General features: G+C 44.1%; 1 protein-coding gene across 4 annotated transcripts; it reads left to right on the top strand.

Moving 5' to 3' along the window:
* The first annotated feature begins 33,234 nt into the window (after window positions 1-33,234).
* NUDT4 (nudix hydrolase 4) lies at window positions 33,235-135,470 on the top strand. 4 transcript variants are annotated; one of them, XM_073554264.1, is made up of 5 exons: window positions 33,235-33,734; window positions 89,120-89,230; window positions 110,959-111,003; window positions 126,982-127,073; window positions 132,914-135,470. In XM_073554264.1, exons 1-5 carry the CDS (start codon window positions 33,636-33,638, stop codon window positions 133,110-133,112), a joined length of 546 nt encoding a protein of 181 aa, XP_073410365.1. In that variant the 5' UTR covers window positions 33,235-33,635; the 3' UTR covers window positions 133,113-135,470. The 4 variants fall into 4 exon arrangements, with proteins under 4 accessions (XP_073410365.1, XP_073410367.1, XP_073410364.1 ...); XM_073554266.1 differs by having other exon boundaries at window positions 33,249-33,734; window positions 126,985-127,073; XM_073554263.1 differs by having other exon boundaries at window positions 33,249-33,734; window positions 126,982-127,069; window positions 132,910-135,470.
* The last annotated feature ends 8,709 nt before the right edge of the window (window positions 135,471-144,179 follow it).

Genomic DNA, 144,179 nt, shown 5'->3' with positions numbered 1-144,179 from the left:
GTAGCGCCTTCAGCCTCTGGACACTACACTGACAGACACAGCAAACCTTCTTACCACAGCTCACATTGATGTGCCATCCTGGATGAGCTGCACTACCTGAGCCACTTGTGTGGGTTGTAGAGTCATGCTACCACGAGTGTGAAAGTACAACCAACATTCAAAAGTGACCAAAACATCAGCCAGAGAGCATTGGTACTGAGATGTGGTCTGTGGTCCCCACCTGCAGAACCACCCCTATATTGAGGGTGTCTTGATAATTGCCAATAATTTCCATCTGTTGTCTATTCCATTTGCACAACAGTATGTGAAATTGATTGTCAATCAGTGTTGTTTCCTAAGTGGACAGTTTGATTTCACAGAAGTTTGATTTACTTGAAGTTATATTCTGTTGTTTAAGTGTTCTGAGCAGTGTGTATAATATATATGTGTCATTGACATATATATATACTGTATATATATCTTTATATTGCATAGAGATTTAGATAGAAGATTAGCCGTTATTCATTTATCAGCTTCTGTAAAATCATTACAACCCTACAGGATATGACACATGGTTTACATGTAGTAAACCATGTCATATCAAATGATTTATGTATGTTAGTGTTTATTAAATTGTTTAGTGTGTGTTAGGAAAAAATTGAAACTCTAGGGGTTAAATTAAAGGCTATAATCATGGATAAAAATTGTATGAGCTCCCGTGCAATTTTTTCCGACAGAGAGGGAAAGACAGTGACTGAGGGCAGATATTAATAGCCTAGAAGGGGACCATGGTTATTGGCCCCCTCCTGGCTAAAAGCATCTTCCCCCAGTCACCCCAGAAAAGGTGCATCTATAAGATGCGCCTTTTCTGGCACTTAGCCTCTCTATTCCCATAGACCTGTAGCAGTGGCATATGGGTTAATAAGGGGTTAATGTCACCTTGCTATTGGAATGTGACATTAAGCCGGGTTAATAATGGAGAGGTGTCAATAAGACACCTATCCATTATTAATTCTATAGTAGTAAAGGATTAAAAAATACACACACATTAATCACAAAATATTTTAATTAAAGAATAACACATAGTTTTTGACCAAATTTATTTCACTGCCAATCCATCTGAAGCCACTGTTCACCTGTAAAAAAAATTAAAATAAAAATCCAACAATATACCATACCTGTCCGCACTTCAGTCATGTCCCCTCCCCCCGCAGCAATCCTTCACAAGGGGTTAACTAGTTTACAGCCGGGAGTGGTGCTAATGCTATCGCCCCAGCTGTAAACCACTGCCGAATGAATGAATTCATCTCTGCGCAGCCTCCACGGCTGACTGGAGATGAGATCATAAGCGTGGAAAAGTCTCTGAACTTTTTCCCATGCTCTTGAGTTCACCTCAGGTCAGGTGGGGACTCCGCGCAGCCTCACTGACTACCGCTAACGTCACAGAGGTTGGTGCGTAAAAAACGGACAGCACATGCATGATGCGTGTGCTGTGCGTTTTTTTCTCGCATCCATTGACTTGCATTGGCGAGTCTTGTCCGAAACTCGCAGCAAATCACAGCATGCTGTGATTTTTTTTCTAGCCCGATCGTGATCCGATCCGAGCTGGAAAAAAAAAACGCAGATGAAGACACAATGATAGATTAACATTAGTACGAATTCAATCCAATTTTTTATCGGATTTAATTCATCCAATTTAATTACAAGTGGGAATAAGCAATTAGGATCAGTGTTCTGTTCCTATGACACAGAGAAAGACTGGAAGTGAAGAATAATGAATATGATGAAAGTAATGGATCCTGTTACCAGGCCTAGTTTAGAGATGATACAAGCAGGCGTCACTTACTTTGCAAGTTCCCGCACCACAATCCTTTCCCTGAATACTAAACTGTACATTGCAGTATATTTCTGTTCCACAGCTCTGTCACTATACAACAGGTTATTTTTTAAGCATCCATCCATGATTGTAAATTCACAAAGGCACCGTGTTTTATTGCAAAGGTTTTTGCATTTCCTTCCCATGAACAGTTTACTCAAAGTCAAGTCTGAGTCAACCGGATTATTTGCAGAGCACATGCCAGTATTTGTTATTGTCTTTGTGAAATGTTTTACTTTTTAATCATAAAAGATAGCATATCATTCTCAGATATTTGTGGAAGTTGTGCCATTGTTTCATAGAGGTATCAGGCACTTGCCATAGACAAAAGCAGTGAATAATATTGACAACTTTCAATAGTTAAATCATTACTGCAGGTTTTCAGAATTTTTTACAAACTTTTTTTATGTCACATCTTGTAGGTGTATTTTAGTGTTTTCAAAGCACCACTCCAGTTTGTTTATTTTTTTCACCGCTGGAGGGGTGCTTTAAACCAAAGTCACATGCCCCTGGCTATATACTTACCCTCCAGCATCTTCACTGTTTTTCAGCACCGGTCTGGTCACGCGGCACCATCTTGCGAGTGCAGCTCGGAACCCAAAATCGACGTCACTAACTCTCAGTGCAAGTCTATGAAAGCAAGAATGAGGCCAGAACGAGGATGTCATAGACTTACATTGATTAGTGACCTCCGGGTCGCTCCATGAAACACTGGAGCAGCAGGGAGGTCGCAAACTACAGGAGACAGACCAGAGCGGTGGAAAAACAGATGAAAACGCTGGAAGGTGAATATTAGACAGTGGGTAGGGGACTTGGAATTTAACCCCTTTCCGATGTTGGGCGTAAATTTACGCAGATGTTGGACTCCCTCCCTTTGATGTGAGCCCATATATGTTTTATATGCAGGAACATCCCTATTCTATGGAAGCTTTCAGTGCTGCGCTGTCAAACTTGTCTGAGCGGTGGATACTGCAGACTCTCACCTGGCGCTCCCATATATGATTCTACCATTTCCAGAAGACTGATGAAGGTCTAGTTTTGACAGAAACATTTCTTTATTTTGTCTGGATATTCCTGCAATAAAGAATACTGTTTTCGATGATAACGTCAATACGAGTGCAAAGTTTGTTCACACCAGAAATACGACCCTAGCTGCTGCATTCAGGATGGATTGGAGAGCAGAAAGCTTGGAAAGACGGAGATTGTTCAGTAAAGAGTTGCAGTAGTCTAGGCGAGAATGAATAATAGTGACAGAAAGAGTTTTCGCAGTTTCAAAGGTGAGAAAAGGTTGGATTCTCTTTTCTCTGTTCCATGTACATAGAAAAAAATCTTTTACCTGCAAGAAGGCTTCAATTCCTGACCCAGCTGCTCCTTCCCCGGAGAATTTCGGAAGTATGTCGCAACAGGGACACAGAAGGCAACGTGAAAGCACTCTAATTAGTGACATGAGCATTCTGAAGTGTATGCATGAAGATCTAATAACATCTTTTATTAACATTGCTATTTAAGAAAATTAATTGATATATAATAGTGATGAAGGAGAATGCTTGGATAGGGATTATCTGAGCATGCTCTGGTGCTAACAGAACTTCCTTGGCGTGCTCTAATACTATGTTCGAGTCCCCGTGGCTGTTCACCAGCAAGAACACATGCAGGGGTTACCTGTTTGTTAGGCTCGCTCATCACTAATATTCAACTAACAGCCATAATGTTAGGAATATGTAAACTAGTATTAGTCACGATGTTTCCTAATGGCATATTATAATGCTCTTATTTGACCAAAAGTCATTGTTAAAACGTTGGCAGATCTTTCAGGTGATTTTCTAAATGGAAAAGTGTTAGTGGGTTTAAAGTACACGTGCCATAAACTTAATGTAAGAAGATAGTCAGAGGCCAAATTAACCCAATATTCTTAATTATGTGCTCCTTCTCTATGCAACTAGCTTTGAAATTATGCAAAGACCCTTCAAATGAGAGCAGTGACCAGCATGCCACATTTGTATGACTTTGATATAGCTTAAGTCTTTCTGACAGACCAAAAATTTGCCTGCTCGGAAAACTTCAATACAGAAGAGCTATAGCACTGGTTGGTGCCACACTCCCTCATTTAACCATAGGCAATTTGCTCTGAACATTGCATTAGTTGTGCAGGTGTGATTATTGATCTTTGCCTTTCGTTATGGTAAGGCCTGTTTCACATTTCAGTTATTTGATGTCAGTCCAAATCCACCAGGTTGTGAAAAAAACGGATCCGTCAGCGTTGTGACACAAACGGATGCCACCAGATCCGTTTTTGGACGGGTCCGCTTTAGCAGGTAGTGACCGAAATTTAAAGTAAAACCAGTCTGGGGAAAAAAGGAGAGAGAGAATTTTTTTTCTTTGCACGGCTGTCCCGGAACGTTACTCAGGGGTTAAAAGCCCTGCTCCAGCGAATCTGCCGGGCATGCGCAATATAAATTAGCGTACCGTCGCTCGGAAAAAACGTTGCAGAGTCCGTCCCATCCGCCCAGGAAACGCTAAAATTTTGACGGATCCATCAAAAAACGGGTGGGACGGACGACCGTCAGTCAAGATCCACTGCTAATGTAAGTGTATGGGGGAAAAATGGATCCGCCCCTTTTTTGGCGGATCCGTTTTTTTCGAAAATTGGCGGATTTTGACTGACGTCAAAAAACTGAAGGGTGAAACAGGCCTAAGAAGAAAAATGTTAAAACACTTGCATAGCTTTTCAGGTCTCCCTCATAGTGGGAGGTCAATCACCTGCAGCAACACTAGGAGAAGCATAAGGAGCATGGTGCTGTCCCATGGCCAGAACTCCAAATTAGATTTGTTTTGAGCGTTTCACAGGACAATATATCTGGCTGCAATTGCACAGCCAGGTCCTGATTCATGTTGACCATGGTCTGGGCAGGGCCCCTTTAACAATACTAAAGGACTTAAGACCTCATACAAATTAACACCGACTGAATCTGCTGATGTTGACAGACTTGTCTGAAAATCTGTGTTTGGGGGTTTCCCGACTCTGCTATGACTGATAATGTTGCAGGAGATATGAATCCAGCATATTCAATTTTTAACTGCAGATCCTTTTGCTATCGAAGAGATAAGCCACCACTAGGAATCTGGCAGCAGCTCTCTAATAGACAATACTCAGCTATGACGAGCACTCCTGTGTATAAAGGAGCTGGAAAAGATCACTGTTAACTATCATCTGGTCAATCTATTCTACAGCTATCTATTCTGTATCCCCACTGCTTAAACATAGTGAAACACACTAGGATTAAAGAAATCCATATTTTTTTAATACGCAAATAAGCTGCCTAGATCTATGGATCGAACACATGGGTGTTACCAGTGTGAGACATGTAATGACTGACAGTCTGCTCTCCTAATCTGGCAACACCCCCTTTCATTTAAAATAAGCTCTAGAAGCAGATTCTCATGCAGATCTGCATCCGGCTCATGGACTTCAATAGCTCATTTACATATAAGATGAATGTGTATTGATCTTACTGACAGATGCCCTTAAAAGTAGTTGTCCGGGGCTTTTATTTTACTATGGGCCTAAGGTCTAACGGGCAGGTAGTTACTAACTATATTCTCTATCCTGGAACCATTCTTGATATAATATCTTATATCCTAGACCCTTCTGGTCATCTATCAATTATCTAAATATACTGTATATTTCATATTTAGTGTATATTTGGCTATTTACCAATCTCTGACCATTGGATTTAGTCATTTTACTTAGTTATTTCACTAGACAAAGGTTTTTGTTAAGGAATTTTCCAGTGTGTTAGTTTTAATCTCCCTTGGTTCCACCATCTGTTGTAGATACAACTGTACGGACTGCAAAGGAAAAAAGAATACGGAGATTAACTATAGCTTACATAAGCCCTCACCTTTGAATGTCTTTTGGATGGTAATCTTTGCTTTCTTCACAGTGTTCATGCACTGGCCCTATGTGGCATTGAGGGCCACCAATAGATGGATGGTATAGAAAGCGGTAAAAGTTATAAATTACTGACAAGTTACTACATTTGTGCTAAATGCAAACAGCTATCTGTAAAATTCTGCACAAGTTAGGAATTCTCCTTGGGTCGTGTAATTCTTGGTATGCTTGCTTTTCTCAGTGCCTTAGTATTCCCATTGTTATTACTACTGCTACACTAGGTACTGTTCTATAAAATCATTAGCAGATAATAAACTTCGAACACACCAGCCTTAATATAGGGCTAGAATAAGCATCAACAATATAACTAGTGATGTCAGCACAAGAGTCACTAGAATTGTCTTCGAATGGTCTAACAGTAAGTAAAATGCAAAGTAACAAGGAACATTTCACAATGGAACTCTCCAATACCTTAGGATTGGTCCTTCTTCAGTCCTAGAAGGGTATCTACTCTTCTAGAAAATGAAGTTTTGAGTATGAGTTTGGAACACAGTGGGTAAGCTTCCAGTCCACACCAGCATCAATTGTGTGAGGCTCTGATGTCGAGAGAGCTAGGTTTATTTCTCTGATACAAGGTTTCATATCATAAATCAGTAGTATAAAGAAGGTCCTCTTTGACCATTTCAGGGGCGTGCCATTTTACCTAGTTTACTGACCAGGCTCATTTTTGAGTTTTTTCTTACATGTACTTTTAACCAGTCTAAAAAATTATTTAATGGCACTTAATTTTTAGGTCAAATTGTATATTTTTTTCCTTTTTTGCCGATATTGGGGAAAATGTAAAGAAAGCTAGCAAATACAGTTTTTTCACATTTTTTTATGATCAAAAAGGACCACTAAAAACATTTTAAATTGTGCTTTGCTTTCAAAAGGAATTCTTTTTTTTTAGTTTACGTTTATTTTTTCTTGCATTTTTATTTTCATGTATGTCATACTTTGTGCCTTTCATAATGTATTATAGACCTCTTTTTTTGGGTGAGGATTTTAACATATTAAAAGTGTTGTCCACTGCTGGACAACCCCAGCTTAATCATTTTAGCACCGTAAATAAAATAAGAGCAATGGATACCCATCATTTGCTAGAATCATCGCTGGAATGGTGCTGCTGTTCCCAAAGAGTGAAGTGACTTGTGTGATGTGCGGGCTGCAGCTAGTGAGTGTCCGGTGTGTGGATGCACCTCACCAATAATCGGTCAGGACACTCGTCCACGTCCGTTAGCAAAATAGTAGAGGCTTAAGCAGACAAGCATCCACTTATTGATTGCAGCCTGCATGTATCACAAGTCATGTCACTCTCTGGCAACAGCGGCACAGACGTAGCTGGAACGGCGTCGCTGAAATAGGTGAGTATGCACTGTTTATTTTAACAAGTATCCTAAATTCAGCTGTGGTTGTCCAGTAGTGGATAAGCACCTTAATGAATTCTTCTTACTGATAAATTCCCCTGTAACTGCGATATTATTCCCAGTAACTGGAAATTAAGCCTCATGCATAGCAGAGATAACTGGCTTTCATAGTAGCCAGCAGAAAATACTTTCTCTCTACACCCAGTGATCACATTATTACCGGGTCTGGATTCAATGATTCCCAATATATATACTCACAATGCTTGTTCAGCACTGTGTATACAGCAATTGAGAAGGTAAACATGGTAATAAACCATGGTTGCCTTCTCTGTTAGGAGTCTGGCTGTGTCTTACAGCAGGGTTCCCAGCTCCTGCTTACTCTGCACATCAGTCAATGCAGTGTAAAGTGTGGACTGGCTACATATACATCATATGGGCAGTTCAGAACTAGTTAAAGATACTCTCTAAGAATGTGATTAAAATGACCTCCTTCACATATTTCAAGCTGAAGACTGAAGAGACAAAGCTCAAATATGTTTCTGGAGAGACATGTTATTCACTTGGAATGATGCCAGGAGAAGGCGGACTAGTCAGGTGTCTTCCTGAGGTCCCCTTATGGGTCTTATAGCTATATTTTTCTAAAAACACCAGTGTGTTTCAGAGAAAATATACTTGGCTGCAATCGTGCAACCAAACTCATATTCATGCTGGCCATGTTTTAGGATGACAGGTTCCCTATAATAGTGTTCTCCGCCAAGCGCTACTTCTGGGTTTCTGAAGAAATTGTTGAAAAATTGTATTCTGATATAAAACGCGACAGAGCCCCGACGGAGTAGTTCACTTGAATAAAGCTAATGGAGTCGCTGTGGATGCTCTCTGGCCTCTGACGTTACAGTTTTCGTCATTTTCAAACATGCATAATAATATAAGTAACTTGATGAATACTGCCTAGACTGAGGCCAGACAGTGCCCACAGTGACTCCAACAACTTAACTGAAGTGAATGTCTCTGTTGCAGTTTCTGTCAGAATACATTTTTTTAAGGGATTCCAACAGAAACCCTGACATAATGCTCGACTGAGAGCTTTGTATTAGTTTGAACCTGGCCTAAGATGTACAGAGACAGTAGTTGTACCATGGTCCTTAGGCTGGTTTCAGACTAGCATTCAGGAGGGCTGCGGATGGCAGCCTACTTCCTCGATCTTGCGTTTCCGTGCGGTCGCCGCACAGTCAAATCGCCGCATGCGGACGCATCCGCATACAGTACATGTCCCTGTGTACCTAATGTTAAAGATAGGTACGCAGGGAAATGCTGGACACATGCGGCAGTGGGTGGAGCGTAGGCAGAGCTTCACGGAGGAAAGAGGAAGTAGGCTGCCATCCGCAGCCCTCCTGAACGCTAGTCTGAAACTAGCCTTAATGCCTGAAAGGTCCATCTGCCGCATAATAAGACACCAATATTATAAATGGCACATGGTTTTAGAAATTGTTCCCAAACTATCAATCTGTGAGGCCCAAAGGCTCTCTCAATTATATTTAAGTAGTGTAGGAAACTCCAAGCTATCTACACATGATTGGGTATAGCCACAATGCAAAATGTCGTAAGTGTGGGATTGATTATGTGAATTTGATGCATATGATGTGGGAATGTAGACAGATAGGCCATTTTGGAAAGAAGTCATCGCTTTGATGGAAAAGGTGTATGGAGTGAAACTATTAAATGTTCCCTGTATATGTTCTGAATATTGAGATTATTTGAAGATGGAGTGGATCCCGACTCGCCCCTATTCATAGGTATCTCTCGTATCCTATTTCAAGCATGTAAAGTTCTTGCTTTACACTTGTGGTGTAGTAACCACTGAGTCCGCTAGGGGGCACTGTGTGGATGTCCCAGGAGAAAGGATGAATGGCAGAATACAGAATGGCTGTTATGTGTCCCAAAGTATGTGGCTTTGGGATGGAGACTTATGTGTTGTTCAGCAATGATATTGCTGAGGTGTTGTTTTAATGTGTAAGGGAGAAGTCTCCAGGTAACTAGAGAGATGGGCGGGCCTGGTTACCTACAAACCCACCCTGGGGGTGTGTTTAAAGCATTGTTGGAAAGAGTGTGTAAATGCTTGAAGGACCTGTGATGAGGTCAGAGTCATGTGACCCGGTGGGCGTGGCTATGAACTATATAATGTGGCCAGGATAGGTCACAGGTGGTGAATGCTTGGACCTTGTTGGTACAGTGCGGAAGGTCCCACTGAGATGGGGCTTCCTGCCTGACAGCACGTGTGGACGCTGTGAGTAATGGCTGCAAGTGCCTGAGAGTTCCCTGGAGGGAATGAATGTCTGCAGTATGGAGAAGTAGCTATGAGAGAACCCTGACGGGGTGAGATATAACTGTGAGGCTGAAAAGCCTGCGTATTGGACATTGCTAACAGAGTGAAGCTCTGTCATGGATGCTATGCCGTTTATATATTGCTGGTCATGGTTTATGATGTTTAATAAACCGCATGGCATATACTAGTTTATAGAAAACCTGTGCCGGATCTGATTTTGTGGCTGCCAAGCGAGTGATCCCCTACTTAAATGACAGCGCTACCTCACACACTGGTTAGACACACAACCTCCAACTAATGGGCAGCTAAAGCGAAAGATAAACACTATATACTCTGGATGGAAAGAAGAGTCTATCCTAAACACAACTTGATTCTTAAATTTAAAAAGATATGAAGCCATTATAGATTTATATTGTATCCTCGGCAGATTTCAAGTTACCCTTTGTGGTGAGACCTCACACTTTAACAAGTGAGCCTTCTTGTTCCCCAGTAAAAATCTTGCAACTTGTGTAAGTAGCCCAAAGATGAGTGCCACACAACCCTTGGTGTGGGCACATCTTTGGTCATGTGAACACGACGACATGTGCCACAACGATCACAGTGCAGGCCCATCTCCAGAGATGTGAACACATCTACAGGTGCCACATTGATCAAATGTGTGGGCACATCTCCAGTCATGTGAACACAACAGGTGCCACATCATCCATAGTGCAGACACATCTCAGGTCATATGAACGCAATGACAGGTGCCACATCGTTCATAGTGGGGGCCAATATCCAGTCGTGTGAACATGACGACAGGTGCCACATTGTCCCTACTGTGGGCACATCTCTGGTCATGGGAACATATCAACAGGTGCCACATAGTGTCACGGCTGTCACTGGTACTCACCAGCGCGTCACCGCTTCCCGGCGTGTCCCCGCTGCTGTCCCGTGCCACTCCCCGGCTGTCTACTTGGGGTCTCGGCGTGTCGGTGCTTCGCACATGCGCGGTTGCATCCTTTCCACCACAAGGGTCCCTGGGAGCTCTTGACCTGGCACCTCCGCCCCCAACATGGCAGCGCCCACTGGGTATTTCTGCACGGCGCTCAGGTAAGACGCCTGATTATCTTTGCGGTTAGTGCCAGCATCTTTGCGCCTGGCGCCTACCCTCATCTCAGGCCCCTAACCTTTTGCTGTCTTCCTGTCCTGTGTCTTTGCCGTGCCTTTCAGCTTGCCTTGTGTCTCAGCTGTGCCTGCCAGTCCTGTGTCTCAGCTATACCTGCCTGCCTGCCTTGTGTCTCAGCTGTGCCCGTCTGCACTCCTGTGTCTCCCTGTGCTCCTGTGTCTTCTGTTGTGTGTACATATCCTCGGCACTGCCCCTTAGCATCTCCCTCATTTTGTTTCCTCTGTCTCTCTTACAGCTCAAGCCCCGTCTGCCCTGGTTTCTCTGGTCCCGCTGTCTCCCTCGTACCTTCCGTTCCTGTGTACCTCCTCCAGCCCAGCAATTCCGTTCTCCTTCATACCTTTCCTGCTCTGCCCTGAGTCGCCCCTTTGGCTCTGGCTGTTGTGTTTCCACCTCCCTTGGGCCTGCTTCTAACACTCCCTGTATAGGGGGTGGCCTCACCTGGTCCGCTTGCCCTCGGGGGCTCTGGAGCCACGACCTAGAGGATTACCTCTCGGGTTTTTCTCTAAAGACCCTAACACATAGTCCATACTGCAGGCACATTTCTGGATATTTGAACACAGCGACAGGTGCCATATTGTCCATAGTGTGGGCACATCTCCGGTCATGTGAACATGACAACACGTGACACAGCGTTCATAATAGGGGCCCATCTCCGGTCATGTGAACATGACAAAATGAGTCACATCGTCCATAGTGTGGGCCCATCTCCGGTCATGTGAGCACAGCAACGGGTGCCACATGATCCATAGTACCATCTAATCAGGTCTTCTGCACATTTTCAAAAGTATAAAGTCCAATAAATCTTAGGCACACAGAACTCGATGGCATCGGGTCTCGTCATACTGTTCGTGACACCAAGTTGGGTCGCCCCCCCAGGGCTGCGGGATACTCGGTACCGGGCCGGTGTCAGGGGGATGTGTCACAGCAGCGGTGACCCGGACCGTGGCCCTGGGCGCCCAAGTCAATGGCGGAATGTATATGTAGTTAATGAAATGGAATAGCTCGTGACGCCACCTGTGGTGCTCGGCAAGGGAGGTGTTAAGCCGACGCTGCAGACAGATCCTCTGGGACAGATGGAAGGATGCAGCAGTGATGGTATAGCCCTCCACAGGCAGGGCTGATGTCCCAGGGCAGTGTAGTTGTAATGGCTGTGGAAAGGCGCAGGCGGTGTAAAGGATGGTACCCAGATGTAGCGGTGCTGAGCGGGTTGGCGCAAGAATGGAGGACACCAAGGCTTGCAGTTCCAAAGCTTTACTCATAGTCTGCGGTACACAAGGGTGCCTGCCTCCGGGCCGTGTCCTCCGGGTCAGAGACTCAGCCAACCTCCAGGCCAGATGGAAAGCTCCTCTTCAACACTCCGCCAACATGTACTTTTCCTGAACCACTCCTCTATTGCGCCTTAAGGTGTGAAGATCCCCAGTACCGTGGTACTCTGGAGTTCCTCCTGTCAGATGTTCCTAACAATTCTACTCGTATGACAGACAGCTGTAGCCTCTCTCGGGGACACCTCTCTCAGGAGTCCTGGCTCTCTATTCAGTTGCTGTTGTGCCCCGAGTCTTAGTTGGGATTAGTGCATTTACAGCCAACTACTCCACCGGTGTCTGCTGCAGAACCATAAGTGTCCATACAACCTCGGGGATCGGGCCCCGGCCTTGCACTGAGAACCTATAGGCAGGGTTCCTCTTCCAACCCACGTCTCCTCTCTGTTCTCCTACTCCTTCGTTCCGTACTAATCCTTCTCTCTCTTATGGAAGCTTAGGTTGCAGTTCTACGTCTTTCTCCTTCTGTTCCTTTCCCATGCCAGCTGGCTCAGATCACTCCATCCCTTCTTCCAGGGATCCCCACTCCTCCCGAGTGGCTTCCTTCCTCACTGACCTTCTGTCAGACTGACTAGTAATCCTATACTTTCCCACTCTTTTATGTGTCTAAACTCCACCCACCTCCCAGCACATCCAGTGTTCCATGCAGGGAACCACCAGAGGTGCTCTGCTACTCTCTAAGCACTGAGCCGCAATGTGGTTGTGCAGAACTACCCTGATGTGTGGGGTGCGAGTGTTGGAGCATGGAAAGGAGTTCCCACCTTACCTGGATGGTGGGGCACTACACCTTAGGAGAAGGTGCAGCACCTCTGTGGCGACTGAGCCTCACGGGCACCACATACCCCCCGTTAAACACAGTACGTACACGGGCTGCAAGACAACAAAGTTGACAGTACAGGAACATACAAAATTTTATAATGCTGCATAAACAATTCTTATACTAAACTTCCTAGTATAGGAAGTACTTTTTCTTGAACGTTACAAACAATTCTTATTTAACTATCTAAATTTCAAGTCAAAAAGTGCAACTTTCCATTCTAAGTGCCATTATCTGTGACTAACTATCACTTCAGTATTATTCAGCTTTCCTTCTCTAGTACACGTTTCTGTATCATTTTTCTCTCTTCTAGACGCAAGACGCTGACCGCAATTACCTGGTCCATCACCTGTCATGTCCAATTCTTTATTCTTAATTCTCTATCAAAACATTTCTCACTCTATCTAAAAGCCATTTCTCAGTTACTAATACTCTTATGAAACACATTATCAAATACTTTACAGTAAAACATTCAACAATTATTCTTGTAAGTGCTGGACACCGCTCCCAGCCGGGATCTCTTGCAGTGTCCTTTGAGGTAGACATCATCTTCGCAAAGTGTCCTTATTTGTAAAACCAAGAGAGAGCACCTAAAGAGGTGCAACTATTTGCAATAAAAGTTTTGGATCATACAGCGTTCATGATCTCCTCAGTTCCAAATGTAGAAACGTTGCCAATCAAACAGGGCAACTTGGAAAAAAACAAAAATCAAACCATGATGAGCAAACAAAAAGGCACAACTGGTGCTAAACAAACCCTCCTGGGTCACGAGAGTTACTGTAAACTTTTCTTATTGCTGGTCCCCTCCTGGGGTTCCGGAAGCTTGGGTACTGCTACCAGATGTGGCATCTTCATCTTGATTCTGGTTTCTGGCTATATGGCACTGAAGCTGTGGCAAAGGGAACCCATGATGCATCTCAATGCCCATCAACTGTTCCTACTCAATAGGTGATTCCATTGCTCTGGTACGAAGCCTAGCACCTAGGGCTTCTGCAGCTTGTCGGCTCTGATAAGCAACTATACGGGGGTTCGGCAGCGAAGGGATCCCGAGGTCACTTTCCCAAAGCGACTGAGACTCATCTATTCCCCAGAGATGTCGAATCGTGCGCCTGTTCCAGCCGTACCCTCCTCAGTAGGGACCTCTTCCACCGCCCCATCTCCGACTGACTAGCGCCCCCAGCGGACTCTTCCAACTGCCCCATTTCAAGTTGCCGCAAACCTGCCTCAGACAACGTGAATTCGGAGGTCAACCCATTAGGAGGGCCGGGGTAGATACCTGGTGCCTCCTGGCGGTGTGGCCTCTGCTCCAGCGCAGGCATGATGGCAACTGGCACTGCCCGGAGAGACACCGGGGACGGCGGTGGAGCCAATGGCAGCTCTGGCTCCGCGGGGGTCGCTGGCGGGACCTGCGCAGCCGCGTCAGGTCCGGGCAGGGGCTTCTCTTCATCCGCTTCAGCCCCCTGGGCTGTGTACAACTCCTCCGGTGGTAGCGGTAAAGAGGGGACAGAGCACGCTGCCGGTGGTATGGCTTCGGCTCCAGGCTCCACAGGGTCTGCCGGGAAAAGGTCCGGTGCAGCAGCGGCGGGTCCAGGTGTCGCGGGTACCGCAGGTGTAGGCCCCTTCTGGGCGCGCTGCAGATTCAATGTCCATAATGCTTCCTGCCTCAGTTGCAGGCGGCACGTCAGCTGGGCGATTTCGTCTTCTAATTGCTGGCGGTTCATTTCTGAGATCGGGTGGGAGCCTTCAGCCATGGCGCCAGGGATATCCGTTTCCCCGCGCTCCGCAGGCCTTCTTCCCTCACTCTCCAAAATGGTGTTCTGGCGTTCTTCTTCCTGCCTCGGCCCCTTTCCCGCCACTGGCTTCTTCTGCCCCTCCTTCCGGGGGCGGCGTCTTCCTCCAGCACCTCCATACCAAGCGAGTATACGAACCCCTCGGGGGGTGGGCCATGTATCTGTCACATAGTAATTCAGGCAGGGGAGACCCAAGACTCTTCGCGGTCTTTTCCAAGGACCTCCTATCTCTTCACGCCCTTCTTCTCCGCGCCAGCGGCCATTTCTAATGTCCATTTTACAGTCTATCCAATCAGGTCTTCTGCACATTTGCAAAAGTATAAAGTCCAACAAATCTTAGGCACACAGAACCCGATGGCATCGGGTCTCGTCATCCTGTTCGTGACGCCAAGTTGGGTCGCCCTCCCAGGGCTGCGGGATACTCGGTACCGGGCCGATGTCAGGGGGATATGTCACAGCAGCGGTGACCCGGACCGTGGCCCTGGGCGCCCAAGTCAATGGCGGAATGTATATGTAGTTAATGGAATGGAATAGTTCGTGACGCCACCTGTGGTGCTCGGCAAGGGAGGTGTTAAGCCGACGCTGCAGACAGATCCTCTGGGACAGATGGTAGGTTGCAGCAGTGATGGTATAGCCCTCCACAGGCAGGGCTGATGTCCCAGGGCAGTGTAGTTGTAATGGCTGTGGAAAGGTGCCGGCGGTGTAAAGGATGGTACCCAGATGTAGCGGTGCTGAGCGGGTTGGCGCAAGAATGAATGGAGGACACCAAGGCTTGCAGTTCCAAAGCTTTACTCACAGTCTGCGGTACACAAGGGTGCCTGCCTCCGGGCCGTGTTCTCCGGGTCAGAGACTCAGCCAACCTCCAGGCCAGATGGAAAGCTCCTGTCCAACACTCCGCGAACATGTACCTTTCCTGAACGACTCCTCTATTGCGCCTTAAGGTGTGAAGATCCCCAGTACCGTGGTACTCTGGAGTTCCTCCTGTCAGATGTTCCTAACAATTCTACTCGTATGACAGACAGCTGTAGCCTCTCTCGGGGACTCCTCTCTCCGGAGTCCTGGCTCTCTATTCATTTGCTGTTGTGCCCCGAGTCTTAGTTGGGAGTAGTGCATTTACAGCCAACTACTCCACCGGTGTCTGCTGCAGAACCATAAGTGTCCATACAACCTCGGGGACCGGGCCCCGGCCTTGCGCTGAGAACCTATCGGCAGGGTTCCTCTTCCAACCCACGTCTCCTCTCTGTTCACCTACTCCTTCGTTCCGTACTGATCCTTCTCTCTCCTATGGAAGCTTAGGTTGCAGTTCTGCGTCTTTCTCCTTCTGTTCCTTTCCCGTGACAGCTGGCTCAGATCACTGAGGCAACTGCAGCACTCCTTCCTCCATCCCTTCTTCCAGGGATCCCCAATTCTCCCGAGTGGCTTCCTTCCTCACTGACCTTCTGTCAGACTGACTTGTAATCCTATACTTTCCTACTCTTTATGTGTCTAAACTCCACCCACCTCCCAGCACATCCAGTGTTCCATGCAGGGAACCACCAGAGGTGCTCTGCTACTAAGCACTGAACCGCAATGTGGTTGTGCAGAACTACCCTGTTGTGTGGGGTGCGAGTGTTGGAGCATGGAAAGGAGTTCCCACCTTACCTGGATGGTGGGGCACTACACCTTAGGAGAAGGTACAGTACCTCTGTGGCGACTGAGCCTCAGGGGCGCCACATGAGCACAATGACAGGTGCAGCATTGTCCATAGTGTGGGTCCATCTCCTGTCATATGAGCACAATGTCAGGTGCCACATTTTTCATAGTGTGGGCCCATCTTCAGTCATGTGAGCACAATGACAAGTGCCACATCGTCCATAGTGCAGGCCCATCTCCGGTCATGTGAGCACAACGACAGGTGCCACATCGTCCATAGTGCAGGCCCATCTCCAGTCATGTGAGCACAATGATAGGTGCCACATCGTTCATAGAGTAGGCACTTCTCCGATCATGTGAGCACAATGACAAGTGCCACCTTGTCCATAGTGCGGGCCCATCTCCGGTCATGTGAGCACAATGACAGGTGCCACATTATCCATAGTATGGGCCCATCTCCAGTCATGTGAGCACAATGACAGGTGCCACATCGTCCATAGTGTGGGCACATCTTCGGTCATGCGAACACGGCTGCTAAGATGCCCATGATGATCACTGCCTTCGGGGATGTTTGGCCCGACATAAAGATATAGACAGATGGGACCACCAGCTATTATACAGTGTTACACCACAAAGCTGAGGCAGCAGGGATTCCCACAGCGGATTACAATGGTGCCATTACCACCTGCAGAACATATCTCAGTGCCCTCTTAACAGTATTGGTTGATACCTCATGTTCTGCCCATTTATGCTCAGTAAGGCCTCTTTCACACATCAGGTTTTCGCCGTCAGGCGCGATCCGGCGCTTTTGACAGAAACCGGATCCGGCGAAATGCAATGCCGGATCCGGTTTCCCCCCCATTGACTTGCATTTGCGCCGGATCGCGCCGGATGGCCATGCGTTTCATCCGGTTTTCGCCGGATCCGGCAATGTGTCGCGATCCGGCGTCTGGAAAAAACGGCTACTGTAACGTTTTTTGTCTCCGGCGAAAAAGCCGGACACGCCGGATCCGGCGCGTCCGGCTTTTTCACACAATGAAAGCCTATGAGCGCCGCAATGCGCCGGATCCGGCGAAAGCCGGATCCGGCGAAGGCCGGATCAGGTTTTTTGGTCTGAGCATGCTCAGTAGCTCTGCCCACAGGAGATATATAAAAGCAAGACAATGGGACCCTCAGCCACACCCAACATGCCACCCAAGCCAAGAACCAGGAGTAGGAGAAGGCAGCAGACATCTGCAGCAGCAGCACCATCAGCACCACCCCAAATGGAGCAGCAAATGGAACATGCTGAGGAGGGGAGTCCAGCAGCAGATGAGAGACGGTAATTATCAAATCCCCCATTCCTCCAAACTAGGGCCATGGAATATCAAGATATTCATTGGCCCTTTGTTTCTCTTTATTCAACAGCCGCCAAAGAGATGCAGCAGCAGCAGCAGCAGAAATGGCATCACTGGCAGCAGCAACAGCAGCAGCAATACCCACAGCCATGGAGTCTGGCCATCAACAGGACAGCACATCTTCTTCTGGGAGCCCTCCCTCGCATCGTCAGCGTTTGACGGTAAGTTTTTATTTCCAAAATCCATCATCTCTGTAATATATGTCTATTCATTGCCTTTTATTTCAAATCAGGAATCACAAGATGAAGAGGAGCTCCCAGAAGAAGAAGGAAGGGGTGGACAGACACCTGGAGTGGGCTCACAATTGGTAAGTTTTTTGCATCAAACGCAGAAACACAACATCACACTACACACAACACATAGAAAACAATGTTCTGCAGACCACACACAGCAAACAAATGCCTACATCCAAAGACATAACATTTTTTGTTTTCTTCTCTAGTCTTCCCAATCTGGTGCTCGGCCAAGAGGTCCTCGCAGTGCCTCCCAGGGTCGTCGGTGACAGCAACGCGGCGGTCACCAGCGTGTAAGTATAAATATTTTTGCTTTGTTTTTTTGCACTTTTTATTTCATTTCTTTTGTGGAGGCTAATGTTATTTTTGTCTTTTTCTTTAACAGCCTTCACAGCGTGCTCCCGACTCTGACGGTGAGGATGGAGGACTCGATGTGGACCACCTCATCGATCTCGTCAGACAAAGGGAGCCGCTCTGGAATATGGCTGACCGCCGCCACGCTGACCTGATCGTTACCCGACGACTCTGGGAGGAAATCTGTTCGCTCCTTGTGGGCCGCTGGGAGGACCTCGATGTTCGGGCCCAGATTAAAGAGCGTAAGTATATACAGTACCGGTTGCTTGATGTAAACCAGTGTTTCCCGAACTCCAGTCCTCGTGGTCCCCACGGATCATGTGTTCAGGATTTCTATTTACTATGGAAATCCTGAAAACATGACCCCTGGGGACCATGAGGACTGGAGTTTGTGAAACACTGATGTTGTATACTAACCACTCCTTTCTCGTTTCAGGGAACAGAATTGTGAATCGGTGGCGGTCTGTGAGGGATCGTTTCAAGAAGGAGTTCAATAAAGAGATGCGGGCCCCGAGTGGATCTGGAGGACGCAGGAGCAAGTACAAGTACGCACAAGCCCTGTCGTTCCTCCGGGAAACAATGCTCACCAGAAGGTAAATATTACACACCACATGTGAAAAAAAATGTTAGATGTAACTTTTTTTTTTCAGCCAGGGCCATACCATGTCAGTATTTTAATTGTTTTTTTTTCTCTTTATTCCACAGCACGGTGAGCAGCACTCGGGAGCCTGCACGATTGGACCCTTCTGAGGCGATCCCTGAGGAGACCGGCACCGAGGGACACTTCGACCGCCCCGGTACATCTGCACCTTCCCAGCCTTCCCACACATTCGACCCATCTGTCCCATCCACCAGCACAGGAGCATCGTGGCCGCCTACATTACATGAAGCTGCTGGTGAGGAGATCGCTTTCCATTTACCCCACCCTTCTGCCCCTGCCACCTCTAGTACACCTGCGGGTACTGGGCGGCAGCGGCAGAGGGGTCAGGAAAAGAGTTATGCGCAAGAGTTCTTGCATCTGAATGCATCTTTCCAGAACTGTCTAAAAGTCTTGTCAGAGCAAATCTCCGCAGGCTTTCAGCAGATCAACTCCAGCATTCTGGAGGTGAAGACACTTCTGCAAACCATGCATTCAGAAGCAAGATCTTCGCCAAACCACACCTTTTTCAGGTCTGTTGTGGAGCGCATGGCAACACTATCTCCTACCCAGCAGATGCATGTAATGCATTCGTGCCACGGTGCTCTACAGCAGGTTACCTACCAACCTCCACCTCCCACCACTGTAGTTCCTCCACCTGCACCCCCTCCAGCCACTTTCCATCCTCCCCCTCCTATTACATCTGCACCCCCTCCAGCCACTTTCCATCCTCCCCCTCCTATTACATCTGCACCCCCTCCAGCCACTTTCCATCCTCCCCCTCCTATTACATCTGCACCCCCTCCAGCCACTTTCCATCCTCCCCCTCCTATTACATACCAGCAACCTCACCAGTACCAGCAACCTCCCCAGTACCAGACATCTCCCCACTTCCAGCAACCTGCCCCGTACCAAACTCCTTCCCCGTACCAAACTCCTTCCCCATACAACTTTCCATCAACATCATCTGCTCCTACAGTCCCTGCCCAACCCTCCACTCCACCGCCCACCACCTCTTCTGCCTCCAACATGTCCACCCATTCTGTAGCTTTTTCCACACCTTCACCTCTAACTGTTCCTTCCCCACCACGATCCCAGTCCTCTCTCCACACACCCAGTGTCGAAGTGTCCCGCAGCCCCTCCAGCAGTATTTCCACCCCACACTACACAGATTTGTAATGTGTGTTTTTTAATAAAAATGCCCATTGGGTTTAAAACCTTTATTAAAAAAGTTTTTTGCACTTTAAAAACATTTTACAAAAAAAAAAAAATGTTAAATAAAAGTTAAATTATCGTTTCACAATGGTTGTCTGTCTTTTCTTTCTGCGGCGAGCTATGTTTAAAAAAAAGGTTAAATACAGGGTATTTCAAAGGTAAAAAGGTATTCAAAACCAGGTATATAACTGTGGGTAAATTTTAGCTTTTTGCCACAGTTGTGTTCCTGGTTGTGTTTGAAGCAAAGTATTTCACCTAAAAAGTTGTGTTTATTGTTGGTGATTTCCTAACAATGTACACAACTTTTGTTAAAAGGTGAAATACTTTGCATAAAACACAACCAGGTACACACCTGTGGCCTAAAGCTAAAAATAGTAGACCATGACAAGATAGCCAACTTTGGTTGGCAAAGGTATATACTGTTGGTCCAGAAGGTACACAAGTTTGGTTAGGGCACAAATCTTTCACACTCTGTCATCCTGCCAGTGTACTCTGCCTTGAGGGGCCACAAGGGTCAATTTTAAAAACCGGATCCGGCGTAATCCGTCGAAAAACGGATAGAAAAACGGATGAACCGGATGAGACGGATCCGGTTTTGTCTGTCAAGAACAAGACGGATCCGGCAGAAAACCGGATCCGGCACATCAGGTTTTACAAAACATTTGCCGGATCCGGCATTCCGGCACGACGCCGGATCGCGCCTGATGCCGAAAACCTGATGTGTGAAAGTAGCCTAAGAGAAGGTATTTGTAGGTTGACACTCGTTACAACCCGTAAGAGGTGATGTGTTACCCTTTTATGATGTTTAAATATGTTTAGCACAATCTGGCAGCATTCTTACAGGTGCAGGTGTCTTCCCCTTTAAGTTCAGTGTGCTTTGTGGGACTGCCCCTGCTCCTCTGAGAAGAAGGAGACATGTTTTCAGACATGCCTGGACTCTAGGCAGACAAGACACATGTTCCTTGCTTCTGCTCACTTCTTACAACTATCCCCATCCTTCAGCTAATCCAGTCAGAATTGTAGTCTTGACTGTATGCTCATGATAGAGCCTGTTTATATAAGTTATGTTGCAGTCACTGTTACAGTATTGTGTTAGTAGAGTTGTATTGTGCTCTGTAATCCTCCATCTTAGTTTTCTATTTCTTGCACTGTACACTGTCAAGGTTGCTTGTTTTAGATATATACCTCTGTGTAGAATTGTGCTTTCTGCAATGAATATTGTCTCAGCTGTTTATGATTAACCCCTTCACTACCAAGGGTGGTTTGCACGTTAACTACCGGGCCAATTTTTACAATTCTGACCACTGTCCCTTTATGAGGTAATAACTCTGGAACGCTTCCATGGATCCCGGTGATTCTGACATTGTTTTCTCGTGACATATTGTACTTCATGTTAGTGGTAAAATTTCATTCATATATCTTGTGTTTATTTGTGAGAAAAATGGAAATTTGGCAAAAATTTTGAAAATTCCGCAATTTTCCAACTTTGAATTTTTATGCCCTTAAATCACAGAGATATGGCACACAAAAAAGTTAATAAGTAACATTTGCCACATGTTTACTTTACATCAGCACAATTTTGGAACCAAAATTTTTATTTCTTAGTAAGATATAATGGTTAAAAGTTGACCAGCGATCTCTCATTTTTGCAACACCATTTTATTTTTACGGACCACATCACATTTGAAGCCACTTTGAGGGGTCTATATGATAGAAAATACCCAAAAGTGACACCATTCTAAAAACTGCACCCCTTAAGGTGCTTAAAACCACATTCAAGGAGTTTATTAACCCTTCAGGTGCGTCACAGGAATTTTTTGAATATTTAAAAAAAATTAACATTTAACTTTTTTTCACAAAAAAAATTACTTCAGGTTCAATTTTTTTTATTTTACCAAGTGTAACAGGAGAAATTGGACTGCAAAAATTATTGTGCAATTTGTCCTGAGCATGCTGATACCTGATATGTGGGGGGGAACCACTGTTTCGGCGCATGACAGAGCTCAGAAGGGAAGGAGCACCGTTTGACTTTTTCAATGCAAAATTGGCTGGAATTCTGATCGGACGCCATGTCGCGTTTGGAGAGCCCCTGATGTACCTAAACAGTGGAAACCCCCCACAAGTGACCCCATTTTTGAAACTAGACCCCCTAAGGAACTTATCTAGATATGTGGTGAGAACTTTGAACCCACAAGGGCTTCACAGAAGTTTATAATGTACAGCGGTACAATTAAAAAATCATATTTTTTCCACAAAATGATCTTTTCACCCCCAATTTTTATTTTCCCAAGGGTAACAGGACCCTAAAAGTTATTGTGCAATTTGTCCTGAGTAAGCTGATACCCCATATGTGGGTGTAAATGACTATTTGGGCGCATGGCAGAGCTCGGAAGGGAAGCAGCGCCATTTGACTTTTTTGGCTGGAATTGAGATCGGACACCATGTCGCGTTTGGAAAGCCCCTGATGTACCAAAACAGTGGAAACCCCCCACAAATGACCCCATTTTGGAAACTAGACCCCCCAAGGAATTTATCTAGATGTGTGGTGAGAACTTTGAACCCCTAAGTGCTTCACAGAAGTTTATAACGCCCAGGCGTGAAAATAACAAAAAAAATTTTTTCCACAAAAATGATATTTTTGCCACCAAATTTTTATTTTCCTAAGGGCAACAGGAGAAATAGGACCCCAAAAGTTGTTTTGCAAATTGTCCTGAGTAGGCTGATACCCCATATGAGGGGTAAAGCACTGTTTGGGTGCATGGCAGAGCTTGGAAGGGAAGGATCACCATTTGACTTTTTCAACGCAGAATTGGCTGGAATTGAGATCAGACGCCATGTTGCGTTTGGAGAGCACCTGATGTGCGCAAATAGTGGAAACCCCCAATTCTAACCCTAACCCTAGCCCTAACCCTAGCCCTAACCCTAGCCCTAACCCTAACCCTAGCCCTAACCCTTATGGGAAAATGGAAATAAATACATTTTTTTAATTTTATTAATTTTCCCTAACTAAGGGGGTGATAACGGGGGGGTTTACTATTTATGGCGGTTTTTATGTTTGGCAGCTGGCGCACGCTAAAAGACGCTTTTTATTGTAAAAATAGTTTTTGCATCACCACATATTGAGAGCTATAATTTTTCCATATTTTGACCCACCGAGTCATGTCAGGTCTTATTTTTTGTGGGAAGAGTTGACGCTTTTATTGGTATCATGTTCGGGCATGTGACATTTTTTGATCGCTTTTTATTTCGTTTTTTGGGACGCAGAATTTACAAAAACCAGCGTTTCATGAATTTCTTTTGGGTGGTGCGTTTACGCCGTTCCGGGTGCGGTAAAATTTATAAGGCTGTTTTATTCTTCGGGTCAGTACGGTTACAGCGATACCTCATTTAGGTCTTTTTTTATGTTTTGGCGCTTTTATGCAATGAAAACAATTTTATATAAAAAATAATTATTTTTGCATCACTTTATTCTGCGAGATATAACTTTTTTATTTTTTCGCTGATGATGCTGTATGGCGGCTCGTTTTTTGCGGGACAAGATGACGTTTTCAGCGGTACCATGGATATTTATATGCGTCTTTTTGATCGCGCGTTATTGCACTTTTTGTTCGGCAGTATGATAATAAATCATTATTTTTTGCTTCGTTTTTTTTATTTTTTAAGGGGTTCGCTTAAGGGGTTAACTATTGGGACAGTTTTATAGGGCGGGTCGTTACGGACGCGGCGATACCAAATATGTGTACTTTTATTGTTTTTTTTTTTTTTATTTCCAAAAAATGAATTTATTGGGGAATATTTTTTTTTTTTCTTTAATTTATTTGGCGATTTTTTTAAAATTATTTTTACACTTTTTTTTTATTTTTTTTTTACTTTATTACAATGTCCCAGGGGGGACATAACTGTCCTGTGACAGATCGCTGATCTGTCACATCACAGATCACTGTGACAGATCAGCGATCTGTCACAGGCACTGCACAGGCTTCCTCATGCCTGCGCTTTGCAGGCACTGAGGAAGCCAGCTTCCTGCAGGCCCCGGAGGTCCCCGTCTCCATATTGGATCCGGGGACCTGCAGGAAAGGAGCCCCCCGCAGCAGCGCTGCACATTGCGCTGCCGTGGGGGGCTCAGGGAAGCACGGAGGGAGCCCCCTCCCTGCCGATGCTTCCCTTTAACCCCCGGTACACCGCGATCGTGTTTGATCGCGGTGTGCAAGGGGTTAACGTGTCGGGGGCGGTCCGTGACCGCCTCTGACACATTGTGCCGGGTGTCAGCTATGATAATTAGCTGACACTCGGCCGCGATCAGCGGCGCTCACCACGTGGGCGCCGCTGATCGCGATGACGTAATATTCCGTCCATGGTAATTAGGTCCATGGTCACATGGACGGAATATTACGTCAATTGTAGGTAAGGGGTTAATGTATTCAGTGTACACTTCTGTATTATATTATCATTGTTGCTGGTTTCTGTGATGTGCCAAGTATTGACTGATACTATTTGCATTCTTATAGTTTAATCACACATATTCATCTTCAGATCACCAATAAACCATAGACTACTGAACCTTACAATCTGTTTGTTTGGGATGTGAAGGAGGTTTAGCTGTATGCTGGAATCCACATAGCCCTAGACGTGGAAGAAGGCAGAACAGTAAAACGGATGCTAGTCAAGCGATAGGGGATTCGACTGTACGGGACCTCTACCACCCACACTGCATCACATATGGGTATCACAGCAGCCGCCACACAGTCACAAGTAACGAGAGTGCAGCCCTCCAGCAAGAGCAACACCATTCCCGCCACACTGAAGTCCGTTTATACATAGGCTGAAGTACCCAGCAGTCTGCAGCCAAGCATACAATGTCTGTAGGCAGAGCATCTTCACTCAAGACGAGGTCATGAACAGGCTCTAACAAGTCTTCAATAAAAGAGCTTGCTGCTGTCGCTCGCGCCAAAGCCGAGGCCGCCAAAGCGAGGTCCTCCTTCGCTGCACGAGATGCAATTAAAGTTGAAACAAGTAAATCAAGAATCAAAAAGGGCTCTCCTACATGCAGAAACCACACGTTTGCAGGCAGAGCAAGAAACAGAGAGTGCGCATCTGCAAGTGTCTATGGAAAGACTTGCCACAGACAAAGAGATGGAGGCTGCAATAGCCAAAGCAGAGTACTTGGAAGCAGTGGAGTATGCTGATTATGAGAAATGCAGCAACTTTCCTGGACCAGATCTTAACCAGCAGGATCCAGCACAGCGCGTCTCAGAGTACACCCACCAGCATCCCGGAATAGATGACAGCCCTGATGCACTACATCAGCCAGACTATGCAGATTGCCAGCGATCCAACCTCGAAATGCACTACTGCAAACAAGAAAGTATACAGCACGGAGATGCTTGCCGCAGCTACCATTCTAGCGAACAGAAGGTACAACTTCCATCCCACCCTAAAGGGACACCTTTCTCATCAGAAAGGTATTATACGGACTACTCAAAGCCGGAAGCGTCTAGCAGGTATGATGATACACCACACACACAATATGAGAACAATACACCGGCTTGTATCAGCGCTAACCAAGCCACCATGGACTTTGCAAAGTTCTTTGCCAAGAGCTGGTCTCACATGGACTTGTAAAGTTCACTGATCGTGCTGAGAACTATAGGTCATGGCGAGCATCGTTCCAGAATGCCATCAGAGGTTTGGACCTTTCTTGTAGCGAGGAGTTAGATCTCCTGGTAAAGTGACTTGGAAGCGACTCCATGGAACACGCCAAAAGAATCAGAGACATTAATATAAAGCATCCACACACAGGTCTATGTAAGGTGTGGGAAAGACTTGATGAGTGTTATGGGTCAATAGAAGCTATAGAAAATGCTTTATATAAGAGAATTGACAATTTTCCCAAAATAGCATCTAAGGGTTACCAAAAGCTCAGAGAACTAAGTGATTTGTTAGCAGAGCTACAGGTTGCTCAGGAGGACGGAGATTTGCCCGGATTGGCATTCTTGGACACTGACAGGGGTGTCAATCCGATGTGGTTCACGGTATAAACAGACTAATAATGTACCGTTCCCTCCTTTTACTGGCCTCACTAGCCAATAACCCCAAGAAACTTTTTGACACTTTTCACTCCCTCCTCAGGCCAAAAGCACAAGCCCCTATCACAGACATTTGTGCTGACGACCTGGCCTCCCACTTTACAGAAAAAATAGATAATATCCGTCAGGAAATCTGCACCCAACCACCAAGTGCTGTGACTCCCATCCCTTCCTGCATCTCCCCTGGCTCACTTTCCACATTTGATCCCATCACAGAAGAAGTCTCCAGACTCCTCTCTTCCTCTCGTCCGACCACATGCACTACCGACCCCATTCCATCACATCTCCTCCAGTCTCTCTTTCCAGTCGTCACAACTCACCTAACTGCAATCTTTAATCTCTCCCTCTCCTCGAGCATTTTCCCATCCTCCTTCAAACACGCCATTGTTACTCCATTACTAAAGAAACCAGCTCTCGACCCATCCTACACAAACAACTACAGACCAGTCGCCAATCTACCCTTCATCTCTAAACTTTTGGAGCACCTAGTTTACTCCCGCCTTACCCATTACCTCTCCACTCACTCCCTCCTAGACCCTTCACAGTCCGGCTTCTGCCGCCTACATTCGACTGAATCTGCACTCATCAAAGTGACCAATAACCTTCTGACAGCAAAACGTAACGGTGACCACTCTCTGCTCATTCTTCTTGACCTATCTACAGCTTTTGACACTGTTGACCACCATCTTCTACTCTCTAGGCTCCAGTCACTAGGCATTAAGGACACTGCTCTCTCCTGGCTCTCCTCCTATCTTTCTGACAGCTCCTTCAGTGTTTTGTTCTCTGGCTCCACATCATCTCCTCTTCCTCTCGCTGTCGGGGTGCCTCAGGGCTCAGTCCTTGGCCCCCTTCTCTTCTCTCTCTACACAGCCCCAATTGGACAGACCATCAGCAGATTTGGCTTTCAGTACCATCTTTATGCTGATGACACACAACTATATACGTCATTCCCTGACCTTACCCCCGCTGTATTAAAGAACGCCAGTGACTGTCTGTCCGCAGTCTCCAACATCATGTCCGCTCTCTATCTGAAACTCAACCTCTCCAAAACTGAACTTCTTCTGCTCCCGCCGTCTACTAACCTCCCTAAATCTGACATTTCCCTCTCCGTGGGTGGCACCACAATAACACCCCGGCAGCAGGCGCGCTGTCTGGGTGTTATGTTTGACACCAATCTCTCCTTCACATCCCATATACAATCTCTTGCCCGCTCTTGCCGCTTACACCTAAAGAACATCTCTAGAATCCGCCCATTTCTCACCATGGAAACAACAAAAACCCTCACTGTAGCATTGATCCACTCCCGCCTGGATTACTGCAATGCTCTATTAATTGGCCTCCCCGTTACTCGACTATCCCCTCTCCAGTACATACTTAATACAGCGGCCAGGATCGTCCATCTGGCTAATTGGTACTCGGACGCGTCCGCTCTTCGCCAGTCCTTACATTGGCTGCCCATTCATTATAGGATCCAATTCAAAGTACTTGTTCTCACCTGCAAAGCTCTCCACAGTGCAGCACCCCCCTACATCTCCTCCCTCATTTCTGTCTGTCGGCCTAACCGACCGCTGCGCTCTGCAAACGACTTTCGACTAACCTCTGCACTAATCCGTACCTCCCACTCCCGACTCCAAGACTTCTCCCGCGCTGCGCCAATCCTCTGGAATGCTCTACCCCAAGAAATTAGGACTATCCACAATTTGCATAGTTTCAGGCGCTCCCTCAAAACACATTTGTTCAGAGCGGCCTATCACGTTCACTAATCACAGTCATTCTATGTGTAAGTGTGCATGTGTAGCCCATTCACTATCCCCATCTATCCCTCACTCCCTCAAGATGGCTGGACCATCATTGTAAATACATCATTGTAAATACACACCTGTACTTTGTATCTCCCCCACCTCAATGCAGATTTTAAGCTCTCACGAGCAGGGTCATCTTATTTTGCTTTAATTATTGTATTGTTAACGTTATTACTTATGATTTATGTTTGGAACTGTTAAACTGTAAAGCGCTGCGGAATATGTTGGCGCTATATAAATAAAGATTATTATTATTATTACTGTGTTCGTAGATTTTGTCACCCAACAAGCTAAAATCAGAAATGACCCTAGCTTCGACTTCACTCTGTCATGTCCCTCTGCCCCTGGTGTCAAACCTAGTAGAACTCCAGTGGCAGTCCACAAAACTAACATTACTTCCACAGATCTTCCTCACACAGCGAGTAAGTCCCCTCCAGAAGAGAGCAAACATCAAGACATCAGTAAGCAGTGTCCTCTACATCGGAAATCACATCCTCTACTAAAATGCAGAGGCTTCAGGGAGTAGTCTTTAGATCGCAAAGGTTTCCTCAAGGAAAATAACATCTGTTTCAAATGCTGTGCTACGACATCGCACTTTGCCAGGAACTGTGAAGCCAGCGTGGAATGCGCAGAATGTGACAACATGGATCACAATACAGCTTTGCACCCTGGACCACCCCCACCGCAAGCAGAGGAGCGCGATGGAAAGCAGAAGGACACTGACATAGACACCCCAATGGTCACCTCTCAATGTACAGAGATCTGTACAGGGCTTATAGGAGGAAGGTCATGTTCAAAAATCTGCCTTGTCAGAGTCTATCCAGCAGGACATAGGGAAAATGCGATCAAGATATATGCAATCCTGGATGATCAAAGCAACAGGTCTCTAGTCAAGTCCATCTTCTTTGACAGCTTCAGCATTGTAGGCCCCAGTTCTCCCTACTCCTTGAAGACGTGTGCAGGTACCATTGAGATGGCGGGGAGGAAAGCAACCGGATACAAAGTGGAGTCCATAAATGGCCAGACCTGCTTATTGCGAACCAACTATACTGGAGTGCAACCAGATTCCTGACAATAGGTCTGAGATACCTTCACCAGAGGTAGCAGCACATCACCCCCAGCTGAGGCATATAGCTCACCTGATACCAGAGTTGAACCCAGAAGCTCCAACAGCTTTACACCTCGGAAGAGACATACTACGAGCCCATAAGACTAGAGAATATATTAATGGCTTCCAGAACGCTCCATATGCACAGAGACTTGATCTTGGATTATAGGAGATATCTGTCAAGGAGGAGCACACAGGCCGACCTCATTCAACAGTATGCTCACCAGCACACTAGAAAATGGATGTCTCTCTTCGAACCATGTCAGAGTAGTTTATTGGTAAAGGGATTGCCGAGCAGTACTCCCCTGCCTTGCCCTTTCGCAGTCCATTCCAGTGAAAACCACGCTTGTGAGGGTGAACAAGACCACATAGAGTGTACAGTTTTCCACAGGACAAAGGAAGACAACAAGGCAGCGATGTCTAAAGAAGAAAGAATGTTCTTGAATATCATGGATCGAGAAATAGTGAAGGATAAGTCAAACAGTTGGGTTGCACCTCTACCATTCAGACCTCGGAGACGAAGCCTACCCAACAACAGAGAACTTGTCTACAGTCAATTTGTCTCCCTCAAATACAAGCTTCAGAAGTCCCCTGAGACAAAAGAATATTTCTTTACCTTCATGGGGAAGATATTCCAGAATAACCAGGCAGAGATTGCACCTGCACTTCGAGACTCCGAGGAGTGTTGGTATATACCCATCTTCGGTGTGTATCATCCTAAGAAGCCTGGACAGATAAGAGCGGTTTTTGATTCAAGAGCCAGATGTGAAGATGTCTCATTAAATGATGTCCTACTGTCGGCCCAGACCTCAATAACAGACTTCTAGAACTAGTACTACTCTGTTTTCGCAGGGATACGGTGGCATTTATGGCTGACATACAACAGATGTTGCACTGCTTTCTCGTCAAAGAGGAACACAAACTACTTGAGGTTCTTCTGGTACTGTGACAACGACCCTGATAAAGACATCGCAGAATATCGGATGAAGGTACACATCTTCGGGAACAGCCCTTCCCCTGCAGTTGCTATCTACGATCTCCAAAAATTCCGCCAAAGAGGCTGAAGAAAAGTACTGATCAGATGTTAGATGCTTCGTAAAAAAGGACTTCTATGTAGACAACTGTTTGAAATCCACACCAACAAACAAGGCTGCAATCAGTCTCCTAAACAGGGCTCAAGAAATGCTCGCTCTGTCTAACTTGAGGTTGCACAAGATTGCCTCCAACAGCTGAGAATTAATGGAAGACTTTCCCTCTCAAGACTATTCAAGTGATCTAAAAGACTTGGACCTAAGCACCGACTCCCTTCTCATGCAGCGGAGCCTTGGTTTGCTTTGGGATTTTTGGGATGCATTCATTCGCCTTCCAGATCATCAAAGACGAGAAACCCCTCACGCAGAGAGGCATCCTTTCTTTCGTAAACAGTTTGTACGACCCCCCTGGGATTTGTAGCTCCGGTAACATCCAAGGAAAAATTATGCTAATAGAATTCACCCAAGAGATGTCTGATTGGGATGATCCACTTCCAGCAGAAAAAGCAGACCTGTGGGCAGAGTTGAGGAAGTCTCTCGAAGCCTTGACCGATCTTCGTGTGAAACGACCATATGCTCCTGTGCCATCCACAGAAGTCAAAACACAAAGACTTTGTATCTTCTGTGACGCATCAGTCAAAGCGAATGCAGCAGTAGCGAACCTTAAAACTATAGACGTGAACGAACAATGCCATATCGGATTCGTTATGAGCTGGACAAAACTGGTGCCACCTAGCGAACACACGATACCCAGACTAGAACTCTGCACTGCCGTCCTCGCAGTTGAGTTGGCTGAACTTATCTCAAACGGAATGAATCTGGAGATCAAGATGTCGAATTCTACACAGACAGCAAAGTGGTACTAGAGTAAACTTGCAATGAAACGTGAAGTTTCTATGTCTACGTTAGCAATCGGGTGCTGAGGATCAGGAGATCCACTTGCATGCAACTAGATCCATCATACCAAGTCATTTTAAGGAGACTACATGGTTCACAGGTCCTGCATCCTTGCACTGTTCGACACCCCACATCATCAAGCCTGATACGTTTGAACTAGTGGATCCAGATGCTGACGAAGAAGTCCGTCCTCAGGTGTCTGTTCTACGTACAGTAACCTCAAGTCATCCCCTCAAATCCCATCGGTTCAGCAGGTTCTCAACCTGGAAGTCGCTCGTTCAAGCCATCGCTTGCCTACTTCATATAGCTAAGTCTTAAAAGTCTGCATTACCTACAAGTCAAAGACCTTGCAAAGGTTGGCATCATTGCAAGCATGCGTTTACCGCTCCCAACCTAGAAAGAGTCAAGATTGGAATACTTTGTGCTATACAAAATGAAACCTATGCCAAAGAAATAGCCAACCTCAATAAAGATCAACCCGTTAATAGAGACAGCGTGTTGAAGAAGCTTGATCCGATTGTTGACCAAGACAGGCTGCTGAGAATAGGAGGTCGCCTTCAAGAAGCCGAGGTAGAATTTTCAGAGAAACACCCCATAATAATTCCTGAACGTCATCACGTCACGATTCTGCACACTGCCAGGCTGCTTGTCTTAGTTATATACCTCTGTGTAGAATTGTGCTTTCTGCAATATTGTCACAGGTTTATAATTAATGTCTTCATTGTACACTCCTGTATTGTATTATCATTGCTGCTGGTTTCTGTGATGTGCCCAGTATTGACTGATACTATTCGTATTCTTATAGTTTCACACATATTCATCTTCATATCATCGCACCAATAAACCTTAGACTACTGAACCTTAAGGCCCTGTCACACTAAGCGACGCACCAGCGATCACGACAACGACACAAACTGGCAAAGATTGTTTGTGCGTCGTTACATGGTCGCTAGTTAGCTGCCAAACAGGCAGATCTCCTAAATGACGAAGCAGCGATCTGTATAACGACCTCGGCGGTCGTTGGGAGCATGTAGTGTTTTAACGATTCAACCTAGTCCTGCCTGCGCCGCAGAGATATGAGTCGCCAACGAGGTCGCTCGTCGTTTATAAAGGGTGTCAAACTCAGCGATTCAGGCGCACCAGCGGCATGCCAACGATCAAAAAACATCCCAGGACGTTTGAGCACGATCAGCGACATTGCAGCGGGGGCCACATCGCCGCTGCATGTCACACATATCGACATCAAATCGGTGACGCTTAGGCTACTTTCACACATCAGTTTTTTGCCGTCAGGCAGGATCCGGCTATTTTTAGAAAAAACGGATCCGGCATAAATTTTGGAGAACTGTAGAAACGGATCCGTTTTTCTCCCGGATCCGTCTAGCAGGTTATATCTGTTTCCTGGGGGCTGGCCAATTGGATCTGAGCATGCGCAGACTTAAAAAAACGGATCCGGTGGCTGGATCCGTCTTTTTCTGGATCCGGCGCATTCCGGCGCCCATAGACTTTCATTGTAGCAAAAAGCCGGAAGCGTCGGATCCGGCGCTTCCGGCTTTTTCGCCGGAGACAAAAAACGTTACAGTAGCCGTTTTTTCCAGACGCCGGAATGAGACAAGTAGCTAGATCCGGCAAAAAACGGATGAAACGCAATGCCATCCGGCGCTAATGCAAGTCAATGGGGAAAAACTGGATCCGGCATTGCATTTTGCAGGATCCGGTTTTACAAAAAAAAGCCGGATTGCGCCTGACAGCAAAAAACTGATGTGTGAAACAGGCCTTAAGCGATCTCGCTAGCCATCTCGCTGTGATGGGGCCTTTACAGTCTGTTTGTTTGGGATGTGAAGGAGGTTTAGCTGTATGCTGGAATCCACATAGCCCAGCCATGGAAGAAGGCAGAACACCTCATAATGGCTCACTATAAAGAGCAGCTCTCCAGCCTCCTCAGGTCTCTAATATACTATACCTGATGAAGAGCACTGAGGAGGCTGGAGAGCTGCTTCTTGTTACCCTCTTTATAGTGAGACATTATGAGGTATCAACCACTGAGGACTCTGAAAAAGTAATATTTCTCCACCTGAAGAACAAGACTCTCCTCCCGCGGGTAACGAGCATGCGCCTGGCGGGCCAGCCTGTGTGTGGAGTGCGGTGAGGGGACGTTTATTCACGTACAGAGCAACATGGCACGAGTGGAGCGGTTGTCTGGGCAACACGGAGAGCAGGGGGCGCCGCCGTACTCCCCTCAGCCTGTGGGCGGGGCACCGCGGTCCAGGAATGCGCACACATCACTACTCTTCATTGAGAGCTGCAACCACCGACCCGCCCTCCTCATCGCGCATGCGCCACAGCCTTTCTCTCTCGCCCGCGCAGTGGAATGCACTACTCTCCTAGAGAGACGTGCAGTGTGCGCGCAGGCAGGGGCGGGAGTGACGGGGCAGTGCAGGCGGCGGGGCCGGACCAGCTGGACGGGCACAGACCGGAGACGACACAAGTCCATGGAGAGGCGCGGCTGCTCCGGGGGCTCACTTCTCTCCAGCAGCACCAGCCTCCTCTAACCCCGGGCCGGCTCTCCTCCTGCTCCGGCCGCTCGGACGTGTGGTGCGGATAGAGGCAACGGCGAGGCTCGCGGTGACGGCAGCTGTAGCATCCGGGGAGGTTGGAGGAGTAGCCGCCTCTATGATGAAGTTCAAGCCGAACCAGACTCGGACTTATGACCGGGAAGGCTTCAAGAAGCGGGCGGCCTGTCTGTGCTTCAGGAACGAGCGGGAGGATGAGGTGAGACCGGGAGACCCGCCCCCAGCACACCGGCCTGCATCCTCCTGTGCCCGGGACGGCCGGCACCTCTCCGCGGTGCAGAGGAGGCCGCAGGTCGGGGGAAGCCCTGTGTGAGCGCTGCTGTGTGCCTGGGGAGCTGGCCTGCCGCTGCTGAGTGCCCGGGGAGCTGGCCTGCCGCTGCTGTGTGCCCGGGGAGCTGGCCTGCCGCTGCTGTGTGCCCGGGGAGCTGGCCTGCCGCTGCTGTGTGCCCGGGGAGCTGGCCTGCCGCTGCTGTGTGCCCGGGGAGCTGGCCTGCCGCTGCTGTGTGCCCGGGGAGCTGGCCTGCCGCTGCTGTGTGCCCGGGGAGCTGGCCTGCCGCTGCTGTGTGCCCGGGGAGCTGGCCTGCCGCTGCTGTGTGCCCGGGGAGCTGGCCTGCCGCTGCTGTGTGCCCGGGGAGCTGGCCTCTTTACTGGCAGCGCCTGCCGGGCATGGCCTGGACGCTGACCCAGGGAGCTGGGCTGCCGCTGACCCGGGCTCTTTATTGGCAGCGCCTGCCGGGCATGGCCTGGACGATGACCCGGGGAGCTGGGCTGACGATGACCCGGGGAGCTGGGCTCTTTACTGGCAGCGCCTGCCGGGCATGTCCTGGACGCTGACCCGGGGAGCTGGGCTGCCGCTGACCCGGGGAGCTGGGCTCTTTACTGGCAGCGCCTGCCTGGCATGTCCTGGACGCTGACCTGGGCTGCCGCTGACCCGGGGAGCTGTGCTCTTTACTGGCAGCGCCTGCCTGGCATTTCCTGGACGCTGACCCGGGGAGCTGTGCTCTTTACTGGCAGCGCCTGCCTGGCATGTCCTGGACGCTGACCCGGGGAGCTGTGCTCTTTACTGGCAGCACCTACCTGGCATGTCCTGGACGCTGGTAATCCTTGCTGTTGCACCCTGTGGCACTTTATCTCCTGGGCCAGACCTCTACCTACACTGACAGATAATGAGCCTGAGTCATGGTTGTAGTGTCGCCCAGATGTGTCCTGTGCTGCCTCCTGTAGGGTGTCATTGTGTCTGGGGACATGAGCACGATTCACTTTGAGGATGATGACTGTGGCTTATATCTGCCAATACATTAATGCCTACGAGGGTCACTTTGGGGTCTCTGTGAGCCATTTCTGCCCGTGCTGTGCAGCTAGCCCATGTTATGTTTTCTGTTTCCGATGGATGTCTCATGTAACTGCGGTAGTTTATAGTTGTATTCATGAGGTGGCACGGAGCCTGTTGCTTTCTGACAGTCCCCCAAAAAAGTGTTGACAGAATGGATCCAACATGTCTATTACAAAAAGTCATGACACCCGTGTGAGCAGAGGTATCCATATCAGGGAGCTGACCGCGATCTTTGTAACCTTCACGCTCAGTTTTGTTCAGTGTGCATGTTCTTTCTGTGAGGAAGAAGCTGACAAAAATCTGTTATTCATCTCCCATGAGAAAAAAACATTGGGCATTGAAATTGTACATGTCAAGCCTTCATTCTCTGCTGGCAGTTCAGCTGTCATGGCTTTGGAGGCCTGTAACTAGGTGGGGGAGTGTGTTGCTGCAGGTTAGGGAGCCCAGCATGGTTTTAAACTTCCATTAGAACAGTGTTCCCCAACTCCAGTCCTCAAGAGCCACCAGGAGATGTTTTCAGGCATTCCTTAGGCTGTGTGCACACGCTGCGGATTTTGCTGCGGTTCCGCAGCGGTTTTGGCCGCTGCGGACCCGCAGCAGTTTCTGCTGCGGTGTACAGTACAATGATTCCCTATGGGAATCAAAAACCGCAGTGCAGACGGTGCGGAATTTTCCGCGCGGATTATCTGCGGTTTTCAATCCGCAGAAAGAATTGACCTGTCAATTCTTTCTGCGGATTCTCCTGCGGTTTGCCATCTCCTCCATTGAGGAGATGAAAAACCGCAGGGCAAAACCGCAGAGCAATCCGCAGGTAAAACCGCAGGTCTTTTGACCTGCGGTTTCACCTGCGGATTGTACAAAATCCGCGCGGATGAATCCGCACCTTTTCCGCAGCGTGTGCACACAGCCTAAGTATGGCCCAGGTGATAATTGCATCACCAGGACAGCCAATAATTCTATCATCTTGGCAATATTAAAGTAATCCTGAAAACATGACCTGTTGGTGGCTCTTGTGGACTGGAGATGGGGAACACTGTATTAGGCCAGGGTCACACTTGGGAGTGCAATGTGAGAATCTCGCACCTCAAAACCCGGCACTCGGGACTGAAGTGTGCGGCCGCATGTCTTTCTATGCAGCCAAACGCTCTGGTCCGAACCGCCGGCGGCAGTGCCAGGTATTGAGGCGCGAGTTTCTCGCATTGCACTCGCAAGTGTGACCCTGACCTTAGCAAGTATTCATACAGATGATATCCATTTTTAGACCCACGCATTAGAATTTACAATTTTGTTCAGCAAATTAGACTAAACTTGGAACATCATTATTTTTTCTTAAACTTTTGAGTCGCAAAAAGCGGACGTGATAGCGCCCCAAATGATACTGTGTGCTGTACTACAATAGTGGACTCGTGCCGATGGATATAATACTCCAATTCATTTGTGCGTTTCTATCTAAAGTGTATTTTTATTTGTTTTACACAACTTTCCCCACAGACCGCCAGTGAGTGTTCGAAGAGCCACGTTGATAGTTGATGAGGCAGAAGAGCACAGACAAGTATATAGGCTCAGTAGGAGGTCTGTGAGTCCGCCCTCTATTCTGTGGACAGGCTCGTAGACTTTCTGTTGATCCCGTACACCATTCTGTGTGTGCTCTTAGACAGACAGAGCTGCCTGACTGCTTATTGCAGAGCAGGTTTTGAGTGATCAGTTGGGTAGTACTGATCATTTAAAAAAAACAATGATACTTTTGAAGCCTTAAAGGGAATCTGTCACCCTTTTTTTTGGCTTGCAGCTGCTGGCATAGACATCGAGGGCTTATCTACAGCATTCTGTAATGCTGTAGATAAGCCTCCGATGTAACCCGAAAGATAAGAAAAAGAGTTAGATTATACTCACCGGGGTGGACGGTCCGGTGGGTGTTGCGGTCCGGTCCGACGCCTCCCTTCTTCATGTGATGACGTCCTCTTCTCCCGTCCTGTAATGGCTGCAGCGCAAGCGCACTGCCCTGCCCTATTGAGGGCAGAGCTGAGTCCTGCAGTGCGCAGGCGTCGGGAGAGGTCCGGCGCTTGTGTATTGCAGGACGGGAAAAGAGGGCGTCATCGCATGAAGAAGGGAGGCGTCGAACCAGACCGCCCACCCCGGTGAGTATAGTCTAACTCGTTTTTCTTATCAGTGAGTCCAGTATTTCAGCTGATGCTATTTGTGAGTTTTTCTTTGCATCCTGAACAATTGTCGTGGCATAAGGGACTGGTGAGGATGTTACCTTTCGTAGCCATTCAAACCCATTTGTGTCAACCTCTGTGGCCTGTTATCAGGCCAAAATCACCAAACTGTAAACTTTTGATCAGGGTCATTTGGATGTTTTGAGTTATGATTTAAAAAGAGAAAACACAGTAGTTTGACAATAAATGGCTTCATCCAACCACTAACCACGAGTGGAGAAAAGGTTTAACATTCATATTCTCTGAAAAAAGGCCAAGAAAGCAAAAATTCTGACAGGGTATTTAAAGTTTTGAGCACAACTGTATATGCCATATCAACAACATTATCTACAATATTCTATGCAGTATGTAAAATAGGGTGCAGATAAGTACGCCTGCGCAGCATTATTGAATGCTGTAGATAAGCCCTGAAAGGCGGTGGCCAAAACTACTGACAGGTTCCCTTTAATTAAATCTGCAAATACAGATTAAACCACAAGACTGATTTCATCACACCAGGTATCATGTTAATCAGTATAATGGCACCAACTTGACATTGTCTGTAGGTTAGTGTGCACAATCCTGCTGACTGGTTCCCTTTAAGGGAGTTTACCAGCACAGAATGACTTCAAACCAAGTACAGGCGCTCATGCACCCTTGGTGTGGTCAAACATTTAAGTGCATTTTCCACCTATTTCATTTCCCTCAATCTTCATCCCTATCTTTTATTGACAGCTCTGCCTTTCTAGAGCCAGAAAGGATGGAGATCGATGGAAAACAAGTAGGGTGAGAAGGTGCAGATAAGTTTGGACACAGAGTGCCTGCAGTCATTCTGTGCATGCAGCCTCTGTAACCCCTTTCCGACATCGGGCGTAATAGTACGCCGATGTGGGCTCCAGCGGTGAGCCCACATCTTTCCCAGCACATGTCACCTGTATTAAACAGCTGACATGTTCCCCGAACAGCCACGATCCACCCGCGGCTATTAGCCTGTAGCATGCTGCTGTCAAACTCCTAACAGTGTGGGTCACCGATGGGTTGGCATGACAATCAGAGGTCTCCTTCAGACCTCTATGGTTGTCACTGCCAGACTGCTATGAGTGCCGCCCGGTGGTTGGCGCTCATGGCAAGTCAGCAATTCTGCTACATACAGGCAATCTGATCATCGCCTGTATGTAGCAGAGCAGAATGAATTATGGCAGCTTCTAGTCTCCCATGGAGTTTATTGAAGCATGCCAAAAAAAAGTTTAAAAAATAATAAAATATAAAATTTCAAATCACCCCCCTTTCACCCAATAAAAAATCAATCATGTGCTTATTTGGTATCGCTGGATTCAGAATCGCCTGATCTATCAATATAAAAAAAATAATTAACCTGATTGCTAAATGGAGTTACGAGGAAAAAAAGTCAGAACACCAGAATTAGTTTTTTTTTGGTCGCCTCAACGTTGCCTTAAAATGCAATAACGGGCGATCAAAAGATCGTATCTGTACCAAAATGGTATCATGTCCTTTTGGAAGTGCATTGAGCTGCAGGGTGGTTTGCTGGTGAAAGGGAAAAAAAAAATCTTTTAAATCTTCTGCCTGAGCGAGTGTGAACGAGCTGAGTATGACCTGAGCGTAAGTGCGAACTGTGGTGAGTGTGTGACTTGTGATTCAGTGAAGAGGTATTTGGGAAACCTTTAACAAATACCTGTGAGTTGGTGGGAGTTGCTGAATTGTGGGTTGCTGAGTGCTTTTCTATCTGTTCAATTTTTGGGGGGCTTGTTTAACCTATTTTTTCTCTCTACAGGGTTAATCTCTTATTTTACTATCTGTGTTTTAAGGGTTAACTGTATTGCATTTAAATCTTGTGGTGTAACTATATTCACAAGGGGTTAAGTAAGGGTGTGGGTTCATAATTAAGGGTTTATAAGGGGCAGCTGGTTGGGGCTCAATTCCTTTTGGAATTGCATTGAGCAGCAGGGTGGTTTGCTGGTGAAAGGGGGGGGGGAAATCTCAAATCTTCTGCTGAGTGAGTGTGACCTGAGTGTAAGTGCGAACTGTGGTAAGTGTGTGACTTGTGATTCAGTGACTTTGGATTCAGGGAGTTTCCAAGGGTGGAATTACTGAATTACTGTTATATTTCATTAATACTTTTTATATATTTTTACTTATCTTTTCCGTCTATTGCAATCCCCATTAGGAATGTGCTCCACTATTGTCAATGCCATCCAGTGCACGTCTTGCCACATGTATGCAGTCCTTGACCAGCCGGTCGAGGGTGCATACTGCTGTGCGAGATGTGAGCACGTTGTGCATTTGGAAGCCCAGATACTGGATCTAAATGTGCAGCTGGCAACACTGAGATCCATAGACAATATGAAAAGGAGTCTTCTGCTCACTGAGCAGACGCTCAGTGGGATTTATGAAGGGGGGGGATGCTACTAGTTTGGAGCTGCAGGACAGTGAAGTAGCTAGCTGGGTGACAGTTAGAAGGCGGGGTAGAGGGAAGAGCACTAGGGAGACTAGTCCTGATCTGGCACACCCCAATAAGGCTAGTTTGACATTTGCGCTTTTGAGCGCAGTGATGGCCTGCGCACGGCCGCCACTTAGCCCCACCCCTGCCGCGCCTCCGCCGGTAGCTCCGCCTACCGGCGCATGACGCTGCATGCATCCTGCGTCCCCTATCTTTATCACTGGGGGCAGGCCATGCGCAGTATGCGTTTGGCGGCGCATGCGTCCTTTTCACGGTGCGCCGAGCGCAACCAAACTGCAGCAGGTTGCGTTTGGCGCTGGTCGGCGCACCGTGAAAAGGACGCTTCGCCGCCAAACGCATACTGCTGCAGTTTGGTTTTGCTGCAGCAAGGCATGTCCTCTGAAAGCCGAAGGAGTGTCTGCTCCAGTAAGGGGGGAAATAGGAGAGCAGGGCAGGCCAGACAGGTGCTGGTAATGGGGGACTCAATTATTAGGGGAACAGGGCAATCTGTCACAAAGACAGGGATCGTCGAACGGTGTGCTGCCTGCCTGGCGCTCGAGTCCGACACATCGCTGATCGGGTTGACAGATTACTGGGAGGGGCTGGTGAGGATCCAGCGGTCATGGTGCCCATTGGCACAAATGACAAAGTTAGAGATAGGTTGAAGGTCCTTAAAAATGATTTCAGGGAATTGGGCTGCAAGCTTAAAGCAAGGACCTCCAAGGTGGTGTATTCGGAAATACTTCCTGTGCCACGCCATAGAAGCAATAGGGAGGTTAATAAGTGGCTCAGGAATTGGTGTAGGAAGGAGGGGTTCGGGTTCCTGCAGAACTGGGCCGACTTCTTAGTTGGCTACAGGTTCTAAGCTACGGAAGGGGTTCACATCAATGGGGAGGGTGCAGCTGTGCTGGGGGAGAAAATTGCTGGAAGGTTGGAGGAGTGTTTAAACTAGGGACTGGGGGGAGGGTGTTCCTTTTATAGGTGGGGAAGACAGTGCAGATAGAGACCTGAGCACAAATAATGAATTGGGGGTGGGGTTAGAACAGTTACCGTATATACTCGTGTATAAGCCGAGATTTTCAGCCCATTTTTTTGGGCTGAAAGTCCCCCTCTCGGCTTATACACGAGTCATACCGGGGGGATCGGCGGGGGACGGGGAGCGAGGGTGTCAGATCATACTCGCCCTTCTCTGCAGCTCCCCTGCTTGTTCCATGTTGTGGGCGCTGCTCTCTAACTGCTTCAGCTGTCAAATGGTACCCGCTCATTAAATATGCGCATATTTAATGAGCGGGTATCACGTGACCGCTGAACCAGGAAGAGAGCAGCGCCGACAACATGGAACAAGCTGGGGAGCTGCAGAGACAAGCGCCAGGACCCGGTGAGTATGAAGGGGGGGTTGGGAGGCATATTCACCTGTCCCTGCGCTCTGCTGTCTTGCGTCCTCTGCATTGACATTCAGGTCAGAGAGCGCTATCGCGCTCTCTGCCTGCACAGTCACTGCAGAGCTCAACGCTGATGAGCAGGGGGCAGTGACAGAGGTGAGTATTTTTTTTAAAGGGAGGCAGCGGCAGCAGCAACTTGATGGGGCCACTCACTGTGCATGATAACTGGGGCCACTCACTGTGCATGATAACTGGGGCCACTCACTGTGCACCCTCGGCTTATACACGAGTCATTACGTTTTCCCAGTTTTTTGTGGCAAAATTAGGGGGGTCGGCTTATACTCGAGTATATACGGTAATAATTTAAGAAAGAATAGAGGTACAGAGAGATACATAAAGTGCATGTATACTAATGCCAGAAGCCTTGCCAACAAAATGGAGGAATTGGAGTTAATGTTGTTGGAACATAATTATGACATGGTGGGGATATCTGAGACATGGCTGGACGAGAGCCATGACTGGGCGGTTAATTTACAGGGCTATAGTCTGTTCAGAAATGACCGAACAAATAAGCGAGGGGGAGGTGTGTGTTTATATGTAAAATCATCCTTAAAACCCATCCTTCGTGATAATATATATGAATCTAATGAAAATGTAGAGTCCCTGTAGGTAGAGATAAGGGGAGGGGGGAAAAATAAATTACTGATAGGGGTTTATTATAAGTCTCCAAAAATAATGAAAGCAACAGAGAATATCCTCATAAAGCAAATAGATGAAGCGGCGACTCAAAGAGAAGTCATTATTATGGGGGACTTCAACTACCCTGAAATACATTGGGGAACCGAAACCTGCAGTTCCAGCAAAGGTAATAGGTTTTTGACAACTATGAGAGACAATTACCTTTCACAACTGGTTCAGGACCCAACAAGAGGGGGGGCACTGCTAGACCTAATATTAACCAACAGGCCAGACCGCATATCAAATGTAAGGGTTGGGGGTCACTTGGGTAATAGTGATCACAAATTAATAAGTTTTCATGTATCCTTTAATAAGATGTGTAGTAGAGGGGTTACAAGGACACTAAACTTCAGGAAAGCAAATTTCCAACGGATGAGAGATGATCTTGGTGCAAATTAACTGGGACGATATCCTGAGACATAAAAATATACAAAGAAAATGGGAGACGTTTATTAGCATCCTGAATAGGACCTGTGCACAATATATACCGTATGGGAATAAACATGCTAGAAATAGGAGGAAACCACTATGGCTAAATAGAGCTGTAAGGGGTGCAATAAGAGATAAAAATAAAGCATTTAAAGAATTAAAGCAAGTAGGTAGTGATGAGGCATTAACTAAATACAGAAGATTAAATAAATTCTGTGAAAAGCAAATCAAGACAGCAAAGATTGAGACAGAGAGACTCATTGCCAGAGAAAATAAAAATAATCCCAAAATATTCTTTAACTACATAAATAGTAAGAAACTAAAAAATGATACTGTTGGCCCCCTTAAAAATAGTCTCTGTGAAATGGTGGATGAGGATCAGGCAAAAGCCAATATGTTAAATGACTTTTTTTCAACAGTATTTACACAGGAAAATCCTGTGACGGATAACATGATCAGTGATAACAAAAATTCACCATTAAATGTCACCTGCTTAACCCAGCAGGAAGTACGGCGGCGTCTAAAAATCACTAAAATTGACAAATCCCCGGGCCCGGATGGGATACACCCCCGAGTACTGCAGGAATTAAGTACAGTCATAGACTATTATTTTTAATCTTTAAAGATTCCATAATAACAGGATTTGTACCACAGGACTGCGTATAGCAAATGTGCCAATATTCAAAATGGGGACAAAAACTGAACTTGGAAATTATAGGCCAGTAAGTTTAACCTCAACTGTGGGTAAAATCCTGGAGGGTTTTCTAAGAGATACTATACTGGAGTATCTGAAGAAAAACCATGACCCAATATCAACATGGGTTTATGAGAGACCGTTCCTGTCAGACTAATCTGATAAACTTTTATGAAGAGGTAAGTTCCGGACTGGACCAAGGGAATGCAGTGGACGTGGTGTACATGGACTTTTCAAAAGCTTTTGATACGGTGCCACACAAAAGGTTGATACATAAAATGAGAGCATTGGGGATAGGGGAAAATGTGTAAGTGGGTTAAGAGCTGGCTCAGGGGTAGGAAACAAAGGATGGTTATTAATGGAGCACACTCGGACTGGGTCACGGTTAGCAGTGGGGTACCACAGGGGTCAGTATTGGGCCCGCTTTTTTTTAACATATTTATTAATGACCTTGTAGGGGGCATAGAGAGTAGAATTTCCATATTTGCAGATGACACTAAACTCTGCAGGGTAATCAATACAGAGGAGGACAATTTTATATTACAGGAGGATTTATGTAAACTAGAAGCTTGGGCTGATAAATGGCAAATGAGCTTTAATGGGGATAAATGTAAGGTCATGCACTTGGGTAGAACAAATAAGATGTATAATTATGTGCTTAATTGTAAAACACTGGGCAAAACTGTCACTGAAAAAGACCTGGGTGTATGGGTGGACGACAAACTCACATTTAGTGGCCAGTGTCAGGCAGCTGCTGCAAAGGCAAATAAAATAATGGGATGCATTAAAAGAGGCATAGATGCTCATGAGGAGAACATAATTTTACCTCTATATAAGTCACTAGTGCGACCACACTTAGAATATTGTGTACAGTTCTGGTCTCCGGTGTATAAGAAAGACATAGCTGAACTGGAGCAGGTGCAGAGAAGAGCGACCAAGGTTATTAGGGAACTGGGGGGTCTGCAATATCAAGATAGGTTATTACACTTGGGGTTATTTAGTTTGGAAAATCGAAGGCTTAGGGGTGATCTTATTACAATGTATAAATATATGCGGGGACAGTACAAAGACCTTTCTAATGATCTTTTTACTCTTAGACCTGTGACGGGGACAAGGGGGCATCCTCTACGTTTGGAGGAAAGAAGGTTTAAACATACAGACGCGGATTCTTTACTGTAAGAGCAGTGAGACTATGGAACTCTCTGCCATATGATGTTATGAGTGATTCCCTACTAAAATTTAAGAAGGGACTGGATGCCTTTCTTGAAAAGTATAATATAACAGGGTATATACACTAGTTTCCTTAATATTGCATTGATCCAGGGAGCTAGTCTGATTGCCGTATGTGGGGTCGGGAAGGAATTTTTTTCCCCAATGTGAAGCTTATTGTTAGCCACATGGGTTTTTTTTTGCCTTCCTCTGGATCAACATGTTAGGGCAAGCTAGGATAGGATATGGGTTGAACTAGATGGACTTAAAGTCTTCCTTCAACCTTAATAACTGTTACTATGTATGTTACTATTAAAACCGTCAGCTAGGCACGCAAAAAAAGCCCTCACCCAACACCAGATCACGAAAAGTGAAGGTGCTGCGGGTATCGGAAAATAGCGCAATTTATTTTTTTCTAAATAACTTTGGAATTGTTTTTTACCACTTATCGTATATACTCGAGTATAAGCCGAGGCACCTAATTTTGCCACAAAACTGGGAAAACCTATTGACTTGAGTGTAAGCCTAGGGTGGAAAATGCAGCAGCTAATGGTAAATTTCAAAAATAAAAATAGATACAAATAAAAGTAAAATTACGGTAATTGAGACATCAGTAGGTTAAATGTTCCATAGAAAAATATGCCCCATATAATGCTGCATAAAGGTTTGTTGGCCCCATAAGATGCTCTATAGAAAAATATGCTCCATATAATGCTGCATAAAGGTTGATGATGGCCCCATAAGATGCTCATGATATCAGTACAGTTTATGCTGATATGATTATATCTTATATTGCTGCTGCAATAAAAAAAATTGACATGCTCACCTCTCATGTCAGCGTCGCTGGCTTTCTGAAGTGACTGTTCAGGCAGAGGGCGCGCACTAATCACGTCATCGCACCCTCTGACCTGAACGTCACAGCCAGAGGACGCGGAAGACAGAGCGGTGGTGGAACGGGGGCAGGTGAATATTGCAAGTACTGGGGGCCTGAGCGAGTGGCGGCACAGGCACCTGGCCCACATAGCGCGCCGGTGTCCCTGCCTGCTCAGGACACCGACACTTGCCCCGGTGCCGACCCTGTCTGCAGCAACTGGAATATTTAGAGGCTGTAGGGGAGCGTGGACACGTTTCGGAGACGCCGGGGACCTCCGCACTGGGACCGTGACCTGTGTATAAGGGGCTGAAAAACTCGGCTTATACACGAGTATATACGGTAAATAAAAAAAGAACCTAGACATGTTTGGCGTATATGAACTCGTAATGACCTGGAGAATCATAATGGCAGGTCAGTTTTAGCATTTAGTGAACATAGTAAAAAAGCAAAACAAAAAACAATTGTAGAATTGAAATTTTTTTTTTTTTTGCAATTTCACCTCACTTGGAATTTTTTTTCCTATTTTACAGTACACAATGTTAAAACCAATGGTGTCGTTCAAAAGTACAACTCGTCCTGCAAAAAACAAGCCCTCACATGGCCATATTGACAAAAAAAAAAATCAAAAAGTTATGGCTCTGGGAAGAAGGGGAGCAAAAAAAGAAAATGCAAAAACTAAAGTACCCCTGGTCATGAAGGGGTTAAAAAATAAAAATGGATTGATTGTTAGGCTGGGGTCAACGGATTGCGTTACACCGGGGCATAATGCGATGTAACGCAATCCGTTAGCGCTGCCATTAACTCCCATTAGGAGCGCATCGCTAGCGCATGCCGTAAATCGGCATGCGCTAGCGATGTGCCGTCATTCTGTGACGGAATCTCGGACGCAGGTTGCAGGGTTCCGTCACTGCTAGCGCATGTGCGCTAGCGGGCTCACATAACGTGATCTCGTTATGTGAGTTGCGTTAATGCAGTCTGTCAGCGCTATGCTTGAACGGACTGCATTAACACTGTGAACCTGGCCTAAGGGTACCGTTACACCTAGCGATGCACCAGCGATATGATGCGGTCAGGATCGCTGGTGCATCGCTATGTGGTCGCTAGTGAGCTGCCACACTGGCAGATCTCGCCAGCGACATCGCTGGGGACGGGGATCGCTACTTACCTGTCAGACGCGGCGATCCTGCGTCCACGCGTCGCTCGTCGGCGCCACAGGAAGCCGCCGACGAGGAATGATCCAGGAGCTTCTCGCGCGACCAATGATGAGCAGCGGGGGGAGCGGGTTATAGGTAAGTATCACACACAGCGATATCGCTAGCAATATCGCTGCAACGTCACAAAATCGGTGACTTTACAGCGATATTGCTAGCGATATCGCAGTGTGTAACGGGGGCTTTAGTGTTTTGTGACAGATATTCCTCAGTCTTTGATTAGTATGGCAGCTTTCACCCTTTTTTTTTTTTTTTTTTTTTCCTTTTGCTATCAAACATGCATGAAAATCAGAGAGCACATAGATGGTATCTATATGCTGTCTGATATTTTTCTTTTCCTTTTTTTCCCTTTTTCATGGATCCTTAAACTGGCATTGGCAGGTTTGATTCCTGTCGCTCATGAAACAATGTCTGTGTTTAGGTGTGAACCATTCACTTTTCAAGGGCACCTGATTATTTGGTCAGTATTTTACCTCCGTATTTGTAGGCAGGAATCAGGAGTGGAGCAATCAGAGGAAAAGTATAATAGAAACCCATCACCACTTCTGTATTTATCACCCACTCCTGGTTTTGGCTTACAAATACTGAAGTAAAATACTGAGCGTGTGGCCCAAAAATACATGGACATGTGAACGGCTCCATAGACTAATATTTACGAGTTAATAAATAAGTTGTCCACTACTTGTACAACTTTTTCTCATGCCCCTCGCTTGGCTCCCATAAAACAATAAAGCCTATACTCTCCTCCCGTGCTGGCGCCTTTCCCGCGGTTTCGGCACTCTTTCTCCTGTGCTGTTGTTGTGACACATGACAAACAAGCGCTGGCATTACTGTCCCCACCTTGGACTTCCTCTTCATGTTTGATTTCTCCAACAGCGGAGACAGACGCCAGTGCTGATTGGGCATCACGTGTCACAAAAAACGCATGTGAGCCCCGGGAGAGTGCCGGCACTGTGGCAATGGCGCCAGCATGGGAGGGGAGTATAGGCTTCATTAGTTTATGGGGGCCAAGCATTTTGATCAAGAAGGGGTTGTCCTTGTAGTGGACAACCCCTTTAACTTCTGTCGATGAAAAACTAGTACTAGCACGTGAAAAACTGACGTATGAATGAACAGTTAGTTGCATTCAGTTGGGACTGGACAGAACTCTGGAGACAGTTTACCTAGAGATTTTCTGCTTATATCCACCTTTTTGGGTTATTTTCTATTGCCCTCAATAAATTACTGCCAGGTTATTAGAATTGATTGGTTTGAGTGCTGAGCTGGCTCATATATTTTGTCTTCCTAGATTAGGATGATATGATCATTCCTAATCTACATGGTTTACTTGCTGCCTCTTGGGTCATCAGTTTGCAGAGTGAAGTGGAATAAGAGACCAAAGACCGTATGTCATGGCTTAGTGGTCGGTCCCCTTTTCACGTGTCATATAGTAACCAGGGCTGTGGAGTCGGAGTTGGAGTCGGTATAAAATGGACCGACTCCGACTCCTAAAATATATAATAAATTGGGTACAGTAGTTCAATGCAGAATGTGCTGAATATTTTTTCATAGGAATTTGGGAAAGTTATGAAATGTCCTATAAATGACTGTTCTATTCCTGATCTAAGGCTACATTCACACACAGCGTTTTTCCTGTGTTTTTTGAGGATACGTTTTTCAGTTGCAAAAGCAGATCAGCTTTTTAAAAAACCGCATCACCTGAAAGGTTTTTGAGCTCATAGATAATGTTTTCAATAGCAAAAGCAGATTAGAAATCTGCTCTATCTATATATCCATTTATCCATATCTGTACCAAAAAGAATGAAAGCCGGATAGCACACAGACTAACACTCCTTTTTTTTTTTTTAATCACCAGTCAGGTACACCTCAGCTGCCCAAAAGGACGCCCAGGACAGGCATTGCTCGTCTTCAGTAACACATCAACATCAAGTGATAGTTGGAATAAATAGACTGCATTCATCACCACATCATCTTAAGGTGCAGGTTTTATTTTCAAGTGTAGGGGTGTGAAGTATGAGGTTCTGCAGCAGCTGAGGTGTGCAGTATGAAATTCTGCGGAACAGTATGAGATTCTGCCCCCCCAGGTTTGATCCTGGCTACGCCCATAGTGTGAATGTAGCCTGAGGATCTAGGCTTTATCTTAGCCGAGATAAGTCATAGTATGTGTGTGTGTGTGTGTGTGTATGTATATACTGTATATATATCACACACACACACACACACACACACCAAAAGTTTGGACACACCTCAATCAAAGCGTTTTCTTTATTTTCATGACTATGAAAATTGTAGATTCACTCTGAAGGCATCAAAACTATGAATTAACACATGTGGAATTATATAATTAACAAACAAGTGTGAAACAACTGAAAATATGTCTTATATTCTAGGTTCTTCAAAGTAGCCACCTTTTGCTTTGATTTCTGCTTTGCACACTCTTGGCATTCTCTTGATGAGCTTCAAGAGGTAGTCACCGGAAATGGTTTTCACTTCACAGGTGTGCCCTGTCAGGTTTAATAAGTGGGATTTCTTGCCATGTAAATGGGGTTGGGACCATCAGTTGTGTTGTGTAGAAGTCTGGTGGATGCACAGCTGATAGTCCTACTGAATAGACTGTTAGAATTTGTATTATGGCAAGAAAAAAGCAGCTGAGTAAAGAAAAACGAGTGACCATCATTACTTTAAGAAATGAAGGTCAGTCAGTCCGAAAAATTGGGAAAACTTTGAAAGTGTCCCCTAGTGCATTGGCAAAAACCATCAAGCGCTACAAAGAAACTGGCTCACATGAGGACCGCCCCAGGAAAGGAAGACCAAGAGTCACCTCTGCTGCGGAGGATAAGTTCATCCTAGTCATCAGCCTCAAAAATCGCAGGTTAACAGCAGCTCAGATTAGAGACCAGGTCAATGCCACACAGAGTTCTAGCAGCAGACACATCTCTACAACAACTGTTAAGAGGAGGCTTTGTGCAGCAGGCCTTCATGGTAAAATAGCTGCTAGGATAACACTGCTAAGGACAAACAACAAGCAGAAGAGACTTGTTTGGGCTAGAGAACACAAGGAATGGACATTAGACCAGTGGAAATCTGTGCTTTGGTCTGATGAGTCCAAATTTGAGATCTTTGGTTCCAACCACCGTGTCTTTGTGTGATGCAGAAAAGGTGAACGGATGGACTCTACATGCCTGGTTCCCACCGTGAAGCATGGAGGAGGAGGTGTGATGGTGTGGGGGTGCTTTGCTGGTGACACTGTTGGGGATTTATTCAAAATTGAAGGCATACTGAACCAGCATGGCTACCACAGCATCTTGCAGCGGCATGCTATTCCATCCGGTTTGTGTTTAGTTGGACCATCATTTATTTTTCAACAGGACAATGGCTTCAAACACACCTCCAGGCTGTGTAAGGGCTATTTGAACAAGTAGGAAAGTGATGGGGTGCTACGCCAGATGACCTGGCCTCCAGAGTCACCAGACCTGAACCCAATCGAGATGGTTTGGGGTGAGCTGGACCGCAGAGTGAAGGCAAAAGGGCCAACAAGTGCTAAGCATCTCTGGGAACTCCTTCAAGACTGTTGGAAGACCATTTCTGGTGACTACCACTTGAATCTCATCAAGAGAATGCCAAGAGTGTGCAAAGCAGTAATCAAAGCAAAAGGTGGCTACTTTGAAGAATCTAGAATATAAGAGATATTTTCAGTTGTTTCTCACTTTAATTATATAATTCCACATGTGTTAATTCATTGTTTTGATGCCTTAAGAATGAATCTACAATTTTCATAGTCATGAAAATAAAGAAATCTCTTTGAATGAGAAGGTGTGTCCAGACTTTGGTCTGTACCATGTACATGTATACAGTGTATTACATATTTACAATTTATTAGTTTTTTGTGTTCTAAAGTTGTATTCCAATAAATGGATATTATGTTCTATCTAAATATCTTGATTATTGGATCATAGAAATGATTACATGTCTGATGTTCACATTGTACTACAATAAATTTTTCACTTAAATATAAGCAATATATGTGGGAGTCAGAGTCGTGGCGTCGGAGTTGGAGTCGGTGTAAGGGAAATTGAGGAGTCGGAGTCGCAGGTTTGGCTTACCGACTCCACAGCCCTGATAGTAACATTCAGCATGTAACTGGTTACATCCATGTTAGAGAAAATTCCCATAGTATATCACAGATTTATTGTTCTGTTCTTATGTGTAGTATGAGATTCATATATAATGTACCGTCTGCTGAGATAATATGGGCAGCTATAATCTTAGGATCTATTTTATATATATATATATTTTTTTATAGCTGATGCTAAAATTGTCAATCTCAAATATTACACAAAAGCAAGCCTGGTTATCGTAGATCTTAAAAAAAGAACTTGGTAGGGTACAAATCCGTTTTGTGCAGATCTATAACACAAAAACTCCTACATTACATCCATGTGCCTATGATTTTATACCTCGGATGCTCCATTGTGGAAGCTTCTTTGGGAATGTTACCATGCCTTAAGAAGGCACCATGTAGTTATATGCTGAGGATTGTGAAAGTATTTGCCCCCTCTCTTGGCTATTTACCTATTTTGTTAAAGTACAACCTATGTTTAAATATTTTTGTAATCCGATTTGTGTGATGCATCAGCACTCAATAGTCTAAGTTTGTGAAGTGAGCAAAATATAGGCATAAATTAAATTTATCGGATCAAAGAACTTAAAATTGCTATGTGCGTATGTATTCACCCCTTTTGTGATGAAGCCCCTAAAAATTTCTGGTGCAAGCAATTAGCTTCCTAAGGCTATGTGCATACGGTGCGGATTCTGCTGCGGATCCGCAGTGGATTTGGCCCTGCGGATTCGCAGCAGGACTGCATGTGATGTACACTAGCATTAAAGGCTATGTAAAACAAAATCCGCAGTGCACATGCTGCGTTTTTTTCAACGCAGATTTGGTGTGGAATGAAAAATGCAGCATGTCACTTCTTTTGTGCGGTTTTGCTGCAGTTTTCCACCTGCTCCATTCTAGAAATCCGCAGGTGGAAAACCGCACATAACATGCAGTAAAACTGCACAAAAAAAGCACTAAATCCACAGGAAAAATGCAGGTCATTTGACCTGCGGATTTAGTAAAATCTGCACGGAAAATTCCAAAGCCGAATACGCACCGTGTGCACATAGCCTAAGTCACATGCTTAGTGAAAGGAAGTCCACCTGTGTGCAAAAAAAACGAAATATCCCATTCTCTGGTGATCTCTGGAGCACTATCAAATCCATCATCCTCAAATGTAAAGAACATAGTACCACAGGCTGCTCACCAAAACCCTCAGCCCAGGCAAAGAGTGCATTAAGAGGCAGCACAAACTCTAAGGGTATGTGCACACGTTGCAGATTTTTCCACGCGGATTTTGCTAAATCCACAGGTAAAATGACCTGCGTTTTACCTGTGGAATTAGTGCAGATTTATTGCTGATTTTCTGCACATTTTCTGCGGATTTCCCCTGCGTTTTTAAACCTGTGGATTTCTATAATTGAGCAGGTGTAAAAACGCTGCTGATTCTGCACAAAGAGTTGACATGCTGCGGATTCAAATCCGCAGAATAATCCGCAGCATGTGCACAGCGTTTTTTGTTTTACGTTGATTAGAATGGTACTGTACGCCGCAGGAGAATCTGGTGCAGATCCGTAGGGCCAAATCCGCTGCGGATCCGCAGCAGAATCTTTAACGTATGCACATACGCTAAAGGTAACTGAAGGAGTTGTGTGTGGAGTATCTGACCATATGACCACAATAAGCCATACACTCGATAGAGGTGGCCTTTATTTAAGAGTGGGCAAAAAAAATTATACACAAATGTAATGCTCGGTTTTTTGTTTGCCAAAAGACATGTGGGAGACTCCTCAAATGTATGGAGGAAGATGCTATGGTCAAATGCGACCAAATTTGAACTTCTTGGCCACCATGGTAGATGCTATGTCTGACGCCAAACCAACACAGCGCATCACCCCAAGAGCATCATTCCCACAGTGAAACATAGTGGTGGTTGCATCATGCTGTTTGTTTTTTGGCAGCAGGGGTAGGGAAAATGGTCGAGTCTAGGAGAAGATGGATGGAGCGAAATGCAGGAATATTCTTGAGCTAAACACGTTTGTCAGTGATTTGAGACTGGGATGGAGGTTTACCTTCTATCAAGGTAATGACCCAAAGCATACTGATGAAGCCAGGGCTGTGGAGTCGGTAAGCCAAACCTGCGACTCCGACTCCTCAATTTCCCTTACACCGACTCCACGACTCCGACTCCCACACATATTGCTTATATTTAAGTGAAAAATGTAGTGTAGTACAATGTGAACCTCAGACATTTAATCATTTTTATGATGCAATAATCAAGATATTTAGATAGAACAGAATATATATTGGTGTACTACCCGGTTTTCATTCTTTTTGGTACAGATACGATATGGATAGACAGATATGGATAAATGGATAGATAGAGCAGATTTCTAATCTGCTTTTGCTATTGAGAACATTATCTATGAGCTCAAAAACCTTTCAGGTGATGCAGTTTTTTAAAAAGATGATCAACTTTTGCAGCTGAAAAACGTATCCTCAAAAAACACAGGAAAAACGCTGTGTGTGAATGTAGCCTTAGATCAGGAATATAACAGCCATTTATAGGACATTTCATAACTTTCCCAAACTCCTATGAAAAAATATTCAGCACATCCTGCATTGAATTACTGTACCCAATTTATTATATATTTTAGGAGTCGGTCCATTTTATACCGACTCTGACTCCACCAAAATGAGCACCGACTCCGACTCCGACTCCACTGCCCTGGATGAAGCAATGTTTACAGTTGTTGGAGTGTTCTTTACTGATACAAACCAAAAAAAAAAAAAAGTTCACGAACAATGCCAAGGGGGTGAATACTTTCACAAGCTACCATAGAGTGCCAATGACTCCGAAACACAGAACCAAAGTCACAATTTGTGTACCTCAGAGGTGCACACACAATGGCCATGTGCACAATCCCTAAAGGTCCATTTACCTTGCAAGTTTATCGGGAACAAGTGTTACTAGGAAATCTTGTTTCAATATATTTTTCTTACCGTAACTAATTTTAACTATTTACAAAAGGGAGACATTAGGGTAAGTGTGGGATTAGTATTAATATACAGATCTTGATACCCTAAAGGATAGTGAGGAGTGAAAAGTAAAGAGAGTTTAAACCGGGGCTTTGGAATCTGTAAACCAAACCTCCGACTCTTGACTCATTAATTTCCCCGACGCCACCGCACTGGTTGCTACTGAGTATGTACATTATGTGCAGCACAGATTCATTTCAACTAAAAGCCGAAATCCTTAGATCAGGAACAGAACAGACATTTATAGGATATTTTATCTGTCTCAAATTGTGGCCAGAGGTCACTGACCTTTTCTTTGAACTTGGTTCTGAAAATCAATTTTCACTAACATTGATTTTTCAGGAGCTTTTATAAGTAAATGTCCCACAGTTGGTATGGACTTCTGAATGGTTTCTTGTCCTCTGAAAATTACTTTGGTATTTGATGAAGATATTTTATTTGCTGTCACAACTTGTAAATATCTCTCGGTAAGTTTGAATGTATGTGATTGACTCTTATGAGCACTGTTGCATTTTAGGCTATCACACCTTGATTTAGCATCAGTTTCAGTTTTATGACCCAAGTACAGTAGTGGATATGAAAAGTTTAAATTTAAAATCATGTCCCCTCTTTTGTATCCACTCCTGTTGAAAATTTGCAGGGTAAGGGTGTGTGCACACACTGCGGATTCTGCTGCGGATCCGCAGCGGTTTTGGCCCTGCGGATCCGCAGCAGTTTCTGCTGCGTTGTACAGTACCCTTTTAGCCTATGGAAAATGAAATCTGCTGTGCACACTGCGGATTTGCTGCGGTTTCAAATCCGCAGAAAGGATTGACATGTCAATTCTTTGTGCGGATTCGGCTGCGGTTTGCCACATGCTCCATTGTAGAGGTGTAAAACCGCAGGCTAATACGCAGATAAACTGCAGGTCTTTTGACCTGCGGATTTAGCAAAATCCGCAGATCATTCCGCAGCGTGTGCACACAGCCTAATACTGCAGCTAATTTGGTATGCCCTCAAAAATCTCATCTAAATGTTAGAATTAGAAGTGCACACTGCATGTTGAGGGGAAAATCTGAAATGAAGTCTGTAATGTGGATGAAACTTGTGACAAATATTCAACTAAATCAGCGAAATCCTCTTGTTAAAAAAAAAAAATCCCTGTATGGTGAAATAGAGTATTCGAATGATAATGGTTTTTAAAATGATCAGTGCTATTCCTATCCTACCTCTCCAGCCACAAATGCCTGCTTGGCAGCAAGACACATCCGCTCAATTCTGTATTTGGACTTTTTTTTTTTTTTATTTTGTAAATCACTTTTCTTTTTTGTATTGTCATTTTCATTGCATTTTTTTTTTTTTTTTTCTTAGACCTGTTTTGTGACCCTTTTTCCCCAAACATATTTAATGGTTTGGTTTGCAAAATGGTCCAAAAACTGTGCAAATATAACTGGGCACATAAAATTAAGCTACATTGATGTAAAAATCCAAAAAGTAAGCCACAAAAGACAAGTTTTTAAAGCACGTAGTTTGTTTGAATGTCTCAATTTAAAAAGGCAGTTGCCAGTCAATAGATTTTCACTTAAAGGGAATCTGTCATCCATTTCTAGTGATGTCATGTAAAGATATCACCCAATTGTGCGTCCATAAGGATTCTATTAGGACTTTTGATTCCCCCCGACCCCGCACCTTTGATGCATAAATACCTTTTTATCTTGGTGGAGATGTATGGAAATCGCCGTGGACCAGTCTGATGGGCGGGGCTTATTCGCCTTCTTCCTCCCCCCCCCCTCGGCTTGCTGAATGTAATCTTCGTCAGTGAATATCACAGATGTGGGCAAAGCATATAATCGGTACTACGCATGCGCCGGTATTTTTCAGCACGGTCTATGCCCCGCTAGTGTCCTGCATGTGAAGACTTCCTGGACATAGACCGTGCTGAAACATACCGGCGCATGCACAGTACCGATTATATCCTTTGCCCACAGTTGGGCAAAGCATACTGCGCAAGCGCCGGAGGCCTTTTCAATGTGCAAGCGTGGAAAACTACGGCATCTATGATATTTACAGATGAAGATTACGTTCAGCAAGCCGAAGGGGGGGGGGGGGGCGAATAAGCTCCGCCCATCGGACTGGACCGCGGCGATTTCCATACGTATCCACCAAGAAAAAAAAGATATTTATGCATCAAAGGTGCGGGGTCGGGGGGAATCAAAAGTCCTAATAGAATCCTTATGGCACACACAATTGGGTGATATCTTTACATGATATCACTAAAAATGGGTGACAGATTCTCTTTAAAAATTGGCAAAAATGCAATGATAACCGGACCTATAGTACAGATTTAACAATTTTCAAAGTAGAGTAGTGTGTGTATATGTATGTGTATATTTATATTAGTATAGACAGCGTTTTCCTTAAAATACATGGCTGACCCAGGGTTTCGCCCACAATATAGGCTTCTTGCAGGGCGAATCCTTGGATCGAAATTTATTGGATCTGCACTATATTTTATTGCCAAGCATGGGTTTGTGATTTGAAGTGGTGTGATATAGGGAATAACTATTTTTTTTCAAGTCCACCTGCGTTGGTGCACTCTTAAAGAAAATTTTGTTCATAATGAATGGGAAGAAAGCAAAATATCAATTATTATTATTATACATTTCATTTCCTTTTTCTGAAGCAAGGAACATTAGTAAGTGATCCACTTACACCGATATTCAGGATATAAATTGCGTCCTAGTGTTGTAGCACAGTTAACTTTCTTTCAAGTTTGTTCTTTGGCAATGGAGTGTCCAATAGATTAGCAGTATATACAATCAGTAAAATGGATTGATGGGGCACCAGATATAGATCTATGGTTTTGCATTGAATATGGTAGTTTGAAATCGAAAGGATTTTTTTTTGGTCACTTGCAATTTTCTTTTCTTCAGTTTTTTTCAGTCTTCTTAAAGGACATGAAAATAATCTGAAAACGTTTCTTGAAAAATAAAAAGGCATCAAAGAATGTCAGTGAAAAAGTAGTAAAATATCTAGCATATTTTAAAAGACTGGAAATGAAGATGATGAGGGGGCCACATTGATTAATGCTTGTCCTCAGGCACATAAGTATGTTTCCACATTTTCTACAGTTGTAAGGCCAAGTTCACACTTGGCATATATTTGCTGCGGTTTTTGATGTATTATGCTAATTTTTAGCTACGTTTTACAGTAACAGCAAAGTGTATGAGATTTCAGAAATCTCATGCTCACGCACTTTTTTTTTTGCCATCTGTAATTTTGTGCTTTGCATGGTTTTCTGCTTTTTTCAGCATTTTTAACCCATTGACTTGAATGTGTGGTGAAAAAATACGCACCAGGACAGGTATGTTTTGCAGCAGAAAAAAAAGTGAAAGAACACCTACTGTGAACTTACTCTAAGGCTGTGTGCACACGATACAGATTTGCAGCGGATCCGCAGCGGATTTTACCGCGCAGAAGCGTCACATATCCGCATTGTGATGTACAGTAGCCTTAAAATCAATGGAAAAAAAGAACAATGTGCAGACGCTGCGGATTTTTCCGCGCGGTTTTCCTGCGGTACAAAATCCGCAGCATGTTACTTGTTTTGTGCGGTTTTCCATCTCCCCTGTCACCAAACCCGCAGGGGGAAAACCGCGATGGAAAACCGCACAAAAACCGCAGGAAAAATGTAAGAAATCCACAGGAAAAATGCAGGTCATTTGACCTGCGGTTTTCTTCCATTCTGCACGGAAAAATCTGCAGGGCCTAAAAGTACGTCTGCACTCAGCCTAAAGGCCCCGTTACATTTAGCGATGCACCAGCGATCCCGACCACGATATGACCCGGTCAGGATCGCTGGTGCATCGCTAAGTGGTCATTAGTGAGCTGCCAAACAGGCAGATCTTACAGCGATGCAGCAGCGGTCGTACTCGCCTTTCAGACGCGGCGAGGGTGTCCGTCTTCCGCCTGCGTCCATGGCTCGCTCGTTGGCCCCAGCAGGAAGCCGACTACTATCTTGAATTGATTGTGTACTGTAACTTGGAATAATCCTTTTTCAGATTGTAGGCAGAATATCCTCAGTGATGAGTTATTACCCTGGGAAGAGCTATATAAATTCTCGTTTTCCCTGCTGTAGTAGTGCTCATTACACAATCCACAGATTGTTGGCACAGTTCTTGGCTTTCACTAATAGTCATGGGATGCTCCTCTATCGCCTCAGCTTGGGGTTAGCTACCACATAGTTACTCCTTGTTGCCAATTCATGTGTTCCTGTTTAATAGAAACAATACATTTTCTGGAATTTAGCAACTCTATGCCAGCGGTTGACCAGGCCTACACCACTGAAACAATTCATCTTGCTGTCAATGCTTTTATAGTGTGAAGGGTGGTTCACATTGCGTTAGGGGCCATGCGTTGAGCACATCCGTTACATAGCGGCACTTGCGCTATGTAACTGATGCGTTAACGCACCTACTGGCTGCAATAATAGTAACGCATCCTGAAATCGGTATGCGTTAGTGATGCTGCGTTACTTTATGACGCACCCTCAAACGCGGTCTACCACGTTTTCGAATGCGTCGGGTCTAGCGCGCAGCGAACAGACACGTTCGCTGTGCATAGACCTGTATGGCTAACGCATGGTAGCGAAATGCTACCATGCGTTAGCACATACCGTTAGCGCTAGGGCACAAAAGATGTAAAAAATGACATCAGCGTTAGAGCATCCGTTTAACGTATCCGTTTAAACGGATGCCTCTTAACGCAATGTGAATCTAGCCTTATCGAACATGATGGTCTTATGTGGAGGAAGATTACTATGGTTGCCTGGTTTATAAACGGTCCTGTAATCTCTTCAAGCACCACTGGTCATACACCCACCTTATTCCCTGTTCTCATGTGGTGTTTTTATTTTTAAATACTCTAACATATTAGACAGGAGAAACTTCCAATATATACCCTCAATGGTGACTGTAACTCAGGGCTGTGGAGTCGGTGCTCATTTTGGTGGAGTTGGAGTCGGTATAAAATGGACCGACTCCTAAAATATATAATAAATTGGGTACAGTACTTCAATGCAGGATGTGCTGAATATTTTTTTATAGGAGTTTGGGAATGTTATGATATGTCCTATAAATGGCTGTTATATTCCTGATCTAAGGCTACATTCACACACAGCGTTTTTCCTGTGTTTTTTGAGGATACGTTTTTCAGCTGCAAAAGCTGATCATCTTTTTAAAAAACTGCATCACCTGAAAGGTTTTTGAGCTCATAGATAATGTTTTCAATAGCAAAAGCAGATTAGAAATCTGCTCTATCTATCCATTTATCCATATCTGTCTATCCATATCGTATCTGTACCAAAAAGAATGAAAACCGGGTAGTACACCAATATATATTCTGTTCTATCTAAATATCTTGATTATTGGATCATAAAAATGATTAAATGTCTGAGGTTCACATTGTACTACAATAAATGTTTCACTTAAATATAAGCAATATGTGTCGGAGTCGTGGAGTCGGAGTTGGAGTCGGTGTAAGGGAAATTGAGGAGTCGGAGTCGCAGGTTTGGCTTACCGACTCCACAGCCCTGCTGTAACTGGTGCCTGACAGTAACATCTATCACCCATTTGATCCATTTCAGTAACACATCAATAGCCTATCATAAATGGCCATTACTGACACCATTATTGTCTATGAATACCACTGTTGGACACCTGTTTAACGAATCCATCACCCATAGGGTAATGGAGGCTTGTGACAGGTGCCACACATTGACATCCTTTTTTTTTTTTTGTTTGTATATGCTCTTTTGGCCTTTAGTTATTGGTCCCTATGGGCAGGTTTAACTTTGTTTAACTCTGAATCTGAACTGAAGTAAAAAAAAAAAAAAAAATACACACCAAATATTGGGCAAAGTGTGATGTCAGCAGTGCCATATGGCAGCAGGTCAAGGTCTACTTCTTATTGCTACGTCTTATTGCTTTTTCTGTTACCCTGTGTATCCAGGGAAAAAATACTATGATATATAATGGAGACTAAATTGTGGAGAATCTCTAACCACATACTGTATGTAGTTAGAGAAAATTTAAATTATGCTTTTCAAGTTCGTATTTTGGGATCGACAAGGCGAATTACAAAAAAAAATGCTAGTCCGCTCTTCAGCCCTGTTCTAGGTGTATAGCCAGTTTCAAAGGCAAAAAGTCATGAATGACCCTTTTTAAGTGATTGGTCTATTTTACCTTGCACCTGACTAAGCTCATTTTAATGTTTTAATGTACATGCACTTTTAAGGACTCAAAAAACCATCTGTCGGATATTCAAATATTTTATTTTTTGTCTACAATACATGCGATGGCTTAATTTGTCATGTTTGTATTCTCTTTTTCTTGCTGATTGCTTGGGAAAATGTAAAGAATTATATGAAATGAGTGTCTATTATTTACATTTTTTATTTATGACCACGAAGGATTGCTATAAAATTTTTTTTTAATTATGTTCCCCTTTCCATTGAGATTATTTTTAAATAGCTGACTTTTTTTTTTTATTTTTTCATTTATTTTACTTACGGTGCCCCTCATAAGAACAGATGACCTTTAGGGGCATGCAAATAACACATTGTTCATTGCTGGTTTTCCCTGCAACTGAGACTGGTATATTGGCCCCAGTTACTAGAATAATTCAGCCTTAAGGCTGCAGAGCTGACTGGGTCTCCAAGAACCCTGCAGCTTTTGTTACCTCACTAGACCCAGTGATCACATGATCACTGGATCCAGAGAAGAAAGCACTGTCAGTGATTGCTAATCTGTATGCATAATGCTTGTTCAGTGATGTATACACAGCAGTCAGGAAGACAAACCTGATAAATCATGTTTACCTTCTCTGTGGGTAATTTTGATACACTACCAGTCAGCAGCACAGTGACGCTTTAACCCCTTACTGACATCGGACGTACTGTTACGCCGATGTCAGTATCCCCCACTTTGATGTGGGCTTCGGCGGTGAGCCCACCTCAAAGCTGGGACGTGTCAGCTGTTTTGAACAGCTGACATGTGCCCGCAATAACTGCGGGCGGAATTGCGATCCACCCGCGGCTATTAACTAGTTAAATGCCGCTGTCAAATACTGACAACGGCATTTAACAAGCGCTTCCAGCCATCCTGCCGGAAATGCACACACTGGTGACCTGCGTCACGCAATCGCGGGTCACCGGTGTGTTGGCATGACAATCAGAGGTCTCCTTGAGACCTCTATGGTTGTTGATGCTGGATTGCTGTGAGCGCCACCCTGTGGTCGGCGCTCATAGCAAGTCTGCAATTAGCTACATAGAGGCGATCTGAGCAATCTCCTATATGTAGCAGAGCTGATCAAGTTGTGGCAGCTTCTAGCCTCCCATGGAGACTATTGAAGCATGCCAAAAGTAAAAAAAAAAAAAGTTTTTAAAAATATGAAAAAAATATAAACGTTCAAAACACCCCCCTTTCACCCCATTCAAAATAAAACATTAAAAATAAAATCAAACATGGACATATCTGGTATCGCTGCGTTCAGAATCGCCCGATCTGTCAATAAAAAAGGATTAACCTGATCGCTAGCGTTTTTTTAGCGCAGTGCATCGTGCGTGCATGCGTCATGCACACCTATGTTTAACATGGCGTGCGCATGGTCTAGCGTTTGCACGCGTTCGTATGCGTTTTCGTGCTCATGCGTTTTTTAAGGTGTGCGTCTAGGTGCTCCATACGCAACCTGTTGCATTTTAGGGTCTGTCCAACGGCGTAAAAAAACCCGCATGTGCACCGAATGCAGCAAAATGGCTCATTACAGTCTATGGGAACGTAGGCTTGCGCATGGACATGCGCACGCCTGTGTTACAAAACGCATGCGTTTTAAGAGTTAACATGGCTAGAAACTGGTTAAAATGCATGCGCATAAAAACGCAAACTCATGCAAAACGCATGATGCGTTTTTTTGCATGCGTATATATTGCGCACGAAGCGCAGCTCTAAAAACGCTAATGTGAAAATAGCCTAAACGGCATATGGTATCATTAAAAATGTCAGGCACAAAAAATAAGCCCTCACCTGACCCGAGACCACTACGGGTGTCGGAAAATGGCAGAACTTTTTTTTTTTTTTTGATAAAGCAAACTGGAATTTTCTTTTCACCACTTAGACACCAAACATGTCTAGGTTCTTTATGAACTTATGACCTGGAGAATCATAATGGCAGGTCACTTTTAGCATTTAGTGAACCTAGCGAAAAAGCCAAACAAAAAACAATTGTGATATTGCACTTTTTTTTTTTTTTGCAATTTCACCGCACTTGGATTTTTTCCCTGTTTTTTGGTACACGACGTGGTAAGACCAATGATGTTGTTCAGAAGTAAAACAAGCCCTCACATGGCCATATTGATGGAAAAATAAAGTTATGGCTCTGGGTAGAAGGGGAGCGAAAAACGAAAAAGCGAAACCGAAAAAAAGCTCCGGTCATGAAGGGGTTAATGCATCACTGCAAGGTAAAGTGAAAACCTCCTGGATGTTTACCTCCTTCACTACATGCACCATTTATGTACAGCACAAGTCGGAAACTGATGTATGGAGTGGACTCACAGGATGAGCTCACCCCATACTCAGCAAGTGATGCCATAGTGTTACAGCCAGGACCTGCCTCTAACAATTGTGGGTGTAGCGGGGCTCTGCCTTCGATTGTTAACCTGTTAAATTCTGCTGTCAATCTCTGACAGTGGAACTTAACATGCAGGTCATTCCGTGCACCCATCCTCGCTCCCATGATAAGATCTCGAGTAGCCAATGGATTGCTATGACAGCAGGGTGTCTGTTGAAGTCCTCCATGCTTGTCATTACAGAGCTCCTGTGAAACCCAGCCTCTGTCCAGGCTTCAAAGGAGACCATGACTTTTACTACATACAGCAATGCTTTGCAAGCATGTGTTATATACAGCAATCAGGCGATCATAGCTTCAGGTTCCTTAAGGACTAATTAAGAGCAGTGAGAAGTAAAGAAAAATGTGTTAAATGTAAAAGAAAACAATAAGTTCAAATCACCCTCCTTTTCCCCCATTAAAAAAAGATAATATAAAAAAAATACACGTGGTATCGTCGCGTTCATGTAAAGGCCCTTTTACATTTAGCGATGCACCAGCGATCCGACAAGCGATCCGACCCGGTCAGGATCGCTGGTGCATCGCTAAATGATCGCTAGTGAGCTTTCATACAGAAAGACCTCACAGCGATGCAGCAGCGACGCAGCGCACGATACTCACCTTTCACACACGGCGATGAAGACGTCCTCCCGCCCGCCTCCACGCGTCGCTCGTCGTCTCAGCAGGAAGCGCCCGACGAGAAATGGAGCCGGACATTCCCGCGCGATCAGCGATAGACAGCGGTGGAGCCGGTCGTTTGTAAGTATCACACATAGCGATATCGCTATAACGTCACAAAACCAGTGACGTTTTAGCGATATTGCTAGCGATATCGCTTAGTGTAAAATCCCCTTAAGTCCGATCTATCAACAATATAAATATAATTAACCCAATCTATAAACAAAAAAAATTCAAGAACTCCAAAATTAAGTTGTTTTTTTTTTTTTCGTCTCTGCAATGCCACAAAAAAGCGGTGAAATTGCAAAAGAACTGCAATCTCACACTTGTTTTTTGTTTGGCTTTTTTGCTAGGTTCGCTAAATGCTAAAACTGACCTGCAATTATAATTCTCCAGGTCTCCAAAGTTTGCTAAAAATTTTTTTCCAATAATCGTAGCGTCTTCATTTTTCGTGATCTGGGGTTGGGTGAGGGCTTATTTTTTTTTTGTGTGCCGGGCTGACTTTTTTAATGATACCGTTTTGGTACAGATATGATCTTTTGATCGCCTGTTATTGCATTTTCATGCAATGTCGCGGCGACAAAAAAAACCTAATTCTGGCGTTATGATTTTTTTTTTTTTCCTCGCTACGCCGTTTAGCGATCAGGTTAATCCTTTTTATTGATGCATCGGGCGATTCTCAGTGCGGTGATACCAAGTATGTGTAAGTTTTTTTTTATTTATTATTATTATTTTGAAAGGGAGGTGATTTAAACTTTTTTTTCATATTTTTATCCTTTTTTTTTTTTTTTGTCATGCTTCAATAGTCTCCATGGGAAGCTAGAAGCTGCCGCAACTCGATCGCCTCTGCTACATACAGGCGATGATCAGATCGCCTGTGTGTAGTAGAATTACTGCATTGCTATGAGTGCCGACCACAGGGTGGCGCTCACAGCAAACTGGCATCAACAACCATAGAGGTCTCCAGGAGACCTCTAGTGGTTGTACCAACGCATCGTTGACCCCCAATAGCCGGAAGCGCACGTTAAATGCCGCTGTCAGTGTTTGACAGCGGCATTTAACTAGTTAATAGGTGCGGGTGGATCGTGATTCCACCTGCGCCTATTGTGGGCACATGTCAGCTGTTAAAAACAGCTGACATGTCACTGCTTTGATGCGGGCTCACTGCCAGAGCCCTCATCAAAGCGGGGGTTCTGCCCTCAGACGTACTATACCGTCCGAGGTCAGAAAGGGGTTAACAGGCGATCAAAACATCAGCTCTATCACAAAATGGTACAATTGAGTCTATTTTCCCACTTAGCATTTTGTTCCCGGTTTCCAGTACACTGTGGTAAAATGAATGGTGTCGTTCAAAAGTACAAGTCGTCCCACAAAAAATCAAGCCCTCATATGCCTATGTGGATAGAAAAATGAGTTATGGTTCACTACTAAAATTTAAGAAGGGACTGGATGCCTTTCTTGTCATCTTATACTTTTCAGGATATATACCCAAGATTCATTGATGGGGCGTTGATCCAGGGAACTAGTCTGATTGCCGTATGTGGAGTCGGGAAGGAATTTTTTTCCCCAATGTGGAGCTTAGTGTTTGCCGCATGGGTTTTTTTTGCCTTCCTCTGGATCAACCTGTTAGGTTATGGGTTGAACTAGATGGACTTAAAGTCTCCCTTCAACCTTAAATACTATGTTCTGGGAAGAAGGGGAGTAAAACAACAGAAATTGGCCTAGCCGTGAAGGGGTTAAAGTCTATGGCCAGTCCAGAAGTAGTTAAAGGAAACCTGTCACCTTAGAAAATGCTATTTGTTCGCAGATAAAAGCTTAACCTGTCAGTAAAGCGGTCTTACTAAAAGTGCGGCTACCGGGAGAAAATTAACTTTTCCATCCAGTAGCTGCTGACTTTAAATCATGGGGGCATGCACAGAGCACCACTCACTATACTGTGAGTGTAGCGGTAAGCGTTTCCCAGCACTTTGATTGCCCACTGTGCAGCACATCATGCCACAGGCATACTTAAAGCCACCGTTTGCTGTATAGTGAGCTCAGACTGCTACCACTCCTTGCACGACCCTATGACTGAAAAATGGAGGCCCACAGGAGACAATAAGTTAATTTTTCCCTTCTTACGGATAGCATTATAACAACGCTATTTACCTGCAGATTAACGCTCTATCTGCCGGTAAATAGTATTTGATTAAATTTCTTTTTAAGAAGGGATTGTGTGTAAAGTGGACAACCCCTTTAACCTATAGAAGCCAATCAGATTATAGCTTTCATTTTTATGCAGAAGTAAAATAGCTTTTCTATTTGTTCATGAGATTCATAGATGTCATAGACTTTAATTTTGTCAAGTAATATATTGCAGAATGTTTATGTTCAACCTGAGGAGTAACAGAATATTTCCCCATTGTTCAAATTGATGTGTGTGTGTGTGTGTGTGTTCTATGCAGTCCCATGTATTCCCCCAGTTAGAATGTGGATTATAGGCACAACAGCATACAGCAAACTCCTCCTGGCCCCCCAGCAGCCTGACTGTAGGCTAGTCTGGAGCTTGTCTTCTATAAGGGGAATCATTGGTTTAATAAATCTGAGACAAGTGGAAGGAGCTGATAGCTTTCATTCAAAGATTGTTAATATATCAGGTATTGTGATTGTACATTGTTACTATATGTCTCCAGTCACAGGGCAGGGTCCAGGGAGTGGTCACCATTGATTTCTGCAACAGAGAGAGGAATATCCTCAAGTTATCACTCCTAGACACTTGTCTGCAGGAAGAATTGCTTTCTATTTAGATTTATGGCTGTTAGTCATAACTAAAGTTCAGTCCACATTATTTTATTTTTTTTACTTTTAAAGGGCTTAAGGGGACTGATGACGCTATCTTCAGAATAGGGGATTAAAGGTACAGTCACACTTAGCGATGTACCAGCGATATATGACGCGGTCAGGATCGCTGGTACATCGCTAAGTGGTCGCTAGTGAGCTGCCACACAGGCAGATCTCACCAGCGACATCGCAGGGGTCGGGGGTCGCTACTTACCTGTCACACTAGGCGATCCTGCGTCCTCCCACCCGGCTCCACGCTCGTCTCTCCACAGGAAGCGCCGCAGGAAGCTGATGACGAGAAACAGTCCAGGACGTTCTCGTGCGATCAGCGATAACCAGCGGGGGAGCGGGTTGTAGGTAAGTATCAGACACAGCGATGTCGCTAGCAATATCGCTATAATGTCACAAGTTATAGCGATATTGCTAGCGATATCGCTTAGTGTGACAACCTTTTTAGCGGAACAGTGAGGAACCAACAACCGAATTCCCCACTGATCAGCTGTTTTCTTCTAAGGCGGCCATATGTAAATACTTCGCACAGAGCTACTGAGCGCTGCTCTTTTAAAAGTATAGCATCTGCTGCTAGATGCTGCAGATCAGCTACTATTTGAATAGAAACTTTGTAGTAGTGGCTGCCACAGTTTGAATGGAATTGTGTTAAGCAGCTCCATGCAAAGTGTTTACATATGGCAAAGGGTGCTGCGTGTTAACCAGGGTTGTTGAGTCGGACGGAGGTGGTATAAAATGGACCTACTCCAGCTCTTTAAAATTATATAATAAATTATGCACCGCAGTTCAGTGCAGGATGTGCTGTAAATGTTTTCATAATACTTTGGGAAAGCTCTTCAATGTCCTCTAAATGTCTGATCTGTTCCTGATCGAAGGATCTTGACTGTTAGCTGAGATGAATCTGTGCTGCACTTTGTGTACATGCTAAGTAGAGGCTGTGCCTTGGAGTCGGATGTTTGTATTACCGACTCCACAGCTCTTAGTGTCAACTTCATACTGAAGATGGGTCATCAATGCCTATGCCCGAACAACCCCTTTAAGGATATGTTCACAAGTGTATGCCTTTCAAGCAAATGCAACTGCCACAAGTCAATGTATGGGTACAAAGATACGATGTAGCAAATCCAAAATTATTTTAGCAAAAATGTTGTACAAAATTCCCCATACACAGAATTGCTCTGCCTCGCACTCCAGTGTTTGGGGAAGTTCTCTGAATCCTTTGTAAGGGACTTCTCTCAGGTGTAGAAAAGGATCAGTTCATTGAATTCCAATTGCTGATCCTTTTATCCCATGACATCTGTGGGGGGGGGGGGGTATGGATGGGAGGCCCTTTTGCGCACATTAGAGGATCAGCATGTTCGGCTGACTTTTATCTAATCTGGAGGTGGGCCTTCTGTATTAAGCCCCTGTTACACACTGCGATATCGCTAGCAATATCGCTGTAAAGTCACAGATTTTGTGATGTTGCAGCGATATTGCTGCATGTGATACATAAGGCCCTTTTACATTTAGCGATGCACCAGCGATTCGACCCGGTCAGGATCGCTGGTGCATCGCTAAATGGTCGCTAGTGAGCTTTCACACAGAAAGATCTCACAGCGATGCAGCAGCGACGCAGCGCACGATACTCACCTTTCACACACAGCGATCCTGACGTCCTCCCGCCCGCCTCCACGCGTCGCTCGTCGTCACAGCAGGAAGCTGACGACGAGAAATGGAGCTGGACATTCTCACGCGATCAGCGATGGACAGCGTGGGAGCCGGTCGGAGGTAAGTATCACACATAGCGATATCGCTAGCAATATCGCTATAACGTCACAAAATCGGTGACGTTATAGCGATATTGCTAGCGATATCGCTATGTGTAAAACCCCCTTTACCTCCGACCGGCTCCCCCCCGCTGGATATCGCTGATCGTGCGAGAAGCTCCTGAATCATTCCTCGTCGGTCACTTCCTGCTGGGCTTCCTGTGGCGCCGACTAGCGTCGCGTGGAGCCGGGCGGGAGGACGCAGGATCGTCGCGTCTGACAGGTAAGTAGCGATCCCCGTCCCCTGCGATGTCGCTGGTGAGATCTGCCTGTGTGGCAGCTCACTAGCGACCACCTAGCGATGCACCAGTGATCCTGACCGCGTCATATCACTAGTCGGGATCGCTGGTGCATCGCTAGGTGTAACGGTACCATCAGGATTTAATGCCAACTTTTATCTGGATTTTATTATTGTGTGTTTGTTTGCCAGCCAATGACAAAATTATGGTTAGTAAATTTGTGAGCCCACTGGAAGGATAATAGTAACTATAAGGAAAAAGTAAGAATATAAATGTGTATAGCTTTAGCCATTTCCTAACTATCTTGGGTTGTCCAAATGCTCATCTGTTCTCCACCTTTCATCAGTAATGTTATCATTTTATACAGTTGGCTTGTAGCTTTACTACGCAACTTCCTACTTCCCCTATTTATATTTGTGGAGAGCTATGTTTAGGCTGGTGCCTGAATGGGGTAGGATTTAGAGGCAGGCCTCCTAGAAAAAGTCAGCAGTACACTTACTGAGTACTGTCTGCTGATCTGTCAGCCTTCTTGGAGCCAGCCATGTGGTAGTGAAGGCTACTCGTATTCTGGCAAATTTGTTAAAGGAAATCTGTTAGCAGATTTTTGCAACCCCATCTGAAAGCACCATAATGTAGGGGCATTCAGTGCTATCACTTATTACGCTGCATGGTGTGATTTTTGCCAAAATCATGGTTTTATCTACTGCACCACTGATTGGAAGCTTTTGTGTACACTCTACAATAGACAGAAACCTGCCAATCAGTGATTGGGTTATACAGAGCACATGAATATAGAGGACTATATGGCAGCAGGCTTACTAGTCCTATAATGATAAAATGTAGTTTCTCAGCAGTAGATTATGAAAACTACAATAAGCGGCCCAGTAAGTGATACATTGCTGGAATCGGGGTGTTTGCTCCTATTATGCTGCTCTCAGATTGGGTGGCAAATACTTGGTGACGAATTCCCCTTAAAAATGTTGTCAGGTTACATGGACTTCCCTTCATCATTCGTCGGCAAAAAGAAACGTGACCTTAGTTTTACATAAGTCCGACTATGTGCTTCTCTGATCTCAACTTACTGAATTTTAATTTTCATTCCCCAAAAGTTCTTTAATCAAAAGTATCTTTCTCTTCTTTTACAAGGGATAAGTGGTACGGTAGATGTTCAGTGTCAATTGCACAATATGTAGTTGTATATTGGTGGAGCTTCATTTTACCAGGATTTGTGCAGTTTAATGGGTTCTTTATTATGGTTCTGGTCAGTGTGGTGATATCCATGTAGATTCATTTAGCAATAGTGTCACCTGCTGGCTGGATATATGTGGCTCTGTAGAACTTTGTGTATATCTATGTATCTTTTCTTCCTGACTCAAATCTTGTCCTGCCTCATGTGCCAGCACCCTTTCTGGTGTCAATGATGCAAAACAAAATTTACAATAGTGACAACCTTAGCCACTACAGTTTATGGAGCTGTAGTGTTCTGTTTACATCTTGCAGCTCATAGCTGATTGTGGGAGTGCCAAGAACTCACACTAATCTGATATTGATACTATGGATAGGTCATCACCAGTATAAATGTTGTGAACAGCTCCTTTAGTCTGTCACCAGGTTTATGCGCTTCTGTGTGAATGACAGCATAAGGTACTGACAATAACATGGTTTATAGTGCAGTCACTTACTAGTTTCTATAAAGTTACCCTTTATTGGTGCAATGTGAGCCAGCTGGCTGCTTCTGCCCTCCCATGGCTGACAGCTTATTCCCTATGGACTAGACCACTTAGATGCAGCTAGTGACGTATTTTGTCAAAACTACACGGGTGATTCTGTATGTGTATGTATGTGTGTGTATTTACCGTATTTTCTGGCGTATAAGATTACCTTTTAACCCCCTGACAATCTTCGCAAAAATCAGGGGTGCTCTTATACGCTGGGTGTCTTTTTATAGGGCGGGTGCGGAGCAGCCTGCAGTCTTCTCATATGGTGGGGGGAGCGGTCCCGATGATGAGGTGAGGGGGCACATCACTGAGAAGGTGTAAGTGAAGCAAGTGCATGGGTCCAGGACACCCGGGGTATAGAAAAAAGAGCGAGGCGCTGTGCCTTGAAAAACATGCCTTTTCCGCCCGTGTGGCCCACCCTTTGTATCCGATTACCTCTTTCTTTGCCTCTCAGATTTTGCACAAGCGCGCCTGCGTCGCTTCACTGCAGTCCTCAGGATTATAGATGGGAACCCGAACAGTAAAGTTCCGTACTGTTTTGCTGCCGGAACACCGGGTGTTTGTCGAGCTGTCATGTGCATGACATCGTGGCAAACACCGCTTCAGATCAGCGGTGAAATCATCCCCGCCAGTCAGAGAGCCGCGGTTCAGCTGCCCAGAAAAGGCACATCTATTAGATGCAAATTAGAACAGAGTGACGGCCCCCCCGAGGAAGCCAACGCGCATTGGGGCTACGTGTTCCGGAATCCTTAGTGAGGGACTATGGGTAAGAGTGGTTATTTGTCACGGTTGTTGATTTTTCTTTATGGTATCTATTACTGATGTATGGGCAGCTAGTAGGGATCTGCTGGGAGATCCTGTGTATGATATGGCTTATCAGTAAAGCCATTATTTATAGTTTACATTGAGGCACATGCACTTTAGGCTGCATACTACTATATATATATATATATATATATATATATATATATATATATATATATATATATTGCTACTTTAAACCACCTTCCCACCTCTTGATGTTTTTCTAAGGCTCGGTTTACATATTTGCTTGTTTGTCCTTTCCCTGATTTGAACCTTTTTTTTGTCTGTATGTATATTTATATGAATTTTGTGTAATATATTGTCTACTTGAATAAAATATTGACTTTTTATCATAATTGGATTTACACTCAGTTTTTTTGGTATATCACATCTATTAGATGCGCCAATTCTGGGGTTTTGCCCAGCTCTTTCCACTTGCCGTGTAGCAGTGGCAAGTTGGGTAATATTTGTGGGGTTGATGTCACCTTTGTATTGTCCGGTGACATCAAGCCCCGAGGTTAGTAATGGAGAGGCGTCAATAAGACATCCCCATTACTAACCCCATAGTCACATTGTATAAAAACACACACTCCAAGAATAAAGTCCTTTAATTGAAAGAATTACACATACTCCTTTAATAATCTCAATTAAACCTCGCAGGTTCCACCGAAGCCCTCGATCTGTAATAAGCCAAAAATAATAAAACAATATACCATACCTGTCCATCGTTATGTCCCACGCCGTAATCTATGTCTAGGGATAAGCCGTTTTCAACCTGGACAGTGCTAGTGCAGCATCAGTGACCACCAGTGACGTCACTGAGGCTGCGTTCCCAGCCGGACTGAACTGCCCTGACCTCTGTGAGAAAAACTCACGGTACTTCATGGCACTTCAGCCCGGCAGGGACCGGAGCCTCAGTAACCTGATGTAACCTCGATGACGTCCCCACCGGTCTCTGAGGCTTCGCTCACAGCCGCTCATTCGCCAGTGCTTCTCAGCCTGGACGGTCGCATCTTGGCACTGTCCAGGTCGTCCCTATCACTGCACCTATTGTGTGGTTCTGTGTGACCTCTAAATTCTAAAGCAACTCTCTAGAATATAGTAATGTCAGGTGCAAGTGCCCTAGAAACAGTGCCCACATTTTGTCCCCTAGAATGTAATATTGCCCTGTGTAAGCCCCTTTGACAGTCACACTAACCTGAGTTCCCCTATAACAATAAGTGCTCACTTTACATTTAATAATGTCCTAAGTCTCCCCACTGTACAGCTCCTCTATACACAGTATAATGCCCTCTCTTTGTATATATACTGACCCCTTAATATCCCCAAACTATTTAATGGCTCCAACACTGTATGATGGCCCCCTAGATAGCATCCATATAGCACAGTGGCCTCCAATCTTTCTGACCTTGAGAGCACCCCCATAGGCAGATTCTATAATATAATGCACCCCCATCGGCAGCCTCTGTATTATAATGCACCCCCATAGGCAGCCTCTAATTCTAATGCACCCCCATAGGCAGCCTCTAATTCTAATGCACCCCCATAGGCAGCCTCTAATTCTAATGCACCCCCATAGGCAGCCTCTAATTCTAATGCACCCCCATAGGCAGCCTCTAATTCTAATGCACCCCCATAGGCAGCCTCTAATTCTAATGCACCCCCATAGGCAGCCTCTAATTCTAATGCACCCCCATAGGCAGCCTCTAATTCTAATGCACCCCCATAGGCAGCCTCTAATTCTAATGCACCCCCATAGGCACACTCTATATTATAATGCACCCCCATAGGCAGACTCTGTATTACATTGCACCCCCATAGTCAGCCTCTATATTATAATGCACCCTCATAGGCAGCCTCTACGCCGATACAGTTGCGTAGCTCCGGGTGGGCCCCCTCAGAGCGCAGGGCCCGGGGCGACTGCCCCCTCTGCCTCCCCCTGTAGCTAAGCTACTGATACAAGGCTATGAGTCCAGGGCACAGGAAGATATCTATATATCGCTTCAACCTATCGCTAACGTCCGGTACCTTCACTTCTGCTTTCAAACATGCCACAATCACGCCTATCCTTAAAAAGCCAACCCTCAACCCAACCGCTGTGTCCAGCTATCGCCCAGTATCTCTGCTCCCATTCGCTTCCAAACTCCTGGAGCTGCACGTCCACACTGAACTTTCCTCCCATCTCTCATCTAACTTGCTCTTTGACAATCTACAATCTGGTTTCCGCCCTCATCACTCCACTGAGACAACCCTGATCAAAATTACTAACGACCTGCTTACAGCTAAAGCAAGCGGACAATACTCTATACTCCTGCTTCTAGACCTGTCCTCTGTATTCGACACAGTTGACCACTGCCTCCTACTACAGATCCCTCTCCTCCTTTGGCATCAAATATCTCGCCCTATCCTGGATATCCTCATGCCTTTCAAACCGCACATTCAGCATCTCCCACTCCCACACTACCTCCTCATCCCACCCTCTCTATTGGAGTCCCCCAAGGCTCTGTTCTAGGACCCCTACTCTTCTCAATTTATACCCTTGGCCTGGGTCAACTCATAAAGTCCCATGGATTCCAGTACCACCTTTATGCTGACGACACTCAGATCTACCTCTCTGGCCCAGATGTCACCTCTCTGCTGCCCAGAATCTCGCTTCCTCAAGCTCAATGTGGACAAATCTGAACTCATCATCTTTCCTCCATCTCACAGATCCTCCTTACCTGACCTATCTATCACAATTAATGACATCACGCTTTCCCCAGTACCGGAAGTCCGCTGCCTCGGAGTAACCCTTGACTCTGCCCTGTCCTTCAAACCGCACATCCAAGCTCTATCTACCTCCTGTCGCCTCCAGCTCAAAAATATTTCCAGAATCCGTCCTTTCCTCAACCCTCAATCTGCTAAAATGCTTGTGCACGCCCTCATCATCTCCCGCCTCGACTACTGCAACATCTTTTTCTGTGGTTTTCCTGCTAACACCCTCGCACCTCTCCAGTCCATCCTTAACTCTGTTGCCCGACTAATTCATCTCTCCTCGCTACTCCTCCGCTTCTCCCCTCTGCAGATCACTTCACTTGCTTCCATTCCCTCAGCGTATCCAGTTCAAATTACTAATACTGACCTACATGGCAATCTATAACCTGTCTCCTCCATGTGTGTCTGAACTAATCTCCTGATGCCTTCCCTCATGTAATCTCCGGTCCTCCCAAGACCTCCTTCTCTCCTCCACACTTATTCGCGCCTCACCCAACCGCCTCCAAGACTTCTACCGAATAGCCCCCATCCTCTGGAATTCTTTGCCCCAACATGTCCGACTATCAACCACATTCGGAGCCTTCAGACGGAACCTGAAAAGCCACCTCTTCAAGAAAACCTACAGCCTGCAATGACCCCGCTGCCTCCTCACCTCTACCAGAGAGATCACCTCCATCAACACCGGAAATGCTGCAACCCCCCAACCTACTGTCTCCTTCCCCACCATCCTGTAGCATGTAAGCCCAAAAGGGCAGGGTCCTCTCCAGTCTGTATCAGTCTGTCATTGTAAGTTTATTGTAAGTGATATCTGTAATTTGTATGTAACCCCTTATGTACAGCACCACGGAATCAATGGTGCTATATAAATAAATAATAATAATAATCCCCTAGACATGGATTACAGTGTGGGACAGCACTATGGACAGGTATATAGAAATCATTCCATCCCCCCTTCACCTCTTGACCCTGCTGCTCTGCCACTTCTTCCTGTCAGGGACTGTTGCAGTGACTCATGACTTTAAGGCTGGGTTCACACGTAGCGGAAATTATCGCGAGAATTCCGGAATTCCATTCCGCGGGAAAATCGCATTTTAAATTTCCGCGATTTTCCCGCGGAAAAACTAGCATTTTGCAAGCGTAATTAGCTTGCAGAATTGCTAGCGTTTTCCAAGCGATCTGGAGCATCGCTTGGAGAACTGATTGACAGGTTGGTCACACTCGTCAAACATAGTGTTTGACGAGTGTGACCAACTTTTTACTATTGAGGCCGCCTATGCGGCCTCAATAGTAAAAGATAGAATGTAAAAAATATTGTTGTTCTCACCTTCCGATGTCCCGCGCAGCCTTCCCGCCTCTCTCCACGCTCCCGGTCCCAGTAATCCTTTGTGACAATTACCGCGATGACATCTGTTCTTGCGGGATCGCGACGTCTCGCGGTCATTCGCGATGACCGCGAGACTTTGCGATCCCGCGAGAACGGACGTCATCGCTCGCAAAGGCTTACTAGGACTGGGAGCGTGTAGAGAGGCGGGAAGGCTGCACGGGACGTCGGAAGGTGAGAATAGCAATATTTTTTATTTTAAATTCTATTTTTTACAGGGATATGGTACCCAAAGCCCGGAGGACAGTCTCCTCACCTCCGGACCGTGGGTACCATCCGCAAATGTTCTGCTTACTTTTCGCATGGTGTGCACATCTACATGGGGAAAGTAAGCAGAACAATGCATTCCTATGGGTGCAGGATCGCCGCGATTCCGCAAAATTAATGAGCATGCTGCGTTTTTTACCGCGAAGCGATTCCGCCGCGGTAAAAACCGCAGCATTAGCACAGCATTGCGGAATCCCATAGGAATGCATGTGATGCTTATTTTTCGCGTTTTCGCGGCAAAACCGCCGCGGAAACGCGAAAAAAAGCCACGTGTGAACTCAGCCTTACAGGGAAAACTGACCTGTCTCTACATAGAGCTTAGAAGGATTCAGCTAGTAAGTTTTAATCACATGATGTCCTAGACGTAATGGAAAACAGGAGAATTAGCTGGGTAGAAAGGCAAAATGTGCATTTGTAAGTACGCACTGCTATATGATATAACTAATATATTAACAAGGACACAAGCTTTGATGGGGATTCTTTAAGAAATGCTGATATCACCAGAAAATAGTGATATTGAGAATGTGTTTGAGAGGTCATTTTTACTGCATAATATACTTCAGGAGAAAATTCAAACTAACAATAGTAAAATCACTTTTTTTGTTTTTGTTTCACATGCTCTGAAATTTTTCAGTAAATTGAATGGTAACGTAATTAGTGTCATTCCAAACTGCAACTCCACCATCAGAAAAAGAAAAGCAAGCCATCATATAGCTACAGTATATTTACGGAAAATAAAAAGCGCAAGGAGGAAAAAATAAAGCACAAAAAAAAGAAAAATTTCTCAGAAGAGTTAATGGACACATTCACAGTCCTGACTGTAAAAGGCAGCAACAAAATACAGTGTGAACAGCGCTTCATGTTCGTAGTCAATTTGAAAGGGTTTGTCCACAGCTGACATATTTCTGACGTGTCGAACCAGAGGGTGCGATTTACATGTCACCATTGGCATCTTCAGCCAGGGATGTATGTAACTGTGCTCAGAATGTGAGGCAGCCACTCTGCAGTGCCTGGTCTGTCATTGTTTAATGAGGAATGTTAATGAGATTGTGAGCGCATAACAAAGCCTGATCTTGTGCTCTGCTCAGTGACTGTGAATGATATGAGTGCCCTTCTCTATCACCTAAGTTTGGAGACAATTGAAATATATTGAGCTGAGTTTTACCATTGATGATGTCCTTTTCCTGCTTTTTACCTGTTAGAACCAATGTTTTCTTCAGCATTGATCCACAGCAGGCACGCCATTTGTGCTTTTCATTGTGCGCTTTAGGACCATGAGCAGCTTAGGACTTTATTTCCATTACAACAGGAATATTGGTTTCACCAACTCTCAGCTATAGCCCCAATTGTTAAAGTATAGGAGTAGCCCCGGCACACTAATAACATGAAAGTAGAGTCTTTGCAACGACAGTCTTTTTTTGTTGTGATTTTATTTTTTGCGGAAAAAGGTGGTGTTACAATCCGACGTTTCAGCTCTACATCTCGAGCTTTCATCAGGGATATGACTTGGTCCTTGGTTATGGTGTGTATAGGTGGTATAGGTTTGCCTTTGTAGTCCAGCTAGGGCGAGGTCATCACTGTCAGGGGTAGTCCTGCTGGTCTGGACTCATTTGAAGTCACAGACGTCACGGGAGAGAATGTAGGGTTGTCCTTATATCCTAAGTCTGGTCAGGTGTAGAGGAGGCCGGGAAACATGATCGCAGTGTACCGGGGGCATAGGAGAGAAGCGCGCAGGGAGGGGGCTCCCTCCGTGCTTCCCTAAGACCCCCGGAGCATCGCGATGTGCTGCGCTGCTCTGGGGGCCTCCTTCCCTGCAGGTCCCCGGATCCAATATGGCGGCGGGGACCTTCGTGGGCCTACAGGGAGCCGGCTTCCTCACTGCCTGCAGAGCGCAGGCATGAGGAAGCCTGTGCAGCTCCTGTGTCAGATCGCTGATCTGTTACAGCGATCTGTGATGTGACAGATCAGCGATCTGTCACATGACAGTGATGTCCCCCCTGGGACAATGTAATAAAGTTTAAAACAAAAAGTGTTAAAATAATCGCTAAATAAAAAAAATGCCCTAATTCATTTTTTGAAAATAAAAAGAAGCAATAAAAGTACACATTTGGTGTCACCGCGTCCGTAATGACCCGCCCTATAAAACTGTCCCAGTAGTTAACCCCTTTATTGAACCCCTTAAAAAATAAAAATAAAAAACGAAGCAAAAAATAATGCTTTATCGTACCGCTGAACAAAGTGCAATAACGCGCGATCAAAAAGACGCATATAAATAACCATGGTACGGCTGAAACCGTCATCTTGTCCCGCAAAAGACGAGCCACAACAGTGTGTCAGCAGTGAAAAAATAATAATTGGGGTGAAAAGATCATTTTTGTGGGAAAAATATGATTTTTTTTAATTGTACGGCTGTACGTTATAATCTTCTGTGAAGCACTGGGGGGTTCAAGGTGCTCACCACATATATAGATGAGTTCCTTGGAGGGGTCTAGTTTCCAAAATGGGGTCACTTGTGGGGAGTTTCCACTGTTTAGGCACATCAGGAGCTCTCCAAACGTGACATGGCATCCGATCTGAATTCTAGCCAATTTTGCAGTGAAAAAGTCAAACGGCGCTCCTTCCCTTCTGAGCTCTGCCATGTGCCCAAACAGTGGTTCCCCCCCCACATATCAGGTATCTGCGTACTCAGGACAAATTGCACAATAACTTTTCCAGTCCAATTTTTCCTGTTACCCTTGGTAAAATAAAAATTGAACCTGAAGTAATTTTTTTTGTGAAAAAAGTTAAATGTTCATTTTTATTTTTTTTTAAACATTCAAAAAATTCCTGTGAAGCACCTAAAGGGTTAATAAACTTCTTGAATCTGGTTTTGAGCACCTTGAGGGGTGCAGTTTTTAGAATGGTGTCACTTTTGGGTATTTTCTTTCATATAGACCCCTCAAAGTGACTTCAAATGTGATGTGGTCCCTAAAAATATGTTGTAAAAATGAGAAATGGCTGGTCAACTTTTAACCCTTATAACTTCCTAACAAAAAAAAATGTTGGTTCCCAAATTGTGCTGATGTAAACATGTGGGAAATGTTTAAGTTTTTTGAGTGCCATATCTCCGATTTAGGCTATGTGCCCACGTAGCGTTTTAAAACGCTCACTAAAAACCGGACTCCTTCCCAGAAATCGCTCGTTTTTTCCACGCGATTTCACCGCGATTTTACCGCGATTATGATCGCGATTTTGCCGTGATTTTCGCGTGCGATATTCAAGCACTTTCCAAGCGATTTGAAGCATCGCTTGGAAAGTGATTGACAGGTTGGTCACACTCGTCAAAGATAGTGTTTGACAAGTGTGACCAGGTTTTTACTATTGAGGCCGCCTATGCGGCATCAATAGTAAAAGATAGGATGTTAAAATGCTAAAAAAAATAAAAAAATCGGGGTATATTTAACTTCCGCCGTCCCGCGCTGCATTCCCGGCCTAAGCGTTCCCAGTAATGCCTTGCGAGACCTGTGATGACGTAGTCTCGCGTTATTATAGCAATCTCGCAAGACCACGTCATCACTGGACCGTGCCGCAAGGCATTATTGGGAACGCTTAGGCTGGGAATGCAGCGCAGGACGCCGGAAGGTAAATATACCCCTATTTTTTTTTTTTTATTTTTTTTTATTTTTTTTTTTTATTTTATTTTTTTACAGGGGTATGGTACCCAGGGCCTGGAGGACAGTCTCCTCTCCTCCACACCGTGGGTACCAACCGGACATGAGACGCTTAACTTCGCGCATGGTGGGCATAGCCACATGCGGGAAGTAAGCGATTCTCATGCATTCCTATGGGTGCGGAATCGCGGCAATTCTTTGCGATTCCGCACAAAAGAATGAGCATGCTGCGATTTTTTTTCCGCGATGCGATTCCGCCACGGAAAAAAGCGCAACGTTAGCACAGCATGTGCGGAATGCCATAGGAATGCATGGGGGGCGTTCTGTACACGATTTTTAAACGTTTTCGCGCTGAAAATCGTGGCAAAAACGCTTAAAAATCGCTACGTGGGCACACAGCCTAAAGGGCATAAAAATTCAAAGTTGGAAAATAGCGAAATTTTCCAAATTTTTGTTTTTTTCACAAATACACGCAAGTTATATTAATGAAATTTTACCACTAACATGAAGTACAATATGTCATGAGAAAACAATGTCAGAATCACCAGGATCCATGGAAGCGATCCAGAGTTATTACCTCATAAAGGGACAGTGGTCAGAATTGTAAAAATTGGCCCGGTCATGAACATGCAAACCACCCTTGGGAGTGAAGGGGTTAAGCATGTACAAGTAGACGGAATTACAGTAAACTTAAATTTATATATTTCTGATATTAAGAAGGCAAATTACAAATATTTATAGCTTATTTTATTGAAATTATTGTAAGGAAAATTCATACATTCTTTACACTGTGTAATAAAATGGCATCAATCTATGCCAGTAATGCATATGTCATGCACCCAATGTGCCAAGACTGAAAATAAGATGAGTGGTACAAATCTGTTGTGCAGTCAGTGTAGCACTTTCATTGTGTACTTTTTGTATGGTAGTGTTTTCTTGTTTCTTTTTAGTCCTTTGCGGGGTTTTTTTCACATCAGTATTAAAAAAAAAAAAAAAAAAAAAAAAAAAAAAAAATCATTTTCGCCCTCCCTGCAGAATGACCCCTGCATAGATTACAGAGCATGTGTTTAAATCACCCCCATAATGCATAGAAAGAGAATTGAAAAACTACAATCTAAAAGCAGCTATGTATATGTATCGCTAGTTTGTTTCAATGAATATAGAGCTCTGGCAAAAATTAAGAGCCCACTACACAGTTTTATAAAAATCAGCTTCTCTTCATGTCTGACAGCCATTCCATTCCAGTGTCAGTTGAATTTCAACCAGAGTACACCTCATTCTACTTAATGTGCTTCTGATTATCTTATTTAATGAAGGAAATTATAAAAACCCCTGCTGTGGTGTTCACAATCCTCTTGCAATAGAACAAGCTGGATGGCAAAACAAGTGCTAGTAATATCCCAAAAGTAATAGGAATGAAAAAATAACTTTTAACCATACCAAAGGAGTTGAAAAGAAAAGTCTTGAGTGAGGGAGAAAAAGGGCTCAGTTCTGGCTTTACTAGCAGAGGGAAACAGTAAGCGTCATGTTGCCTCCATCTTTAAAATTTCTAAGACGGCAGTCCATTACAACAAGGTCAAGCAGCAGAAATTGGAGACAACAAAGCTATAGATCAGCAGAGGGCGAAAACGACTCTCCTCTACTGATCGGGATGACCGTCATCTTATTTGAATATCACTCAGCAACCACAGGATGACATCAAGTGACCTACAAAAGGAATGGCAAATGACAGCTGGGGTAAAGTGCACGGCAAGAACAGTTTGTAACCGGCTCCTAGAGGCAGGGCTCAAGTCATGTAAAGCTAGAAAAAAACCTTTCATCAATGAGAAGCAAAGGACAGCCAGGCTGAAGTTTGCCAAAGACCATAAGTCTAGTTTTCAGCTTTGCCCAACATCTAGTCGTCTAATGGTTAGACTGAGACCTGGAGAGGCGTACAAGGCACAGTGTCTTGCACCCACTGTGAAATTTGGTGGAGGATCCGGGGATACTTCAGCAAGGCTGGAATTGGGTAGGTTAATCTTTGCAAAGGACGTATGAATCAAGCCGCATACAAGGTTATCCTGGAAAAAGTTGACTCTTTCTGCTCAGGCAATGTTCCCCAACTCTGAGGACTGTTTTTTTCCAGCAGGACAATGCGCCATGCCACACAGCTAGGTCAATCAGTGTGTGGATGAAGGACCACCACATCAAATCCCTGTCATGGCCATCCCAATCTCCAGACCTGAACCCCATTGAAAACCTCTGGAATGTACTCAAGAGGAAGATGGATAGTCACAAGCCATCAAACAAAGAAGAACTGCTTAAATTTTTGTACCAGGAGTGGCATAAGGTCACCCAAAAGCAGTGTGAAAGACTGGTGGAAAGCATGCCAAGACACATGAAAGCTGTGATTAAAAATCATGGTTATTCCACAAAATAATGATTTCTGAACTCTTCCTGAGTTAAAAGATTATTATTGTTTCTAAATGATTATGAACTTGCTTTCTTAGCATTATTTGAGGTCTGCAAGCTCTGCATTTTTTATTTTGACAATTTCTCATTTTCTGAAAATAAAAGAGCAATTTACATTTTACTCAAAATATACCTATAAACAGAAAAATCAGACAAAATGAAAATTTTGCAGTGGTCTCTTAATTTTTGCCAGAGCTGTATATTTAGTGATGCCTTCCTTTTTAAATGTGCTGTTCATTTACAGCTGTGAATTTTTTCCATTGTGTAAAATCCCTTGTATTAAAGATTAACTGAAGCTGCCGGCACTTGCACATTTTATACATTCCATGCTGCCATGAATAAGTGACTCAATAGGCAGGCTTATCTTGATTTGGCTCCAGATTTGGGTTCAAGGCTCAGAATTGAGTGGAGTGTAAATGATTGATCTGCGAATAGCATGTTCATTACTCCATTTGCCTCCTAAAGGCTCCGTTACATGCTTCAATGCTGATCGCTGGTGAGCTGTCAAATAGGCAGACTCACCAGCGAGCACGATGGTATCCAGGGTAAACAGCGGGTAACTAAGCGCCGCTATATGGCGCTGGGAGCTTGCTTGTTCATTCGTCCCTCGTTGTCACACGCAGCGATGTGTACTGCCCAGCGGGAGACCAACGGATAGCTTTATGGCCCAGACCATTAGGCAACGATTAACGATTAGCCAACTGATCGTTGCTACGTGTCACACGCAACAATTTTGTTTCGACATCGCTGCATCGTCACCAAACTGGTGACGTTGCAACTATATCATTCACAATATCGTTGCGTGTAATGGGGCCTTAACCTGTCATAGTGGCCCATGTTTATTCTGTAGATATGCTGTTTTCTAAAGTTAACGTGCTCTATATTGTTTTGTTGGCTCGGACACTGGAGAGTAAACTTTAGGAGTAGCTTTCAAACCTAAAATTTCACTGGTCAGCAGAGATGCATTTTCCTAAGCAGAAACCTGGAAACATATTTACTGCGGTCTTCCTGCAGTGAAATCTGCAGCAACATTTAACACTGCGAACATTGTGCGGGGGAGCCGCACACTTCACCTTTTTTTTTTTTTTTTTATTTTTTTTTTTATTTTATTACAAAGGGTTACAATCACACTAGTCTCAGTCGGCATTTCTTGTCAGTTTGCGCTACATGTATTCTTTGTAGAATCTCCATAAAATACCTTGGCATCTAATGCACAGTGTTGGTCATTAAAATGCAGCAGCAAGGCTAGGTTCACATTAGCGTTTGAGTCCGCAGCGTATCATCCGCATGCAAAACGCATGTTTACGCAGGGTTTATTTATCTGCATCATCTTGCGCTTGACGGAGAAAATGCTGCGTATGCATGCATTTGTATAAGTTTTTGCATGCGTTTGCATTGTTAACGCGCATGCGTTCAATATGACTCCAGACACCCAATGGGCGTGTCTCATGGGATTTCTGTATATAGACACACATGAAATCCTTGTCTTTTACTGCTGTATCCAGCTTCAAGATGAAACTTAGCGTGGAGAGCTTCCTTGTTCATCTTGATTTGTACAAGAGCAAGACAGAGAAGACTACATCGTCGCTATTGGCAACACCCCATTGTTGAAGTCTGAGAGAGCCGTGGAGGCTACCACTCGTACACAGAGATGCGTGAAAACCCGGAGAAGTTATTCGAGTACATGAGAATGTCGGAACAGAGCTTCAATGATTTGCTGCTACGTGTCCGAGGATCCATCACCAGGCAGGACACACAGCTACATCGAGCAATTCCTGCTGAGGAACGTCTGTTGGTGACCCTGAGGTACGTAATTTTGAAAAACAAACACATGTCATTATTATTGTTATAAAAGCCATGTACTTTTTTTTTTCCATTTTCTGTTCGGCAGATTCTTGGCTACCAGAAAGACCTTATCTCTACATTTTCAATTCCGGATTGGAGTGTCCACGCTTTCTGGGATTGTTGGAGACACCTGCCATGCTTTGTGACATTCTGCATGAAGAATTCCTCCCCCAACTCCCAACTGAACTCTGGCTGGAAAATGCTGCAAAATTCCAGGACATTTGTAATTTTCCTAACTGCTTTGGGGGTTGTGGACAGCAAACACATTTGGATTATGAAACCTGCTGGAAGTGGATCCAAGTATTTAAATTCCAAAAAATACTTTTCCATTGTTCTCATGGTGATTGCAGATACTGACTGTCGATTTTTTTTTTTGCTGTGGACGTTGGCTCATTTGGACGAGAAAATGACTCAGACTTTCAAAAACTCTGACATGGGCCACCGTTTGTATGAGAATAATTTCAATTTTCCACAGCCACGACCTCTTTTGAACACTGAAGGACTGCCAGTGCCGTTTGTTGTGGTTGGGGATGAGGCGTTTCAAATGTGTGCCAACCTCATAAAACCGTACCCAAGTCTGGACTTGAATCACACCAAAAGGATTTGCAACTACCAACTGACAAGGGCACGAAGAACTGGGGAGTGTGCCTTTGGATTGCTGGCATCTAAATGGTGCATTTTGGGAACATCCATCAATCTAAAAATTGAGACAGTTGTTGAGGTTGTGAAAGCGTGTGTTCTGCACAATTACATCCTGGCAAGAAAGACCCAACTTAGAACTTGAGGAACCTGTTTATACCACATTGCAGAATTACCAAGATCACCCTCTGAGGACATCAGTGGAAGTTGCCCAAATGAGGGATAAATTTGCTGCCTTCTTTACTTCAGATATTGGACGTGTGGCATGGCAAGATGGAATGGTTTAAGCCGCTAAGTTAAATGGACCTGTAATGTTTGCTGACTTCAATACTAACACCTTGACTGTAACTTTAATAATAAACACCTTTACTGTAACACCCGTTAATACTTCACTCAACAATACACACATGTTTAAATAAAGAGATAAAGAAAGTTATTGTGAACCAAAAGAATTTTTATTAACCGCTTCCTGACCGCCAACGGTAAACGTCGGCGCTTGCTGGGCTTTGTGCAGCGCCGACTTTTATCTACTGTCGGCGGTTTTGTGCCCCCCCCCCCCCGTGACCCCCACATACCTTATAATGTAGGGATCCCGGCGCATAATGCTTGCTGCGACCCCCGACGTCATCGAGACCTGATTGGTTCAGGTCCTGATGTCGTCAGCGTCACAGCAGCCAATGAGCGAGCTCGCTGGAAAAGCTGCTTGTTTCCCGGCGATCTGACTCATAGTAACGCGACTTCTCTGATCTCTCACTGACAGGAGATCAGAGGAGAAGCAGCGTTACTGTCTGACAGCGGTGCCAGGCAGCGATCTTGTCACAATCAGCAGGATCCGTTGAAGTGTACAAGAGTTATGATCTCATAAAGTGACACTGCTCAGAATTGAAAAAATTGGCCCGGTCACAAAGGCAAAAAACGGGCTCTGGTGCGAAAGGGTAAACAAACATAACGAAGAAATTTGACAAACAAAAGAAAAAAAAAAAGGGCTTTACTTTTGGGATTTGCTGGAGGGAGTTACATTGTGGACCTGGGTGGTGTTGGGTTGTGAAGGTAGGCTAGGAGTGGTTGGGGAAGTGGCAGTCAAATGGAAGATTGGGTCACAAACATTGGCCAGAGGACACATTGGGGGAAGAGGACACAAGTAGAAGCGAAAACAACTTCCTGGACATGTTCAGTCTGAAGTATGCATGCGTTTCGAACGCATGCGTATGCATGTCCTTGCGTACCAATGGGTTCCCATAGACAGTATAGTAATGCATTTTTCTGATGCACGCATCCGCATGCCTGCACATATTTGATGGATTTTTGACACCTCAAAAAATGCAACATGTTGCGTTCGCCGCACACCACAAAACGCATGCAAACACATGTCCCTGTGTACAGAAAGATGTGTACGCATGAGGCATGCGGATCAAACGCTACGCTGCATTTTCGCTATATAAGAAAATATCTTTAATATTTCTCAAACAGCAAATAAATTGTACATGAGGCCAGTTGAAGTTTAGCACAGCTCCTAGAAAGATTGTCACTCAGCTAGTCTGAGTAGCTATATTTCCTAGTTAAAGGGAACTTGTCACCTTTTAAAAGTGATTTACCTACAGACATAGTGATGATCTGCATTTAGGGTCCTGTTTCACATAGCGACGCACCAGCGATCCCGACAACGATACGACCTGGTAGGGATCGCCCGTGTGTCGCTACATGGTCGCTAATAAGCTGCCAAACAGGCAGATCTCTTCAACGACGCACCAGCGATTCCGACAACGATACGACCTGGTAAGGATCGCTGGTGCATTGTCAAACAGCAGCTATTCTGAACGACTCCAGCCTGCGTCCGAGTTCTGCGCCGCCAACGAGGTCGCTCATTGGCGTCAAACACGGCGATGCATGCTGGCCAGCGGGACACCAACGATCAAAAAATGGCACCTGTGGCGAGATCGCTGTTGCGTCACAAAATCGTTGATGCATCAGTGATCTCGCTATGTGAGACTGGGCCTTTTACTGTACATAGTGTTTCAATCAGGTTAGTCTGGTTTACTGAATGTCTAGAGGGAGACTTTGAAGTTATATTAACCTACATCCGCTCGCTTCCATTCATCAGGCCTGTGCAGGGAGCAATTAATCACATCTCACTACACAGTAAGGGAAGCTGTATCACTCCCATGCTCCTTGATTGACATCTTGTGTACCCAAATCATGTGTACAGAGATGTCTGTCAAATCAAATTGCAGGGGCAGTTACTTTTCCCCATTTACCATCTGATTCCCTCATTTCCATTTCATATACTATCATTATGTGATAGCTTCATGATTATTTCTTCCTAATGTGCCTTTAACTCCAGTTGGGTGATATATCTCTAAAATCTTAGCATATTCATATTGAGCTCACTTTGTTAAGATTTTGAGGTATTCATAATTGATTACACAGTGTATTATATAATAAGGCTATTGTATCCTATTGCAGTATTGAGGTATTCGAATATTTTCTATTCCCCACACTGGCTTTTGCATGTTGTGCTTTTTTCTATTGTCATGTGATTTTTACGTTGTATGAGGCAGGTAAGTGTAGGTGATGGCTCTCTAGGTACTGTCACACTTAGAGATGTACCAGCGATCCCGACCAGCGATATGACGCAGTCAGGATCGCTGGTGCATCGCTAAGTGGTCGCTAGTGAGCTGCCACACAGGCAGATCTCACTAGCGACATCGCTGGGGACGGGGTCGCTACTTACCTGTCACACCAGGCAATCCTGAGTCCTCCCGCCCGGCTCCACGCGTCGCTCGTCGTCACAGCAGGAAGCTGACGACGAGAAACAGTCCTGGACGTTCTCGCGCGATCAGCGATAACCAGCGGGGAGCCAGTCGTAGGTAAGTATCACACACAGCGATATCGCTAGCAATATCGCTATAACGTCACAAGTTATAGCGATATTGCTAGCGATATCGCTTAGTGTGACAGGCCCTTTAGGCTGTATGCACACGTTGCAGATGTTTATGCAGATCCGCAGCGTTTTCTGTGCGGATTTGCACCAAATCCGCAATGTATTGCTCAACCAATGTTAATCAGTAGGAATCCAGAATTGCTGTGCACATGCTGCGGAAAACTCTACGCGGATTTGCAGCGTTTTATTTTCCGCAGCATGTCTATTCTTTTTGCAGATATGCAGTGTTTCTGCACCCATTGACTTGCGTTAAGTCAGTCAAAACAGCAGGTGTAAAAAGGTCTGCAGATTTGCGTGCCAGAAACGCTGCGGAAAGGGAGGAAGAGTGTGTGAACGGATATTATGTGTGGGTGTCTTGTCTGTCGGTGGGTGTCTGGTCTGTAGCCAGGCATCGTCTGATGGGGCGACTGTGTTAAATTGTAAAACAAAAAAGAAGCACATTCATACTCGCCAGACACCGAATTCCCCCACGTCCTCGATTTCCTGCAACAAAAAAAAAACAATAAACCAATACAAATACTGCCTGGTCCACTGTAATCCTAAATAACGAGTGTCCCACGACAATCTCGCTTGTAGAACAGTCACATCGGGAAATGTGACTGCTCTATTTGGCCTCCTCCGGTTATACACTGACAGGAGGTTACTGGACAATACACAGGTGACATCAATCCCACAAATATTACACAACTTGCCACCGCTACAGGGCAAGTGGGAAGAGCGAGGCTTAGTGCCAGAATTGGCGCATCTATAAGATGTGCCTTTTCTGGGGTGGCTAAGAGTTTTTAGCCTTGGGGGGTGCCAATATCCATGGCCCCTTCCCAGGCTATTAATATAAGCCTGCAGCTGTCTGCCTAGCCTTTGCTGGTTTGATTTTATAGAGGTATCCTATAACAATTTTTTTCTGGGGTTCCCAGTATACTAGCCAGTAAAGGCTAAGCAAACATCTTTGAGCTGATCTTAATAGCCTGGTATCCTTTATGGCTATTGGCTCCTTCCCAGAATATTAACATCAGCCATCTGCTTTCTCTGCTGGTTATGAAAATTAAACGGAAGCCCACACAATTTTTTTTTATTTTTCTTATAAAAATAAACAGATATTGCGTTTTGTCTTAACTCTTTATGTACCATTTTAGTAATCAGGGTATCTGGCTGACGCACACACACACAACTTTTGTTTTGTGTGTGTAAACTTTATATTAGAACATGATATGTAACGATATCATGGTCTTCAATGGAGAATGTAAAAGAAGAGGTTGGACAAGGAATTGACATCACAATTCTTTTCTTTTTTTAAATATATTTATTTAGCTTGCAAATCCGCATAAAAAGTGCAGATTTTCGACTGCCTTTTCAGCCAAGAGAGGAAGAATCCGCGCAGATTTTTACAAGAGCAAATCCGCAACGTGAGCACATACCCTTATAGGCACATCTTGTTAGTTGCTCGGTGTTTAATATTTTTTTGTGTTTTTCATGTTACCCTTTTTTATTTATAATAGTTGTCTTATTTAGTGATCCCATAGTGTTTACTACTTGACTATATTTTTGGGGTAGTGATTACCATGCACTTACTGTGTAGCGAGCACTGACTGTAACTTCCCCCCGTCACCATCCAATAGCTGGCAGCAATTGACTACAAGCAGGGAAAATATAACTTCATTTTATCCCTGTAACCACATTTCCACTATATAAATGCCTGCAAATTACCACTATATGGTCAGCAAAATGGCATTTTTGGAGTTGACAGATTCCCTTTAAAGACAACCTGTCAGTTCTTCTGCTTGCATTCATTATAAAATAACAATAGTGGAACATCTTCTGTATAATGTTGTAGTGGGGTTTCGCTGTTATTCCGGAATGAAATTTAGAAATAGACAATTGCCTGTGACCATTTCCTTGTCAAATGGATAGTGTTAGAATGGGCAGGGACAACGCTCAATTGGGCTAGTGTAATGTAAAAAAGAATTGTGATTTTCTGGCTAATCAGGTATTTCCTGCAATAGACTTGTCAGAAGGATGTGATTTTTGCCGTACCCCCAAATTCTTGGCTGGTGCATTTTGGATCTATAACTTCCTTTTCTCTGCCTTTTTTTTTTTTTTAATTTTTTTTTTTTTTTTTATCCTTTTCGTACTGTAACAGTGTTTAGATTTTTGTTCTTACTGTATGCCAGGGATTGATTGTAAACGTTCCTGTCTTGTCAGTGGCTTCATGATTATATACATAGTGTCGGGGGATTATTACTGGAATGTTCACTGAATCTTACACATTATTCTGATGTAACATGTATGAACATGGGTGACTTAAATGGGATTGATTTGTGGTCGCTTAGTCCTAAAGGCCCTTTTACATTTAGCGATGCACCAGCGATCCGACCAGCGATCCCACCCGGTCAGGATCGCTGGTGCATCGCTAAATGATCGCTAGTGAGCTTTCATACAGAAAGACCTCACAGCGATTCAGCAGCGACGCAGCGCACGATACTTACCATTCACACACAGCGATCCTGCGTCCTCCCGCCCGCCTCCAGCGTCGCTCGTCGTCACAGCAGGAAGTCTCAGCAGGAAGCAGACGACGAGAAATGGAGCCGGACATTCTCGCGCGATCAGCGATGGACAGCGGGGGAGCCGGTCGCTGGTAAGTATCACACATAGCGATATCGCTAGCAATATCGCTCCTGAGTCACAAAACCAGTGACGTTTTAGCGATATTGCTAGCGATATCGCTTAGTGTAAAACCCCCTTTAGTTTGCCGAGAACATTATTTTTAAGCTTATTTAAAAATCATTACACGTCAAAAGATACAGATTTGCTTGTTTTTCGTATGGTTTGATAGCCAGGCAATCGAGACTCCCTATGAATGCTTGTTCCCATGTTATCGACCTGTCTTACTAACTGGGCCTTTATGGCTATCGTTCTGTGCCTGTTAGTGACAAGCTCATATTCACCAACAGCTCTCTCAGCTATGGCAATGACTGCCAATAAATATCCAACACATCATATCAATTTTTTTTCAAGCTACATCTGGTGGTATTTTATGTTGGTTGGTCTCAGATCGTTCAGAAACTGATAAGATAGTGTACGATCAAATGAAAAGGCAGGTGATGATCATTCACTGAGCTGATGTTTAGGTCCAGTTGTTTTAGGTGGAAGTCCTCTTTATCAAGTTACAATATTTGCCAAGAGGGGTAGGGTGAACACGCGTGTGTGTGTGTGTGTGTGTGTGTGTTTATAAACATCAATTAGGATTTACAATGTTGCAATGTTTTGACAATCTTCCAGATCCTCTTGGTCAGCAGCAGTCGTTACCCAGATCAATGGATTGTACCAGGTGGAGGAATGGAGCCAGAGGAGGAACCCGGTGGAGCTGCAGTGAGAGAAGTGTATGAAGAGGTATTGTAAAAAGCTTTTCCTTACCCTTGAACCACTCTTTATTGATGTGGGTGTTGTGAAAGCCCGTGTTTATATTCACCTGATATTTTACATCTCCTTTACCATGAAAGATTTAAAAAAATAAGCCATTGACTACAGTGAGTTGGTACAGTTCATATCAAGTTTGTTGACCCGTACCACAACAATGTAGAGAAGCAATGGAGATCATGTTTTTTTTCTCTTCCTCCTGCTTTTATACTCTGCATTTGCCACAAGCATGACCTTGATCAGATAGTCTTGTTTTTTTTTTTTAAATAACCTTGTAGTGTTTAGAATTAGATAAGCATATACTCCAACTGCTGATAAATCAGTTGGCTATTAACTTAAAGGGAAGGTGCCATAATTGTTTTTTTTCAGCATTTGAAAAAATGTAAAGAATTAATGTTAACATTTTCTTAAAAACTAGCTTTGCGGTGCTAAATTTTCGCACATTGGTCATCAGGGGCGCAGGCAATTTCAGAAAAAGCAAGCTGGTCAAATGTATTTCATGAGATGATGAGCACAGACAGGTATTTATATATGTATATTGGCAATGCAATAAATTGGTTTGATAAGTAGAGGCCAAAAAATGTCTTCTGATTGAGGTGCCACCTGCAGGTCATTGTGTCTTTCTGCAGGTTTATGAAAATGAATGTTTAAACTGTATTTAGTGATAAAATCGTGAATGTGTGGTTTGTTTGGCTCTTTTTTTGCTGATGGGAGCAAGTTTACCTTTCAAATGGTGTATCATTTGTGTGGGGCGAAGTAATCAGCGAAAGAACGGTGCATGTACAAATGTGTTTGCATATGTGACTTGCCTGCAGTGAAGTGTGCAATCCCTACAATGTGACTGAAATGGGCTGGGCAAGCACTTCAGCAAGCTGGAAAGACCCCAGGGCAAATGTTTGGATTAGTTTGTGATGTCTGTAAGCAGCTTTGTTGTCGTGTGTTTTGGGGTAGTGTGCTGCCACCTACAGATAATTTCACCTTGCAAATGGTGTATCATTTGTTTGTGTGGGTGGAGTATGAACGGAGCAAGTGTGCAATTCAATAGGCAGTGCATGTTTGCAAATGTGTTTGCATATGTGCCTCACTTGCAGTGAAGTGTGCAATCCTCCAATTTGGCTAAAATAGGCTGGGCAAGCAGTTCGGCATGCTGGAAAGCACCCAAGGCAAATGTTTGGATTTGTTTGTGATGTCTGTAAGCAGCTTTGTGGTAGAGTACTTTTGGAACTGTATTTTGTGATCAAATCGTGGATGTGTGGTTTGTTTGGCTATTTTCTTGCTGAAGGGGGCAGGTTTACCTTTCAAATGGTGTATCGTGTGTGTGTGGATGCAGTATGAACGGAGATACAAAGTAATCATCGAAAAACAGTGTTTAGAAATAATAGAATAGATATGTTTTGTTTATAATTTAGTAAAATATATGAAAAATAATTTTAAAAGGTTTGATATTTCCACTGGGGGGAGCAGCTATTGAAATTTGACAAACCTAGTGTACAAGTAGCTCACATTACTGCACTGCAGTAATTATGGGCTGAATCTGCTCACGTGTGTGATGTCACTCCTCTCCTCCCCATCTTGTTGTTTGCTAAGGGATAAGAGGATGACATTTAGGAACACTGAGCAGCCATTTTGTTAGTGACTGCAAAGTTATACTGACAAGTAGACAGTCACCGAGGATGTCAGGCAGCAATGATTCTGGGAGATATATGGTGGAGGGAGCAGGGCGACAGCAGCACAGAGTATTTCAGGAGAGCAGTGTGCTGGTTTATGGGGGGGACACGCCCTGTTCGGTGCCAGGTTATTGTACATAGAGCGCCCTCTTTAATACACATGGGTGGACCGTCTGCTACACAGAAATCCAGGAAACATTTCTGTTGATTGATGGCCTGTTCTGATCCAGATTTTGCATGCAAAAACCCCATTCCCCTCCTCAGATCCTGTCCTGGCGATGTGTGAAAGCGAGGTGACGGGCAGTCCGGGGTGACGCTGGGAAGCAGGTTGGGGGGGACATGTAGCCATACAGTAACGATAAAAATGAGACCCCTCTCTTCAGCTGCCTCACCAGCCCTCACCTGACTGCATCTAACTGGAGGTCATGCTGCCCCCTCTATTACCCCAGACCCGTGTGCAGGTGCTCTGCCAGAACCTCCCTAGAATGGGTCCCCTTTCTGCAGATAATACCGCCATATAGATCACACATAATACCGCCATATAGATCACACATAATACCGCCATATAGATCACACATAATACCGCCATATAGATCACACATAATACCGCCATATAGATCACACATAATACCGCCATATAGATCACACATAATACCGCCATATAGATCACACATAATACCGCCATATAGATCACACATAATACCGCCATATAGATCACACATAATACCGCCATATAGATCACACATAATACCGCCATATAGATCACACATAATACCGCCATATAGATCACACATAATACCGCCATATAGATCACACATAATACCGCCATATAGATCACACATAATACCGCCATATAGATCACACATAATACCGCCATATAGATCACACATAATACCGCCATATAGATCACACATAATAACCGTCATATAGTTCTCACATAATACTGCCACATACATCACACATAATCCCACAATATAGTTCTCATATTCCACCATACTGATGAAACATACCACCATACAGATCACATATAATACCGTCATATAGATGATACATAATGCCATCATACAGATCACACATAATGCCGCCAAGTATTAAGTGTCTATGGGAGGTAAGAGGGAGATATATGGGAGAAGCAGCAGGGTGACAGCAGCAGAGTGTTTCAGGATAGGAGTGCGCTGATCATGTGGGAGGTCACATACTAGTTACATGCAGAAGCAGCGTACCCAGCAGCACAGAGTATTTCAGGAGATGAGTGAGCTGATCATGTGTGAGTCATACAGACAGGCAGGCACGCAGACAGGCAGGCATGCACAGCCGCCCGCACGCACGCACGCACGCACAGCCAGCCACGCACACAGGCAGCCCTCAATTTATACAATGCATAGGAAACAAAAAAGCTTGTACTTCCAACCTCTTCCAGGAAGTGCTGCATCGTGTTCAGGGCAGAGCAGTGTGACTATCTCTCCCTGCTGTGCTCTGAACAGGTCTGCAGTCAACTGTGATCGCAGCCTGTACTGGAATACCAATAATAGGCTGCAGTCATCGCTCCCCACTGCAGATACTCACCCCGGGTCCTTGTTCACCGGCAGCTTCTCCCTGACAGTTCCTGTCATCACACACACTTAGTACTATGTGCGATGACAGGAGAAAATACAGCCCTCAGCATATGCTGCGGACTATAAGAAAATGGCTGCTAGCTCCTCCCACAGCTGTAACCTGGACTGCCTGGGGGGGGCATGCCCAGGTCACAGCTAAGAGGCAGGAGGAGCGGCCTCAATATAAGCGATGCGGTCGGAGTCCGACTGCAGTCTCTTATGCCCATGGCTGCCTTAAGCTGTGTGCCCACGTTGCGTTTTTTAAGCGTTTCCGTGGCGCTTTTAGACGTGCGATTCTGCCGTGGAGATGCCTGAGAAAAGCATACCGTATTATCATAATTGAATCCGCACATATTGTGCTAATGGTGCGTTTTTTCCGCTGCGGAAACAAATGCAAGCATTTTTCATTAATTTTGCGGAAACGCGTGCGATTGCGCATACATACATACAGTTGGATTGCAAAAACACATAGGAAAACGCATGCTAAAACGCTTAACAAAAGCGTCAAAAAACGCTTACAAAAGCGCGTCATAAAACGCATGTGGTTTCCCGGGAAGAGGGTGTGCGTTTCTGCTCAGGAATATTCTGCATCAAAAAAGCAACGTGCGCACATAGCCTTAAAGTAAGGAGTGAAAGTGTCTCCCCAGACACTTATGCCCCCACTAACGAAAATGGCAGCCTCCAGTCACAAAAGTAAATAAAAAACTATTAAAGTAATTTATTTAATTTTGTATTAATCTAATTGTTATATAATTAATTATTAATACAAAAATTTAAAATCACGGCACCTTCCCTTTAAGAAAACCCAGTGACGGCATTAAACCAAAAGACCTATTTAAAGAGAGCTATTACTCGGAAATAACCTATTCTTTGAATTGTGTTTGTGTTAAATATCATTTAAAAAAAAAATCATATTGAGATCTTCGTTAACCCTTTTCATTTTTTCCTCCCTATCTCCCAAGAGCCATCATTTCTCTACGTCAGCAGGATTATGCCGCTACCAAACTTTTTATATATTTTTTTTATTTAAGTAGTGAAACAAATCAAACATTTGTTAAAAAAAAAACCTTTCCTTCTGTCGCCAATTTCCGAGACCCGTAACACTTTAAATTTTCGGGCTAGATGCATTGTTTTTACCACCTCTTACTGTTTTTTATTGCAGTGTTACAGTGGAGAAAAAAACACATGTTTATATTTTTCCCTCTACACCATTTACTGATCAGATTTATCGCAATTTGCTGACTGAGATGCACCCTAATTTGAGGAGGAAAATAGGAAATTTTTTTTTTCTTCACTAAAATGGTGGAGCATCTTCTGGTCCCAGGAGGTACGGTCAATGCTGCAGTGGCAGAAGTGGGGTAATGCTGCAGGCCCCAGGCTGCGAGGAGGAGTTGCGAGGGTCCGGCGGGCCACGGGCTTTCAGAAAATGTTGGCGTGCCCGCACTTCCCTTTGTTTTCACTATGGTTGAATTGGGTGCAAATTGCCACCGGAGGTGATACATGTGCAGATGGATATCTCGGGAGCCGAGATTTCAATCTGCTCATGCTCTGCCTCCTGCGGTCATTTTCCCAAGGTCTACCATAGTGAAAACAATGGGAAGTGTGGAGAGTCCGCCAACATATTGTGAAAGCCCGGGGCCCACCACAGCCTCGTAGAGCTGAATGCCCCCTACTCCCAGCCCAGGGCACACGACATCGCCCCACCTCTGCTGTCTTCCGCGCCCTGCAGCAGCAACCTTGCTTCCTCTGACCCTGCTCCACCTCAAAAGCCCTCCCCACCCCGGTATGCTACATTCTGATTTAGGAAATGCACCCCTGTACCCCCCCAAGTTGAAGGGGGAAAAAGTGTTATAATCCAAAAAAATACATACAGTACTTAATATTTTCGTTCATCAGACTTTTACTAATGCAGCAATACCAAATGTTTTCTTTTTTTCTTTTGGGAGAGTAGTATCTGCCGGTACCTGTGCTCACAGTAAAATTACATACATATTCACGTAAAAATAAATACCCATTATACTCACCCCATGCCAAATCCCCCCGACGCCCTCGTCTCCTACTAATAATGTAAAATAATAAACCAACTCCTTGTCTGCCGTAGCTCAGGTAATCCAAGTGTCCCATAACGATCTCGCTTGTACAACAGTCACATCGGAAGATGTGACCGTTGTACCCAGCCTCCGGCGATACACTACCAGGAGATCGCTCCCGCAGTGTATCAGCTGATCAGCTCCGGTGTTGTCACTTGCGGCACCGCTGCGTGAGAAAATTCTCAGAGCGGTAGTGCCGTAAGTGAAAGGACTGGAGCTGGTGAACTATCACGGCAGTGGAGTGATACACTGACAGGAGGTAATCCCTCTGTAAAAAAAACAGAAATGTAGAAATTTTTGCAAATTTATTGAAAAAGAAAAGCTGAAATATCACATGGTCATGAGTATTCAGACTCTTTGCTCAGACACTCATTTAAGTCACATGCTGTCCATTTCCTTGTGATCCTCCTTGAGGTGGTTCTACTCCTTCATTGGAGTCCGGCTGTGTTTAATTAAACTGATAGGACTTGATTTGTAAAGGCACACACCTGTATATGTAAGACCTCACAGCTCACAATGCATGTCAGGCCAAATGAAAATCATGAAGTCAAAGGAACTGGCCAAGGAGCTCAGACAGAATTGTGGAAGAAGTTAGGGACCACCAGAAGTCTTCCTATTAAAGAAAACTTGCCACTCAACTTCTAGAAAAAATTTTTAGGATTTTTTTAACGCAGCCAGAAAATAATAGACGTTTCGGCCTCACTGGCCTTCATCAGTGACAGACTGCAATATAGTGGTTAATCGCATTCAGTGTGATAGTAGAAGTGACACCATAGTCACTTTAAATGTGCCTGGTCATGCACTAGGTGCTGGGCATGGAGCCTGAATCAAATAGTACCTGGGTGGGTGGGGGTGCCGTGCAGACATCAGCGACCCAGAATCCACTGTTGGTCAGCTGAGAGATGGGAGAAAGTTCCACAAAGTCAACTATCACTGCAACCCTCTACCAGTCGGGTCTTTATGGTAGAATGGCCCGACGGAAGCCTCTCCTTAGTGCCAAACATATGAAAGCCCGCATAGTTTGCTAAAAAACACATGAAAGACACCCAGACTATGAGAAATAAGATTCTCTGGTCTGATGAGACGAAGATAGCACTTTTTGGTGCTAATTCTAAGCGGTATATGTGGAGAAAACCAGGCGCTGCTCACCACTTGCCCAATACAATCGCAGTAGTGAAACATGGTGGCAGCATCATGCTATTGGGGTATTTTTCAGCTGCAGGGACAGGACGATTGGTTGCAATTGAAGGAAACATGAAATCGGCCTAGTACAGAGATATCCTGGATGAAAACCTCTTCCAGAGTGGTCTGGACCTCAGACTTTGCCGAAGGTTCACCTTCCAACAATACAATGACACTAAGCACACAGCTAAAATAACAAAGGAGTGGCTTCAGAACAACTCTGACCATTCTTGACTGGCCCAGCCAGAGCCCTGACCTAAACCCTATTGAGCATCTCTGGAGAGACCTGAAAATGGCTGTCCGCCAACGTTCACCTTCCAACCTGACGGAACTGGAGAGGATCTGCAAGGAAGAATGTCAGAGGGTCCCTAAATCCAGGTGTGAAAAACTTGTTGCATCATTTCCAAGAAGACCCATGGCTGTACTAGCTCCAAAGGGTGCTTCTACTCAATACTGAGCAAAGGGTCTGAATACTTATGACTAGAGTTGAGCGACTTTGGTCTGATCGGGTTTCATGAAACAAAATTTGTTTCAGATGAAACTGGTCCGACTAGGGCAAAAAAAGTCGGAGTTTCGTCCGAAACCCGACCCCAATGCAAGTCAATGGGAAATAAAAGTCGGCATTGAGCGGATGACATGTTGTGCAGGCACCAGGCCTCATTTCCTAATTAAAATTGTTTGGGCTAGTATTGTTGTGCAGGCAGGAGGCCATATTTCCTAATCAAAATCGTTTGACGTAATATTGTTGTGCAAGCACACTATCAGCAAAAAAAATACGGCTTTGTTGTTTGTTACAAGTAACTGACAGGTCTGGGCCTAGGGTTGTGAAACACCTAGTTAAAAGAGAAGGGTTAATCCAATATGAGTTTGAAAAAGCGAGGTCGTGGTGGAAGGGAGAATAGGCTTGGTGTTCGACGTGTACATGGGTTAAGTGGTAGTGTATCTGAAAGTTTTACTGAACAAACCCCATCTCATCCTATCCAAAGACCACTGGCAACATCTATTACTGGACAGGCTACTCGACTCCCTCTCTTTGGCAGCCACACAGCAGTACACCTTGTAGATGAGGGCTAGAAAGAACATGTGCTCCAGTGGATGGCAAGCGCTGCATCAAGTGGCCTCCTTCTCTTCCTCCACCTTAACATCACACACAGTAGAATTCTCAGAAGTGGTACCCCAATTACCCTAGTTTTCCCCCGTGTCACATCTCCAACCGGCCAATTGACACTGGGGACCCACAGATGGGCGAGTCTGCAGAGCTGTTCACAAATTCTATTCCATGGGCATTAGAGTTCTGCTCCGAAGATTACAGGCTCAAGAGGAGGAAAGCACCTGCACCGATGCGCAAATTTTTTTTCAGTTTGATCCGGGGCCTGACCAAGTAATATCAGAGCAGAATCCATACCCTCATCACCAGACGTTAACCCCCAGGGGGTGGAGGTGATCCTGATGAGACTGGTATCTGAAGTGCATGTGGACTGCACTTTGCTGTCAGGGCAGGAAGAGAAGGAGTGGGAGAACAGAGAGGATGATTATAAGGTTGTAGATCCCACTTTGTGTGAACCCAGAGGCAAAGCTGCTTAGTAGCTCAGCAGAGGAGATTACGTAGCGTTTTGCTGCACAAACACTGAGTGATGCAACCACGACAAGCGCTGTCTCCTCAGCCACAACTCTGGCTGTGGCCAGCAGTGGTCGCTAGTCTGCAGTTCGCAAGGGTTGCCTAGCCTGGACCTTTTTTTGAGACTGCAAAGGATGGACCCAACTTGTGTTATCTGCCACCTTTGCAAAAAAAACCAAACTGCTCAGTAGAGGCAAAAATTGCAATAATTTGATTACTTGCATGAACCAGCACATGCGTGATCAACATGCATTAGTCTGGGAATCTCACTTGGCAAAAATGTGGGCTAGTGGGCCTCTCCAACCACTGGCCATCCCATCAACCACATCTGCTGCTTCCTCCTCCATCACGTGGCAAGTGTTCTCGCATAGATCTCGGGACAAGAACCTCCACTTGCTTACCTCCTACAGTCAGCTCTTACGGTCGTGGAGATACCTGCTGCTTTTGTATCACCGAGCACACCACAATTTTCTCACACCACCATAACAATTCCACCTGCATCGCATTCACAGTCCACCAAGTTCATCATACTCAACCCTTTCTCAGCACAGCCAGCCCTCGTTCCTGCAGTTGCGGTCACGTAAAATTTTTTTTCCTCCTACGTGTTCCAAAGCTAAGAGCTTGAACTCCATCATCTTCAACCTGTTGGCCACGGAAATGCTGCCTTTCCACCTTGTGAATACAGATGGTTTCCGAAAGCTGATGCCTGTCACAGTTCCCCAGTACCAGTTTCCAAGTCTCCATTACTTATCTATGAAAGTATGTCACACTTAATATCACCCGTTCCTTGAAAAAAATCTATATCTCGCTGACTGGGCACTGAGTGACTGTAGTGGCTGTGGGGGCAAAGGGCTGCTTCACAAGTCTTGGAATCCCCAAGGCCTGCAGGGCAAACCTCTGTATGTAACACTTCCTCCACTGCTTCTGCCTCCTCTACCTTTAGGGCCTCCACCTGCACACACTTCTCCCTTAATGAGACGTGTGTTCCAACACTGCAGAGAGATTCTCTCCCCCCCCCCCCCCCCCCCCCGGTACTGATCAGTCAGGGCTCACAGCAATCGGGCTGTGTTCAAATTAATATGCCATGGAGATCAGTCAGACAGTGCAAGAGTTTTGGACAGCTATCCAGGCCGAGTTAGAGCAATTGCTGTCTCCACTGAACATGGAGCCAGAGAAGACCGTGTGCGATAGCGGTATGAAGCTGTGGCGGCCCTACACCCCGGGGCGACCTCACGTCCTCAACCTGGTGGTACAGCAATTTCGCTGCCACAATCCTATATGCTGCTGCAGAAAGCATGGTCGCTGTGTGCTCACTTCCGCTGTTCGCACCCCGCAGGTCAAAGTCTTGAGTCGCTACATTGGTCTTTCGGCCTACCGGTTAACCGTTTGATATGCGATGTGCCAACACAGTGGAATTCCATTCTCCACATGTTACAGGCAAGCCCTTGTCGAGTTTGGTCTTTTTCATAGCCTGCTAATCACTTTTGCGGAGGGGACACAGATAAAGACCTCTGCACCCTTCTGCATAGCTTCGAAATGGCTACTAAGGTGATTAGCACTGTGATGATACCATCATCCACATCACTTTTTCGGTCATCCTACCAGTTGAACAAATGGAGAACGAGGTGATGGGTGTGAACCTACAGGATATGTAGAGGATAGTGGTCTCCTCTCTGTTGTCCGTGGTTGGTGAGAGAGGATGGAGGAAACAAGCTTGAGTTTTACCCTGCCACCAACACACCATGAACTTGGACCTCATGGAAGTGCCCGATACATTAGCACCTTCTTGCTGTACTATCTGCAGCACGATGCCTGTATTGTTAGGATTAGAAATAGTGCTGACTACTGGGTTGCCATTCTGTTAGATCCATGGTATAAGAGTAAATTTTGCCGGATACTTTCACCCCTGGAAAGGGACGCGCGTGCTAGAGTATCGAAACACAATTGTAGACAATCTTGAGTGGTTTTCCCCAAGACAGCAGTGAGCCACACAGTGTGCATCGAAGTTATAGACTTCCAACCCTGGGAATGTCGAGTCATCAATGCAAAAACATTAGCAACAGCAGTGTAAGTGGCATAAGCAATTTTTGTGAGTAATTTCACACATTTTTTTAGACCAGCCTGCGCACCAGCAGAACAGAGCACAAGTCTGACACGTTGTGAACAACTGGAGAAGATGATGCAGGAGTATCTGGAGCTCAATATCAATGCAATCGGGGGGGATTTGGACCCTTTTGCATTTTGGTCTTCAAAAATGGTGGTGTGGCCTGAGCTAGCCAGTCACGCCTTCAAGGTTTTGTTATGCTCAGTAGCCTGCGTTTTCTCAGAACTTGTCTTCAGCACTACTCGTGGTGTCCTAATGGATAAGTGCATCCAGCTCTCCCCTGAAAGTGTAGACCACCTAACTTTCATCAAGATGAACCAGTCATGGATTTCTATTGATTTTTGCACCCCAGTTGCAGACTGGGCAGTGGTGTAGTTTTTAGTGGGATGCATTCATCTGCCTTTATTGCAGTCTGTGCCTGCTGATGTTGCAAACAATTTAGTTAGTTACAAGTTATGGCTCCTTCATGTGTGTTGCCTGTAGCAGGAGAGCTCCCAAACCGGCAGACCTACACTGGTTTTCAGTCTACTTCCTTTTTTTTATGATCCTTAATTTTTTATATTAGTGGTCTACTAAGCTGATATTTGTGCCACTTGAGTGTATCTGAGCAGAAAAGCAGTTTGAGATGTTGCCTGTGGCATCAGAGTTCCCAACAAAGCAGGCTTACATTGGTTCCTCACCCACCTCATCTTAATTGAAGCTTAAATTCAAAAAGATCTTATTCCTGGCCCAGACCCTGATAACTCATGCATGGCCCATGGCTGACTGTTGCTGTGCCGCTGTCAAATTTCTACTGGAGGTCAATTGATGCCACTTTTCCTGTTATCTGTCCCTAATTTTTTAGAAATGTTTGGACTCCAAGTTGAGTCTCCCATTTGTGTTGCCTGAATTTGGCAGGCTTCTGAGTGCCAGGCCTACACCTATCACTCATCCACCTGTTACTGATCAATGTTTCAGCTTGAAATTCTGGTCCAAGCACTGTCTCATGCATCCATGCTGTGCAATTACACTATTTGTACTCTGGGTCAATTGATGCCACTTAGGAAGCTATTTGGTCCCCATTAAAGTGTTGTCTATGCGTTTTAGTTTTGCTTCCTATTTAATTCAGTGGGGTTCGGGTATGTTCAACGAACTGTTCAACGTACATGTTCGGCGAACATTGAGACGTTCACCGAACTGAACCTTGAAAGGTTCGCTCATCTCTATTCATTAGGCTACTCCACAGATTTTCAATGGGATTCAGGTTTTGTTTCTGCAGGGTAATTCCAAAACTTTGATCATCTTCTGGCAAAGCCAGTCTTGTTGATTTGTGAATATATTTAGGGTTAGGTGAAATGTGGTGACAGATTCCCATCTACACTATTAATATGGGCACACAGGTTATAGAATGCTGATAAAAGTCCTACATGTTTGGCTCATATCACTTGTGGTGTTGCTGAGAATTCCTCTTATCATTTAATATAAATTACCTCTTGCAGGCTTTGGAGAGTATGGTGCCTGGAAGATAACTGCCTCCAGAGCTTATTTTAAAAATAAGAGAGTTACCAGTGTGATGGTTACCACTGTGATGTTTGATGGCTATGCTCTGCTCTCCTGATCTCACTGCAGAGCTGTGTGCTATTATAACTGACACATCTGCAGGTTCCTCTCAGCTTCTAGCTCACAGGCAGACAGGGTTGCATTATTTTTTGCAATACAGTACAGTAGAGCTGAGAGAGAAGCAAAAAATGTGTTTGCAAAAAGAAAAATTTATTTTTCCCTGTTAGTGACTTGTCTCACTGGTAACATCCCCTTTATGCAAAATAATTTCTGGAAGCAATGTTATCTTCCAGACGCCATCCTCCCCAAAGCCTGGAAGAGGTCAATTAAATAAAGTGATATAAGATTTCTTAGCAACAAAGATGTGAAACACACTGGTAGCACTTTTTTCAGAATTCTATAGCATTTATGCCCATATTAGTTTAGATAGGTCAAATGTGGTGACAGATTCCCTTGAAAGTGAAATTCACTTTCCGCTTTTTAGCAGAAGCTTGAAGGTTTTGTTGCAACATTGATTTCAACTGTTGGTAATTACCTCCACCTTGACTAAAGCTCCAACTGCCAAAAACGGCCCCAAAGCATATGCTGCCTCCACTATGCTTCACTGTGAGTATGGTGTTCTTTTGGTGATGTGCATTGTTGGTTTTGTTTAAATTTACATTTTGGAATTATGGCCAAAAGGATCAAACTCATCAGACCATAACATATACTTTTGGCAGACTTGATGTAGGATTTGGCAAAACATAGCCAGGTTTGAATGTTTATCTTTGTATGAACAGTTTTCAGTCTTTCCACCCTACCACACAGGCCAGACATATGAAGAATACGGGAGATTGTTGTCACATGCAGTACTCAACCAGTACTGTCAGAAATTCCTGCAGCTCCATTAACCCCTTCATGACCCAGCCTATTTTGATCTTAAAGACCTGGCCATTTTTTGCATTTCTGACCAGTGTCCCTTTATGAGGTAATAACTCAGGAACGCTTCAACGCATCCTAGTGATTCTGAGATTGTTTTTTCGTGACATATTGGGCTTCATGATAGTGGTAAATTTAGGTCAATAATTCTTGCGTTTATTTGTGAGAAAAATGGAAATTTGGCGAAAATTTTGAAAATTTCGCAATTTTCAAATTCTGACATTTTATTCTGTTAAACCAGAGACTTAGGTGAAACAAAATAGTTACCGTATTTTTTGGACCATAAGACACACTTTTTTCCCAAAAAATTTTTGGGGAAAGTGGGGGGTGCGTCTTATGGTCGAAATATACTAACCTCCGGAGGCTGGTGCGGGTGCCGCGGGGCTCTGTAGTGCGGTGGTGGCAGCGGGCTGTGCTCCGGTGCAGGGGTAGCGGCTGTCTGTGCTCCGGTGCAGGGGCGACAGCTCCGCCGGCATTTCCTCCAAGCCCGGAGGCCCCCGCACATTCCTTGCTGGCCGCCGCCATGTTGCGGTGGCCTCCGGGAACATGGACGCCGGGAAGATGGCCGCCGGTCCAGGGACGGCGCATGCGCAGGTTCAGATCTTGTCCCGAGATCTCGGGGGACGATATCTCGTCGCCGAGATTTGAATCTCGTCCCCCGAGATCTCAGGACGAGATCTGAACCTGCGCATGCGCCGTCCCCAGACCGGCGGCCATCTTCCCGGCGTCCATGTTCCCGGAGGCCACCGCAACATGGCGGCCAGCATGGAATGTGCGGGGGCCTCCGGGCTTGGAGGAAATGCCAGCGGAGCCGCCATCCCTGCACCGGAAAACAGAGAGCCGCCACCCTCACCCCACAGAGCCCAGCTGCCCCAGCCCAGCTGCCCCAGCCCAGCTGCTCCAGCACAACCAACCTGCCCCAGCACAACCAACCTGCCCCAGCACAACCAACCTGCCCCAGCACAAACCTAGACCACTGAATGACCCCTGTGACCACTCCTCCACCTGTGCCGGATCCCTTCCCAGTTAAGCTGAATTCGGACTGTAAGACGGACCCCCATTTGACACATTATTTTTTTTTTTCCCCTATTTTCCTTCTGAAAATTGGGGTGCGTCTTATGGTCCGGTGCGTCTTATAGTCCAAAAAATACGGTAATAAATAACATTTCCCACATGTCTACTTTACATCAGCACAATTTTGTAAACAAATTTTTTTTTTGTTGGCACTTTATAAGGGTTAAAAGTTGACCAGCGATTTCTCATTTTTGCAACAAAATTTGCAAAACCATTTTTTTTAGGGACCACCTCACATTTGAAGTCACTTTGAGGGGGTCTATATGGCAGAAAATACCCAAAAGTGACACCATTCTAAAAACTGCACCCCTCAAGCTACTCAAAACTACATTCAAGAAGATTATTAACCCTTCAGGTGCTTCACAGGGACTAAAGCAACATGGAATGAAAAAATGGACATTTTAATTTTTCCAACAAAAATTTTCTTTTAGCATCAATTTTTTCATTTTCACATGGGTAAAAGGATAAAATGGATCCTAAAATTTGTTGGGCAATTTCTCCTGAGTACACCGATACCCCTTATGTGGTCATAAACCACTGTTTGGCCGCACGGCAGAGCTCAGAATGGAAGGAGCACCATTTGACTTTTTGAATGGAAAATATGCTGGAATATTTAGCGGTTGCCATGTCACGTTTGGAGAGTCCCTGTGTGCCTAAACATTGGAACTCCCCCACAAGTGACCCCATTTTGGAAACTAGAGCCTCCAAGGAACTTATCTAGATGCATAGTGAACACTTTGAACCCCCAGGTGCTTCACACATTGATCCGTAAAAAAAAGTATTTTTTTCACACACATTTTCTTTTAGCCTCAGTTTTTTTTTCATTTTCACATGGGCCACAGGGTAAAATGGAACCTAAAATTTGTTGGGCAATTTCTCCTGAGTACATCGATACCTCATATGTGGTCATAATCCACTGTTTGGGCGCACGGCAGGGCTCAGAATGGAAGGAGCACCATTTGACTTTTTGAATGGAAAATATGCTGGAATATTTAGCGGTTGCCATGTCGCATTTGGAGAGTCCCTGTGTGCCTAAACATTGGAGCTCCTCCACAAGTGACCCCATTTTGGAAACTAGACCCCCGAAGGAACTTATCTAGATGTGTGGTGAGCACTTTGAACCCCCAAGTGTTTCACAGAAGATTATAACACAAAGCAGAGAAAATAAATATATTTTTTTCTCAAAAATTATATTTTAGCAAGCTAATTTTTATTTTCTCAAGGGAAACGGGATAAATTGGACCACAAAAGTTGTTGTCCAGTTTGTCTGGAATACGCTGGTACCCCATATGTGGGGGGGGACCACTGTTTGGGCGCACGGCAGGGCTCAGAAGGGAAGGAGCGCCATTTGTCTTTTTGAATGGAAAATTAGCTCTAATCGTTAGCGGACACCATGTCGTGTTTGGAGAGCCCGTGTGCCTAAGCTTTGGAGCTCCCCCACAAATGACCCCATTTTGGAAACTAGACCCCCTAAGGAACTTATCTAGATGCATAGTGAGCACTTTGAACCTCCAGGTGCTTCACAGAAGTTTACAACGCAGAGTCGTGAAAATAAAAAAAAAATTTTTGTCCTCAAAAAATGATTTTTTAGCCCACTAATTTTTATTTTCACAATGGTAACAGGAGAAATTGGACCCCAAAAGTTGTTGTCCAGTTTGTCCTGAGTACGCTGGAACCCCATATGTGAGGGGGAACCACTGTTTGGGCACACGTCGAGGCTTGGAAGGGAAGTAGTGACGTTTTGAAATGCCGACTTGATGGAATGGTCTGCAGCCGTCATGTTACGTTTGCAAAGCCCCTGATGTGCCTAAACAGAGGAAACCTCCCACAAGTGACCCCATTTTGGAAACTAGACCACCCATTGAACTAATCTAGATGTGTGGTGAGCAATTTGAACCCCCAAGTTCTTCACAGCAGTTTATAACACAGAGACGTGAAAATAAAAAAAAAAATTTTTTCCTCAAAAAAATGATTATTTGGCCCGCAATAATTTATTTTAACAAGGGTAACAGGATAAATTCGACCCCAAAAGTTGTTGTCAAGTTTGTTTCGAGTACGATGGTACCCCATATGTGGGGGTAAACCACTGTTTGGGCACACTTCGGGGCTCGGGAGGGAAGTGGTGATGTTTTGAAATGCCGACTTGATGGAATGGTCTGTGGGTGTCATGTTACGTTTGCAGAGCCCCTGATGTGCCTAAACAGTGGAAACCCCCCACAAGTAACCCCATTTTGGAAACTAGACCGCCCAAGGAACTTATCTAGATGTGTGGTGAGCACTTTGAACCCCCAAGTGCTTCACAGAATTTTATAACGCCCAGGCGTGAAAATAAAAAATCATTTTTTTCCACAAAAATAATTTTTTTTGCCCCCAATTTTTTCTTTTACCAAGGGTACCAGGAGAAATTGGACCCCCAAAGTTGTTGTGCAATTTTTCCTGAGTACGCTGATACCCCATAGGTGGGGGTAAACCACTCTTTGGGCATACGTCGGGGCTCGGAATGGAGGGAGCACTGTTTGACTTTTTGAACGCAAAATTGGCTGGAATAAATGGTGGCTCCATGTCGCGTTTGGAGACCCCCTGATGTGCCTAAATAGTGGAAACCCCTCAATTCTAGATCCAATCGTAACCCCAAGACACCCTTAACCCTAATCCCAACCCTAACCCCAATACATCCCTAACCCTAACCACAAGCCTTTCCCTAATTCCAACCCACCCCTAAACCTATTCCCAGCCCTGATTCCAACCCTAATTCCAACCCCAATTCCAACCCTAACCCTAGCCCTAATTGAAAAATAAAAATATTTTCTTTATTTTATTACATGTGCCTGCCTATGGGGGTGATAAGGGGGGGTGGTGGTTTACTTTTTTTTTTATTTTGATCACTGTGAGAGTTTATCACAGTGATCAAAATTAAAAAAAAAAAATGAATCTGCAGCCGGGAAATGCCGGCGGGCGCACTGCGCATGCACCCGCCATTTTACAAGATGGCGGCGCCCATGCAGGTGGGACGGCGGGACACCGGGAGGCAGAGCGGGACATAGGTACCGGGGAGGCTGAGGGGGGGATCGGACAGCGGGGGGGACAGGAGTAAAGGGGAGGACAGGAGGAAAGGTGAGGGGGAGTAGATTGTGACGGCAGCGGCCCATCTCTGCCGTCAGTCCGTGGAGGGGGCCGATCGCCCCCGCCAGCCGTGTGGGGGGGTATAATGTTAGTGTCTCCAGTCATGTCTGATGCTAGTGCAGCATCGGCCATGGCTGGTTTTTAATATTTCATCAATTTTCGTTGATGAAATCTTACTATCGCTCTGATTGGCTGTTAAAAGTGAAACAGCCAATCAGAGCAATCCTAACCATGTGGGTGCAAAGCCACCCCCCCTGAGCTTAACTGCATGTTGTCCTGTATCTGAGGGTCGGGTGACTTGTCAGTGACCCCGGTCACCCGACCCGCAAGAACGCTATTTATAGCCTACGGGGGCGTCATGGGTCGTTTGGGCATGACTTTTCATGACACCTATGTAGGCGTCATGGGTCGTGAAGGGGTTAATGTTGCTGAAGCAGTTTTGGCAGCTTCCCAGACAATTGTATCCTTGTCTTTTCATCAATTTTTGAGGGACTTTAATTTCTAAGTAATGTCATTGTTGTGTGAAACCACACCTTGATGAGTCTTCAGTATTCCATGGTATATCCAATACCTTGGCAATTTTTTTGTACCCTTCTGATAACTTTCAACGATGAGATCCCTTTGCTCTGTTGTAAGTGGTTTACAGAAGATGGCTTTTGACATTTTATTCCAGTTTGTTTCACAGTTGATTTGTACAGATTGAGAGACATTAAAGATGGGAAGAGTTCTGAAATGATTCTTGTTGAGATGATTTTTTTCTATGACAAAAACTTGGCATTTAACTGGGTTGTGTTGATATTTTATTTCCATTGTACTTGCACTGTGTTCCAAATTATTATGCAAAAAATATTTCCTCATATTTTCTCTAAATTACCCATATGAATTGCAGTCATTGTTATTTTCCAGTCATGTAATATTCTAGTATAATTGCAATGTTTTTGAACAAACTGCCTATGAAGACAGTATATTTTTAAAAATAAACACTCAAAATGCATGTTCCAAATTATTATGCACAGCAGAATTTTCAACCTTTTTATTTTGAACAAAAAAATGGTCAATTGTGAAATTATAAGCATTATCAGCTTATTACAAAATGAAATCAAACAGTTTTCAAGTCAAAACTTTATTCTAGGTGATGTTACATTTGCACATAGGACCCCTTGTTGGAAAGAAGCTTCTGAACACTCTCGTCCATTGAATTTGTCAGTTTTTGGATGGTTTGTGCTTCAGTTGTTTTGCATGTGGACAGAATACCCTCCCAGAGCTGTTGCTTAGATGTGAACTGCCTCCCGCCATCATAGACACTCCTTTTGATGATGCTCCAGAGGTTCTCAATGGGGTTGAGGTCAGGGGAAGATGGTGGCCACACCATAAGTTTGTCCTCCCATAGCAGCCAGAGATGCAGATGTGTTATTTGCAGCATGAGACGGTGCATTATCATGCATGAAAATGACCTTGCTGCGGAAAGCACGGTTCTTCCTCTTGAACCATGGCAGGAAGTGCTGTTTTAGAAACTCCACATAGATTATGGAGTTCATCTTTACCCCTTCAGGGATCCTAAAGGTGCCGACAATCTCTCTCCCCATGATTCCAGCCCAAAACATTACTCCACTTCCTCCTTTTTGGCGCCTTAGCCGTGTTTTCATGGGGTATCCATCAACCAGCCATCCTCCACTCCATCCATCTGGACCATTGAGCGTTGCACGGCACTCATCGGTGAACAAAACAGTTTGGAAGTCAGTCTTCATGTATCGTTTGGCCCACTGGAGCCGTTTCTGCTTGTGTGCAGTGGATAGAGGTGGTCGACAGGATGGCTTACGCACAGCTGCAGACCTCTGAAGGACCCTGCATCTTGTTGTTCGGGGGACGTTGGGGGCACCAGCAGCTTCAAAAACTTGTCTGCTGCTATGACAAGGCATTTTTGCAGCTGCTCTCTTAACCTGACGCAATTGCCTGTTGGAAAGAGTCCTCAATTTTTCCTTATCAGCACGCACACGTGTGTGCTGGGAATCAGCTACATACTTCTTGATTGTGCGATGATCACGATGAAGTGTCTTGGCAATGTTGATTGTAGTCATGCCTTGACCTAAATACTCCACAATTTGTTGCTTCTCAGCAGCCGACACATCCTTTTTCTTTCTCATTTTGGCAAAAAATGTAGGCTGCTTAATAATGTGGAACAGCCTTCTTAAGTAGTCTTGCCTTTATTTTGACACACCTGCCAAACTAATTTGCACAGGTATCTGCAATTGCTTTCAGTGATATAAAGAGCCATGACACACATCGCCATCAATGAGTTTAAATGACAAATTCTAACCTTATCACTCCTAAACTCTTTTTGCATAATTTGGAACACAGTTTATGGCCAGTGTGAAAATTGTAACATCTGTGGGTTTTTTTTAATTTAGATTTGCAGGAAAAGAAATTGGCAAAAAACACTAAATACTTTTAACACAAAAACCTGATTTAAAAAAAAATCTCATTGCTTCCCAATTCTTGTGTGACAGCTATTTCTCACAATCGCACTCATAAACTTCACCATTGGGAAGAGGAGAATAAGTCACTGCCAGACCCCACTGGTGCAAGCTTATCTCTGTGAATATAATAGATGTGGAGTTTCAACAAGCACAATCTTTCCACTGGCATCACTTGTTGGATGGAGAATAGCTGGTTGGGGGGCATATGCATAGGATAGTTGAGCAGCCTCACCAATATCTGTTTAGTCGACTTCAATACAAAGTGTATGGGGACATTTAGAGTGGATGAAACAAACAAGTTGGGAACCCTTAATGACCAAAGTCAATTTTAAAATTGATGTCTAGCCCCGTACATGTCTGCCTCAGGAGGTGAGCAGCGCTGCATATGTGCACATACTGCTTTAGGCTGTGTGCCATTTTTAAACGTTTTGCCGCGATTTTCGGCGCAAAAACGTTTAAAAATCTTGTACATGACGCAGCCCATGCATTCCTATGGCATTCCGCACATGCTGTGCTAATGCTGCGCTTTTTTCCGCGGCGGAAACGCATCGCGGAAAAAATCACAGCATGATCATTCTTTTGTGCGGAATCGCAGAGAATTGCCGCGATTCCGCACCCATAGGAATGCATGAGAATCGCTTACTTACCGCATGTGGCTATGCCCACCATGCGGGAAGATAAGCGTTTCATGTGCGGTTGGTACCCACGGTGTGGAGGAGAGGAGACTGTCTTCCAGGCCCTGGGTACCATACCCCTGTGAAAAAAAAAAAGAATAAAAAATCAGGGTATATTTACCTTCCGACGTCCCGCGCTGCATTCCCGGCCTCAGCGTTCCCAGTAATGCCTTGCGGCAAGGTCCTGTGATGACGTAGTCTCGCGTGACTCTAGCGGTCTCATGAGATCGCTATAGTAACGCGAGACCAACGTCATCACAGGTCTCGCAAGGCATTACTGGGAACGCTGAGGCCCGGGATGGCAGCGCGTGACTTCGGAAGGTAAATATACCCTGATTTTTTTATTTTTTTTATCATTTTTAACATTTTATCTTTTACTATTAATGCCGCATAGGCGCCCTCAATAGTAAAATGCTGCTCACACTTGTCAAACACTATGTTTGACGAGTGTGACCAACCTGTCAATCACTTTCCAAGCGATGCTTCAAATCGCTTGGAAAGTGCTTGAGAAAATCGCAGCAAAATCACGAACAGAATCGCGGTGAAATCACGTGGAAAAAACCTCGCGATTTCTGGGAAGGAGTCCGGTTTTCACTGTGCGTTTTAAAACGCTACATGGGCACATAGCCTAAAAGTGAACCTGTCTGCAGAATTTTGCTAAACAAACTACAGACAGGTTGGCGCCGTTATACTGATTAAAATTATTCCTGGGTTGGTGAAATCTGTCTTTTGTGGTGGTGGTATAATCTGTATTTGTAGTTTTCAGTTATTGAAATTCTTATGCTCTGGGGCAGCCTGTGGTCTGGGCTTAATGTGGTTCTCTGCCTACATATTCATCTTTATGGGCTTATGACGAGTCACTGATCTGCCCCCTATTTTATGTAATGCAGACATATATTTATGACACATGGTGCCCGGCGCCCAATCGGCGCTGGCGTCACTGTCTCCGCTGCTTACGGATTAAACATGAAGCCAGGGATCAGCTGCAGCCCGGACCTCCTCTTGATGATTCAATTTGTATGAAGGCGGAGACAGTGACTTCAGTGCTGAATGGGTGCCAGGCACCACTTACTAGTGACGAGCGTGTATACCCGTTGCTGTGGTTTTCCCGAGCGTGCTCGGGTGTCCTCCGAGTATTTTGGCGTGCTCGGAGATTGTTTTCATTGCCTCAGCTGCATGATTTACGGCTGCTGGACAGCCTGAATACATGTGGGAATTTCCTAACAGGCAACCCCCACATGTATTCAGCCTGTCCAGCAGCCGCAAATCACGCAGCTACATAGACAGAAACTAAATCTCCGAGCACGCCAAAATACTCGCTCATCACTAGTTACAACACTACAAGAGAGCTCCTGGACCGCGAGTGCTGGCATGGCGCCAGCACGGGAGGTGATTATAGGCTTTATTATTTTAACGTTTAGTTCAAGAAGGGGTTGTTCTAGTAGTGGATAACCCCTTTAGTGAATAGCACCCAGTTATGTGCAGATGCATCATCATCACTACCTCTTGCCTCTCAATGAAGATGTCAACAGCACTGTACACCCCATTTAGCAGCTTTTATATTCTATATTGGCTTCATTTTACTCATGCACAAACAAACCGTTCATACTTTTTTTTTTTTTTTTTTTTTCTTTATACAGGCTGGTGTAAAGGGGAAGTTAGGTAGACTCCTGGGAATATTTGAGGTAAGTGTTCTTTAGTTGTATTTTCATCACTTTAATGTCTTGAAACTGTAAATTGACATTACTGGAATGAATACTAATAATGGCCTATGGTGCACAAATAAAAGTGACAATTGAAATGGTTTCCTTTTTAGTTAAAAATCTGAATATGGTGAATATTGGGGTTTTTCTGTTTGGGCAGTACATGCCTCCATGCACTATATATTATTGGAGTTATTCTCTGAGACGCTGTTCTGTGGACCATTGATCCAGTAGGTTTCATAAACATTTATTTGCAGATCTTAAAAAGAATGCCAGCACCTTCTGTGCGGATAGTGACAATGTACATTCTGATTTCAGTGTTTTGTTTGCTGAAGTAATATCAACCGCTACAGCTTTACTGGAGGGACATTATTGAATCGACCTCAGATGGTGCTTTGTGAACTGATTGTTTTATCTTTTAATAATAATAATAATAATCTTTTTTTATATAGCGCAGCGCTTTACAGTTTGCACACATTATCATCGCTGTCCCCGATGGGGCTCATAATCTAAATTCCCCATCCCCGTCTTTGGAGTGTGGGAGGAAACCGGAGTTCCCAGAGGAAACCCACGCAAACACGGGGAGAACATACAAACTCCTTGCAGATGTTGTCCTTGGTGGGATTCAAACCCAGGACTCCAGCGCTGCAGGGCTAACCACTGAGCCACCATGCTGCCCATCTTTTACTTTGTACTGTATGTCCTTTCAGTTTTGTCAGTTCCTTCCTGATGTACAAGAACAAATTACATTGTGGTACTGTGTTGGCCAGAAAAAATCAATGCAAATACTTTCATGTCCTAAAAACAAGTTGTTCAAGGAGTGATGGATATGCAGCATTCAGACAATTGAAGTTCCTTCATCGGGCAAGTTGATAGATGAATTACTGAGACATGAGCACAACATTTGATATGTAACAGCAGGACATTTGTGGATGGGATGATGTCTCCTTAAATTAAACCAAGGTTATAAAATTAAGTTTATTGCAAATGGAGAGGTGGTGGAAGGTTGGTGATCTGGAGTCAGTCTAGTGGGGGTGTGAAGTGTGTACATGTAGTGTGTCCTTTAATCCTGGCAGTATTGTACCCACATATTATCAAATACAGTCCACACACCCAATACAAATCAGGGCTATAGATCATGGCTGTATTCTCATGCACATCCTACAATGTGGTGTACATGATACAGTGCACAAGGTGCTCTGGAGTTATCTATATTGAAGAAAGTAAACACAAACTACAAATGAACTGGACACGCCTGTGGGAAAACGTTTTTCTAGACCTATAGTGGGTATGGAAAGTATTCAGACCCCTTTAAGTTTTTCACTTTCTTTGCAGCCATTTGGTAAATTAAAAAAAAAAAAATCACTTTTTTTGAATGAACCATCTCAAAGAGAATCACAAGGAAATGGACAGCATGTGACTTAAATAGGAGTGTCTGAGCAAAGGGTCTGAATACTTATGACCATGTGGTATTTCAGTTTCTTTTTTAATAAATTTGCAAAAAATTCTTTTTTTTTTTTTTTTTTTTATTTTTTAGGCAAGATGGGGTGTAGTGTACATTAATGAGAAAAAATGAACTTTTTTGAATTCACCAAATGGCTGCAATGAAGCAGAGTGAGAAAATTAAAGGGGTCTGAATACTTTCCATACCCACTGTATACACAATGACAGATTGAATTAATAATTAATACTGAAAGGTCATTTTTAGAATGACAGAGAGAAACATTTGGGAATTTAAGCTGTGCGCTGTGAGGATTCGTAGGTGCCAGGAGTGGTGATCATGTGACTGCAAGTATGCACTGTCGTGCTCTCGGCCACAATCATGTTTCCGACCTCACGCAATACACTTACATTGGCTGAGTTTACACCCATCTTGTCTGAAGTGGCTGGGAGTATGCACATTGCACGCAATATTAGGATTCACAAGTCTGCAGTCACTAGTTGTTTTTTTTTTACTGCACAACCCCTTTAACAATACAATTCAATTGTATTTGACTCTACATCAGAGTTGGGGAATCTTTTTTTCTGCCAAGGGCCATTTGGATATTTATACCATCCTTCAGAGGCCAAACAAAATGTGCGCTAACTCCACCCACAAAATACATTCTGGCAATGGTATCGGGACGTAATCTCCCTTTGCACGCACCTCAGCGTTCAGTGGTAAATGCTGCGTCCTCGTACTCACAGAGCAAGAAGAAAGTAATGGGCCGGCGGCTGTCAAAATACAGCTTATGGCCCAAGCACTGCTGTCCCAGAAAATCTGCCCAGGTGCCGGATAAAAGGTCATCGTGGGCCTGAGGAGCCCTACCCCAACTCTACATGGACACAATTCACACCTCCACTAGACTGACTCCAATTCACCTATCTCTTAAGCCATCACTCCCACCACCTCTCACAATTTTTTTTTTTTTTATCTTTCAAAGGGATTAGCCCATGCACAAATGTCCTGTAGTGACCACCAATATGTCGTCTTACTGACCTGAGATAAGAGAGAATAGCATTCCCATACTAACGACACTCCAGCAGCTGTGCACTATAGCTGACAATTTTCTGCATCAGTGTTGGTACTGACCATTGCTGTATAACCCCTTAAATGCTGCTGTCAAAAGTGACTACAGCATCTAAATAGTTAAGACAGTGTGACTGCTTCCTCTTTAACCCCATTGGCACTTTTGAGATCTTGATTGTGTGGTCCTAATGTTTGCTGTTGCAGTTCATGGCCAAATAAACAGACTCAGAGTTTGCCAACTGTAGTAACCAAAGGTATAAAAATTTAGGTGGTAAAAATAGTTTTTCATGCTTGTCATGTCACTTTTCATTAATTCCTGAAAACTACCTTAAAGCAATTTTGAATTCGTTGATGGGTTCTGTTTTTAAAATGGTATCACATTTGTGGGTTTCCAATATATAGACCCACAAAAGTAACTTCAAAACTGAACAGGTTCCTATAAAAATAAGTTTTACAAATTTCCTTGAAAAAAATGTAAAATGACTGCTACACTTTTAAATCTTTTAAAATGTTAACAAAATAAAACAAAATTTTACAGATGGTACTGATATAAAGCAGACATGATGGAAATGTTTAATTTTTTTCTGTGGTATGACTATCTGGATTAAAGGGATAATCATCAACCCCCCCCCCCCCCGAGCTTCTTTCGTTTTTTGCTCCCCTTCTTCCCAGAGCATTAAACTTTTTTATTTATCCATCAATATGGCCATGTGTGGGCTTGTTTGGTTTTTTTTTTTTTGCGGGATGAGTTAAACTTTTGAACGACACCATTGATTTTACCAAGTGCGGTGAAATTGCAAAAAAAAGTGCAATCCCACACTTGTTTTTTGTTTTCAATTTTTTGCTGGGTTCACTAAATGCTAAAACTGACCTGCATTTATGATTCTCCAGGTCATTACGAGTTCATAGACACCAAACATGTCTAGGTTCTTTTTAAGTGGTGAAAAAAAATTCCAAACTTTGTTAAAAAAAAAAATTGTGCCATTTTCCGATACCCGTAGCGTCTCCGTTTTTCATGATCTGTGGTTGGCTGAGGGCTTATTTTTTGCGTGCTGACCTAAAGTTTTTTTTAGACCATTTTGGTGCAGATCTTTGTTTTGATCGCCCGTTATAGCATTTTAATGCAATGTCTCAGTGACAAAAAAAAAGTAATGCTGGAGTTTTTATTTTTTTTTCTAGCTATGCTGTTTAGTGATCAGGTTAATCCTTTTTATTGATCGGGTGACTTCTGATCGCAGTGATGCCAAATTATGTGGATGTTTGATTTTGTTTTATTTTGAATGGGGAGAAAGGGGGGTGATTTGAATTTTTATATTTTTAAAAACTTATTTACTTTCGGCATGCATGCTTCAATAGTCTCCATGGGAGACTAGAAGCCGCCATAACCCGATCGGCTCTGCTATATACAGGCGATGATCAGTTCGTCGCTAAGTAGCTGAATTACTGACTTGCTATGAGTGCTGAGTGACCCGCGATCACGTGGCGCAGGTCACCAGTGTGCGTATTTCCGGCATGATTGCCGGGAGCGTCATTTAAATGCCGCTGTTAGCGTTTGACAGCAGCATTTAGCTACTTAATATCTGCTTGTGGATCGCGATTACACCCGCGGCTATTGCGGGCACATGTCGGCTGTTAAAAACAGCTGACATGTCCCGGGAAGTTCCCGCCGGAGCCCACATCAAAGGGAGGGAGTCCGACATCGACGTAAATGTATGCCCGATGTCGGAAAGGGGTCAAAACTTTGAAAATTACACATTTTTCTTATTTTTTGTCAAATTTCTGATATTTTTATAAATTAAAGCAAAACATATCAACTTAAATTCACCATTATCAAGTGTAGTGTGTCATGAAAAGCTGTCAAAATCAATGGGATATGTTAAAGCATTTCAGAGTTAATACTATAGTGACACTGGTCAGATTTAAAAAAAAAAAAAAAATTAGCCTGGTCACTAAGGGGTTAAATGTTCTATTCGCCCAGTAATTTGTTTATAAACTCGCCTGACAAAGATGCTTAAGTGCTCTGAAAGCTTGCAAATGTAATTTTTCTGGTTAGCTAATAAAGCTATCACTCTTAAAATACTTTTGTTTTTTGGGGGCATAAAAGTATTTACATCCGTTACTTCCTGTAATCCTGCATGCTCGTAATGATGGAGATAATGGTTGTAGCATGTCGAAAGTACAACCGTTCATTATCCCTGAATATCGAAATGCTAACTATTCTCTTGAAATCTGCAGCACTGTTGTCTGTTCTGTAGTTTGGAGAAATGTGTACTTTTTACTTGCAGCATCATTGTATTCATAAGTTGCAGAGCTAGAGCACCACTCCAAACCCTCAATGTCACCCCCTTCCTGACCGCTGCTTCACTGATTTCTCCCTCCCCCATGACAGCACCACGGATACAGGGAATCTGCCCTTCAAGGACAAGAAACCTACAAATAATACCTCTCCCAAACATCAGTTGGTTTCCTGTCCTTGACGGGGGAGTCTTCAGTTGTGGCGTACCTAAAGAATGAAGAGAAGATGGAACTCTGCCATAACGGTACAGGCGGTGAAGGGTGCCTCTGCCTCAGCTGGTGTGGTGTCCTGAAGCTGCCACCGCTGGGGACGGTGGGCCCTTCAGGGTGTGCAGGGGGGATTGCAGCCGCTGCACCATGCTTCTGTGCCGGCTTCCAGGTGTTCAGCTCTGCACACGAGTCACTCCCTCATGAGGCAACCAGCGTGGTCACATTACCGGAAGTGACTTTCGGCGATGAAGCCAGAAGGGATACAGGGAACGCACCAAGGATACTTGCCTTTAAAAGGCAGTGGAGCGAGGTAAGTAACGTTGCCAGCAGCTTAAGTGGTCCCCTGTAGATATGGAAGTCCCGGAGGGAGAACCACCACCACAGCAACAGCTAAGGAGACAAAGGAAAGAGGTGCGGCAGCTCAGAGCTTCATCCCAGCAGAGTGGACGTTCCAGCAGCAGATCTACCCAGCAGAGCAGGAGCTCCTGTGTGGTGGACAAATCTCCGGCCTCCAGGGGAAACCCATCAGTAGATTTGATACTTCCTTCTAAACCTGTACCCAAGTTTGATTGGTATGTGAGCCTTATGAAAGTTCACTTTGTAATTGGGGTCCCCCTTTTCTTTTATTAGGGAGGAAATTGCTTAGCTAAAACAAAGCACAGGAGTTGCTCAAACTGTAATGAAGATTTACCTGTTACCCGGGAGAAAAGACTGCCAATCGTACATAGAGCAGGTGCTATGTGAGGAAACCCCAAACTTTGCCTTCGAGTTAAGATCTGTAATCAGGACGGAGGTTGAAAGCACCTTTAAATCCCTTTCCCAGGGGGCTTTCGAGAGACAAAAATCCAGCAGGAGGTGTCCTGAATCCAGGATCAGTAGTTCAGAGGAAAAACAGACACTGGTTCATCGGACTCTCAGACACTCTCAGTATCAGACACAGAGATATCGCTAGCAATATCGCTATAACGTCACTAGTTATAGCGATATTGCTAGCGATATCTCTTAGTGTGACAGGCCCTTAACAGATATTAGGTATTTATTGTCATCTTTTCTTTTGTAAACATGCATTTTTGATAATTGTATATAGTATGGAACGGCCATTTAGTTTGCAGCACGTAGGTGCATATAGAGGTGGAGTCTATTAACCCCAACTATATTGGCACCAGTTTACAGCACATAAATGTATAGTGTGGAATTGTATACTTACTCCTATTATATTGGCACCAGTCTGCAGTGAAATATGAATGCCTATACCATTTAGTATTTGTATTTATTTTTCAGTATTTGCTATGATACCTTAATTTTTATTATAATCACTTGTACTATAGGTGTATTGACATTTTTTTTTATATTAATTCACTTAGATCTTGATCGCATGTTTCATTTATGCCAATTATGTTATTTTCTATATATTTTGGTAAAACTTTTGTATACATTTTGGTAAAAATTCTATTATGACATGTTATTTAAATTTTACATTTTTTTTGCACTTGCACTCTATTATGGATACTTATTTGTAATTATACATATTTTCATGTGCAAATTTATTGGTGCCTCATCGGTTTCCAGTATTTCCCTTTATTGGTATTGGGATCTCACCCCTCTTTGCATATATGTATTGTTTGTATATGTTTTAACCGGTTCCCGACCTGTGACACAGCGTATGCGTCATGAAAGTCGGTGCCAATCCGACCCATGACGCATACCCTGTGTCATGAATGCAAAGCCCCCCTGCGGGTCGGGTGACCAGGGTCAATGAAAGGTCACCTGACCCGCAGATACAGGGGGCTTTGTAATTCACCACTGGGGGCGTGGCTTCGCCCCCACGTGGCTACGATCGCTCTGATTGGCTGTTAAAAGTGAAACAGCCAATCAGAGCGATAGTAATATTTCATCAATGTAGTAATAGTAATGGATAGTAATCAATTTCATCATCCGCTCCCCGCCAGTTTCCGATTACCCCCTCACCCACTCTCACCGCCCCCGGCACCTTCTAAGTCCCCCCCGTCACTCCCGGTGTCCGGCGGGTCCGATTCATGGGAACCGCCATCTTAGAAAATGGCGGGCGCATGCGCAGTGCGCCCGCCCGAATCTGCCAGCTGCAGATTCCATTATTTCATTTTGATCACTCTCACAGTGATCAAAATGAAATAAAAAGTAAATGAACCCCCCGATTATCACCCCCATAGGTAGGCATAACTAATAAAATAAAGAAAATATTTTTATTTTTTTTTTCCATCAGGGTTAGGGTTGGAAAGAGGGTTAGGGTTGGAAAGAGGGTTAGGGTTGGAAAGAGGGTTAGGGTTGGAAAGAGGGTTAGGGTTGGAAAGAGGGTTAGGGTTGGAAAGAGGGTTAGGGTTGGAAAGAGGGTTAGGGTTGGAAAGAGGGTTAGGGTTGGAAAGAGGGTTAGGGTTGGAAAGAGGGTTAGGGTTGGAAAGAGGGTTAGGGTTGGAAAGAGGGTTAGGGTTGGAAAGAGGGTTAGGGTTGGAATTGGGGTTAGGGTTGGAATTGGGGTTAGGGTTGGAATTGGGGTTAGGGTTGGAATTGGGGTTAGAATTAGGGTTAGGGTTAGAATTTAGGGTTAGGCTTGTGGTTAGTGTTATGGTTAGTGTTGGGGTTAGGGTTATGGATAGGGTTGGGATTGGGGTCAGGGATGTGTTGGGGTTAGGACTGTGGTTAGGGATGTGTTGGGGTTAGGGTTGAAGTTAGAATTGTGGGGTTTCCACTGTTTAGGCACATCAGCGGGTCTCCAAACGCGACATGGTGCAACCATTGATTCCAGCCATTTTTGCGTTCAAAAAGTCAAACGGTGATCCCTCCCTTCCAAGCCCCGACGTGTGCCCAAACAGTGGTTTACCCCCACATATGGGGTATCAGTGTACTCAGGAAAAATTGCACAACAACTTTTGGGGACTAATTTCTCCTATTACCCTTGGGAAAATAAAAAAATTGGGGGCTAAAAAATTATTTTTGTGGAAAAAAAGTTTTTTTTCTTTTTCACGTCTCTGCATTATAAACTTCTGTGAAGCACTTGGGGTTGAAAGTGCTCACCATACATCTACATAAGTTCCTTGGAAGGTCTAGTTTCCAAAATGGGGTCACTTGTGGGGGGTTTCCACTGTTTAGGCACATCAGGGGCTCTGCAAACGTAATGACGACCGCAGACTATTCCATCAAAGTCTGCATTTCAAAACGTCACTACTTCCATTCCGAGCCCTGACGTGTGCCCAAACAATGGTCCCTCCCCACATATTGGGTACCAGCGTACTCAGGACAAACTGGACAACAACTTTTGGGGTCCAATTTCTCCTGTTACCATTGTGAAAATAAAAAATTGCGGGCTAAAAAATCATTTTTTGAGGAAAAAAAAAGATTTTTTTTATTTTCACGGTTCTGCGTTATAAACTTCTGTGAAGCACTTGGGGGTTCAAAGTGCTGCTCACCACACATCTAGATAAATTCCTTGGGTGGTCTAGTTTCTAAAATGGGGTCACTTGTGGGGGGTTTCCACTGTTTAGGCACATCAGAGGCTCTGCAAACGTAACCTGATGCCCGCAGACCATTTGATCAAGTCGGTATTTCAAAACGTCACTACTTCCCTTCCGAGCCCCGACGTGTGCCCAAACAGTGGTCCCTCCCCACATATGGGGTATCAGCGTACTCAGGACAAACTGGGCAACAACTTTTGGGGTCCAATTTCTCCTGTTACCCTTGTGAAAATAAAAAATTGCGAGCTAAAAATTCATTTTTTGAGGGAAAAAAAAGATTTTTTATTTTCAAGGCTCAGCGTTACAATCTTCTGTGAAGCACTTCGGGGTTCAAGGTGCTCACCACACATCTAGGCAAGTTCCTTATGGGGTCTAGTTTCCAAAATGGGGTCACTTGTGGGGGGTTTCCACAGTTTAGGTACATCAAGGGCTCTGCAAATGTAACATGATGCCCGCAGACCATTCCATCAAAGTCTGCATACCAAAACGTCACTACTTCCCTTTCGAGCCCTGACGTGTGCCCATACAGTGGTCATCCCCCACATATGCGGTATCAGCGTACTCAGGACAAACTGGACAACAACTTTTGGGGTCCAATTTATCCTGTTACCTTTGTGAAAATAAAAAATTGCCAACTAAAAAAAAATTTTTTAGGAAAAAAAAGATTTTTTATTTTCACTGCTCTGCATTATAAACTTCTGTGAATCACCTGGGGGTTCAAAGTGCTCACTATGCATCTAGATAAGTTCCTTAGGGGGTCTAGTTTCCAAAATGGGGTCATTTGTGGGGGGAGCTCCAAAGTTTAGGCACACAGGGGCTCTCCAAACACGACATGGTGTCCGCTAACGATTGGAGCTAATTTTCATTTCAAAAAGTCAAATGGCGCTCATTCCCTTCTGCGCCCTGCCGTGCACCCAAATACGCCCTCCCCCCCACATATGGGGTACCAGCGTACTCGGGACAATCTGGACAACAACTTTTGGGGTCCTATTTCTCCTGTTACCCTTGTGAAAATAAAAAATAGCGTGCTAAAAAATCATTTTTGAGGAAAAAAAATGATTTTTTATTTTCACTGCTCTATGTTATAAACTTTTGTGAAGCACTTGGGGGTTCGAAGTGCTCACTACACATCTAGATAAGTTCCTTAAGGGGTCTAGTTTCCAAAATGGTGTCACTTGTGGGGGAGCTCCAATGTTTAGGCATACAGGGGCTCTCCAAACGCGACATGGTGTCCGATAACGATTGGAGCTAATTTTCCATTCAAAAAGTCAAATGGCGCTCCTTCCCTTCCGGGCCCTGCCGTGCACCCAAACAGTGGTTTATGACCACATATGAGGTATCGGTGTACTCAGGAGAAATTGCCCAACAAATTTTAGGATCCATTTTATCCTGTTGCCCATGTGAAAATGAAAAAACTGAGGCTAAAAGATAATTTTTGTGAAAAAAAAGTACTTTTTTTTTTTTTTTTTTTTACGGATCAATTTGAGAAGCACCTGGGGGTTCAAAGTGATCACTTTGCATCTAGATAAGTTCCTTGGGGGGTCTAGTTTCCAAAATGGGGTCACTTGTGGGGGAGCTCCAGTGTTTAGGCACACAAGGGCTCTCCAAACGCGACATGGCAAGCGCTAAATATTCCAGCATATTTTCCATTCAAAAAGTCAAATAACGCTCCTTCCCTGCTGAGCCCTGCCATGCGCCCAAACAGTGGTTTATGACCACATATGAGGTGTCGGTGTACTCAGGGGAAATTGCCCAACAAATTTTAGGATCCATTTTATCCTGTTGCCCATGTGAAAATGAAAAAATTGATGCTGAAAGAAAATTTGTGTTGGAAAAATTGAAATGTCCATTTTTTCCTTCCACATTGCTTTAGCTGCTGTGAAACACCTGAAGGGTTAATAATCTTCTTGAATGTGGTTTTGAGTAGTTTGAGGGGTTCAGTTTTTAGAATGGTGTCACTTTTTGGTATTTTCTGCCATATAGACCCCTCAAAGTGACTTCAAATGTGAGGTGGTCCCTAAAAAAAATGGTTTTGCAAATTTTGTTGTAAAAATGAGAAATCGCTGGTCAACTTTTAACCCTTATAACTTCCTAACAAAAAAATATTTTGCTTCCAAAATTGTGCTGATGTAAAGTAGACATGTGGGAAATATTATTTAGTAACTATTTTGTGTCACATAACTCTCTAGTTTAACAGAATAAAAATTCAAAACTTGAAAATTTTCAAAATTTTCACCAAATTTCTGATTTTTTCACAAATAAACACAAATTATCGACCTAAATTTACCACTAACATGAAGCCCAATATGTCACGAAAAAACAGTCTCAGAATCGCTAGGATGCGTTGAAGCGTTCCAGAGTTATTACCTCATAAAGGGACACTGGTCAGAATTGCAAAAAATGGCCAGGTCATTAAGGTCAAAATAGGCTGGGTCATGAAGGGGTTAATCATCAGAATAAAAATTATTTTATTGGACATTAGTTCGGTTTTTCGTAGTCTGATTTGCTTTGTGCTAATAGTATATTCAGTGGACCACATTCTTGTGATAGTATTTTAAATGGCTTATTAAAAGCTATATTTTCTTTCAAGGTTACATTTTTCTTGATAAGTCCACCCTGCTTTTTTCCTATTGCTACATCGGCTGTTTAGCCTACATCCGTGTGAGTCCTGGATCTTAGGAATCCATGCATTAGCCAGGTGAGCTGACTTATTCTATTTTTTGTCTTCCTGGATATTGAACCTAATAAAGTCAGGGCTAAAAATAGAATTCCTTTCAGTCCCAGACTTTGTCATGACTCCTCTATGGTCCTCTCCAAAGGAACAACTGGCCTTGGAATACCTTGTTAAGCTTAGTAGACAAAACTGTCCTCCAGGAGATTCCCCTTCATGAGAAACAACAGGGAGTAGATCCTTCTGTTTTTTCATGAAGAAAACAGATGGAACCTTCAGGACAATAATTAACCTGAAAAGGCTGAACAAGTCAATAAAGGCTCAAATTTTCAAAATGGAGTCACTAAAAACAACTGTCAAAAATCCTGTTTGCAGATTGCTTCATGACCGTTCTGTACCTGAGGGATTCTTACTATCACAGTCCCATACACGGTCACTGATCCCCGTCACACACAGCGATATCGCTGGCAAGATCGCTGATGCGTCACAAAATCTGCGATTTCGCTATCGATCTCGCTGTGTGTAACGGGGCCTTAAGGCCTGGAGAAACTGGCTGCTGTGATGAGCTTTAGTATCTTTTACTGCCAGTGTCTTAACAATTTTTTGTTGTCACAAACATATCGAACATTGATAACAAAATAGTTCACTCTGTGACGTGTGCAGGCATCCATTTTAAGACATACAAAGCGTCTCTTGAGAGTCCTTTTAAGATTTTCCTTTTGGTTAAGGGCTTCTTCAATCACTAATTTTCTAATACTTTCTCTTTCCAGAGAAATACCAAGTTTGGGGGCCATTTCTCCATTAAGAGGTTTAAAAGCTGGTCATGCAAATAATGATAATGGTACACAGTCCTTAACAACAAGCTGTATAAAAGCTGGTCATGCAAATAATGATAATGGTACACAGTCCTTAACAACAAGCTGTATAAAAGCTGGTCATGCAAATAATGATAATGGTACACAGTCCGTAACAACAAGCTGTATAAAAGCTGGTCATGCAAATAATGATAATGGTACACAGTCCGTAACAACAAGCTGTATAAAAGCTGGTCATGCAAATAATGGTACACAGTCCTTAACAACAAGCTGTATGAGCTGTCTTTTAGACATATCTGCTGTCATTGTTACAGTAACTTTGTCACTTACAAAATATCTTGTAACTGATGTTTTAGACGCTCTTTCCTCCTCCTTTGCCTAGCGGGAAGTGCTGGGCTATGGTTTCTTAGTGCTGCTGTGATCTTTTTCAATCACAGCATTGTAAACTTCTGGGTGGCAGCGTTGTAAATGTCTTTTTAGATTGGAAGCTCTTGAATGATCATTTTTATTACTGCCTGAGTATGCACTGATTTTGGCATCACAGCATTTGTTTTCATCTGGGTCACTTATACACTGACACACAAAATGTGTATTATCTTGAGTCACTGTGAAATGCTCAAATACAGCTGACTTCATAAGATGCTTCTTAGACATTTTGGAGTTATGTAAATTCGCTCTCAAAATAATTTTGTCCTGTAAAAAAAAAATAAAATATATTGTAATTCTTGCAAGAATAGGGAATCATGCACTGTATAATTTGGGATAGAAATAAAACAATCTTTGCATAAATCAATAGGACAGATAAGTATAAAGTTTGTAAAATGTCTTAACTAGCTTTACGCTGAACTTTCAATGTCAAGGCTTGTCTCAGCAGGGTACAGCTCACTAAATGCTTCACATCAGATTTCTTCACAGTCTATGAAGAGGGGAGGGAGGGAGCATGTTTGTGCTGAATCACATCTCCGAACACACACACACACACACACGTACGTCCTCATCGATCCTGTTTGTAATTCTGAATTTAAGATGTTAGAAAACATTTTTCCCCTTATATTCTATGTATAGTGTATGTAAGTCATCAGAGCAGCTAATTTCTCCAAACATGAGGTGAGAGGAAAAACCAACTAAAACATCAAGCATACAGAGACAACATATACTGGACTATTGATTTATGCAGTTTATTGAAAGTTTAGATATGCTTTAGAAAGTACTCACCTACTTTAATCTTGCTTTCCTGTTCACTTCAAAAATTCTGAGATGAATGCTGGCTTCAATAATACCCTGTGTGTTTATTTTTTCGATTCCGACTCCACAGCCCTGACTAAAAACTATCAGAAGTTCCTCTGGGTAGCGTTCTCCATAGGGGGAAAATCAGATGCTCTCAGTACAGAGCAGTCCCTTTCGGCTTGGCGGTGGCTCCTCAAGTGTTTACCAAGCTGGTGGCAGATGGGATGGCACACCTGAGGGAGCGAGACATCTTGATTGTCACTTACCTAGACAACATTCTTGTGATGGGTAACTTGACCCAGCAGCTCAAGGCTCAGCTAGAAAGAGTTAATGACCTCCTTATTGAGCTCTAGGATGGGTCTTGAACGTTAAAAAGAAAAAAAAAAAGGTCGAGAGGAAAAGGGTACAGGAGTTCCTGGGACTTATACTAGACTCCCAGAAGACAAAATAGAAAAAATGATGGGTCGAGTTTTGAGGGCATCGAAATACCCATCTATGATGTTTAGAAAAAGCTATATCCCTGTCAGGTTTCCTAACCTCCTGGATGCAAACAGTACAGTGGGCTCAAACACACCATGGATATTCAGTGGGACATCTTAGAAAACCAGGTTTCCTTAGAAGGACACATGACTCTTTATTCAAAAACTATTCATTCCCTGGGTTGGTAACAAAAATTTGAAAATTTGGCCAAAGGGGTTCCTTGGGTAATCACAGTTACTCGTGTTGTCAGCACAGATGCAAACCCCAGGGGTTGGGGGGTACATCTGAAAAACAAAGTTCCTCAAGGAGTCTGGACAGTGGAGCAGAAAATGTGTTTTTTTTTTGTTTTTTTTTTTTCAAACTGGAAAGAACTTTTAGCAGTCAGACAGGCTGTGGCGGGCTATCCTTGTGTATTCATTAGAACATCTGCTAGATATAGGTCCATTGCTAGCCAGAGATTGCCACCATGGGATCTGAGTTTAGTATTATCAATTTTGACTAGTTCCCCCTTTGATCTCTTAAATTCCACTTCTCTTAAGATTCTGTCTCTTAAGACTATTCTTCTAGTGGCATTAATATCAGCCTGCAGGCTGAGCGATATTTAGGCCCTGCCTGCAGGTCCCCCTTCACTCAAATTTTAGATACGGTCATTCTAAAAACAGATCCTGCCTACTTACCTAAGGTAGCATCTCGCTTCTATAGGTCTGAAGTAGTCCTCCAATCCTTTTGCTCAAACTTCCAAGAATGCAAAAGAGGAAAGTTTCCATACGTTGGACGTAAGAAGGTGTTTAGTTCTGTGGGAAGGATAGGTCTCTGTTTGTGTTTTCAGGGGCCCAGAAAAAGACTCAAGAGCTCATAAAGCACATTTTCAAGGTGGATAGAGAATGCAATCTCGTTGGCCTACTCTTCCAGTGGGAATGTCGTCCCGGAGCTCATTCTACAAGAGCGGTGGCAACCGCCTGGGTGGATAAGTGGGAGGTGTCTATAGAACAGATCTCTAAAGCTGCCACTTGGTCATATTCTTCTACCTTTTACGATCACTACTGGCTGGACCTGGCCTCTTCCTCTGTTCTCACATTTGGGAGAAGGGTTCTACAGGCTGTGGTCCCTCCCTAAGATATGATTTGCTGCAATATTCTCCATGATGCTGTCATGTGGGAGAAGGAAAGACGTAGTTGCTTACCGGTAACGGGATTTCTCGAAGTCCATGACAGCACCCTTATATTCCCTCCCGTCACATGTGAGTGAGCACGCTCTTTTTTGTTTGTTTGTGATTTATGTATAGGTCACAGGGTGTTTTTCTTATGTTTTATGGTTAAAATGTTTATTAATGTAATAATTTGGAGGGCCTCTTGTGCTCTGTAAACCAACTGATGCGAGGGAGAGGTACTGCCCTTTTTATATGTAGGTTTCCTGTCCTTGAAGGGTGGATCCCCTCTCTCTGTGGCACTTTCATGGGCTCCGAGAAATCCCGTTATTGGTAAGTAACTACGTCTTTCCCTCTTAGGCTAGTTTCACACTAGCGTTTTTGAGCGCAGCGACGGCCTGCGCACGACCGCCGCTAAGCCGAGCCTCCGCCTGTAGCTCCGCCTACCGGCGCATGACGCTGCATGCGCCCTGCGTCCCCTATCTTTATCACTGGGGGCGCAGGCCGGGCGCAGTATGCGTTTGGCGGCGCATGCGCCTTTTTGACGGAGCGCCGGCGCAACCAAACTGCAGCAGGTTGCGTTTGGCGCAGGTCGGCGCACCGTCAAAAGGACGCATGCGCCACCAAACACATACTGCGCACGGCCTGCGCCCCCAGTGATAAAGATAGGGGGCGCATGCAGCGTCATGCGCCGGTAGGCGGAGCTACCGGCGGAGGCGCGGCAGGCGGCGGCCGTGCGCAGGCCGTCGCTGCGCTCAACGCTAGTGTGAAACTAGCCTTACTACTCTTATACAGATGGCTGTCAATCAATATTGAAGAGAAGCGTTCGCTTCCAGGTTGTAAATATGGAGGACTATGCTTTACCTTTATTCCTCATGAGTCTCTACCTGACAAAGTATACATTTCTACAAAACTATAGGGCAGGTATACAGAGGTCTGAAATCAGTGTGGCACTACAATACAATTTCCTCTTCAGCAACCTCTGGACTGGCGTTTATAGCCTAACATTTTAATGTGGCTCTATTCTGCTTTCTCAATTTTATTGCATTATATATGAGGTAAACATGTTTGCCCTTGCTTTATTATACTAGATAAAAATATGTATCTCCTTTTTTAAGCAGAATCAAGATAGAAAGCATAGGACATATGTATACATACTCACTGTCACCGAGGTTCTGGAAGACTGGGAGGATTCTGTGAACATAGGCAAGTACCGGTTATCACTTGGTTGTTGCGTTACCCTTTAAGGCTGTCTCTCCAAACTGCTCATCTGCACTAACATACACTCTGGGTAACACCACACATATTCATGGCAGTACCAGGTAATGGCTGAATGTGACCATTTATCGTTCATACTGAAAGTTTACACTTGTCTGGGCCATACGTTTGATATTACAAATCTAGGTCAGGAGTTAAATGCATCAGTTGACTGTGTGCATTAGGAGCAAGTAGTCATGGCCAAAAGTTTTGAGAGACGCAAATTTTATTTTTCACAGAGTTTGCTACTTCATTATTTATAGCGACATGTAGAGTTAATGCAAACTTGGAAAGAGTGGTCAGATAAATTGCAAAATCATTCTACTGAATTCTGATCTTGCCAGCAAATGACCTGCTTAAAAGATTTCCGTTATCTTCTCTTTAACTCAGGAAAAAGTGTTAACAAGCACAAGGCATCTGATATCACTGTCATGCTGATTGAATTATAAGAGCGGGCTGTTTGAAGTCAGTCGTCTGTTAACAGTGTTTACCTCCAAGGAAGTGTGCAGTCATCAATACTTCGCATTAAAAGGGATTTACAGGCAAAGACATTGCTACTTGCAGGATTCATCATAAATAAACCATTTATTGCACCATCAAGAACTTCAAAGAGCGAGAGGTTTCATTGCTATGATGAAGGCTACCAAGAGTTCAGCAAGTGCTCAGACTGTTCTAAGGAGGATTCAGTTGCAGGATCGGTTTAACACCAGTGCAGCGCTTGCTCAGGGAAGGGTAGCAGGCAGGTATCTGTGCATCTGCACGCAGAGTGAGGTTAATGCTTTTCAAGACTGGCCTGGTATCAACAAGGGCCCCAAAGAAGCTTCTCCCCCAAGAAAAACATTAAGGACAGACTGACATTCTTCAGGAAGTACATGGGTTCGACTGCAGAGTACTGACTAAAGTTATATTCTGTTATGAAGCCCCTTCAGACTATTTGGGACATTTGTAAGAATGAATAATCAGACAAGAAAAGGTGAGCGCTACCATGGGTAATATGACATGCCCAGGGCCAGACTGGCCATCTGGCAATTCTGGCAAATGCCAGAAGGGCCTGTCTGGTTGTGGGCCACCTTGACTGCTACATTGTTAGCAGAATTGGTGATCTCAAGACATCCATACTGTTAAGAGTTGTGATGGAGCACAAAGTTGCTGACTCTGTCGCATACCCCAGCAGGCCACGGGTATCATTAGAAATATTGGTCTTGTAGTAAATCTTGCTTTCCTCCAGAGTAATATATCCCATCTGGTGCTTGGGGACATGGACACCATGGACTTATGTGATTTAAAATGCCAGGGCTGAATTTCAGCCCCAGTCTGTACCTGGACATGCTCTTACTGTAAAGCATCTTTAGACCATTCATGTGTGAGGTTGCTTTTCATCCAGAAAAGTGGTCTCACTCACAATTATACTTAATACTGCCATGAATAAAAAATGGTAGCTAATTCATCCTCAAAAACAACTTGTCCTGAACATGTAGGAGTAATTTGGTGATGAGTAACACTTTTTCCAGCATAATGGTTAGTGATAACTAGTGATGATCGAATAGCTTCGGATAAGTCGTTATCCCAATAGCTGCCTTGGGAACCTACCTGGAGCACTCCTGATAATTATCTGTTCGGCGCTGCATGTGCCACGGCTGTGTGACAAACAATATAAAAAACAGCATCCAGTCCAGGTGATGAAAAAGAAAAAAGACTTTATTCCACCATGATATGACGCTTCAATCACAATTGGTCTTTATCAAGTACTAGCTGAAGAGCCCGGCGCTGCCCGGGCATAGTAATTAACTGTGGTTAGTTATAGCAAATTATTTTTATCTTCCATCCCATAGTCCTGTGCCCATATACCCATCATACATATCCACGATCCCATAGGCCCGTGCCCATATACCCAAACCTAAAATGTCAGCTTTATATCGTGTTGGTGGCACATGCACACCAATCAAAAGTTAGGTACTACCCAATTTACATCACTGCAAAAATCATATCCAGAATTACAAAATACACAATAATACATTAACAAATGCAATAGAAATATATCAATTTAAGAAAAAACACCAATAACCTAAGAATACATTTGCACAGAATCTGCCCCATAACTATAGGGACTGCACTCCAATCCAATCCTCTGACTCCTAATGGACGCATACTCTGAAGCCCCAGACCAATCGGTGCATATACTAACATTGGCGCTCCATAAATCAGCTTTATTAACTAATCCCAAGTACTCGCACTACCGCAGTGAACCCAGACACGCCATCATTAGCGGCTTCCCCACCAGCTGACAAGCACCAGCTTGTGTCTGCGCACCAGACCAGTGACCTGGGAGTACGATCACATGACAAATTCACATGACCATATCCTCAGGCCCTTGACACAGCGTGCGTGCTCACCAGGGGTGACAGCTGAATGCGGAGAAGCTATGGTGTCTAGCCATATCCATGGCAACAGGGATACACTGGAGAAAAACAAAAACTATTTAGTGTCTGAACTAGCCGAATGAGTAACCTAAAGGGGGTTTAACACATAGCGTTATAGCTAGCAATATCGCTAAAACGTCACTGATTTTGTGACATTATAGCGATATCGCTATGTGTGATACTTACCTCCGACCGGCTCCCCCGCTGTCCATCGCTGATCGTGCGGCTCCATTTCTCGTCAGCTTCCTGCTGTGTGAGACGAGTGACGGCTGGAGGCGGGCGGGAGGACGTCTTCATCGCTGTGTGTGAAAGGTGAGTATCGTGCGCTGCATCGCTGTTGCATCGCTGTGAGGTCTGTCTGTGTGACAGCTCACTAGCGATCATTTAGCGATGCACTAGCGATCATTTAGCGATGCACCAGCGATCCTGACCGGGTCGTATCGCTGGTCGGATCGCTGGTGCATCGCTAAATGTAAAAGGGCCTTAAGAGCTGTAGTGTCGTTATTTATATGACCAAATGTTAAAATCCCAATCCCTCACTATACAAATCAATCATTTAATTAAATTCCTAGCACCTAATTAGACCCGAAACAAAACTACAAATACAAAACATATATTGCATGACACTGAGGGAGGGAACAGAGGGTATGGGGAATAATCCAACAACTATACAAAAAGCATGTATATAATATCAGCGATCTTCCAGATTCTAGATCCCCATATCCTCAGGTGCCAATTCCTATACCTGGAAAAAAAAAAGAAAAAACAAAATTAAACATTAAAAACAGTCCACCAATCAGATGACACTAACAGTAGGGGGGGTCAAGTCACACAAATGTGTAAATTATAATTAATATTAAGTCACTTTTGGTTGTTTCGTGCCCATCGTAGAAATCCATCTCATCTTCTTCCTCTTCAAAATCTTCGGTGTGTCCCCTCCATTCCACATGCATGGAGTGCTTGTTTGTTGGGCTTGCCATTGCTGTCCATGCGTTGACTGTGACACAGCCGCAACACGTGTAGCTGCGGAGCCAAACAGCTGATCATCGGGAGCCCTCCAGGTATCCGGGTTCCCGAGGCGGCAGCTATTTAGAGATAAGGACTTATCCGAAGATATTCTATCAATACTAGTGATCAATTGCTTGGTGAAAAAAAAAAAAAAAAAACATTTGAAATTTTAGGTTTGTGGCCAGGAAACTCCCCAAATCTGTCTCATTGAAAACTTATGGTCAATCCTCAAAAAGTGGGTGGACAAACAAAAACACAAATTGTGATAATCTCCAAGCACTGATTAGACAACGTGTTTTTCATCAGTCAGATTTGACCTTGAAACTGATATCCAACATGTTCTGTTGAATTGCAGAAGTCTTGGAAAATAAGGGTCAACCCTTTTAAAAATTGCTATTTATTCATAAACCTGTATTTGTCCATAAAAGTATAAAAAAAAAATATGAAAAGCTTGTAATTCTCCTTCAGTTACCATGGAATCTTCTCACTTAAGGAACACTGTAGCCACAAACTGTGAAATGCAAAATTTGTGTCACTCTAAACTTTTGGCCACAACTAGTCTCCACCTTTCTGAATTATGGCATGGGCTTGAGACATTCCGGTGCAAACCACAACAGGTGTCGGCTGAAACATACAACCTGCTACATTGTATAGGAGTGAAGTAAATTTCTATCAGTTGAAAGGGGTTATCAAACGGGTTTTTCACTTTTACAAAAACTGACTCCAACCGATCAGATGATAAGATAAACAAATGGACAATGTACTCGCTCTCCCTTGGTCTAGCGGTCTAGCTCAATCTACTTGTAAATACTCAGGTCTGTATTTTGGTTGAATCGGTGACATCACAACTACAGCTCACATTAAAATACGCACTGTAATTGTGACTTCTGAAATAAACATATCAACACTGGAGGTTTAGCGCTGGACCAATGGAGAGCGAGTATATTTTTCTGATTAGAACTGGTCCACTTTTCTAAAAGTGGAAAATCCCATTAAAGGGATCCGATCTTTAGTCATGCTGCCTGAGGTATAAATTAGTACCTGGCTTGGAACTGTAGGGAGAGACATGCCTTGTCTGATTCAGCACTTTCCGGCTTACCTCTGCCTGACAAAGGCAGATGCCGAAACGCGCGTCGGGGTCGGGCGCATCCTGGGTCTCTGTCGCATACAGGCATAAGGTATTGATTGGGCGCAATTTTTTGACACACATATATGTTCTTTCAAATAATATATTCCACTTGCAGCCGCATATATTAGCGTATATGACTATTTGTCATTGGACATTTACATTCAAAACCTGCCATTGAGCACTCATATTTAAAAGATCATCTGTTGTGACACATGTCTATCCTGTCCATATCGATGTTTATACTAGCCATCTCATGAATTATCAACTATAGTTGTACTCTTATGTGGTTGTATGCCCAAGCCCTTTGTCTATGAACTATCAATTTTGCATATTGCACTTTATATATGCATTGCTTTTTGTACACCTGAGCCTTTTTATGAACTATTTTTCACAATTGCAGTTTATATTTATGTATATACATAATATCAGTATCAGTGGCTTATTAATTCTTTTTAAATTGTATTACATCCTATGAAGCCACATTATATCTAAGTGCAAAGTATCTGTGCAGTCGATCCCTTGTGTTGCCTTTTTTTTGGTATTTTATTCCCACCCCTGCATCTAGTGTTTTGAATTTTCTTAAAAATTTATTTTAATTAAATGTTGGACATTGATCTCGTTTTTTTCTTCGTGGAATATTTTGATATCTGATTTGTCCTCAATTTTCTTTATTGTCCATTTGTGCTCTAAGGTTTATCATGTTTTTTTTTAGATCACTTATATTTTTCTTTAATATGCACTTTGACCTTGGAATTTTGTTGACTTCAATGGAGTTATGTATGGTGCTGTGCTGGCTCCGTTCACCCTATACATTCATCGGTCGAAGATTGTGTGTTCACAGCCAGGGCTAAGAAGTCTAACCTTGGACTCTTCAATTTCCCTGACTCCCAACCCCACAGCCCTGCCTCACTACTGAGCATGTACATAAAGTGCAGCACAGATTCATCTCAACTAAAAGCCAAAATCCTTAGATCAGGAATAGATCAGACATTTCTAGGACATTTCAGAACTTTCCCAAAGTCTTACGAAAACCTTCACAGCACATCCTGCATTGAATACCCAATATATTATATATTTTAGGAGTCGTAGTCGGTACACTTTATACTGACCCCACCAAAATGAACACAGTCTCCACAGCCCTGTTCACAGCAGTGATTTTAGTCTTCTCTTTCAGGCCGGCACTACAACTTAGAGTAAAATGTCTAACTCTGTGTTATTTCCTCTGATTTTAGGGAGAAAGAGGGAGTGGTTTAAAGTTGAAGATGCTTTGAAAGTCCTGCAGTGCCACAAGCCAGTTCATGCAGAATACTTGGAAAAACTGAAATTGGGCTGCTCCCCAACCAATGGAAATTCTGTGGGCCCACCCTTATCGGACAACAGTTCTTTATATGTAACGTCTGCACAGACTTCTGGTTTGCCATCAACCGTGAGATAAACTCTGCACTTTACAAGGCGACTCGCTGATTCAGTGGGAAGAAAGGCCTTTTGTGTTCTCATGCGGACATCCTAATGTTTAGACCTGGATTCTCTTGCAAAATGTGCTAAAACCATTTTGGTTATTTTTTTCTTTCATTTTTTAACCATGTAAAATAGCATTCAGCAGATAAGCCATAGGAAGTCTTTTGTTTTGTTTTTTTAGATGCCTTACATGGCCACTTTTTCTGGTCTTGTGTTTATCCACATGATTATCAATATGGCTCCTGTGCCACACTATGGCATTTTTTTGACTACTGCTTTCTTTCTGTAAGGGCTTTAACTACCGCTGGATGCGAGAGGGGCCTTTGGTGTACTGTTAGGTTCAATACCAAAAGATGGCAATTCTATAGATTAAGACTAGTTTAATCTCTATTTGGTCTCTTCAGCTTTAAAGAGGGCTGCGATCACATTACTGGCTACTCCGTACTGCAGAAATCTGCCTGTATATGATCGATGTGATATGGTTTGTGTAGGGTTCAGTTTTGACCTTTAAGCCTCTACTTTTAGGTGCAGATGCATTTCAGACCTAGTCTGCCTTTTTAAATAATGTGGTTATTGCTACATATACCCATACAATTTTCAGAAACGTGCTTTTTTTTTTTTTTTTTTTAATCCCTTTTTTTTGACTCTGGACTTGCATGTATTGTGGAGCCTCCAAGCTTTTTTTTTTTCTTTTCTGGTCAGTCTCTTTAAATTAACCATTGACATGTATGCATGTAGTAGTAAGCTAAATACATTACTTTTAGTGTTTAAGATAGGGCTTGGCAAGTTCCAGGAGCCAGGTAGCCAAAGTGTGTAGGGAATTACAACTGGAGCCTAACTTATTGAGTGACTTACTATTCATGTCTATGGCAGTTTTTCACCTGGCCCACTGGCTTTTACAGTATTTTTGTCTATCTCCGGCTTAGAATTTTTCTTTACTCTCATTTAGAGGCAATACAATGTTATCGCGAAGTCCAAATTTAAAGGGGCTATGAAAAAAAAAAAAAAGGTGAGCTGGTGTAGTATTCTATGGTACTTTATCCTAAGAACATAAACGGCAGCAGGTACCAGCAACAATATCTTGCCAAGATGCACATATATACTTGACACCAGATTCTGAGGTGTCTGGGACACTAATGGGTCGCTGACTTTAGACTTTTGCTCATCTTGGGGAAAATGCCAAACGTGTACGATGTTTGGGGGGATTATGGAAAGGTCTACTGCTGATAATGACACAAACAGCACTTCTGCGCTATTTCCCCCTCCTTACCGTCTGTTGCATCCCTTTGTCCATCAGTGTATAGAGCAGGGTGATCTATGGGAAGGTCCAAGGGTAGATTGTATGGAAAGCTGTATTGCTACAAAACCTAGATCCATGAGCCATTGATGCATTAGCCTTGGCTGCCAAAGAAATTGACATTCTGGCCTTTTAATGCACTGGTAGACTGATAATCAGGAACACATTGTTTTGGTTTTTTTTTCCTGCATGGTAACTTCACTTGAAGTAGCAAAACCAAGCCTTTGTTTTTAACCCTTCAGACCTAAGGGTGCCTGCAGTGTTGATGACGTTGGACATCTGAATGTGCCTCCGATTCACAGAGACACAGAAAGCGAGCAATTTCTCTCAGGTTTAATACCACAGAGCTGTATATACAATTCTGAACTCTTGTCAACATGTCTCGATCAGGGTGTCTATTGGGCATCTTGTTCCAATCACAGTCTGCCATACCTGTGTTCATTAAGCGTTTGTATGCTGGGGCTATCTGCTGTTTCCTTTTCAGTACTCCGTTGGTGGAAAATACCTTTTTATTTCAATGTCGCCAGTGAGATTTTGTAAGTCACCGGCTCCTTACACTTTACATTCTGAGGACATTGTACATTTGTCATTGGTTTCTTTTCCCACACACACACGGTCCACACCAGACACTACTTGTATATGTGTACAGTATTGTGGCTCCTCTTTTTTTTTGGTTCACTGCAGATACGATGGTTGGCGTCACTGTTTTTAGAATGTTGAATTTGACGTTAGCAAGGCACTTCCCTCATAGTAAGGTGAATCCTGACACATGGGGTTCGTTTCTCAACACATGTCCCTCGTTGTATTAAAGTATCTGTAGATAAGTTGTAATTTTGCTTCCTGCATTATTATATTCCATGTAAAAAAAAAGACAAAAAAAAAAGTTTCTGTAAATAATCAAATCAGTAAATTTCCAGTGAGTGCACAAAGGATTGTTGTAATTTAAGCATTTTGTTACTCAACATTGTTTTCTTCTACTTTTTTAACACAAACTGTGTAAAATGCTGCTATAAATTAAAATAATTGTGAGTGCTGTTACACTTTTTGTTAAAGAGAGGATGGTGCCACAATTGTTCTGTTAGTATCTGTGCCATATGATTGCCTTTATACTTTTAAGATTAATGTTTGTACCACGCGTATTTACAGTGATTCTTTTTAATTCTATGAAGCTTTTAACCCCTCTTTCTATCCTCCATAGATTCTAGACTGCTCATAGATTTCTCTATTTGTTTTGGAGGGCTGGAGAAGGTTTGTAGGTAAGAATGCAGTAGTGATGAGCAGCATGTTATCCGAGCATGCTCAGGTGTTACCGGAGTATCTTGGGCGTGCTCGAAAAATATGTTCAAGTCCCTGCGGCTGCATGATTCGCCGCTGTTAGAGGGACTCGCATATACTACTCGAGCACGCCAAAGATACTCGGGTAACATGTGACCCGATCACGTTCACTTGCCCCTAGAATGCAGCCATTTTCGTATGGCTGAGCAGCTGTCACTACATCACAACCTCATTAATGAAGTGAACAAGTGGTCATCGACGACATTGCAGGACATCACAATATATAGAGAGTGTGTAAAATGGTCTTGAGATTCTTAAAGGGAACCTGTCACCAGGTTTGGCAGATATGAGTTACGGTCACAGTCTTTCAGGGCTGATATGCAGCATTCTATAATGCTGTATATCGGCCACCAACCCGACCTGTAAGAGAAGAAAAATATCTTTTATTATACTCACCTGCGGGGCGGTCCGGTCCGAGGGAGTGGCGCTGTTCTTGGTCCGGCACCTCCCATCTTGTGATGCCGTCATCCTGCTTGCTTCATGTGGATGACGCGCCCCTGCATCATCCACACAGTCTGCTTGGCATCACGTTCCTGCACAGGCATACTTCTCTGCCCTTTGAGGGGCAGAACAAAGTACTGTAGTGCGCAAGTGCCAGGAAAAGTCTAAGAGCCTTTGCGCATGCACACTGCAGTACTTTGCTCTCTTACAGGTCGGTTTGGCAGCAGATATACAGCATTATAGAATGCTGTATATCAGCCCTGAAAGGTGGTGGAAATAACTCGTATCGGCCAAACCTGGGGACAGGTTCTCTTTAAGGGATTTTCTCAACATCATAAATGGGTAAAACTGTAATGTGCTTGTCAAAATAAGATGCTTTGTAATTTATGGTACTTAATTAAAATCCTCTCTGACTTTTAAAACATTTTTTTTATTGCTCGATGTGCAGGAAACTGGCCACTGCTGCAGTCCATAAGCAAGCAGTGACTGGGTTACGAGTACAGCGCTTAACAGCTGGCTGGATCTGGGCATGTTTAGTACCACTCTGTGCTCCTCTGATGAGGTGGTGTTTGAGCCTTCTGAGAGATGGGATGAAATATCCTTCATTATTTAATTGGGCTGTGCCTCATAAGAGAATTTTATTAGGGCTCGTAAGTCAACTTTTTTTGAATAGTTGAATGCATGTCTTGGTTTTGAGCTATCTGGCATCTTGTTATGGTGTGACATCGCAAAGTCCTGCGTCACGACAACTAATAGTGAATGTGGTTGCAGTGGGCAAAAGTACAGCTCTGCTGGTTTTTCTGCACTACACATTCACTATGAATATTTCTAACTGGCAGAGCAACATGTATGATTTCAGTGTCACACAGCCACAGGTAACCATGAATCTCTAGCCGGAGAAATGTAGGATGTATTCCCTCTGTTGGTCAGAATATATAGTGGTGGTAACCCACACTCCAACTCGATGAACTTAAGGAGTCTGCATATGGTTTTTTAGTTTCATAGGTGAATAGTGAATGAGGCAATATTTGAATTCATGTTGTGAGAGTTTAAACGAGGGCTACACCATTGAATGTTGTAACCAAACTATTCTCTTCCAACATTACTTTCCTTGAGGGATACATGGCTCATAAGTTGTTTAGAGCACTCAGTGGTGCAAGGATCTGGCTTATAAACTAGACATTGGGAGCTCATCTCAGGAAGTCTAGGTCCACTGTGTGCCTGGGATGTCCTGCCTATGGCCAGATAACTAGAAAATCTAGTGAATTGACCCATTAGGTAAGCAATTTAATGTTGCAAACCAACATGATGTTGCAAAAGCACAATTGTGATGGGTTCTGAGCAGTAATGTCCTCATAGTATCCCACACTACTGTAAAGCAAGGAAGGAGATAAAGGAGTTGTCCCGAGAGTCTAAGAAATTAATCTTGCAGCAGGAAGTGTTGTAAAATAAAAAATATTCTTGCTGCCCTTGTGCAGATGGTTTCTGCTGGTCTGTTATATTTTTGGTTTATTATGTGAGAACATGGCAAGAATCCATATGCCCAGCTGTATATTACAGCATTTCCGTAAACTGTAGGACAGCCCCTTTCAAGCGCTGCAGTCTATTGAACGCAGGTGATTCCGCATGTGTTCACTGATCCATTGTGTGGGTGAAATTTGTCTTGAGAAGACTAGCGGCTCTGCCAGAGAAATCAATGTGCTGATGGAAAGACGCCATACGTCAGTCTCCACTGGTGTCTTTGGATGCATAGTGGACATGGGATTTCTTGAAATCCCATCCACTATGCTGTAACTTCTGGCCGCTGCGGGTTGGATGCTGCGAGTACGCAGCATCCAATCTGCAGCGTTTTACTGATCGTGGACACAATACCCTAAGGGGATTGTCATACCTTCTGGAGTGCACCCACTCCCTGCCATCCTGCTTGTCCTGATGATTGATAGTTTAGTTCAGTGATATGGCTGAACTGTGCCCTCTCCCATGCTACAATCAATGGCAGCTTTTCCTTTGCAGCATTAGGCCGCGGTCACACTTGCGAGTGTGATGTGAGAAACTCACGCATCAGTACCCGACACTGCCGCTGGCACTTGGGACCAGAGTGTGCGGCTGCATAGTAATACATGCAGCTGAACGCTCCGGTCCCGAGTGCCGGGTATTGATGCGAGAGACTCGCGGTAGTTTCTCGCATCACACTCGCAAGTGTGGGCCCCAGCCTCAAAGGAACACAAGGAATCTGAAGCTGGCACGCTGATAGCATAGAGCTTGGAAGTGCTGTGCTCCTTGCATAGGAGACCAATCACTGTTCATAGACTGCAGAGGTGGCTGGTAACCTAGGCAATGAGCAGTAGCTTATAAAATGAAAAATTTGTTTTTGACAACAGAGGATTTTTACTAAGAGGTAAACTGCAAAGTTTTTTTTTTTTCGTAAAGCATTTTTCAATTTTACCCATTTAAGAAGGTGAGAACCCCTTGATGACCTTTCGAAATGTCAGTGTGCTGTTACATGAATCGTAGATGCGTGGAGAAATCCTTTCAAAATTTGAGGATTTTTCAAGTTTAATGAAGCAAGATCTGCTAACAGGTTATTCACAGGTTGTAGATTTGTTATGCAAATTTCAGATGAATGTGGCCTGCAAAAACAATGCCATTTAGGCTGGTTTTACATTAGCCTTTGGAGGCGCAGCGGACGCTTGCCATGAAGCTCCGCCCCCTGCCTCACCTCCGGTTAGCTCCGCCTATGGGCGCATGACGCTGCATGCGACCTGCTTACCCTATCTTTAGCATTGGGTACGCAGGCCGTGCGCAGGTATGCTTTTGCCGCTGCATGTGTCCTTTTGACGGTGTTGCGACCTGCGCCAAATGCATGCGGCGGCAAAAGCAAACCCGCGAACGGCCTGTGTACCCAATGCTAAAGATAAAATACGCAGGTGGCATGCAGCGTCATGCGCCCATAGGCTGAGCTGACTTGAGGCGTGGCAGGGGGCGGAGATTCACGGCGAGCGTCCGCTGCACCTCCAAACGCTAATGTGAAACTAGCCTTAGATGACTGGAACAAAGTTTCAATAAATCTGCCACATAGAAATATACCTATGAATGAGCATCTAAGCTGTGACTTTCCTGATGCTAGGCTGAAGGACTGCATAATTTTAGATGTCTTGCAAGTTGGCACTGGGTTTTTGCGCTCCGCTGCCCACACACTCTACATACAACATATCATTCTGGTTTGCGGCTTACACAAGCACTATACGCTACTAGCTCTGGAAGAAAGGCGATCATTGCTGGTATTCTCACATACATGTAGATCCTCTTGGACATGTGAGACCACGTTCCCCCAACTGTACCACCTTGGTGGAGGTAGTATTGCATGCCCCCACTGTAAATGTGCTCAGTAAACTGATGGAAACGTTTCACATGTGAAATGCTGACACAAGTGCATATCCTGATCTCCTCACTACTGTCCTATTCACATACCGTAGCTTGAGCCCTAGCAAAAAGTGAATTACACCGCCCCATCACATCCTACATAAATCAAGGACACGAAGGTCAAATGGTTCCATCTTTAGTTCAGTTTTTACTGAAAAAATGGGTAAGCTTGCATCACTGTACTCTTAGAGATTTTGCTGCATGGTCTTTTGTAACTGATGCAAAATGTATTTGACAAATGTAAAGTAATATGTACAGTATTGATGTTGGTTATCAACGTGTGTTGATGGCCGTAACAATTCATTTTAGTTAAGATTAGTGTACGCCATTCAATCTCTGGCTATTAATTTGTGCCAAAATCGTACAACAGTTACTGAACGCACGCAACCTCTATGCAATTTAAGAACATAACCTCTAGTGAACAGCTTGCGTAATAGTCATTTCTTTCTGTAAAGAATGTTTACCTAGACAATTGGATTTTTTTCCCATGGCACCGTCACTAAATAGCAGTATCACTGTTATGGCCATTTTACAGAATGGTCTTATGACGTCTGTCTGGTTGCCAAAGACCTGGATCTGTGATGAATCTGGCCACTGGTAGAACTTGCCAAGTTGCATTCTGACTGATAGTCGACTGCTCACATGGTCAAGGTGGCTCCAACTAGAGCTCAGATTTAGGTCTCCACACAAGATAAACACAAACATGGCCGACATGGGTAGAGGCGTGCTATGGTTTAGAAAAGTCTGCATGGTAATTTACTTATGGTTTTCCATTGAACTGGATATCTGCCCTTTTTTTGGGGGGGTGGGGGCGTCTGAATGCTTTATTTGAATTGATTGTGGTAATACCTTGACATTTATGAATGTGAATGGCATATCGAGAGGTACCCTAAATATTGTACTGAAATGCCATAACAAGGGGTATTCTTCAAAATGATGTAATTGTACTACATGATGACATCTAAAAGGAATAAAATGTGAAATGCCCGTTGCATACATTGCCGTTTTCTAGGTATAACATATAGCACATGGGAACATGTACATATATACTTCACTAACCCATGTCTAACGTACAAATTTTTCAGTATACAGAAATGGGCTGTATATATATTTTTTGTTTTTAGTGGAACAATCAAATGTTAATTCAGCGTCTGAATTTGTTTATTAAAATAAATCAGTCATTTAATTAATGAAAATGTTCACACACCCGGTCACTTTGTTCATATGCATATTTTGTTAGATTTTTTTTTATTTTAATTTTTTTTTTGAGCCAAATGGGTTTGTTTTTACTGTGAGAGCTCTGAATGACCTAGGCTGGCTGTAGTGGTAGCACTGAATGTGGCTTCCTGACTGCATTTGAAAAGAAAGATGCACAAAACAACCATTTGTGATTTTCTAAAGATGAGTGTAAGTGTTGTGTATGAAATGTTAATGGTGCTTTTTTGACTTTTGTCTTTTTATAGACGAGGACTAATTAATAAAATAATTCCTGGCTTGCAGTGCGGTTTGTTTATTTAAATGGTAGCGTTTATCCCACTTGTAGTCTAGACTTTTTTTTTTTTAAATACTTTGGTGGTCCCCTCTGGTCTTTACCTAACTGCAGCCAATCGTTTCATTAGGCCCAGACTACGAATGGCAATCATCTGTGCACGCTACATCATCACTGCTGGAATCTACACAAAGATCGGCGAAGACCTTCATGATGTATACCAACTGTAGGGATTCACTCATGTATTCATTAGGTAGTGTTCACACAGGCAATGGTTTAAACAAGCAAAGTTTTATTGCTTTTATAAAAGTCCAAGGGATTCATAATCTGCCTCTTCTGAGCACAAAGCTAGCACAACAAATTCACAGTTCATTGAGCATGCCACATACATATGTCAAGTGTGGGCTTACCCTAACAGATTGGTCCTTATCTACCGGCGCAAACTTCATAAAGAAAAGGCACGGTATCCCTTTCAGATTGAGCTCCAGCACCAAGCGACTGCTCAGTTTTCCTAACTGACCCATGCAGTCTCCAGAGAAAGACCCCGGCACGTCTCTCTCCCAGCTACAGCTCACATTTTAGCTGGTCCCTCACCAGCAGCACACTCGACTTTGCTCCATCCAGCAGACTGACACACCTAGTGAACGCAGGCCCTGATTATACTAGTAAAAAAAAAAAAGTACGCACATGCATCTAATCAAATCCTGCAGCGCTAGGACTAAACCCAGTCCTACCTGGCTCTGCTACACAAGAAACCAAAGATTTTTTTTTTTCATGGGACCTGTGCGGCTGTGGGATAGTTGTTTGTGACTTGCCAAAACACTTCATGGGCACACTGCCTGTTTCCTATGAAAATGTGCTTTGATGTTGCTGACTCCTAGGCCCCACAATGCAATACAGTGTCATCTTTTCAGCAGACACTGCATCGGGGGACCGCAATAAAATGCCTTTCTAGGCTTTTTACCTGCATGATCTTGGATTGCTCAGTACGCCGATCCCCACAATTTAAATCTTTAGATGCTGCGAGAATGCAATAAGTTAAATGGAACAAACTCGTCAATCTAGTTTAAATCAAAAATGAAGATGGAATGATTCGATTAAATCTTGAGGGTCATTGTTCTGTCTTATCTTCGAAAATCGTACATCACACCCATGAAAAACTGATGTAGGACATGGTAATACAGACATGCTGGAAAAATGGACACCACTACACATGTAGTATAGGGTATTATCTAAGCAAACGAAAGAGCGCGTCACCTTCTGTAACTTCTAGAATTTTATAAAGTGTTTTTAAATCAATTGAGAAAAATCCCAGTTTTAACGTTAAAATTGCTTTATTTGGGATTTAAAAAAGGTAATTGGTCTCAGAATACATTTTTCAAATCCTATAATCCCAAGTGTATTGTCCTAATCTTCCATCGACAAATCCTTATCAAACATGCTTGCCAGTTATACTGAATGATTTTTTTTTTTATTACCATTTCTTCTGCTTCCCAAAAGTGTAATAGTGATTATAAGTTACGTGGTACCAATGAAAACTGTAACTTGGCTCTGCAGCCTGTGAGGAGAGCAAAACTTAAGAGTGAAATAGACGTTTTCATGGTCTTTTTACACAAAGGAAAAAAAAGCAATTAAAGTATGTACTCAAAAAGCGGTGCCACTGACCAACACAAGTTATAATACAAAAAAAGCTTCACGGACAGAAAAATAAAAGCAAATTTGGCTTCTGGAATGCAACCGATAACACCTGGCCGCACCGGAACCAGCTGATCAGTGGGGGTTCTGAGTGCTACACCCTTGCCCATCAGATATTGATGAATTATTCTAAGGATAGAGAAGACCACTCCTTAAAGGCCAACATTGATCTGACCCCCTAGAGATTATTACATCCCAAACTTTGTACTTGGTATACCTGTTGTATCAGAAAAAGTACAGTATTTGCAGATTATAAGATGCACACTTTATTTTGGGCCGCAAAATAAGAAAAAAAAATTGCATGTTCTAATCCTCTTTTTCAGTAGCTTACCTGGGGGACAACGGTGGTGGAGCGGGGTCCCAGGTGGCAGGACAGGATGTTAAGCGGCAGCAGGAGTCGGACCATGGCTGCGGGCAAAGGCTGGTATGACAAGGTGTTCAGAGGTGCGGTGGCTCCATGACATTTTGTGAAAGCACAGAGCCTTGCACCTTCCATACTTTCTAATGCGGTGGACTCCGGAAAAAAGGCTGTTGGAGGCAGCGCATGCACAATTGAGATCTCAATTTGCACATGTGCTGCCTCTGGCAGCCATTTTCCTAGGGTCCACCACATAGACGAGTATGGAAAGTGCAAGGCTCTGTGCTTTCACAAAATGTCGGCTAAGCCCCCGCACCGTTGAACAACGCGTCATAGCAGCCTGACTCCTGCCTCCGCCAGAAGCTTCCAGCAGCAGGGACCCTGGGAACCCCATTCCACCGCAGCCAGTAAGCTCCATCCGCAGCTACAATTCGAATTGTAAGGCGCACTACCATTTTCCCTCCAAGTTTGGAGAAAAAAGTTTGACTTACCCAATTGTTTTTTTTTTTTTTTTGTTTTATCTAATTGCTGTGACATTTCCTTCAAAGACTGGTGTAAGAGAGAATTTGCTAGCTGACTACAGCTGCCACTAGGGGGAGCATACCATGGTATTAGTGAGTGAAATGTCAAACGGTATGCTGTAAGCGCCCTCTAGTGGCAGCTGAAGGTGTTTAGGGCAGTCCATTGATTTTAGAGGTCAGTGTAGACCTCCGACTACAATAAACTTTTTTACATTATGAAATTAACCAGCAAAAAAAATCTGGGAATCATGAAGACAAAATGTAGATATTTACCATAAGCATTAATGGTATGTTAAGGTTGCTGATATTTGTAGTTTCACAGTTGGCGATGAGCGGAAGTTTCAGACCGTTGGTATAAAAGAATGAAGTTAGTTTTTTCTGTAAGTCAACAATACATTTATGTACTTAGCTAGAATTATACATTGGGAGGTTTTTTTTTCCATTGGCCATCATTTACCAGATGAAGACCAAGTGTTCATTTGGCC

Source organism: Dendrobates tinctorius, unplaced genomic scaffold (genome assembly GCF_039654945.1).
Source record: "Dendrobates tinctorius isolate UK_male_01 unplaced genomic scaffold, ASM3965494v1 ptg000209l, whole genome shotgun sequence".
Lineage (NCBI taxonomy): Eukaryota > Metazoa > Chordata > Amphibia > Anura > Dendrobatidae > Dendrobates > Dendrobates tinctorius.
Note: the sequence above shows the minus strand (reverse complement) of the source record. Positions and strands in the feature narration are given on the sequence as shown.

What these genes read in the sequence shown, in the direction of transcription:
- NUDT4 (XM_073554264.1), top strand. Translation starts at nt 33,636, where the DNA reads ATGATGAAGTTCAAGCCGAACCAGACTCGGACTTATGACCGGGAAGGC. An exon ending in TGAGAGAAGTGTATGAAGAG is followed by an intron (nt 89,231 to 110,958) that starts GTATTGTAAAAA and finishes TTCTTTATACAG; the next exon opens with GCTGGTGTAAAGGGGAAGTT. An exon ending in GACTCCTGGGAATATTTGAG is followed by an intron (nt 111,004 to 126,981) that starts GTAAGTGTTCTT and finishes TCCTTTTTTAAG; the next exon opens with CAGAATCAAGATAGAAAGCA.